At 42.3% G+C, this 127,567-nt stretch overlaps 4 protein-coding genes across 6 annotated transcripts; all 4 read right to left on the bottom strand.

The window, feature by feature from the left end:
• Positions 1-13,796: 13,796 nt before the first annotated feature.
• Positions 13,797-34,763, bottom strand: asap3 (ArfGAP with SH3 domain, ankyrin repeat and PH domain 3). 2 transcript variants are annotated; one of them, XM_072366101.1, is made up of 26 exons: positions 34,396-34,763; positions 31,047-31,119; positions 28,846-28,991; positions 27,529-27,603; positions 26,329-26,378; positions 25,679-25,802; positions 24,641-24,726; positions 24,199-24,274; positions 23,204-23,290; positions 22,849-22,958; positions 22,012-22,081; positions 21,788-21,875; positions 21,477-21,525; positions 20,549-20,706; positions 20,254-20,387; positions 19,996-20,087; positions 19,721-19,901; positions 18,677-18,762; positions 18,452-18,567; positions 18,292-18,359; positions 17,417-17,524; positions 17,034-17,247; positions 16,605-16,890; positions 16,260-16,464; positions 15,978-16,106; positions 13,797-15,615 (listed from the first exon to the last, which is right to left on the bottom strand). In XM_072366101.1, exons 1-26 carry the CDS (start codon positions 34,519-34,521, stop codon positions 15,541-15,543), a joined length of 3,012 nt encoding a protein of 1,003 aa, XP_072222202.1. In that variant the 5' UTR covers positions 34,522-34,763; the 3' UTR covers positions 13,797-15,540. The 2 variants fall into 2 exon arrangements, with proteins under 2 accessions (XP_072222202.1, XP_072222203.1); XM_072366102.1 differs by having other exon boundaries at positions 15,982-16,106.
• A 4,653-nt stretch (positions 34,764-39,416) lies between these two features.
• On the bottom strand, positions 39,417-51,639 carry e2f2 (E2F transcription factor 2). 2 transcript variants are annotated; one of them, XM_072365807.1, is made up of 8 exons: positions 51,435-51,639; positions 50,837-51,125; positions 46,147-46,246; positions 45,364-45,583; positions 43,436-43,597; positions 43,192-43,306; positions 42,898-43,096; positions 39,417-41,238 (listed from the first exon to the last, which is right to left on the bottom strand). In XM_072365807.1, exons 2-8 carry the CDS (start codon positions 51,110-51,112, stop codon positions 40,976-40,978), a joined length of 1,335 nt encoding a protein of 444 aa, XP_072221908.1. In that variant the 5' UTR covers positions 51,113-51,125; positions 51,435-51,639; the 3' UTR covers positions 39,417-40,975. The 2 variants fall into 2 exon arrangements, with proteins under 2 accessions (XP_072221908.1, XP_072221909.1); XM_072365808.1 differs by lacking the exon at positions 51,435-51,639 and having other exon boundaries at positions 50,837-51,300.
• A 5,379-nt stretch (positions 51,640-57,018) lies between these two features.
• On the bottom strand, positions 57,019-58,445 carry id3 (inhibitor of DNA binding 3). Its single transcript, XM_072365119.1, has 3 exons — positions 58,029-58,445; positions 57,632-57,705; positions 57,019-57,216 (listed from the first exon to the last, which is right to left on the bottom strand). The coding sequence occupies exons 1-2, from the start codon at positions 58,326-58,328 to the stop codon at positions 57,652-57,654; spliced, it is 354 nt and encodes a 117-aa protein (XP_072221220.1). The 5' UTR covers positions 58,329-58,445; the 3' UTR covers positions 57,019-57,216; positions 57,632-57,651.
• Positions 58,446-79,031: 20,586 nt separating this feature from the next.
• msrab (methionine sulfoxide reductase Ab) lies at positions 79,032-113,488 on the bottom strand. The gene is made up of 6 exons (XM_072365815.1): positions 113,294-113,488; positions 105,651-105,719; positions 105,346-105,465; positions 102,145-102,249; positions 90,607-90,713; positions 79,032-80,002 (listed from the first exon to the last, which is right to left on the bottom strand). Exons 1-6 carry the CDS (start codon positions 113,460-113,462, stop codon positions 79,829-79,831), a joined length of 744 nt encoding a protein of 247 aa, XP_072221916.1. The 5' UTR covers positions 113,463-113,488; the 3' UTR covers positions 79,032-79,828.
• Positions 113,489-127,567: the final 14,079 nt, after the last annotated feature.

Genomic DNA, 127,567 nt, shown 5'->3' with positions numbered 1-127,567 from the left:
TGTTACTGAGCAGCTTTTAGTTTGTTAAGATGAGGAATCAAAGCTATTAAAGGAATAAACTCTACAGTTCAGCATCTGAACAGAAGAATGGAAGCAGCTCAGAAAGGAGGCTGAAGCTGTGTTTTGGTGGTTCAGGCAGGTACAGAGCAGCTTGTGTAAGCAGAGGAAGGGGGTTCAACTCCTGTGGATGCTGATGGCTTTTATAAAAGGAAGGGCAGGTTGTTCAGCTCAGAGTCGGCTGGGCTTTTTGAAGCCAAAATAAAAAGAGAAACTTTAGGATTCAACCTTTCACTGTGTAGTTGCTCAGCTCAGGCTGTTGGGTCAAAGCTTCAAAACAAAGTGTTAAAGGGATGGGCAGATAGCTCAGAGTGATAAGATTGAAGCCCAAAGCTGCAAAGAGACTTAAACTTCACAACTTAAAGCTGTTTCACTCTTTCCTTTGGCCTCTAAAACCTGAAGACATTTAAACTCTTTAAGCAGTGCTCACAGGACTTGAACATATGAGCTCCGAGTCCCAAAGCAGTTTATTGAGCCTCTGAGTTACGACTCTGCTGGTTTGTGCTGCTTTCTTGGCACTTTTTACCTGAGACTGATGACCACAGACTCTATATTTTAGTGTTCCAACATGTTTCCTGTGAAGCAGCTTTGCTCATCAACTGTCTTTGGTTTGTTCAGCTGCTTGGTGTTGGGTTGGGACTGTTCTGTATCCAGATAAATTCTCTGACTTGTTGGTTTGAGTGGAACCTTGAACTCAGTCCCTCTGCCTTCCCAAGGTGATATCTAACAGCCAAAGCTGTTCTTCCTGACAGAAGCTTGGTCTTTCTTGAAGCTTTTGTCTCTTTTTTTTTTTTTAGTTTTGGCCTTCAAAAATGGAATCTGGTAAAGACTCTGCCTCCTCAGATCAGCAGGAACAGCTGCGAACAGGACTGAAACTAAACTTCCCATTCGATGCAGATCAGTTTGGAAATTTACTGGAAGTAGTTTAATGTTGATGCTGAGAGCTTCGCATCCTGTTCTCAGCTGTTCCTGCTGATCTGCAACAACTCACATCTGACTGAATATTTCTTGAATGCGGCTGCTCACTCTGACCACACTCCACATTACAATCAAACATGGCAGCGTTGGGATGTGGATGTGACACACACAGTTGACCAGGACAGCTGAGCGGCCTCTTCTGGTCGCCAGTGAACGTGGACGCAGGTTAAGACGTAACAGCGGCTGTCCAGAGATGGGGACTCACTTAACCCTTGTGTGATGTTCATATTGTTGTTACTCAGCCAGTGTTTGTGGGTCTGATGGACCTGTTGCATTTTGTGGCTTTTAATGCCTCACAATCAAACACTTTTATGTTAAAATACTGAACAGATGTTTACTTTATCCCAATTACAAGCAGTATAAACAATATATATGGTTAATATTTGCCCTTTACCTTTGTTAGGTCACGTTTATAACTTGTTATTTAAAACATAATAAAGAAAATCAATCAAAATCAAGACATGAGTGGAAACAAATTTACAAGTGAAGCAAGGTTTTTCAAAACTATTGACTTCTATTTCTTTGAACTTGAAATTTAACTCATTCAGGTGCACAACACATGAACACAGAGTAAACATATCAGTCAAGACAACACATCAGCCCCATAGAACACATGGCCTTTAGCCACTAGCCTATACAACACATGAGGGGCAGAGCTTTACTGTATGTGTGTTGCAGATATACTTTTTGCACTTGATGCATGTATATTGTGTTTTCCTGTCCATCTTGGGTCCGCACACTTCGCACAGCTTCTTCTTGTTGTACTGCAACAGCATCACACACTTACTTCAGGCTCTGCAGATTGTGGTTCTGTAGGTTGGGTGGACAGGGCACCAGCATTCTCCTCCTGAATCCTCCTCACCATGGCTGCAGAGGCTGGGGTTCTGGGGACATGTTTTCTTCTCTCGATTTGTGGTCTCACTATGCCTTTCCCAGATCCTCAAGAAAGAGCCGTCTTTTCTGGAGCTTCATTCGTTTCCACTCTGGGTTCAGTGCCTTCCAAATGACGAAGGCATTATACGCTGAGACGTCCAACATGTCAAAGAATATCACCAGTGGCCAGCGTAGAGTCCTCCGTTTGTAGCTGTAGGCCGTCACCAGCTTGTCCATGTTGTCTACCCCTCCTTTTGTGGCATTATAACATTTATGTTTATGTATTTAGCAGACGCTTTTATCCAAAGCAACTTACAAATGAAGATATAAGCCATCATATAATCCATGATGATCTCTGGTTTGTGATGTCCCTGTGCAGTGTACTCATGAGTACCACATTCTTGCCTTTCTTTGGCACATAGGATACCAGGGATGTGTCAGCCGTGTATGCAAACTTGGAAGACTTGACAGGCCTGTTCTTTGAAGTCAGCAGTTGAGGTGGGAGCTCTGACCTCTTTTTCCTTATTGTTCCCACCATGGTCAGCTTCCTCTTCAGGAGCTCATGTCCCAGTTTGTGCGAGGTAAAAAAATTGTCGCATGTGATGTTGTGTCCACTGAGTCCCTGAGACATGTCGAGGACAACTCTCATTCCTTGGTTTTTCTTGGGGGCTCCTCCATCAGGTTTCCCTGTGTAGACTTGTAAGTTCCAAGCATATGAGAAAGTGGCATCACAGGCAGCCCAGATCTTTATACCATACTTTGCAAGTTTAGATGGTATATACTGCCGAAAGGGGCAGCGGCCCCTAAATGGCATCTGTGTGTGTGTGTGTGTGTGTGTGTGCGCGCGCGCGCGCGTGTGTGTGCGCGTGCGCGGGTGGGGGGTGGGGGGTGTGCGTGTGGTACACAGAACATCAGTTTCCACACTTCTATTAGCCCCGGGTCCAGTGGACCCGGACATCTTATATGTAATAGAAATGTGTAGGGGGGGGTGTATGGTGTGTGGTATTTAAATATGTATTCTGATATATGTTCTTCACGGAAAATGAGCCAAAGTCAGTGAGTCTCAGTTTGAAAAGTTAATTAATTGTATCATTTTTCTTTTAATAAAAAATGAAAACGGGTCCCACAGACCCGAACACCACACAAGGGTTAAGTTGCACAAACAAAGACTGAAGACTTGACTTCAGACTTGCCCTCAAAAGACTTGAGGCTTGATTTGGACTCGAGGTTTGGGACTCATCTTTATTTCATTAATTCCGATGTATGAAGGCTGATGGCAGGCTGAGCGCAACGTAGCCTCACGCATGCGTGCAGCCACTGATATCAAACTACTGGAACCATGGCAACCATGTGGCATATGTTGTCACATTTGGTTATAAAGCGTTCACACAGACAGCTAACAAGCGAACGGCCACTTGCAAAGTGTGTGGTTACTTTGAGTCTGCGCGCATTTTCCCCCATTCAGCTTCAAAATCGGGGACATTTTTGGGGACAGCTTTGACCGGGGACAGGTCACCCAAAACGGGGACTGTCCCCGGAAATCGGGGACGTCTGGTCACCTTAAGTAAAAATCACATTATCGTTCCTGCTGTATTTTCATGCACTGTTGTGGTTCAATCAGCTGTTCTGTCTCTCTCCATCCCGTGTGTCTCTATTGCGTTGTTACGCTGAGAGCGCCCCCTGCAGGTTTAGAGCTCGATCGTTTTTCGTTTGAAAATCATTTCTTGGTTTGCAGATCGTTTCTCTATTTGCAGCACGTTTGATGATGATGCATGTGCCTGTTTTTTGCTGCACTTTTTTTTTTTCATTTGCACCACTTTCCTCGTTTTGTACCTCGTTTAGACTTGTGTTTGAGTTTGTGATTTTGCATCGTTTCTGTACTTGAAGCTGTTTTCTCGAGCTGAGACGTATTGAGCAGTTGCCGTCCGTTTGACCCTTGTCGGTCACCGTAGTAGTGTTTCCACAGATGATCACTGGGGGGAGATAAAGTGCACAAGTTGAAAGAATGCAGGCCTGCTTAGTTTGAGGCATTTCTGTCAAAGAAACCCCTGACTAACACCAACACTGCACTCTCTCCTTTAAGTTAATTCATCATTCATCTGACATGGTGCCTTTAATTATGGTGACATATTGATCAATACCATAAAAGTGTCTTTGTAAGAATGAATGCTTACGGTTAGTGACCTCCAATAAAAAAAAAAGTACTCCGCCTGTTTCTGCGATCACAATAAAGTCAAGTTGAAACTAATGACTTCTACAGTATATATGCAGTCACACAGGAGACGGCTTGTGAAGTCTGTACATAAGCGACTTTCCTCTTCAGCGCCTCTCCGTCTGTTTCTCCTTGTCTGAGGCATTTTCTGCAGCATGTTTTCTCACCCACCTCCCTCCTTCACTTAAGAGTGTCATCCCATAGTATCACCACATACCTGCTGTTACCCACCTCTGTATGCACAACAGCACGGCCTTACATAACAGACACCACAGTAACTGCTGCTCACACTGTGGGGGCGCCGGTCATCTGCAATCTACTGAGATGATTAATGCAGAACAGATGTACACCAGGATCAATCCCTGTATTTATACACAAACATGTTCACCTTAATGTGCTCCCACTGGGCTCCACTCTCTGCGCTTTGATGTCATCGTGCCAGTAATTCACATTGCACTGAATGACTTACTGCTATTTTGCGCTCCAGTGCACGCGCACACTCGCACATGCTCACAGACTAACTGAATCAGCCTGCAGCAGCAGAGGGAAACAACTGATATTGATTACAGAACAGTGGAAAACCATCACCATCATTTGTCTGCCATTCCGGAAGGGGACAAAGTGGTGCAGTTTTTATGCTTGTCTTGTCTCCTCAGTTTACTGCTGCTGTCAGCTAAATATGAATGTGCTTTTATAACTGTGGGAGTGTATGACATTGTGGGGCTGAATATTCTTCAAAACATCATCTATTTAAGAAGGTCTTATTGATTCAATTTTTGTTTTTGGTCTCCCTGATGTGAATCATAGTTATGCTGCTTATGGTGTCTCCTGTGGTTCTATTGAGATGCCTGTAAAACCTAATATTGTCACTGGATCTCTCGCTCTAGCACACTCTCCAAGGTTAAGTTGTCATTTTTTATGCCAACTAAAATGATTCCCTTGAATTCATTCGAACCATTACATATGCAACCCCAATTCCAGCTTTACAACACAGGCTCCACCATTCATCCCTGGAGGAAATCATTTTTCGTAACCCTGCAGTTACTGGATGTGTGTGTGGCATGTTGCATGTGACACACTCCATATGACAGTAACTGCATCAGCTATAAAAGACCAACAGTACTGCTGCTATTTAGTCCCGGAAGAGAGCAACGGTACTGTCAAGTGTATTTGGTTACATAGCTTGACGAGCATGAATTGCAGCTTTCACTCCATTGACCTCTTCGGGGCGTCCACCTATTCATTCATGTCAGGTTATGTAATAGCTTTGGTAAAATACTGCTGCACACATCTCTGAAGTTTAACGGCTGAGAAAAAAATTGCTCCAATCGAAGACAGATAAGATCATGTAAAGGCACTCGATCCTTCACACGTGACGCCACAAAGATTAAAGTAATCTGGAACAGAGGCTTCAGTTTGAGAGACTGAGTACAGGCTTTCATGACAGTTTTGGTTTTAAAAGGGATTGAGGAGAGATGTGTGGAATGGGGGGAGTGGATAATTGTATTTTGAAAGGATTTGGGTACGTGACCGCAATTAATTCTGAGCACTCGATGAAATGACAGCTTGTCTCATGTGTGTCTATGCAGTTTTTGTGACAGTGAGAAAAAAGTATATGCGTACTTGACTTGCTAACAAGCTGACTCTTGCTGCTCGAGATATTTGCCTACGATGATGGCAATCTGGTGTTGAGTTCACAGGCACCACAGGGATTAGTTTAGAGTGAGTGTTCTTTAACTGTGGGATGTTGCATTTGAGTGTTCCAAATATGGGCACCATGTTAACAACAGAAAATCCATTGAACAAAATGAGTGCTTGGATCTTAAAACTTTACTTACTCAAGAATTTATGCATATATTGAACAACTGTATAAAACTACAAACAGAAATATGCAGCTCATACAAAAGGATCATATCAAGTCTGTGTCATGTAAAGTATAACGATATACAGAATGTATTCTTCATGCATTCATAAAGTTTCTTCATGAGGATTACTCAGACATGTCATTGTAACTTCATCATCACTCCATTTTTCCATCCAACTTTACCTTTTCCGTGCTGCTCTTTCTATCCTTTATCGTTTTAATCTTCTTTTCAGGTTTTTTTTTTTTTTCTTGCTTTGTGAAGCGTGTAATTTGTTCTTTCCACAGACACGATCCATCCATTAGCTTATTTCTTTATTTATTTTTGGCTTCTTTGTCTTTGCAGTTTTCTGAACCGCTCCATCTTCACTCCAGAGATCAGCAGAGCTAAAAGCAGAATGAGAGCGGTCAGTGCTAATGCAATACCGGTCCTGGGATAAAAGCAAAGAGCTAAGTGAACACTCTAATATGCAAGCGCACAGATACTCACACTCATGCACCACCCACCTCTGACCTGCTAAAAGCTTGATCTGTTTTGCCTCAGACTAAAAGGGTTATATAAAACATCGCTTCTCGTGTGTTACCCTTCAGGCTCTTGTGTTTATGTCTGTGCTTCGGGGGCTATGTGAGTGAACTTATGGCGTGTTTTGCTTTACATACGCCTTTTCAGAATCAACTAATTCTTTACAAGGCAGATATAGACTGACTATCACAGCAAGAAGAAAACAAATCAAGGTTTTATATCTGATCAGTATGCTCGATAAGAAAATTCATTTTGTGCTTTGATACTTTGATGTAGATTATCCAGATGTCATCTGTTACATGAAGTAATACATTTAAACATAAATGGCCATGTAAATACATGCAAATACTACTCCATACAGTAGTATATCTTTTACAATGTATTTATTTATACACACATATCTGTGTGTATATACAGTATACCTGGAACCACATATTCAATATATTTTTTTGCACATTGTGAGCTGCTGACCCTTTTCTGCACACTGTTGTAGAGAACTTTACTGAAGAAGAGAGAGTTGCACATTCGTAGTGTGTGATTGACTCAGTCTGACCAGATAGTGTGGCTACAGTGCATTTAAGCTCTCTAAAGCTCTTTGCAGGAATACTTGTTGAAATGAATTCTGCTGTCCCAAATGGTTTTCATTAGGATTTAGATCAGGACTCATTGCTGGTTAGTTTAAAACAATCCAATCTCTTTTCAACATTTGGTGTTGCCTGTGTGTGTCAGGTTGTCATGCTAAAAGACCAAAGAAATAGGTCTTTGGTGACAGATTTCGCTGTAAAGTGCTTAGTCTCAATAGTCTGAGTTCATCATGCCTCAGGGGGCATCCAGTAGAGGCAGCTAAATCCAATCCATGACACATATATGGCACATTTATGATACATTGTTCTTTTCCTTGTAGGCATTTTATTTTTTTAAAAAACTGTACTGAATTCACAGAGCTTCATTTTGGTTTCCTCTTTCCATGGAACACTGTTGCAGGAAAACCTGAAGTTTTTACAAACAGTAGAAGTAGGGCTGCCTTTTTTTACCTTTCTGTCAGGAGAGTTGATCGTGACCTCTTTCTTTTCCCCACTGAGCCTTGCTTGGTTCAGTGTACAATACAGGATGGAATGAAATTCCACATTGCTCCTGGTCAACTGGAAGCTCATTAGATGTTTGCACGGCATGATGTTTTGTTTGTTTTATTCCTTTTCCCCTGCTTATCACACCAACCTTTGCAATTTACTTATTTCTTCCCTCCACTTAGCAGAAGTGCCTTATGACTGTGAAACGTCTTGATAAAATGTATAAAATCATGCATCATCACCATGTATAGCTTTGCAGTCTATGCAATTGTTACGTTTCTTTGATGATAACATTTCCGTGCTCTCACACAGCTCTCTTGTCTTTACCCTTACAAATAAGCAGAAATGATAAATGGCTTCTTTTTTTTTAATTCCGCTTTTTGTTTGTTTGTGGAATAATTTCAAGTTAATATAAAAAAAAGAGCCAATAATTGAATCCGAGGTGCATGTTATCTATACTTGATGAAAGCTTTTTTTATTCAGCAACTTTAAATTGAGTTGAAGGATACAAAATCGCTTAGGTTACATTTATTTTTGAAGATGATGTTTGTCTAGAAATTAGGAGTGCCAGTGTACAGTTAAAATGAAGACTCCCCTCCGTCAGAGAGAATGTGATAGAGGAATACTGCATCATAAAAGCGTGAAATTGCTGAGCAGCAAGGTGATTAAGGGAGAGATAAAGTGGAACATCACCCCTCCCGCCTGCTATTGCCATTTGATGTCAAGGCTGTGTTGCTAGGGGCAACCATCTGAGAAAGAGAAAAATGGAGAGTCCAGATGGTAAGCAGAATGGCAGCAGAGAGCAGAAGCTAAGTGAAACGGCATCACAAAAACATCAACCTGATACTGCTGCATGTCTTGAGTGAGAAAAGCTGATCAAAGCAGAGCTCCGGAGGATGACGACGAAGCAGAACAGTCAAGCGGAGGACACGACAGTCTGCCAGCATCAGCAGCAAAGAGGAAAGCTGCCCAATCATCATCAGGCGTGCTTGTGAGATCAGCAGCCAATGAAATGCCAGGAGGCGCCCTCCCCAGCACAACCACTCAGACGCAGATACGGCACAATCCTGGCTCAGAGCTCTCATTAATGAATGGAGCTGTTCCCAGGCTCCATCACTGCACATCTCTGCCCAGCTGCTCTCTCATCAGACACGGGAGTACGGACAAAAACATCAGCAGCGAAGAGAAGGGCAGCAGCAGACGAAGAGAGAAACGCTGGCTATGAAGAGACGACAAAGAAACAGAGAGATGCATGATGAGGGCACAGCTGAGGACATGGCAGCAGCTATTAAAAGCACGGACTCGCATCCTGATCTCCACCCACTGGACACATTATCTCCATCATCTTCTTCCTCCGCTCTTCCTCCTTCACTCATGCCACCTTCTACATCTGCCTCATCTCTCCTGGCACTGGCCTCTCCAGCCACGAGGCGTTCAATTTCCATGGGAGACTTTCGAAGGGTAACAGGGGCTCTACTAGCTGGTTCTGAGCCTCCTTCCACCTCTGCCACTGCCCCCTCTTCCAAACTCGTCACCCCCAGCTCCAGCATGGAGTTTGAGGCAGCTCGGCGGCGCCTCCTAGAGGTGGAGGAGCGTCAACGTGTCATCAGAGAGATGGAGCGACGACTGGAAGAGCTTAGGGAGGTATTTGTGCGCTCAGAGCAGCAGGTGGTGGTTCATGGGGAGCTGGTGTCGCGGATATCCAGTGCAGCCCAGCAGGGGGAGCTGTACGTGGCAGAGAACAGCCAACGCCTGAAGAAAGGCCTGAAGTTCAAGAAGCATCGACCCACCATTGTCTTTTCCTCCATGCTTGGACTTCGTACATGCCTCCCCTGGCCAGTGAAGCTCAAATAAGACCGAAGCCTGCATTCCATCCATCATTTTAGCAATGTGCTTTACATAAACTGGGAGGATAGCCCTCCATTCTTCAGTTATCGCTCGTTGACATGGCTGCGCTCCATTTTCAACCTTTCTGCGCTTGAATCCTGAGGCTGGTCCTCCAGGACTTTAGAGTGCCTACAAATATTACAGTTGCTTGGAACTTCTTGTTCAGTGTATTTCGAAAGAAATTCTCGGGCAAGAAAACCAATCAAGCTCGCATTAGTGCAATGTGTACAGGATGTCATTGTGTCCTCATTGTTTCCACAGATACTTTGCTGCTTGCAAATACTGTTAAGCTTGCTGGGAGAGGTTCAGATAGTATCCATGGTGCACGGGATGAGTCAGGTGATGTGAGAGGAGAGGTTCAGGCACTGAGAGCTACACTGTTCTTCAGCTAACTCATGCAGCAGTAAGGATTATGTAATTCAAAGAGGGGAACGAAAAATTGCATTAGAAAACTAATGAAAGATTTAAGCATTTTGCTTCTTTGGCTCGTTTAAAGAGGAGTGAAGGGTGGATAGACGTCTATCTACAGATTTCTGCATTGTTATGTAAAACCAAGGTTGCAACGTGCCTTGGCTTCTGTGACACTGTTTGTTCACAACCAACGCATCTGTTTTGGGCAGTATCTACAAGGAAAAGCAAGGTGGCAGGGAAGAAATTCATGCTGGGACAATTCCACCTGTGGCCTCTTATCATCCAGTCACCTAGCAACCACTCATCCCTCCTATCCTAAATCCGCTTTCACAAACATACAGAATGTGTCCAGCTGAGCTCTGTAACTACAACACTCTGCCAGCTGAGATCCTCCGAGGGATTTAGTCAAACACATTATAGACAGAATTACAGATTGTTTTAAGACTTGGGTTTAGCCATAAATGTGTCAGCAAGAAAATCTAGAGTATGCCATTATTAATTGCTGATTGTGTCTTGGTGCTGTATGTGACAATAACAATAACAGGCAATTAATAGCTGCAACTTGGTTTCTTAGAATGCAAACAGTACTTAACTGTCCAAGAGTCTAACACTTGACCGTTTTATTTGATCTATGTTTATTTCAATTTATTCATTTTGGTTTATTTGTTACCTGTGAACGCACTTTTATTTGTTCTTATTTTGACATTAACCACTAATTATGTTGTAAAATGTCATTCCCAGTAAGATCTTTGTCCCATATGCAGGAGACGACCTGATTATAGAGAGTTGCATATAGAGATCACTCTCTTTTTCTTTCTTTTTTTTTTTTATTTTGGCCTAATTTTTCCATTTCCTCCTTCACACGTCTTCATTCCTCTCACCGACAATGAAAAAGTATCTCTCACATCCTATTCCACCCCTCCCTTGCTTCAAATGCATCAGTGTGCGTAGAATGCATAGCTAATACACCAGGGATATCTATTTCGGGAAGTTGAAGGTTGTAGCATCGAGCCATGGATTCAATCCGAATACATTCATTGGGAGAAAACGCACTCTAGTTTCTATATGTGCTACTCTTTAAAAGGAGGAATAGGGATTTCTTTAAGAGCACAATTCCTGATGTTGCTTTGTTAGCTCTTCTGTCACAAATCGGAAGAAGAAAGGAGCAAGACTGCTTACAAGAGAAGCACATGATTTAATTATGTAGTAGCTTACTGTGGCATACAATTCTCACATTATATAAGATGCTTCAATTGTGATTTTCGCTGCTTGCAATGACATAGATGATATGTTTGGGACCTCTATTTCGTTTAATCGAGTCAAGATTGCCAGAGGGCACTGAGGAGATAGGCTGCTAGTGTCAGAGACCCTGCATCAAAGCGAGAAGAAAAAACATGACACATTTAACACAGACATCAAGAATTACAGAGTTTTAGAAAGTAGGTAGGTGCAAATCAGTTAGAGTTCGGTTTGGGCATTTTCTAAGTTTGACACTAAGGGCTCAAACGATCAGTTTTCTGCAGATGAAGTCTCTTCTGGGCTGATAGCCATGAAGATTTCCTCCTTGAATGTTGATTAACTATAAGCATTCCACACGGCCAAGGTGACCACTGCTTGCCATCTCTGCACACATCAATACCAAACAATACTAGGGTCTCAAAGGCCTTAAACATGTATTCATGCTTCTGTGTATATAGTTACAGACTTGCATTTACAGCTGGCCTAATTTGCCTTATGCAGTTTTTGTGCATTGGCATTTACCGTAATGATGGTAATGGAATCGAACCATTAAAGCCAGGAGAAGATGGTTGAACTCGTGACCATCGCGGACCGCATTCGGAAGCATTTTTTGTTCTGGGCAGGATATAAAACCACTCGGGTTATGCACTGCGCTGGGACTGCACATTTTCCGTTTTATATGGATGGGGAAAAAAAGAAGAAGAAGAAAAAAACAACGCTTCCCAAAGATCTCTGGGCCCACTTGCAGAATGAATGTAATGTTGATTGTTACTCAAGTGTTTCTGTAGTTTTTTTTCCTGAACACTTACTACACTGTATAATCTCATTTTATCTTGTTTGAACTTGTGATTGGTAATTCAGGTTCTTGTATTTCTATCATACCTCTGGGATGGCATTCTAGCTGAGGTTGCTTAGCTAAAAAAGTTTTATTTACGAATCAATGAGAAACTGTAAATTTCCATGATTATACCTCTGACAGCCCTTTACTGACACAGATGCTGGCCAATCACAGGTCCAAAAGCAACCCACCCTGCCGACGTTTATTCATCATTTGAATGTTTTTATTACCCGTTTAATAAATGATGTGATTTATGAATCTAGATTATGAGCACAGAGCATTTTTAGTTTTTTTGTTTGTTTTGAGAGCTCCACTTCGCACTTTTGTATGAATGTTCAGTAAAATTTCACGCTGTGTTAATCAAAATGTTGTACGCTTAAAAGTAACTGCAGGTTTGGCACCGATTAGCTTACATTTAGAGATATTTAATACACGATTGCACATTTTGGCATTGATGTACCTGACGTAGTGGTCCTGCTTTTTAGAAGAAGAAAAAAAAGACTTTCTGCTGCAAAGTGAAATGATGAATGTTATTTCTCTTTTTTCTGCTTAAACTTGACTCCATTGACTTGACTTTGTTTTCTTGGCAGCATTATTTCCTTCAACACAGAGCTACAATGTGTACGACTTATAGATACTAGTTGATATCTTTTTAAGCATTTAATTTTTTTTTTGTAAAATAAGCTGAAGTATTAGAATAAATGGATTACAACAGTGGAATTTGTTTTTTTTGTCATGATTTCAGGTAAGAAATTAAATCCTTTACGGTCTCTCTAACGACAGCATTCACAAAATGCTCAATTGGATATCTTTTGCAGTTGAATGTGAAGTGGAGGGACTTCTGGGGTCACCTTGCAGCAGCAGCAGCAGCAGCAGCAGGGCTTGGTCAGCGGAAAACGGCTCTTTGACGTAACAAGATGCTGCAGGCCAGACAGGAGCAAACTGTGAAAAAGCTCCCAGCTGATTATTTAGTTAAATAGAGGTTAGATAACACTATATTCCTGGAACGAGGCAGAATTACTGGATATATAACCCACCTCCAGCTGCTCACCATTGCAAGCTGGGATTTGTGAGTTGACATTCAGCTGATGCTTGTTCTGTCGCTCACTTTAAAAAAAAGCAGTATTACCATGTAGAAAGGAATCTTAATACCTTGTCTGATAGAATTTTTGAATGTCATCATTTACCTTTTAGTCATTTATATAGATTACAGAAGCATATGCGCACCAACTGGAAATCCTTGTATCAGTAATACTAATAAGCCCGAGACACACTTCGAGCCCATTCGGAAATCACACAAACGCAGGGATTACTGCAGACTTTACTCTGCTTCTCATGGATTACTTTAATATTCCACCATGTGTGCAGAACGTTGACGAATATTTCTGCACTGAATGTGTGTTTGTACCCATTAAGATAAAAATGGACAAAGACCACATTATAATGCAGAATGACTTGGAAGCAACATTTTACAAAGAATGCTTTTTGTGTTTGTTGTGTGCATTAGTATAAGGGCTACTTAAACTGATGGTGGCATGAAGCTTTATTGTGCTAGCTGTTGGTGGGGTGGACGATTATATAAGCGACAGGTTGAAATGTCATCATGGTGGTTCTGGGCTGCAGGGTCGGTGCGAGATAGCATCCAGATGGAGGCAAAACGAGCCTGGAAGGGACAGAGAGCCTGCAGGGGAAACTGCCAAGAGCGATGGCTTTAGGGGAGAATATAAATTAGAGGGAATAGACAGCTTTGAGGATAACAGGAAAAAGAAAGTATCGACCCCCCCCCCCCCCTATCATATGTATTATGGGATATCAGCACATACCTCACAATTAAAATCATTACAGCATTTTTCATTATCGTTTTTACATTTTAATCCATTTGATAAACGTCCAAAGGTTACATTTGACCACTTTTGTGTTTAATACACTAAGTATTACAGATGTGCAGAAATCACAAGTTTGACATATTAGAAGCACATTCTGACGCGAGTGTCAAGGACTGTCTCTCTTTTGGTTTGTATACATTTTGTTTTCATGCCAGTTCTACAAATATCACACTTCATTTACAGCTTAGCGCTTGATTAAAAAATGTTTAATGTGTATGTTACAAATACACTCAGTAAAATGAGTCGATTTATTTACAGTCCACAGAGTTCCTACTCGCGGTTGTAGTCTGACGCAGTCGTCTGCTGCCTCATCCATCTGCCAACCTGCCCGTCTCACCGTTTCTTTGTTTAATCATCAACACGAACCAGAAAATGTTAACAGAAAACAGCAACGGGCAAACAGACTCCTTGCTGGTTTGTTTAAACATATCACACCATTGCAAGGAAGTAAATCTGCTCTTCGCTGTTATACACGTCAGTGTTCTTCTGTTTTGGGAGACGGTAAACACCTGTCTTGTTCCCTTCTGTATCGTCTTAAACAGACATTTCGAGAACATAGAGTAGAGAACATGCGATATCAAATCAAAGGACATGAAATTGTGAACAAAAACTAACACTGTCCTTTATACTGATGTGAAAAAAAGAACTGAAACAGCTATGTACAACAAACAGAGTGTAATAACAGTGAAATGTGTTATATTTGAGTATTTGGTTCCGACATCAACGTGGGGCAGAACACATACTTTCTCCCACAAAGGCCCCTGAATACACTGAGTCCAAGAGTACTTGTGTATATCTGAAATGACTACAGTGAGTAAGCTTGTGTTCACTGTACAAATTACTGTGTTGGGAAGCTGTTACTAAGAAGCCCTCTTTAAGTGCCATTTCCTGGTAGAATAGAGTCTTTTTTTTTTTTTCCCCTCTAACACAATGTTGTTATTCCAGGTTCTCTGGAGACTGATGCCTGGAGCCAGAAGAAACTGGATCCTCCACTCTCTCTGCAGCCGGTGAGCTATGCTCAGACTATGAAGACTGAGCCAAAGTTTCAGCTCTCTCCTTGGGTTGCACAGACGCCTGGCGTTCTGTTGGGAGGCAGACTGGCAGGCACGCCCCAGGGTAGGTGGCAGCAGACACCGGGCAGGTTTGAACTCCATAAGTCTCAGTCTACTGCCATTTAAAAGACCAGATATTTTCCATTCTGACCAACGACCAGCTACATCCCAGTTCAGCAGCTGGTACGAAAACATTTACAGCTCTGCTGAGTCTTTAGAAGATTCTTCTGAGTTTAAAGTGCCTAAAAGGGTTTTTTTCCTCTCCATGTTTAAGTCCTTGATCTATATCGGTAACTTAAATATCTACTACGTAAATATGGGATTAATGGTTAAATGGACTTTAGAGCTGATTATACCGTGCCCACGATGCTTTACCTTTGGACCCTTCGGATTGTGGTCCAAGGTTTACAACAACATATGAAAGCTTTCGGTTTCATTGTTGATTTCCAAGATGAGTAAATGTTTAAAAGAAGTAAACCCCTAAGTAGGTCATTTACATCTTCTCTTAGACTAGTAGAACCTCACGTGGAAATATTCTCTGTTTACTCAAACCTACTAATTTGAGTTACATCCAGGGAAAAAAAAACTGTCCTCCCCTGTTGATAAATTCCACTTGGTGATGAGGTTCCACGATTCAGAGGTGCGGTCCCCTCTCAGTCTGTTAGCTTGTGTACATAGTTAACAGGAAAGGTTCCACTTCGGGATGGTTCCCCCTCTATGTGGCCAACCTGTTAAGACAAGGTGTAATGCGGTGTTTATAATGTGAGCACATAAGGAAAGTCAAAATTCTACAGTGGAACCAAACTAGTAATGAACACTGTTCTCAGCAGATAGCAATGCTAACGAAACAGCTGGCTCATGAGCTGTCATTAACAGTGATTAGTGTCTCAAATCTCTAATTACTGGTAACCACAGAGTAATCTGCAGAGTCCATTAAGTAGGGAGTATAAGTAACTAAACAAGGGGCCGATATTGAAAACAATCAATGATATAATTGACTTTAGGAGTACAAATGGAAATTGCTACTCTGTGGAAAAGGGGCTGTTGTGAAAAGAAAAAAACAAAAACAAAAAATTGCAGTTGCACTCACCCACCAGTGGGGGTCATTAGTGGCCGTGACCACAATGACTTCATCTTTGAAAAAAGCAAGCTGCTCAGAACTGACTGCTCTGCAGTCCACCAAAGCCTTGACACGCTTCTGTGGCCTGCTGCCAGAAACCTGGAGGAGACAAGTCATATAATTCACAGTGTGCCAGTAGCAAATTCATACGGACTGTGAAATCTCTCAATAATCCTTTTTTTTTTTATCCACTAGGCTGAAGACTGAGCACTGCAGGCTGAATACAACACGAGGGTTTCTATGAGTTTGTACCATGGCGTTCCTGCGGGATCGTGGAATACAAGTCACTGTAGGTGAGGATGAAGGGGCTGGAGCAGGAGCTGGGATCAAACTATTCCCCACTAAACTGCAGTACAGCTCCTCCTGGCTGCCCACACAGCTCGGAGACAAAGCGCCACACTTTCCCTGGCTGCCCCCTCCACTGCTGGTGCGACGGTACGACGTAGTCTTTTCTGAACTGGAAAGCGACACAGAAAAACTTTAAACTACCCCGACATAATGTGGAACTATTTGCGAATACATTCACTCGAGTGAAGTCAATGATAACTTTCATTTGTGCAGCATTAAAGCAACATAGATGTTCAGCTTTCTCCTCACCTGACTGGTCCTATGTGATTCTGAGAGGATGCTGGAGTAAAACTACTTTGAGACCCATAACTTGTACTAGAATGGCCATCCCAGGTCTGCCTCTGTGGCCTGTGGAGGGACCCCGGCCCATGTGGGGACCTCGGGGGTCTCATGCTCTGGCCGTGGTTCTCTGTATTGGGTGAAGAAGATTTTGATTGTGTCTGAGGACTGGATGAGTGGGAGAAGGGGTTAGAGCAGCGTCGTGAAGGGAGGTTTCCTTCCGATGTTGAGACTGATATCTGGGGGTCTGAGCGACCTGTGAAGGTCAACACAAAGACCAAGAGCAACAATGTGTAAGCAGTTAAAAAGAAAAACATGAATCAAGCTACTCATAGCTAAAATAAACAACTCATAGTTGTTGTTTGAGCTAGCATTGGAACGCTGAAAACAGTAGCTTACCTTTTTGGATGGATTTAGCCGGCAGTGGTGGTGGCATTAATGATCCAGAGGGGGCACTGTTAGCAGGAGGATTTCCATACAGAAAGTCTAGATTCTCGTAAGTCTGGCAAGGCCTGCTACCTGAACTACCTCCACTCCCACTCCAGCGGGCAAAAGAAGAAGAACTTCCGCTTCCATTCGATAATGGAGAACGGTTTTTGGGTAATGGGCTCCCCTGAAGAAAAGTGAAAACGATCTTAATGTCCATTTCTACAGTTTTCACTTTCATCTGTTCTTCCACAATGATTAAAACCCCACAAACATACTTATTCTAAAGTTCCAACAGGCCTCTGGCTGAAAGTCAGTAAAGAGGCGAGATAGCGGTGTGTGTATGTGTTATATACCCTTTCATCCAGGTCATCCTCACTGTCATAGAACTCCTGAGAATGTGTCTCCCACATAAACTCCACATGGATCTGAGAGTTAAACTTCCCACTCTGGGCCAACTCCAACTAAAACACACACACACAGACAGGTGGGCACAATCTTCAGCATACACATGATCTTTTTTTTCCACTAATACACATGTGCCTGTAATGACTGGAATCAGCCATCCGAATCTGTAGTTTGTAGTTCTAAAACTAAGCCCCACTTGACTCCATCAAATCTTATTTATTTCTCCTTCAATGCCACTTTGATTGCAGTTCCTGTCCTATTTCTGCTTCTTAGCTTGAGCTGGATAGCAGTTTTTGGACTTTAGGTACAGATTATAACCAACTATTGGCAAGTCTAAGATAAACATTCCAAAAATTATATAAAAAATAAACACATTATACAAAAAAAACAGAAAAACAGTTGTGTATTCTTTTTCTTCTCTTCCTTTTTTTAATTTCTACTCAACATCATGTAAAATGAGGGTGTTCTCAATAAAACAGGATATTGCATAAGGCAGGTCTGATTTAGCCGGACAGATGGCCGGTAAGAAAATAAAACCAGTTGCTAAATGATACACATTGGGGCCTGATAAGGATATGATGTCTTGTCCTGGGAGTGAGTCTTTTGCTGGGCTGGACTGCACGGGGAGTTATTTCAAGGTATTATTTCCAACAGAGGAAGATGTGTTGTTTTCTTTCTGGAGTGGCATTCTGGGAGGTATTTCAGTATTGGACAGTTGAACATGCTTCCTGACAGAGTGTGACAGTGTGTTCCTGACAGTGTGTGTTCTCGAGTATCTGAATAAAAGCTTATAAAAGTTATAAAAGGGAACACGAGGTCTCACCAGTTCGATGCAGTGTGCGTGCTGAAGCCTCTTGGCGATATCTAAAGCCGTTTCTCCACCTGAATTCACTACAGAGCAAAGAAAAAAAGATGAATGTTTTTTTTTTTTTTACTCATTATATAGTAAAATACAGAATTACAATTAACAGAGTAAAAGTTACCTGTGTGAAGAGTTGCCTTTGCTTTGAGCAGCAACTTGAGAGATTCAGGTTTGTGATACAGGACACTGTAGTGAAGAGCCGTGTTCCCTTCTGCTGTCCTCTTCTCCAGGCAGTTGCTGCACAGTGAACATATGGCATAGACAGATGGTGTTAAACTTTACAGAAGTTGACTAAGCAATCCTACAGTGCTTAGAAGAAGGTAACGAATCATGCCACTTGTCTGACCTGTTCTGACAAAGGAAGTCCACCAGCGCCAGAGAGCTTCTCTCCTGCAGACGCACAGCAAAATGCAGAGCGGTCTCTTTGATCCCCTTAAAGAGGAAGAAAAGAAGACAAATGAGGGCAAATTATCAACGCTTAAAGAGAAACTCCAAGTGTACACAACAAGTATTTTCTCTGGAGTTTCTGCAAATTAACTGTCAGTACTGTCACTGACTGAAAATGAAGTCTATTGGGGATCTTACTGTTTAACCCTTTTCTATACGTTAAAAATCAAAAACATTCCTGAAGCTTCAAGGATGATCTGTTTATGTGAAATGCAAAAGGAGGGGCAGAGGTGCTAGTGTAATTCAATAAGCCTGTCTCATTTGCTCTCTAGAGACATGAGCTCTGACCTAAAAGCTGAAATAATAAATGAAAGCCAACCAACACAAACAAACAATCACACACACAAAGTGGAGAAAAGCACACTACATACGCCGTTAAAGCTGACCAGGAAGTGCCTGACAAGAGGTTAGAGTATGATTAAAGACAAGAAGATGACGGGTTAGAAAGGGACAAGCAGGAGGGGAGAACAAGATGAGAGGCTGAGGAAAGAAAAAGGGGGAGGGAAAAGGTAGATTAGAGGCAAAAAGAAATGCGAGTGCCTCCGACTAACCGCCCACATGAATGATGAACGCGTACAAAACTTCATATACAGTAACTGTCCACACAAGTCCTGCGTTAAGCACCGTGTGACATTTTTTAACAGTTGGAATAGTTTTTTGGTAATCTCTGCCACAACTTTAAAGCAAAACTTTAAAGTTTCCCAAACTTTTGAAACATCTCACTAAAGCATGTGGAGCTTCAAACAAACTGGGGGGGGGGGGGCGGCCCTGTCAGGATGTTGCTGTCTTTCACGCTAAATGCAAGACATCTGTGGGAGTGTTGGGAGTTTAAATTTGTCACAGGATATAATGGGTTTATTACAAACCCAAATCCAAAACCAGGCCACTTCTCAGCCAGAAATGTAGTTTTTCAAATGCACTTGTGGCTGTAAATCATCTTTACCTGTCCCTCAGGGAGAGTGAGCGGCTTGGCCAGGTCTGCTCCCTCGGCATAGAGCTGCAGCAGCGAAGTAATGTCGCGGCTCCTCACGGCATCGTACAGCCGGCCTGGATTTGCTTCTTCTCTGCGAAGCACGTACCGACGTTCAGCGTACTTTGCCACTATGTACTCCTTCCTGGCATTCCTGGTCGTGCGGGAAACATTCAGATATATAAAACGTTTATTCAAAGTATGCATTTTAAACAATTAGACTGATTCAAAAGCAATCAGGAACTCACATGTCACTTTGTGGCAAGGGTTTGACTGAGTCATTTGGAAGGCCTGCCTCCATGATGTCATTGAATCTGGTGTTGCCGATGCTGACAGCCAACTGGAGTGACACACAAAGCAGCCATAAAGATGTGACATGAAGGTATGTCAATGAAAGGCAGACAGTTGCGTAATGTCTCCAATTAAGACATCCCGACAACAGAAATTCCACACTGACTGTGTCTGTTTTTGTTTGCAATCTGTGTTTCCATGTCTTTATTTAGTACCAGTAGTTCGGAGGTGCTCAGAAGGTCAAGGGTGAGTGACTGAATCCTGGAGTAATGGACACCCAGATCTCTGTGGATCCCAGAGCATTCTATACATGTCAGGATGCCCAGGTTGGTGGACAGCCACGTCGGGTCTGAGATAAACAACAGAAAAAGATCAAAACCGATCTTTTAAAAACCTGATAAATGCTTACATTTATGAATAACACGTAAGGAAACTTGTATCGACTTTTTTAATCTTCTGATGTATTTTCACATATAGTTTCATGATCATCATCAGCAATGATTGGCTGACCTGGAGCCCCACAGTCTGCACACGCCTCATTGCCTGGCATGTGTCGCAGTTCAGCAATAATGGATTGGGAAAGCTCCTGAAGCCCGCTATCCTGTTGATCTCCTCCCAATGCTGTGTTTAGGGCCTCCTCCTTACTATTCTGCAGCACTGACACCCAACTGAAAGTACAGTTACACATACATGAAAAATAGTCTCCATATGTTAGCCATCTGCCACATTTTGCAATAGCTCATTCGATGAGTGACACCATAAAGAAGCAAATGATTCTTTCTCCAAAGGCTCAAATGTTTTGAAGCATGTGCTGCGCATGTGTTTTCTGTTGTTTAATGATAAGTCACCATCACTCTCCCTTTTTCACAGCTTCACTCATTCTAAGACTCATACTGAGTCATACATCTGCCATTTTTGATGCTTCAGTACTTTTCCTTACAAACCATTTTCATCTCTCTTTGCCCCTAAACTCACAGAACACATCACATCAAAGAATAGCCCTGGAGGCCCACTCGCAAGGGAAGGGCAGGGAACAGATGCACCCCCATCTGAAACCACATCACAACACATATAAAGATCCCTTTGCTTGCCGTCTGTGGTGAGAAAGAAAAGTCCCTCCCCGAACAAGATGGGCCAGGAGGTCAGAGATGACAGATTTTTCTTTCTGAATCCTTTCATTTCTCTCCTTTTTCTGTAGATTGTTAGCTCCAGACTACAAATGACAACATTTTCCTATGTGATAAAAACATTAACTGATCCAGTCTCTTTTTTTTTTCTGTGACATTGTGAACACTGAAAGGCTTTTTTCATCCTAAACAGGCTACAGCTTACATATGAAAGTGGAAGGACTTGTCATAGCTTGCTTTACAGTAAAAAATGTAAGTTGACGTGTCATTAAAAATGCTAAAATGCAGCCCACAGAAATGTCAGCGTTTACCTCACACATTCTTGTTCGTCTTCAGCCTGGAAATGATACGTCCGATTATCTATAAAGAAGGGAAAATGGTGATTACATGTTGTTGGCAAATCACAGTTAAAGATGGAGTGTCGAAAGTTTAAAAGACAGCAGGATGGCAGAAATAACAACAATAAAATATATTATATATTAACCATAAATAATGCCTGGTTATTGTGGAGACCAAACAAGTACGCTTCCAGAAAGCTGCACTGAAGATGACCGTTATTACTCATTAATTGTAATTTGTCTTGGGCAAAGTTTAGGGATAAAAAGGTTAAAGGTGAACCTACGAGTGATCAGGTCAAAGGTCCTCCTGTCCTCTGGGTTCGGCCGCACCTGACAGGTCAGGAGGTTCAACTTGGCTGGTGGTCGATTGATCTGAAAACAAATGGGATTTTATCACCATGTATCATGGGATTTGGACAGACTTTGAGTAATACAGATTCACTTCTATGTTATTATTTCCATGGAAAAAGTTGAGACCACAAAGCAAACAATCATCACAAGTCCTCACCGTACTGTGGGAAATGGTCAGGCATCCAAATTTGACGCCACACTTCCTCTTCTGCCAAACCTTTCTTAGGCTGCAAGATCAATGTCAACAAAGAGGTATCTTATTATTGAGAAAAAACAGATATTATAATACTTATGGAACATGATCTCCCTGAGAGATTTATTTACAGACCACTGTGAACTAAAACCATTTTTAAAATGTGCTCTTGGCATGAGTAATAGTAATCCAAGCGCTAAATAAAACAGTGCTCTCCCGTTTTTTTGTACCCTTCACAGTACTTTACTGCTGTATTCATTATCTTGACTGAATCATGTAAAATGTGTTCTGTTTTCTGTCAATTGCCGAAGGAGAGTTCACTCTCGCCCGGCCTCCCATTCACCCTACAGAAGCACATCCCCCCATTCTTATCATACAGTAATCTAGTTTAGTGAGTGTGTTTTTGTGTGAGCGGATGATGCAAAAGTTGGATTCGCTCAGTTAGCCCATCTGCTAGAAAGTTCCAAAGGAGGGGCCCCTGCCTGAATCTTCATCTCACAATAATGAGGAGCAGCTGGGGCAGACAAAGTCTCAGCTTGCCCTACCCTTTTCATGCAGTTCTTCATTATTCTTCAGCAGCTGGTTATGATCACCTCTGTCTCTTATAACTTGTTTATCAGTTTGAAATGTTAAAACACACAAGAAGTAAAAAAAAAAAAACTTTCTTTGACAAACATCTTCTCTGTAAATGGGTTCAAACACACATTATATCACATCTTGTCTCCCTGAGTGGTTATATGTAGAATTCTCCTACAATACTCTCGTTGTACCTGCTTCCTATAAGCTGACGCTTTTACTCACCCATCACTCTTCTTGAGCAGGAAGCCAGATTTTTCTGTTCCGTACTTTTTGTTTCCCTGCGGCTGGTGGATGTTATACCCGTTGCCCGAGTTTTTTCTGTTCAGGTACTCCTGGGATACAAACAGGGATAAATATTTAGGGAACAAAGCTAGGACATTACTTCAAAAGCATCAAAGCACCTCTGCAGATCCTGACAACACAGAGCAACTGTGGCTGGTCAGTTATTAGATCAAGTTGAAAACCAAACCATCTGTCACTGGACGTTTTACAGCACTTTATTTATGCACCAAAGAAGCATGAACTCAACGTGCTTTTGGTATATGTTAAGACTTTGACATATTAGAAATACACATACCTCTTTCCCCTCAACTTGCAGAAGTAATCTGAGGGAGTCCCTCAACTGAGTGAGTTGTTTAACCTCCTCGTCCTGCTCAAGACGCATCTACAACAAGCACCATAAAAAGTTGTAAAATAAAACATCAAATAAGTTGGAAGGGCTTGGGTTAGCATATTATATGTTCTCCAATGATCATTGGGTCATATACAATGCTTTTATTTGTTCTAGGTGTGGACATTGTTTTATTTAAACAATGCAAACCAGAGCTCAACTTTGGATGTTTAATCTTAAGAAGTCTATTTTTTTTTCATGTTAAGAGTGACCATTCTCACATGCAGCATCAGCTGGTTTAACTGAAATATTTTAGCAATTTTACTGGGAATCGTAACACAGACTTGACCTGAATTTCCTTCTTGAGGCTGAGTTCTGGCATGTCTGAGCGGGTTTGTATTCTGCCCATGAAGAACCAGAAAAACCTCTAACACTCCCTGTATCACACTTAACAGTTATTCTCCAGTGCTCTACCCAGAGAAGGGAGGAAGGCAAATGTTGTGCTGAGTGGAAACCAGACTGGAGACTAGTGGTTGGAGAATTAGGTTTGCACTAAGGAAAGTATGAAAATTAAGGAATCTTTCAGCTCCGTCTTTTGGAAACAGGAGGAGGCATTTAGGGGGGAAAACTGTAAGAACCCTTTCTGCCTGTGGGTTCACTTTGGGGATATTACAGCTGGGGAGAAGGCCTGAGGTTTGGGCTGTAGTGACAATAAGAAGAAAGAGCATTTTTCGTATATTTCAGACTAAGCAAGATATGACAATCATAGGAAATGGGAGCAGATAAAGTGGATGTGTGGGCTGAGTGGATTGGGGCTAAGATAACATAAATAGGAATGGCATGAGCATGTGTAGGCATCCTGTGATAGCATCAGTTGGAGATAATCAGGACAATATACAGAGAAAACACTGTTCTGACCTTTTAATCATGACTAGGAAAAACCTTTTGCAGTTGACGTTTACCGTGTGAATTGAAGAAGCAAGTTTCTCAATGAAGGGAGTGAGATTCTCTGCAGCTTTCAGTCCGTCCTGAAAGAAACTGAGACCAGAAAGAGGACAAATGCTGAGTAATGATGGTAGTTTGGTTCAAACATCCCAGTCCTCACCAACAAAAACATCACATGCTGGAGCTGTATAAGCAGCTCTGTTCCCACATGAAGAAAAAAATAAATCCTAACATGAATAAAACGGGTAAATGGTTAACAACACTAATAATAAGAGACTGTGAAAAGAGGCAAAAACCAAAGAGAAACCAAGACAGGAACCAAAGCTGGAGATGAAATCCACATGCTTTATGTGCCAGGAAGAACTTTTCTTATTTATTTTTATATTTTTTTTAACCTCCATTTCACACCGAGCACAAAGTGGCTTTGTGACATAGAAGGTACTGTTGGCTGAGACTGACCTGAGTTGGGCCTGGAAATATTTAATGAGGCTCTGGAGCAGATCAGGACCCTGACGCACCTTCAGCTCCTGGATCTTCAATAGATACTAAAAGCATAAACACAAATGACTCAGAATGGCTTCAGATCTGCAGACTGAGGCACAAAAACATTAAACCTGAATGAAAATGAGATTCAAAATGTTACATGTATCAGACACTTTTAATATTCTATTCTGAGCATGTTTTTAGTGTGTGGCTGCATACTTTCTAGCATATCTTATGTTATTTCAACACTCTGGTCGGTCAATGAACTTTGAACGTTGAGAGCGGAAAAAGGCTTCACACAAACAGAACAAAAACCCCACAAGTTTAAGCTCTGTGTGGAAGGAGTGACTACAATGTCTTTGCACCATTAAACGCAGTCTGAATCCATCTGTCTGTCTGCAGCTGAAGTGTTTTTCTTCTGTGCATATTCATGCATGGTTCTGTGTGTTTTACTGAGCATTTGTATGCATGTGGGGGGGGGGGAAACAGCGGCGGAGACTGATGGTTTGGGATGGCTTGCAACAAGTGGAAATTCCATTTTCTCTGCCTCTCCTTTTGGTCTCAACAGCTGGTCTCAGTCAGGATTGGAACACTTTTTTTCTCAGGGTTTTCTCCAGCTAGATGTGCACCAAAATACTCAACAGAGACACACACCAGCTGTATGCAACATCACCTTTGGTGCATTTCTCCACAGTTGGAAGGAACCTACAAATTTTAAAACAGGTTTTTTGGCTATAAAATGTAAAACTTCCTAATGGCTATAAGCTCTACTAGAATTCTTCCAAGATTTATTAAATCAAATTAAGTTAATATTTTACTTTCCGACACACACACATATATATATATATAAAATTTCTGGATTGCCACAAAAGAAAATGGCCATGGGCATCCTGTCCAGCATAGATGGAATATGGTATCCACAAGGCAGACCACCCATGTGAACTAAATAAAGCCGACTGCAAGTATGCAAGAAGTGTCTGGGATTTGGTATTATGACTGGCACTAATCCCCCACCTCACACATTTGCAGCTGGAAGATCCTTCGCTCTCTCTCCATGTCTTCCCCTCCATCTGGTCCCTCCAACCTGATCAGGCCCAGCTGCTTGGACTTTTCCTTCCTCTCCTTCTCCTGCTTCCCCCTGATGGGTGGACAGCAGAAAGTCAATAAACAAGGACAACAAGAAGGCTATTCTAATCCATTTACATGCATAGTGTGAGTCACAACTATCTGTCCTGGTGGTGAGCTTTCCATCATAGCATTTTTTGTTTTTTTGGCTAACAAAAGTTTCTTCCACATATAGATCTCCAAAGTTCAATGAAAGATAATAAGAGAGCGCAGTAATCTCTTTATAGGATTACAGAACACTTTCAACCATGGTCAGAAGATCAAATGATAGCTGTGGAGTGCAGGTGCCTCAGATATATTTCACAGGAGTGTAATGGAGAATGGCCATGAGGGACGAAGTATCACCCTCTCAACTTTTGCTGCTAGACCAACTTCTGTGACTCAGTAAAAAGTTAGAAAAAGCAATTACACCTGTTTTATCCCGCTTTGTTTTGGGGTATTTTTCTTTGGCAAATAATGAGACTTAAAGATGCAGAACATTGCTACAACCTCATAATAAGCAGCTGTGTGAAGAGCAAACATACAGACGTAAAAATTACAATTTTATGTCGTAATCCTTCCAACTCTTCTCCATGTGTTTCTTGAGCTCCTGCAGAAGAGAAGAGAAGAGAAGAGAAGAGAAGAGAAGAGAAGAGAAGAGAAGAGAAGAGAAGAGAAGAGAAGAGAAGAGAAGAGAAGAGAAGAGAAGAGAAGAGAAGAGAAGAGAAGAGAAGAGAAGAGAAGAGAAGAGAAGAGAAGAGAAGAGAAGAGAAGAGAAGAGAAGAGAAGAGAAGAGAAGATTACTTGTGAAGTATCTGGCTTAACAAGATTTCAGAGGCACTTCACCATCCCTAACAGTTATAATGAAGTAATATTCAGATGTGGCATCAGCTATTTAAAGACAGGGCAGTGACGGGAGCTTACAAAAGCATTAGCCTGTTATTACTTCCATCAAAAGACCAAGTACTGAGTGAGACAGATAAGTTCAGTACTGGAACATAGCTGCGTCTTACTCAATCTTACTAAATCTGCATAAATAACCTCACATTATCCAATGTATTAGAAAGTTAAGCAGTGACTACAACACAGACAGACAGCGTTATCTTCCTAAAAAGGAACCTCCCCCCAATAAAACAGACTCTAGATTGTTGTATTTCAATCATTGTGGATAGTATGATAAGTATGTTGAGTATGTTACTCAATATCAACTGACAATATTAAAAAATAAAAAGAATCACAGTACGTCTCTCTGTTCATGAATTAAATATTCAAACTCAGCTGAGCTCAGGGACAGATTGTGAAATAACTGCCTCCTTGGTGCAGGAGCAAAAAAGGCCCTCAAAAAGAAGCACGATAATCAGAGAGTAAGAAACAAAAACAACCACAGATCACAAAGCCATATCATGTGAAGTGATTTTGCATATGTTTCATAATTGTCTGCATGTCTTTACAGTACATTTATTTACAACTTCTCTGTGTCTTTACACTGTTTTAGTGTTTCTTTCTGGAAGAGACTGCAGGCAAAGATCTGGTGATCCCTTAACTCTCTGGGCCCTCGGGCCAATCAGTCCATGAACAGACATAACGTTAAACAACTGAACAGTTTCTCAAAGGTTATTTTCAAATGTCAAATAGGATGAATTTTCCCTCAAAGGCAGTTATTTTCTAACATCAAACAAGTCATTCACAATTAAAACACAAGTAAAGCCAGCAGCAGTCTCATCAGTAAATAAACAATTTGTGATGAAATCCAGACTCACCAATCTGCTGTCTCGGAGTTCAGGCTTCAGCACATTTTCCAGAGGAAATGCCATGATGTTGTTGAGGTTTTGCACCTAGAGCATGTAGAAAAACAGCGATGAGTGAAAAAAAAAATACAAAACATCCCACATAGCATCACAGATGGTCCCCATCAACTTAAGAATGAGCATTTAAACACACACAAATGGTTCTACAACACTTACGGTATCTCACAGTAGCCGTGCATTTCTGGGAAGTGGAATGAGCATCCCTAAAACACGGTGATGCAGTCATTTTTTTCACACGTGAGTCATAAATCGCAGCACTACCAGTCTTGGACACCACGTGGCCTCATGATGCAATCCCGTTAATGAATTGTTTTTCTACAGTTTCTGAGCCGAGATCAATTCCAGATTGAAATGGCGACGACGTTAACTCATTAGTGGATGTTGGACGAATGAATCACAAAACAACCAACAGGTTGTACTTTACGGTAATACATTATTACCACCGATTTCCCCGATGTAAGTCAATTGCATGATTATTTTGGCACGCAGCCCTGCTGTATACAGGGTTAATCCTTTCCATGTGTCTCCAGCTGACCATTATCCAAATTTACTTCCAGCAGTCTTTTCCATTCACCATTCTGGTGAATTATAACCAAGCTGCTCTCTGCTCCTTCCATAGATAATGTCTAACCACTTCCATGATCTGGCGGCAGAGCTAACCTTCAGATATTGACACAGTGGGCCGGAGACCAGCCGGATTGTTTTGGATGGCATCCAAAAACTGAGGTAACTGATAGATAATACATGGAGTTCTGACACAGAGAAACTCCCAGTGTCAACACATAACGGAATCAGTCAATACATGTTTGCTCATACGCACGTTGAACAGAACAAGGCAGATTTTGTAACAGACTTCTTTAAATCACCCTTCTTGTAGTGTTTTGGGACTACTTTTCCCATCTGTTAGGCCTGGTCTCCGTTGCGAGGCCCTGATTGATGCACGGGAGGGAGTGTGTGAGACGTACGGCAAATGTGTGCGTGTGCTGACTCACACATGGAGGTCTGGGATGAATTATCTTCGGCGTAGCGACTATCAATGGGGGGTTTCCGGACTGCCCCAGCCAAAGGCCAAAACATGCAGCTGCTGAAAATCCCTTTCCTCAACGCATTGTGCATTTACCGATTATGCCACGATTTGAATTTGCATTGTGAATATCATAAATCCCCCAATTTCCTCATGTATGTGGTTGAGTCGTCTAGTAAAGACAGCTCATTTGAGGAACTCTCTCCTTTCTCTTCCCATTTTCATCTCCACTTCTTTGCCCTCACCAGGTTTTTGAAGAGGGCTGTGACCTCTCTGGTGAACACAGCCAAGTTGAGGAAGCCTGTGGAGATTTCATTGTTGTCCTGGGTCAGGTGGCTATTCCCCAGGTTCTCCAACACTTCAATATACAGCTCCTTGTTTTCCACATGGGCTGAAAGGCAACGCAATTAGACAATTAGACTGTAAGTATTAATGCAGACAGTAAAAAAAAAAAAAAAAAAAAAAAAAGACTCTCTTAAATTAGAAGTGGAGAAAATCTGACAAAGACAGACAGACTTGTCCTGCTGCCTTGGGGATATTTCAACCAGACAAACATGTGGGATAAATTAGTACTGGTTTACACCCCTCTTGACACAGGAGACAGACAAGCACATAGAGACCCATGTTTCTCTTTGGCTTATAAGTCCCTTTACCAAAGGTCATGACCTTAGTGGGTTTCAAGTGCATTGAATTCATAAGGAAAGAGGCTGATGGAAAAAAAAAAGGATAAGCATCACTTTGGCCAAGATTGCACTAAACAATGTTTTACTCCACTTGTGGCTGAAATGAAGAAAAGGAAATTGTGATTTTCAGTCAATAATTATGTGCATTTCTTACAATTCATTGCAATAACAATGGAAAATACTGTGTGGAAACGTATGTCAGTTGTAGACTAAACTGACAAAACCAGATATAAGCATAAAAAGCTTCTGCTCCAGTTTCCACTTAAAGACAAGTATAAAAAACATTAACTAGACGATAGACGGATGACAGACTGACACAGTTGTGCTAAGTGGTGCAAAAGCAAAAACAGGTCAATCTGTACAACGGCAAAAGTGGGAATTAATTAAGGACTGCAGATCCACAGTATAGTATAGAAGAAAGAAATCCAGGGGCAGAAGGAAAAGTGAACCTTTGCAGCTGCACATTCATGTAGAAAAAAAAAAGAGTTAGAACCAACAAGATGCACAAGACTCACAAACAACCAACAGCTGAGTCACTGAGGATGATTTTACTGCTGACCTTTAGCTGCCAGATGCCACCAAAGAAACTCTACTCTTTGACTGCTGTGCCAGAACACACACAGGCTCAGAAGCCACAGCATCTTGGCAGAAAACTTGTACTTAGTGTTTATGGGAACAGAAAATGAAAGCAGAGAATATCTCACTACGTGTGTGTGTGTGTGTGTGTGGATGAATGTGGGACACAGTAATCAGAACATTAGACCAGCATGGAGAGGCTTGCCTATACCGCTGTCTATTTATGTCATGAGTCAGACTGTCCCATCTTGGATTAACATCGGGATTGATTAAGGCGTCCAGCAAACATAATGAGTGAGGAATGGGCCTCCCATTGCCACATTACTGGAACTTACCCATATGATTCTACTTACATGCAGTGGTAGAAAAAAGGGGAGGAAAGCAGAATGGTAGTAATGATGGAGCACTTCTCTGCAGATGCTGTAGTGCTGCTGACTGTATCTGGTTGCCTTATTCTGTGCAGCTGGCTCAGTGACTCACATTTTACTAAAAACTATGAGTTGAATCCTCGAAATGGGAAGCAGGCTCACAACCAAAGTTCAGAAAAACAACTTCAGGATATGATATGCGGTTCTCCAGCACATTTTTTAGGCAAACGCTCACATCCGATAGACTAATGGCAAGAAACGGTTACACAGATCTGCTTGATGCACACCCACTCAGAGAGCAATCTGACCTAGAGGATTGCTAGGTCACTGAACACACTCTTGTTGGCGAAACCACACATGCCATTTACCTTAACGCAGACACCACAAAACCATGCTCTCTGTGTTTTACATAAACACAATCACTCATCCCACGCACCGTTGTCCCATAACAAGGGGCCTCTTTAATAAACACCACTGCCTTGTCCAGCTTGATGATGTCATCTGGATGAGGCTCACACAATGAATTATGCTGACGCTCCCTCGTGTTCTGAACAGCATATCCTGCCATAATAAAAACTGACCTTTATCTGAAAACAAGCAACCAAGTATGCACTGTTCTCTTACTGAAGACGTTCTAATGTACTTAAGTACTGCATCAATACACTTCTGTAGTAATCTCTTAATATCTATGAATATACCAATGTAAAAAGTGCATTCACAAACTGCACTTTGGGAAAACAGCTCAAATTTGAGGCATTCTTTCATGGGGTCTACTTTGGAGAGACTGAAGCTTAAAATGAGCATTATATTGACACTTACAGAGTCCAGAAGTGTGTATGGATTTGATCATCTTCTTCATCCTCTGAAGAGTTGTGTTATCCATCTCTAGAGACTGCAATGACACAGAGATACAAAGACAGGCATGTGAAATATATATATTTTAAAAAAAATAGGAATTACATGTTTGACTACGGTACATGTTGGTAAAATAACAAAGAGAATACTGCAACATAAGAAACACAATTGAGAAACTGTGTCTGCTTAATCTTCTCACGGCGTACGACTAAGACAAACAGGTTTTGCCCAGAGAACAATTGTCTGTCTTGCACTGTCATGAAAACCCCAAAATTATGTCAGTGATGACTGTCGTCTGCAGCATTTCAGGTTGCGACAGGGTTTTTAAGCTGAGGAGATACAACAAACAAAAGGATATAATGCAGTTAAGTGGCTTTACTGAATATGAACAAACATACATCCTGGGTTTTCTGCCCTCACATGAGCCACTAGTTGCAGTGAAGTTTACTTGTGGAACTCCACCTACATGACACCAGAAATAACTTTAATAAGCCAGTGATTTGACTTAATGGAGACTATGCCTCGTCACATGTTTCCACACCCCAATCCTTCCCAGTCAGGTCCCCTCCCTGAAACTTCATTAACCAACAGGCAGGATGGATCCTGCGCTCTGGGACACTCAAGTCAGTGAATGGAAAGTGATTTAGTGGACACTGGAGTAGCAGCACCATTGTTTTTCTGCTTGTTATTTTGGCTGTCAGTGACACAGGTTGCATTTGTTGAGCCTCTCAAATAAATCTGGGCACTGGGGAACAGAGACACCCAGACAACCCGCCCATTTGTCATGGCAAGCTGTCAAAGAACAATCCAGTGCATAGAATTGAAGCTCCGCCTATAAGTGTGCTTATGTTGAGGAAGCTACCTTTTTTTTTTCGCCCACTAATTCTGCCTGCATGCTGGGTTGTGTATACCTGCTGCGAGGGAGTGTCTGGCTGAAACTGATGCTGGTAGCATACTTTAGAATTTTTGACTTACCAGAATACGATCGATGTTTACTTTTGATGGCACGCTTACAAAACAGAAAACCTGCAGTATTTCACATCAGCATGTTAAATCTGTTCATAAAGCCCATTCTAGCTACAAAGGAAGCTAAAATCATTCCTAATTACTCTCTATCTTACTGAATCGTTGCCTCTAATCGGGACAAATAAGCAACAAGCAGCTGAGTGTGTGGGGGTTAAATGGTGTCTCTGTCTCAATGTTTGCTGCCCTAAACCACACACACATACCCACACATTACCCTTGCCATAAATCAAGCAATTGCTGGCTGACCAGATTAAACATAATAACCATATCTATCTATAAAGAGTTTGCTGCACTTACATCTGTCTGTCTGTGTGCACATGTGTAGAATTCCATAATGACGCTCCCCGGATAGCTATTTCAACTATGCATTTTCCAGTATGTCGTGTCCATAAAAAAAAGGACATAAGCCAAAGATAAATGCATCAGACAGCTGCCTCAAAGTATTGTCTTTATAAAGCCTGGATTTCACAGTCTGCTTCTCAGTTTAGTTGAATGTCTTCCATTTCTACCGGTCCTTGCACTGTGGGCAAGGCATATATCGATTCCAATGTTCAATATCGATACAATATCAGAATATCCAGACCAAGATATTCAGAGTGTTCCCCTTGACATATTGCCATTAAACAACCACTACATGAGGAGACACTGTGTACCTGAATTGGGCAGAATTATGCAAGGTTCTCAATTTGAGTTGAAAAATCCTTGGTGATTCAAACTGATGCGACACCAACCAAAAACATGAATCCATCTTAGGCTACAGCAGAACACAGCACACAACGTTTCGTCACAAGGCAGACAGACAAGGAACGACAGATTTGTGTGCAACTTGTATTATTTGTTTTAAGGCAGAGTTCATGGCAACCTCCCTTCGTTTCTTCCCTTCGCCTGAGTGGCTTTGGGAGGAGACATTTCAAACAAACACACAAAGCTCAAATAAGCCTTGAGCCAAAGTACCAGTTCAAAGAGAAGAAAAAAAAAAAACATAAATTGGCCTTCACGGACGAGCTTGCAAACGTCGATAATGCGAGTGCACGCTCAGAATCACAAACACACGACTTAATTCTGTCAAAAGGTCACACTTCTTTCTGGCAAGTATGCTGTGACATATGTTTTCTGTTTGTGTCCCATCTTAGTCCCACTCCCACGAGACTGAGGACAACGCCAAGTAAACTCCCTCAAATGCAACATTACCTCGAGTAACCTCCACTGTTCTGCTGAATCAGACAAGTCTACAATGAATCAGAATGAGTGCTCTTAACCGGCCTAAATTTCAGTCTGCACTTCACACAGAAAACAAACGTATGTGCGGGATATAAAGTCATGCACATGCCTGATAGGAATGGTGAAAAACTGTAATTAACTGTCAAACCAAACAGCTCAGAACCATGTTCTAACAGGAGGACTTTCCAAATCAGCACATCACAGGCTTTCATAATGAACTCCCAGCTTTCCTTTGTTTAATTTTTTTTGCTGATAAAACACTTGGCAGCATCTCTATGTGCTAGAAAAACTCAGAGAACCATGTGCTGAGATGGACACAGTGACCCAGACAGAAATTTCAAATGCAATTACGTCATTTTGGCTGCAATACTTGTTCAAGAAAGGTGTCACCAAAAATTGTAACGTGGTGTTTAGAAATGACCATAAACTTTAAAGGCCGTTAGGCTACAAAGATACTTTCAGAGAAGGTCACGCATTTTGTTAGTTATACAACTTTAGTATATAGATCTGTTAGTACAGCAGCAAAACTCTCACCAGAGTTTCAGTATATTTTGTAGAGCCAAACAATCTGACAGGCCACAAAATCCACAAATTACAGGTCTTAAAATGTGTGACCATTTGTGCCACCATGTTTATAAGGCTGCGAAAGAGATGATACAAAAACAATGGCAATTATTATAATTGTTGTTATCCTCAAAAAACAAAACAAAAAAAAGTTGTTGCTGAGACTCCCTTTCAGGTCACTAAATGATATGGGTCACAGAATTTGGTGTTGCACCTGTGTAAGTGCCAAAGATTTCAGTTTACCCTCAACAGCTCTCATCAAAAATGAAGAAAAATAATAATAATAGGAATGTAAAACTTATCATAAACCTTCAAATTACCGTAAAAATAAAAATAAAAGTTTTTAAAAATCCTGCCTAAGCTTAAAACACGGCTACTATGCAGGTGTTTGAAGCCCGTCTCCTGCCAGACCTACAGACTGCTAACCTAACCTATGTGAACAGGTAAACAGACAAAAAGGTGAGAGTTTCGCATAACCGCCTCCCCGCGCCACTTATCTCACCTCTTCCACGGTTGAAACTGTGTTTCGACAGTCACTCATTTTGGACTGAAAACTGGAAGTCCCAGGCGAAGACAAATCCTCGTTTGTCAGCACCACAAAGTCTGAAATGCTTATTCGCTCCGGCATGTTTCCAGCGAAACGGGTCCGACGTTCACAAAGCAGAAAAGTGAACCGAAGTTTCACGCGCGCATATAATTCCCATTTGAGGAAGAGGCAGTATTTTTCTTCTTCCCTTGAGTGCAAAAAAAAAAAGTTCCGGCAGAAGAGAGTGGGTCCTGTAACACAACGTCTTCTAAGACGGAAAGTTAACAAAACCCTAGAGTGAGGTTGAACCGTGGACCGTGGACTCGGCGAATGCGCGCGCGTGGAGGTGCACCAGCGCGCTATTGTGAGTCCGACGAGGGAGGGATCAAACTGCTGTCACGTGGGAATGTTTGTGCTTTTTGGCACACTATATGGAGAGAAAAGTGTGTGCGGGTCCTTGTACGACTCTTTCATTAATACTTCTCATTTCTATGCAAACTCCATAGAGTCTGCGGTGCGGTCACCATGGATATGCAGAATGCCTCATTCATGGCCTAAACTGAAGGAATGGAATTTCAATGCATGAAGTGAAGGGACGAGAGAGAAGAAGGTTGCGCTGAGGCACAGATGTAGCCCAACAGTTCATCTAAAATTGTGTGATACATGAAATAGGAGTTTTCATGTTAGGCTCTAAGCTTTTACACTCAATAGAAGTTTATTGACGGCACAATGAATCCCTCACAAATGAAACACAAAATAAAAACTTTTATGTACAGTTTGGACATGTGAGTCGTCGCACCTTAAACCTCTTGGCTGTAGCCCGAAAGCCTCTTCTTTTTCATTTTCATCTCACAAAGAGACTTTTTCTTTTTCTTTTCTTTTTTTTTTGAGGGAGGATTTCTGAAGTCCCTCCCCAGCACTGACATTTCCTGAAATCATCTGACAAAGTGAAAGACTCAGTGCATCAGAGGGGTGGGAAAGAAAAAAAACTGCAAGAGTTATATACAACCTAAGTCCTGCATGCCTGGCATTGTCAAGCCTGTCATCTCAAAGAAAAGAGGTGTATCATTGAACCTTGCCTCAGGGTGAGCAGTGATATAATACACTATGAAGTGCAGATGGGTGATTTTAGGAAGCTACATTAAATACATTGGCTTCCTTCACCACAAAACCACATATTTGCCTACATTAGCTACACTATGAAAAGGAAAGCAGCTCTGATGGCGGCTTGAGGTTATCTTGATCGTATTCATCGGCGTAAAAAAAAAGACTCACGTTGCAGCGAAAGGCTTTTTTATTTGTTCTCTGTTTCTACACAAAAACTGCAACTCACTGAGTAGCGCAGAATGGATGTTGTGTCCGAGCTGTTTGCACTCACAGTGGAGCTGTGTTTACTCTCACAAAGAGGGACAAACACATTTTGTGTTGCAAATGTCTTTGAGGAAATAAGTGCACCAAAATGCAGAGGCACAGCATTATATATACCGTGGTGGTGTTGCACACGCTCATGTACACAGCCTTTTAAAGTGGATATTCCATGGGATTCCAAACAAACATCTTGTATGTTTCCACAGATTCAGGCAGTGCGCATTTCAACACGTGTCTAAAATGTCCTTAGGAAATGGTGCAGAGCTCTCTTTTTAATCTATTAATCATTATAGGAAAAACATCCCCTTTTATAAGGAAGTAAAGACATGTAAAAAAAAAAGAATAGATCCACACAAATGGATCCACACAAATGTCACTTGGTGACCCAGTTTACTGGACTCTTTTTCACAGTGTGTCTGTTGCATTCTTGTATGTATGAGATCAACACTGGGTTATTTAAAGAGAAACTGACAAATGGATGCAAACAAACAACTTGCATGGATGCATTTTCTTTTCTTTTGTGCAACATATATGTGTCTGCATGCTCATTTTGCATGCACACATTTTTTGCATGCATGTCTGGGCTGATGCAATGCATGAGCTCGCCGTCTCCCAACAATACCCTCCTTCAGTTTCGTAGCGGCCCCCTAGTAAAGAAGCAGAGCCTTTGTGCGTCCGCCAACCTTTGAGCCTGGCTCCCATTGTGAAATTAAGCAAACCGGTCTGCTGAGGCGGCGAACGAACATATAGAGAAGAACACAAACCCAAGGACTGGGAGGGGGAAGAGAAGAAATGGAGAATTGAAAGTGGAGATTTGCTTTTTTTTTCAGTGACGGAGGGAGCGGGGTGGGGGAAAATGCATTATGCACTGAGGACGACAAAGGTGGACTAAGAGGAAATGAGAGTGAAAGACAAGCTACGTTGCCTGTGAACACAAACTATAGTGAGTCATTTGATGTTTTCCCTTCTTGTCTCCACCCTTTTCCATTCTTAACACTACATGTCACACCTACGCTGTCATTTCTCACATCTACAAACTCTCCTGCCACTGTTTATGATGTCCTTACTTTACCCTTTTCATTGACGACTATTAAGTCTCTCTTTGCGATGCAAAGTCTTCTCAAAGCCTGCGAGCGGTTAGGTTTTTGGCTGCAAGGAGGTGAAGGACACCAAATACAGCTTCCCTCTTTCTCTGTGACGCACACAGCAGAGGTCACAGCACAATCTTCCAGTAAAGATTACAGCTTCCAGGATTTCCTTGCTGCTCTCCAGCAGCCAGCAACCCAGAGTAATAGCACAGACTCCTCCAAACCCCCCCCCCCCAAAAAAAATCTCACTCTCCTGCATCGCTCTGCTTGTTGACTCAGCTCCACTTCTCCTGCTATCAATTTACTACCCATGTCAAAGCAGGAGGCCCAGGCTTACCGTAAAATACTCCCTCTTTTGGTCAACACAGATGACCGAAAATAGGAGGACTGCAAAGAGAGTTAAATTTATCGTTCAGTTCCGTAATTCAGTTTTCCACTGAAAGAAGCATATGGTGCGTATTGAGGCAGAGCCTGTATATTAAAGGCAATCTGCTTCAAGAAACCTGTTTAAATGCAAGTTAAAGCATCTCTGATACTGAAAAGCCAGACGTAAAGTACATCATCCCTGACTTTTTGATTGGGCAGTATCACTTTAGTCCTCTGCCACGTCTGTGACGTGGTTTCTCAGCTGGCAAAGTACTGTACCTGCTCATCAACCTCGCCCTCAAACACACACCAAGAACCTCCAGCATACAGTTCGTATCGCAAGAAAGATTACAAAGTTGGAAACGGGTTTTCAGACTTGTTTTGTGATTCATACAAATCTTTCATAGGAAATATTTCACAATGTTACCGTGATGTTTGATTTCAGCTCTACAGTTAATTGAATTCAGTTTCTCTGTAACTTCATTTCCCATCAATTAGTGTCTGTTAAACTGATAGTCCATCTAAATAGAAGATAGGAGAAAGTTGTTTACGCAAACATCCCTGGGGCGTGAATTAGAAAATGGATGGATGGATGTCCACGCAAACACAACTTGTTCACTCACTTTATAATCACACTTTGTTGTAGTTAGCTCAAGGCCCATGGTCCACAGTCACTAAATCGCTCGAATAGCTCAGTAATGTAATCCTGCTTGGTGACATGTAATGTTTGGGCAACACCATCACCTCATTTACGTGATGGTGGAAGACGTTTCTTTTTGGCATTTCATGCACTCAGCTAACAATATTTACTTCTGTTCCTTGACGCAGTCGTTTGCGACAAGGTGTTCTGTTACAGATGTGAGTCGGCCTGCTCTTTGAATATCATGTAAACCACACGGTCGACGGCACGTGTGTGTATGTGATGACTAACATTTCATTTTACGGCGTCTTGTTAAACATAAAAGGTGCTGCGTACAGCATCTGTTAACAGACACTTAACAGATTTCAGCTGAAAATCACGGACACCAGAGAACTGATGCAGTTGAGTGTGTGTATGCAGAGGCAGAGTTTATTTTTCCTGCATGCACAACCTTGAAAATGCTCAGGGTCGTAAAGCTTTTTTATTATTATTTAGAATGATCTGAGGAAGAAATGCACAGTTGTTGAGCTCAGAACGTTCGTTAGAAGGACTCTCAGATGGCACTGCGTTCTACATAGTGAAAGTAGTTTATAGTTGCATGTGAAATTAACAAGAACTGGAATATGTACACATATACAGTGCTGTCCAAAGGTCTTGAGCTATCCCTTATTTCTTTTTATTTTACTTCCAGTGAGCCAAACATTCCTATGATCTTAGCTCTCAAGGCTTTCTAAAACATTTTTTTGAGCTCTGGCTGCTCTTTCACTAATTTCCCATCCAGCCCAATGTGAGCAATATGGCGAAATAAGAATTTTGCACTTTGTAGGCACTTTGTCACTAGCTGCCTGTCATAAAGTCACAACAAGGTTGATTCTCAAAGAGAGACTAACCAAAAAAATTGGCATTATCTTAGCATGGTCTGCAGTGTGCCCTTCAAAGACTGCAGGAAACCAGACAATAGATGCGGACTTTCAACAGCAGATTAATGTTACCTGACAGTGAGTCCAAACCACAGCACTGGAACATCTCGACTGAGGACAGAACAAAAGACAGCCAATATCTAAAGAAGAGCTTTGAAATAAAGGTGCTTATACTAAATATTGCTTTTCATTCTCAACAGAATTGTATAATCTCCGTTTTTGCTTTTCCATGTGTTTGCAAATTTAAAAAAAAGTTCTTATTTCACATTTCCCAGGCAATGTATAAAGGAATGAGGGGCAGCTGAATAGTTTTGCAGTCTTGTAGACTATTAAGTAAGTGATATATATAGTGTATTCTTGCCGCCAGGCATTAAACTTTCATCATTACCCTCTGAACTATGACTTACTGCCCACTTTCTGTGAGCTGGTTGTCAAAGCAACTAGTGATGTGTAATCTATGTCGAGCTATTCAGTAGTTTTTTTTTTGTTTATTTATAAATCACTCACTTTTATGGTCACTCTGTCTGTCTGTCAGCTTGTCGTTTCTCCTCAGGGAATCTCATTTTTGTCAGCAGCGACCATACGAAGTACTCCGAGTGTAAACAATGGCTTCAGTATTTATTCAACAACTTCAAACAGATCACACAATATTACAAAATATTAAGTGCTGCAAGGAATGCGCGAACAGTCAAAAAAAAAATCTGAAAAAATAGGTATAAATACAAAACAATTTATGTACAAATACCAAAAAATAATGCTCATTTAAAAAAAACCCTACATGTACAAATTCTAAATCCATATTCCCTACTCTACATGTTAAAAACACACACACACACCATGACACCCATTTGCAAAGCTGTCAAATACACACACACACACACACATTTTCAAGTTTCGTTAGGACAGGACAATTAGCTTATCTCTGCGGTGTAGAGGAAAAGCCAAAAAAAAACAACTTTATCATGAAAATCAAATCGTCAAATTTCTACACTTTAAAAAAAAAAAAGGTCAAACAGATTTTGGATTTTTTTTTTCTTTTTTTGTTAAATAACAGCTGCTCTGACTTTGGCCTTCTTCGACGTTTAAAGGTGATGCCCTACAACATGTAAGAAAGCAACCATGGGCCTAAAACCTGAAACAGTACAGACAGAAAGTCCTCATTCCTTGTATTTCTCCTAAACAACAAATTCCAAAAACAAGTGGAAAAAATAATTGCTTCTCTAATTAAACTCACCTGCAGCGCAGATGACGGCAATTTAACTCACTCTGCGTTATTTCCTAAGAAATACAATAGCAGTCTTACACGACTAAATCAAAAGTCCCCAGTTACAATCAACTGGGGAGCATCTGGATTTTAAAAGCTGCCAAACCAACAAGAGAGAGCGACTCCCCTCGCTCAGTCAAAGATAAAGAAGTCTTTACCCATCGCTGGCACATTTTTGGCATACACTGCAGTACAAGGCCTGACACCGTGTCAAAAGCAGATGAGAGAAAACCTGATCAGACAGAAGCAACTTGAGCACCTTCAGAATCAGTTATACAGTAAGTTCAATATCCGTGCACAGATTTCACACCGAGGCTGTGAAAAAAATACTGGAATTAAATGATTTCAGTCACAGCTTCATTTGGTCAGAACACATGAATCGTACAGACCCACCCTGGGTATGGTTCTTAATGGCTTTGGCTCGTTCTCATCCAGCGATTGATTCCTTTTAGACTGCAAGATAAAGCTGACGTATTACAAGGCTGCCCCCTACAGGCCAAAGAGAGTCATTTTAGACTTTGGAAATAGAGGAAGAAGAAAAAATTCCTGAGTCGTTCACTCTAAACACATTCTCATGCAATCATTTTCTCTTGATGACATGTTATGCATACTAACTCCTATTTACTATTCAATTTTTTTGCAGTAGATCCAAACTTTACTGCTTTTTAAACAGTGTTTCCTAGCTCTTGAGATGACACATCTCAGACTCCATTCCTAAAACCAAATCCTCTTTACAATATGTACAATTGATTGATACATTTCCGACATTAACAAAGTAGGTGAATCCTTCTAGCATGGCAAAACAAGTCATGGCTTCATAGTGTGATATCCCCCGCCCCCAAAAAGGCATCGAGTTCAATAATTCCGCTTTTCTCCTTTAAATCTTCTTCCCCCCTTCGTCTTCCGTATCTCAGCTCTTCAATAAATCCCCCAGATCATAAGTGTCAAAGAAATCTGACACCCCCTCGCCGTCCTCCAAGCTCCAGAGGTAATCGTCGTGATCCAAAGGTGGAGAGAAACTGACAAAGGGGGTGTTGGGATCTGAGGTGAAGGAGGTGCCGGGAAGCTGGTCGTCAGTGATCTGCAGCAGGCTGGGGTGCAGACCCAGCAGACCCTCCACATCCAGCAGGGAGGAACTGGAGGCCGCAGCCGGGGCTGCTGTAGATATGTTGGCTGGGTTTAAGGAAATAAGAAAAGAGGATTGAGGTCAGAATCTTGACTTGCCAGCCGTGAGGCTAACTTTAAATGATGTAAACTTCCACATACTCTATATGATACCCTGCTAACGGCATCCCTGAGGGGCGAGTCTTTCAATATTATTAGAGTCTCCATTTGTTTCCCCTTGAATACTTCCATAGACAACATAATCAATTCATATGTTTGATATAATTTTGTGAATGCACCCTTGGTTTGTGGACTGTTGTGAAGCCTTGAGTCACATTTAGTTCTTTTTCTAGTCCCTTTACTGAGCAAACCCTGTTTTACTTTTACCCTGTTTCACTTGGATTGTGACATTGTGACTAAAAAAAATAAAAAAAACCCTGCAAAATAAAGATCAAGTTCTGTTGAAAACACTCATAAACTCAAGACAGTGTTTTCTGAGGTAATGAATGAAGTGAGAAGTCGTCTCTTTTCCCTCCTAAATTGGTAGTCAGACTTAAAAACAGGCAGCTTAAAAACAGAGTGACGAGAAGAAAGAGGAAGCATCGTGGCAGACGAAGCCCTTCCACGGGAAGTATCAGCAGACAGAGAAAGTTGCTGTAATAAACGAATCCAACTAACAGTTAGAAAAGGCTGACCTGAAGGACAGCACAGAAGAGGAGGTCCCTGAACAGTGGAACAATAATAGGCAGGGGGTCAACCACAGCAGACAGGCCCCTGAGACCATCCAGCACAGAGCAGCAGAGTCTAAGATGTAGCTGGGATAGAGAGAAATAACCCAGCAGCTCCGATTATTACAGGAACATCTGTGTCCAGAACTGGATAAGATGTCCCACAGTATTGTTCCTCAGAACAGCAAAGCTTTAAATCCTGTGAGACTCCCGAGTTCCAGACTGACAAGGAAGTGCTGTCCAACCAACAGGGACATAGTGCTGGTAGATAAGGAACTGAAGATGACAGCTGGGGACAGATGTGGCATTACCGCTGGCATTAACAGGAAGAAGGAGCATGAAACAACTCAGTAGGAATACCGGAACAGATGTGGAAGGCAGAATCCAACACGGTCTCAGAGCTGATGGGCTGCTATTCTCTGACTGGACGAGTGGCTCCAGCAGAATCTGGGTACAACATCTGAAGAATGCAATCTAACAACAGCTAAGATGCGGTGCAGAACACTCAAATTCCCAGCAGAGCACCTGAATGTGAGGAGAACATAGATACCCCCCCAGGTGGCCTGATAGGAGAAGGATTTTCAAACATATGACATTCAGCTGACTGATTACCTCCTAAAGCTGAATTATTTTATGCTCCAAAGTGTGTTTTTACAGCACAACACTTGATTTCTCATTGCTACAGACCATAAAACCACAGAGCCGTGTGGACATTTCTGCTTTCGTGCTGGTGTTAAGCACATAACCTTTGCACAGAGGCTGGGCTGATGATTCACCTATGCCCCACAGTTTTCATTTGAGGCTGGGCTCAAGTGGTAAAGATCTATCAATCTACTGTAACTATTTCTCATTATTAACTACTGTATAATGTTTGTTTCTGCTCAGAAATATATTCCACAACAACGGGATGGTTTGTAACTGCATTCCAAGATTAGTGTGCAGGAGCAGTTAAACTGAGCATATCGGTGTGAATAAAAGACAGTCTGAATGCCCGGCTTACATTCAACAGGCTCCTCTTTGATGCAGTAACTTTGTTGTGCCACTGGGGTTGCACCCGGTGGGTTGAGGTTTTGAGGGCACTCCTTTTTAGGACTGACGACGCCCTTCACAGGGCTGGCATCTTCAAGCCCCTCCTCGGGACAGAGGTAGACTTCTATGGGGCCATTTCGACTTTTCAAATAGATTTGTAATGAGCCCTGCTGTAAGGAGACATGAAAACGGAGACCACATCAGTTACTTGCCAAAATACTGAGATCGATAGCTCAGGCTGAACAGAAAAGGTTCCAACACTCACCCCCGCAGTGTCTGGCACCTCCAGCTTGGTCTCAGAAGGGGCTTTTACGGCGATGACTGTCTGGTCTCGGAGGCTGCCGATGGAGCGAATGTCCTGGTACGTCACGTAGCCCAGCGTAATGTGTGCGGTCAAGGTTTTACAACAGCAGACATAGCGTGTGTGTGTGTGTGTGTGTGTGCCACTGAACACAAAGGGGCTGTCACAGAACGATGGAGCTGGCCACAAAGCCGTGCGTAAAGGATATCTCTGGCTGTCTTTGTACTCGGTGACTTGTTTGAGCTGAGTGGTGCTGGATTGAATCATCTCATCCAGAGACCTCTCTGCCCTCTCCAGGTCTCCCAGCTCTTTCCTCAAGGCACAGGCCTTCTCTCCTCCCACGACGCCACCTTCAAATACGTCTCCCACTCTAGAAAAACACACACACACAATAATAAATGAGGCATTCAAAGCTGTTTTTAGCACTCAGGACAGTTAGTATTGCACAGCAGGGTGTTCACTGCTGTCTGCACACAGCAGAAAGTCTACTCTTTACCACTAGGGGGCAGGAGAGTACATGTAAATTGGAATAAATTCACTGAGCTTGCAGCTGTGTCTACAGTTTCTAAGAACATCTAAAAGAGCAGCTCTTAAATAGCACTTTGATTAAAATCAATCATCGGAGAAGTGGTCAACTCTGAAAAAAATCAACAAATAAAAGACTCCAAATATGCAAACGCATTGAAATAAACTTTAATACGATGTTTAGGATCAGGATTGTTTAGTTTGGATGTACTGGATGGTTCTGTGTCACATACAACAGAAATCAAACACAGAGCCTGTGCAAAATCCCTTGCATGGCACATTGTCTCTTTGCATTAATTATAAAACTTCAGTACTTCTGAAACTGTTTAAAGTTTCAACAATAAAAATGACACCGCAGAGCGGGAGGTGTATGTAAACCTTTCACTGCCCTGGTTCAAACATCTATGCTAACAGAGTTTTAAGTTATGAAGAGATGATTGGTTACTGGTTATTCTTCAAACATTCCCTTTAACAGCCCTGACAGGATGGTGGAGCTCAGCTGAAGCAACCAAATGTGTGACACGAAATGAAAAAATCCCAAAGGGAAATTACACAAATCCTAACCGCTTCTGACCAAATAAAGTTTTTTTCAACTGAGGATTGCGAATTATGTTTCTTTAAGCAACGCCTTCTGCCGATCTGTGTGAAAGAGCAAGCAAAGGCCCTTATTCTGGGAAGCCGTTCACGACGGTTGGCATTATGAAACGCACTTTGCAACGATTGAGCCGTGACATAAACTCTGGTTCCCAATAACCTCTGTGTCCGTTCTAAGGCATTTTCCTGTCTGTTGCAGGGAAATTGTGCAAGTAGTGCACAGTTCTTGGTGTGATTCCAGCTGATCTGATCAGTGTTGCGATGAGTCATCTTTACTCCTGACACTCTTCTTTTCACTGATTCCTTTAATAATTTTCCATCCATGCGAAAAGCTCCTTTTTTTCCCCGGTTCTTCTGGTCAGCCATTTTTACGTGTCTCCATGATGCAGAAAGTTATCTGTTCATTACCTTTTCTTGATTCCGAGAAAGTTATTCACGTGTAGTTTTTTATTCTCAGATTTTTACTGATGTGATCACTCGTGTATTCAAAGTTTGGACTTTGGGGCTTGTAGTCCTTCTGATGTTTACATTTCTAACCTTTTCACACAGACATAATGTTGCAACACTTTTCCAACATATTTTCCTTCAAATAGCATGTCGGCTTTGAAGAATCAGACGCTTGGCAACAGCGTCACGAAACAATGTGATTACTGGATTACATTTACAACATATTACACAGGAGTCCATATGTCAGTATGACTTTGCACACTACTGAATAAGATAATTCTACTGAACTGTAGTGTAGTATACACCCTTTTTATCAAAAAACCCGCTAACACCTAGCTTTTAAGTGCCATGAAATATCTGCATACAGAACTGTGTCAGATGACTGTTTATTAGTATCTATGGGCTGTAATTAGCATTGCACCTGGGCGTGAGGTCTAACTTTGATCTAACTTTTTTAGTGTTCTGCGTTTGACGCCCGATGAGGGTCTCACGAGCTGAAATTGAGAGCAAGAACTCCCAGAATAGTTCTAATTCCTAACATTTCATCCTCTGTCCTGTCTCTGGACTTACAGCCACTGGATGTTGTTCTTGGACTTCTTTCGGATGAGCTGGACTCCCTCTAGCACGTTGGTGATGTCATAGATGCGTCTCTTCTGGACCTCGAGCACTTCGGTGGCCCAGTTCAGATCAAGAACTCCATCGGGGGACTCGGCAATTAGGCCCACAAACTTCTTGGTCAGCAGGCCCAGCGAGGTGTCGTATCGCGTCCGCTCACCCGGAGACTTTGGAGCTGAGCGCAGAGGAAGCCCAGAAAAAGCGCACGAGTAAGATTGAAAACCATACAGACAGGTAGACAATTCACTTATATCCTGCTGAGGCCAAGTACAAATTCAAGCACTTACCGAATTAGTCAGCCAGGCTCTTAACACGAGTGTAACATGAAAACAAACTACTATATAACTGTGTCATCAGTGTTTGTTTGGGCCTGACTGTGACTAACACTGTGTGTTAAACATCAAACAGAAATTCTTATTGATCTTCCAAACACTGATATTGTTGTGCTCTCAAGGCCAAATATCTAAAATATTCCTCAGGGCGTTTGAAACAAAACAGCCCGCCATGGGCAGGCATTGCAATCAGGACCAAAACATGTACTTTTTAATATGTTAAGGTCTATTAATGACTGAATTTTCCACAAAGGTAGAAGATACCGGGCCAGGCATTGTCCATATCTAAAGATATTGTACATATCTGTCGTTTCCTTTTTGCCTTTCTGATAAAGTTGTCTTAATACAACCCGACTGGTGAAACATTAAACCTCCTCCCCACATATGACCCATAATGCCTACTCACTCCGTGGGCTTGGTATCCTTGCTGCAACGCTGCCTTTGCCTTTAGGTGTGCGGAAATCTGGCAGGTAAAGAGGGTCTTCCAGATCCAGCTTCCGTTTAGCCTGGGGAATAAAGGTTTGTGCACATCAGAAAAAAAGGGAATGCTAACAGTGAGAACAAACAGGGTATGTCTTATGGTCGTAGTATTTGCTGTGAAGTTTTTTTTTTCATCCCAAACTATTCAGCCCATCCATTTCTCTTGTTCCAAATGCATTGTGCAGGGCAAGTCAAGACCCTGAGACGCATGCAAGCAAAAGGGACTAAACAGAGGTTTGTTACAAAGCCCTGTGTCGTAAAAGTGCCAGCAATCCTCAAGTGCAGGAACAAAGCGCCCCCCTCACACTTTCCCAAGCACTTCAAGAGGGGCTAATTGTGTGTGGGCAAATCGGGATGGAAGGGAGGGGGGGTGGGGTGCTGATTGGTTCTCAACCCACTGCCTGCCAAGCACCAGGAAGTCCCTGGAATCACTCAATGACCTTTCCTCCCCCTCTTAAGCCCCCCATCTCTACTTCATTCGCTCCCCAGCTTAACACAGGCCCTCCACATAGACACACCATTACCTGTCAATAACTGTCATTTGCCATAAACTTCAAAGCACATCCCTCACTCAACCTTTGGACCTCATCATAAACTAAACATCATCAAATGGCCATTCAGTTTTTACTATGACCCATATATATATATAAAGTGAAAGTCACAAGACCGGAACTGCCCACACAGCTAAATGTTGTGCAAGCTGGCGACACCACTGAGCTCCTTCCAGACAACTCCTGAAACCAACAAATCTGTCAATCAGTCCCGAATCTCCTCCTTTTTTGTGCAGCCTCACAAAAGCGCATGATTTCAGCTCAATTCCTCACCTATCTGTACATTCTGGCACCCTCCCCTTCTTCTCCGTGCCTCCTCGCAAATACTTGGCAACAAAGCCCTCTTTTCACGGCAATATACACGAGGCTGGTGAGCTGATTGAGCGAACAGGTTTAGGCAACTGTCTTTCCTTCGGGAAAGAGAAAAGCGGTGAACTGACTGCACCATGTGTTGATGTGCTTGTGTGAACGCAGGGACTGAAGAACGCTGCCGTTGTCCGAATCTGCTCCCTGACACGTCCACCTGTTGGCCGGCGACATCTGGAGCAGCACTCCAAGTGGGTAGATTTTAATCCCTGCAGCACACGGCCTGAGCCAGCCACACAGAAACATCAACCGGACACCGAGGGAGACGCATAACTGGACGGGGGAACGGCTACTTCAGAACAGAATGCTAACCCGTCAGGATCTGATAAGATCTTGCGGGATTGAAAGTGTAGTCCTGGGAGTAGCTGTCACGCACCAGGTGTCGCAGAGAGGAATTAGATGGCAGTGGCTGGGCTGCCTGCGAGCAGTGACAGCTGTGGTTTAGACTCACGAAAGATCTATCGTGTGTCTGTTGACTATCCAGCGCCTGGTGTTAAGGCAGAGCCTGTGGAAGTAGAGCTCTTCCACGACCTAAATGCCTGCACCATTTTCGCATTTTCAACAGTGATGTTGAGTCAGAGCCACAGGCGCAGTGACACGCTGTGAAAACGGAACCGACAGTTTCACCCTGCAGCTGTATCGGTTGGGGTGGGGGGGGCTCGGGTGCCCCTGTTTTGCATGAGGGATTTCTGTGTTGAGTCAACCATATTACACATTAGATTTTCTTCTAAATGCAAAATCAGTTCCAAGATGCAACAAGTCCCTTTTAAGTCCAGATATGAGAGAAAATGGAAAAGGTGTGAGTCAGACCCCCCCCCCCCCTACACTCATTGGCCCCTTTATCTTCAAGACTAGCATATCGCTTCACTCAAACCTCACCCTGTCAGCCCGCCCAGTTACACCCCAGCACTGCACATGGCTTCCTCTGTTTGCCGAACATTCATCTGCTAATTCCCGCCATCTCTGCTACTATGGGGAAATGTCCACAGTTCACACGCGGAGTCTCAGTCCTGTGAAGAGGCTTGTTCAGTCGGGCCTCGCCTCAAACCAACAAACTTTACCGGTCAGGCAGCACAGGGATCAGATTCCATCCAATCCAAGGGCAAGTTACAGTACGCCTGCAAATATCTGAGCTCTGTACAGAGCCTCAACAATTCCCCACCCTTGCATAGTGAAAGATACAAAGAAAATGACTGCATTGCTTATTGTCAACATGCCCTTCAAGAGGTAAAAGGGAAGGTTGGATCTGTCCATTTGCTGATGGGGGAAGGGGGCCAGGCTGCTTTGAAATGCAAAACTCACCCTACGAAGGACATAATGCTTATGCTGTGGTAAAACAAGGTCAATGATAGGAAGAGTGCATACATACAGCTGGCAACATGACAAATGTCACACCCGAGCATCAGTCTGAATGGGGGGGTTAACCACAGGGACTCTGGGGAAGTCATTCAAGTCATCACAAGAAATTAGAGGTTACCTCACAGTATGCATTCTCACCAAAAGGAAGGGCAGAAACTATTGAGAAAGCTGAAATTAGTGCACATGCCGTTAAAGTTTTGACAAACATTCGTTATAAGCAGGGGATAATTGAGACATTGTTTCTGGGCAAAGTTATGGATATTCATTTTGTGGCCAAACTGCCATTTACAGTAGCTGCAGTACACGTGTGAGTTTTGTATCAAACAGGAAAACTCATTCATCCATTGGCTTTGACGTGAATGTGGCCGTCACACACAGAAAGGGCTTCCCTGGACTTTGAATACAGTAACACATTTATATCACTATCAAGCACCAAAGGAAACAGTGTCAGTTTGTCCCAACATTATCAACAGCCCACACACACTCATCAGTGATGCGCTGCCTTTCAGCTACAATCTGCACGATTCATAAAGGAACTGTGAGGTCTCTGCAGCTGAAGTGAATTCCAGCTAGTCAAATCTAGACGTTCAAAGCCCGCGACCCGCGTGGATTGTGTACGTTATGATTGTTTTAAAGGCGCGTTTAGTCTGTCTGTGTCAAAAAGGGATTCGAGCTCCAGCATCCGGTTCTGTGGCCCCAAAAAGCTCGAAAAGCGGTGGTTGTTTAGTTGTTTTAAGTTAAAGGAAGTGAGCCGTATGTAAAAAAAAAAAAAGAAGAAAAAAAGCAACATTTCCTGTAAACATAAGGCGTATTACTGAACAAAAAAGCAGCTGTGACAGCAAACCCATGAAGAAGGTCTCACTATCTCCAAGACGAGTGACATTCAAACATTCTGCAAACGTGTCCTGATTAAGCCACAGAAAGCTAATTGACTTTTTAAAATGTCTTAAAACACAATAGATTTGATGCCTATGACAATCCAGCCTGTTGCTTTGGCTTCTCCTTCCAACACAAACAGGTTACACAGCATGAGCTCTGTCTCCATGAGAAAATGTGTTTGTTCGTTTCAAGGTGGTTCTTTTCTATAATTAAGTTTCTTTTTTTACTGAAACAGGCTGGGGAAGTTCTCACAGTCACAGATTTTTTTTAAACCTCCTCCACAGAACGCGCACCATGACTTGTTTCCAGGCAGATTGAGCTCTTATCTCGATGTGGACACATGCACACGACACAATATGCGAGAATGAACGGACTCCACAGACACCAGTGGGAAAACACAGACGGGTTCGGCCCGCTGCGCCTCCACATCACTGCATACACGTGACCTGGTCTAAATGCTGGATTAGAGGGCGAAAAAACCTGTTTCGTGTGTGAATTGAAAGGGAAAATTCTGCCTTGTGACATACAAACCCAAGTATAGATACCGACTTCAAGGGTACGCTCACCTTAGCGTATGATAAGCCAGGTGGTAGCCTATTTCTCACTGTCCAAGTAATCCTCTTGAAGGGCCTATTAGTGGACGCAGGCTCTGAGGGCAGGGGGTTAACATGAGATTTGGAGACCCTGCACACCATCTCTCCCCTTTAGCCCCACTCCGTAACATTAAATCTAAAACACTCCCAGCCGTGTGATCATATTCACAAAAAGAAAAGACTTCAGGAACAGGAAACTCTCTGTTTCTACATACATATATATAGTCGTTTTTTTCCTCTTTAACATAGGACTGATGTTTGAGTGTTTCTACAACACAACAGCAGCTGTTGACTGAGGACCTCAGACCTGCGCCAACTTCCTACAGTTGTATAAACAGGTTATACAGGTCCTGTAATGGTGAATGGGAAGTGCAGATGGAGCTTTAAGGGACCACAGCGAATGTGTTACCATGAGGTGACTTCAATCGGCCTGGCCTTGCGCCCTGCATTGTCTGCTTGTGTAAAAGCAATCCTCTCTGCACCCGGGGGGGCACTCATCCCACTTTTTTCCACAAGAGAGGGGCCCCAAACACTACTAACTAGCCCCCCTCATGTCTCCCTCTCCCTCATCCGAACCATCAATACACACATGGCGTCTGGTCCTCTCTGGCTCCAGCTGGACTGCGGGAGAAGATGTCACACATCTTTAGACCAAAAAGAGAACACACAGAATTCAGGCTGCAGTCACAGTGGCCCCTCTGTGGCTTATCACGTCAAAGCATATTTGAATGCGCCCCAGCTAAAACACGCATGCCAATGGAAATCGAGAATTATTCCTCCCACCAGCACACAGCTCACTGGACACAACGCAGCTCTTATAAAACAGTGTGTAAAACATTGTGTCTGTAGAGTGTGTTTGATTCTTTACCGGCAGTCGGCCGGAGGATGATCTGATGGGTTTAGCCTCGGGTCCGTGGGGGGTTGAGTACAGGCTGTTGGCTCTTTGTTCAGCCGCAGTGGTATTGCAGATCTGAGTGAAATAGCCGGCCGGTACCGTGCTTATGGGCGGACTGGACAGTGCGGTGCTAAAGAAGTCCATCTTCACTCCTCCGGTGGGTAAAACCTTCATCTTCTGCTGGGAGCAAGAGAGACCCACCGCTGGCCGAGCCGATGCCGGAGAGACGCCTTTAGGCATCCGCATCATTTTCCTGAGTAAACTAAATTTAACCGGATTGGTCAAGCGAGGGTTAATGTGTGCCGTGAGCTCAGCACAGTGATAAACGGTTCTGATATTAGCAGGCTCCTGCTGCTGCAGGCTTACTGTGAATATGCTGACTGTGTCTGCACAATAACAAAAAGAGCAACAGGCACAGTTAAAATGAACCGATTCAATTCAAAACGCACGAGTTATACACGCGACGTGCGCGTGTTTTATCCGTTAATAAGTTCAACAGACTTGTCGGTGTTGTTATCCCGTAACAAAAATGTGATGAAAGGATTAAAATCGAAAGAAAAAGCTGCCTTACCGGTTGCAAAGAAATGCTCCCTGAATAAGTGAACAATTTCAAACATCCAGTATTTTAAAGTCCAACACTACAAGGCTTCCAGGTCTCTGTGGGATCGGGTTACAGCTGGAGATTTGCAACTATTGTGACCGCCTCTGATGCTGAAACCGACCCAGTCTGCGACCGCTGTCCGTTCACCTCAGGGCTCCTCTCTCCATACAAGGGGGACAAGAGCTGGGGAAGAAGAGTCTTTTTAGCGCCAAACGTCCTCCCGCGAAATTTAGATCTCCCGCGGTTGGAACTCAAATCTCATTGGCTGACGGCACGTTCGGCTTGTCATATTTGTATAAAACAGTTGTATAGGGCAGGGACGGGTCCCCTTAAAGGGACAGTAGCCAGACATTTGAGACATAATGCTTTTTTATTTTTTCTAACCAGGCTGCACTTTACATAACGAGCAGGGAACACTGTATGTTCACTATAAACATGATAAAGCTGTAATATCGTCATCCCGTCCTTTTCATTTTATCACAGGTCACGACAAACAATGATACAGAAAACAAACTACATTTCCGTATCTGTCAATTAGTTCTCAGCTCATAACGATGGAAGGATCTGCTCTTGACGTTTTTAAAACTTGTTAAACCGTGTTAACAAAATATCTACAATTCAAAACGCAATATCTTATCATAGTTGAATATTTAACATAAAATTGTGCCATAATAAGGATCAAGGTCTTACTGAGGGAGGAAATGAAACCGTTTCAGTGGGAAATTGCTCTTCTAGTCAACAGTCAGCAGTTCTAGTCAACATTTATGTGTAAAGAAAGAAAGAAAGAAAGAAAGAAAGAAAGAAAGAAAGAAAGAAAGAAAGAAAGAAAGACATTTAGGGAAACGTTGGAGAAAAATGTAAATAAAGGTTATGTGTATAAGTACAATGTTTCATCCTTGAGGATCTCCTCTTTATAGATTAGATTTATTCTTTACGTTCATATTTCAGTGTTGCGGAAGTTTCCTGTGGCCTGCTGCAAGGTGTTGCTGTGGATAGTCTGTAAATGATAATTGGATTCACTCAGTACCACTCTTGCTATTGGCTCTCAAGAGATATTGAAAGAAAACACCCCCTCCCCCAAGCGCAGCGACCAACCCAAGCCATATGACTATGACCCCCTTTGGCCAAGACAATGTCAATGCCCAACCCAAGCAAGCCCAATTGTCATGCCTCGATCTGAACTACATTTGAAGAGGGCTCAGTCTTATCTTAAATTGTTCTGTGGTCACGATGAATCAAATGTACTTGTTGTTCACTCTGAATTGTAGCTCTGACTTTAAGCGTTTGAAGGTCTGGGGTTGAAGGGAAAGGCTGACAGTTTCCTACAATATACATTGGATAAAAAGTTAATAATAATTTGTTAGAAAAGTTAGTAAAGAAATTCACTTAGTTTCAGACGTATAATTGCAACATCGAAGAAACATTGAAGACAAGAAAGACAACCAGAACTTTGACTAGATTTTACATAACCTCTGCCCTGTTTCTTCCTCTTTTAACATTAGTTATATTGCACAAGCAAAAATAATGACATCTCAGATTCATTTTTATTTAGGCTGCATGAACCGGGACTGATCTGAGGTTGTCATACACAGTTTCCCTTTAAAACTGATCTTGAGGCCTTTGTATAAAAAGAGACAGCTTGGTCTGGGTGAGGATGCTGGTATGTGGGAAAAAATACACTGAAGCTGTACTAATAAACCTGATCTGTCTCATACTGTGAATATGACACTGTATGCCATATATGTACATAAATTATGTTAAAAGATTATTAAATTTTTTTTTATTGAAAGAAGACTCAGAGTACAAAATATAGTTCTCATCCACAATTCTGTACCAATTTCTTTTGAGGGCCTTCAAACTGGGAAATATGAGCACAAGGGAACACTGAAGAGGGCAGAGTCAATCCCTTTTTGTACTCTGGTGTTTTGTGTTTTTGAGTTTTCGAAACTGGTACAAACCAGTCAAGTCTCTCTTTGAAGGAGAGAGTTCAAGATCTCCGGTGATTGCCTTGTTGCCTTTGAAATTCCTTTTTAAATCGTTATTTCAGGCGCTCGTAAGCTACTCCACTGTCTTCGCTCCAGAGAAAAAGAAACTAAGAAGTGTGACTCTTTTTATGTGGTGAAAATCATCACGCATTGTTGAACCAGGGTCACGTGGGCACTGTAAACTAAGCAAAGGCAAAACTTTCTGACGGTTCGCTGCATTTGTTCTGTTGTCCAAACTGAACTAACTGAAAGGTTGCAGTTGTTATTGATTCTGTGTTTGTATTCAACTTTACAGAAGTAGTTTGTTTGGATTTATTTCTTTTAGTTACTGAAACTTCTGTGCTTTGAAGCAAGGGAATTCTGTCCAGAAACTGGGTGTTCCAAACAGATAGAAGCCCTCACCCTCATATACAAAGTACACATATGATTTAAATGTGGAAGCATGTGCACATAAACTCACTCTGGTGCCCCACAAAGAGAAAAACAGTGTTAAACGTTAATGACGATAGACTTTGTTTGTTTGATTTCTTCATTTCTAAAACACTATTAAGAATAATTGGATTTTCTCTTCCCTTACAGGAATTTATTTCAACTCATAAAGAGGAGCTCATCTTGTGTTTAGTGTGGAAGTTAGTAGAGCACACATAGCTTCATCCTCATCCAACGACCCCATCTTGTGGTGTGAACTGGCATCTGGTCATCTTTTCTTTGGCCATAAACATTGGTTTTGGTTTGTTGTTGCATGAAGCAGATAAAATATTATGTCAAACGCTGTTTAGGTCTCACCATTCTCTTCCAGTTGCTCCAAGGATAGCGTCCCCCTTTTCCTTTCATGATACTCTTTCAGTGGAAAGTATGTGACCACCAGACACTCGATAACACGTTTCTCTGCGATGCAGTGAATTCAGGATGTCTGGAAATAGCTGCAGGCACCTGCAAGGCATACAGAAATGCTGCTTCCCAGGTGAGTTTAAAACAAGAAGTGGCTGAAACCTCGACGCTCCTGGATTTAAGGCCTAGAATTTTCAAAATCTTCAGAAATATATGCAAAATGATCCGACTTTGTTAAAATTTCAAGGAAATGTCCAAAGTCTACTGAGGACATAAATCAGACAGAAAATGTACCGTGGACACACTTCTTGGCTGATATTTGTCTACAGAACCCTGGACAGTAATGGCAGCCTTAAAGGCTTCTTTCATCTGTTAGCTGGTTTGAGTTACTGACACTGTTCTGTCGCGATGTGTTCAAGCTCCTACAGTAGCTTTCTGAAACTGTGTAGTACGTTGTGGTAATGTTTTGATTTCACAACTTCTTTGAAACGTTCAATACCTCCAGTACGAGACGCATGAAAGCAGCTGTGCAGCATGATAGAACCTCCACCATGTTTTAGTGTAGGTAGAGTCTTATTTTCTCTATGCGCTTTATTTCATCATCTGTAAATAAACTGATGCTCTGCATTCTGTTTTTTATAGAGCTCTGTTCACATTTCCTTTATTAATAGAACATTATTCCACAAGACTGTGACTTATCTTTGAAATTTTTAACTAAAGCTTGTCTTGTTTTTTTTTGTTGGCGTCCCATGTGCCCTCATATGGAAGCCTACTTGGTTACTGAACTGTTTTGAATTTTTCGTTTGTGTCCCATTCCACAGAATTTGTTTGTTTGCATCCATTTCTGCAGATACTGAAACCAATGTGTTTGAAAGTGAGGTGAAAAATGACAATTCTGATTTAGGAAAAATAAATGTGTTCCCGCTCCTGCTTGGACTCAGCTGCAAAATCACCTGATTCTTAAGGAGCCAATACCACTAAACTAATTCAGTCAAATGATTTACATTCTGGAGGCAAATATATCTGGTTATTTATATTTCTATTTTATTGTTCATTTATAGGATATTTGTGCGTATATATTACTTTGTGTATAGTTTGTAGGCATTGTTGCATTATTTCTGCTAAACTGACCAACAACTTTTCTTGACCAGGATGCTATTACAAGAGAGATTTATTTATTCAATTTTTTTTACAATTCTTTTCCCTGGTTAGATAAAGGTTGAATAGATTTAAATGAACTTGAAATAAAGCGAACCAGCTCTCACGTCCTTGAAATGATCTAAAAGTTAAACCACCCTTTAACAGTCTTAACAACAATGCAAATGACTTCCAAACATAATGGAAATTAGGAAGTTCACGAATTTATAATTTTGTTTTACCATCTTCAGATGTTTTTCTGCCAGAAGTGTGCTGAGTGTATGTCTGAGGTCTCCCGCTGCCTTGAAAATGGATCTGGCCTGTAACTCGTTTTAGCCACTAGATGGAGCTGCAATTTCACTGTTGGCAGCAGCGTGAGGGTTATATCTGGGTCATCATGTTCAAGTCTTCAAGTCTTCAACAAAGTGGAGAACACAATTTTGGGAGTTTTTTTGTTTTATTTATCTATTTACTTTCTGCTATTATTTGGTAAAAGTTCAAATCAAAAGAGGAGCTGTAACATCAGAAAACTTCAGTGTGACTAGTGATCCAGATGCACCAGTGATACTGTATAACATACAAGTGCAGATTTCCAGATTAATCCAAAAGGTAAATTGGGTTGTTCAGCTCCTGAGACGACAGTGATATTTCCCAGTGCACATGTGTTATTGGACCTTTCCTAGGCTTAGATGACATAGTTCACGTGCTGTTGTGTCACAATTGTTAATAACGACTAAATTGACTTATGAACAGCCATGTCAGGTTAATCAACTTCTTCACCATGTAGGAAGTTTTGATTTACTTAAACTGGCTGTTACTCTTTCACTGGAAAACTAGAGACAGTCACAGGAAACTCCCTTTGTTTGATTTCCAACCACTCAACCTCAAGATTCATCTGAATACATCCTGTTGTATCAGCACTTTGTTGTCATCCAGAGCCAAAATGTCATGTCAGCGTCACCCGAATCTTCTGCCGCCAGTTCAAACTCATTCATTGTTTCCCCCTAAATACTCCACACCAGCCAAGCTGCTTCACATCATTATTTTTTATTTCATTACGTAACATACATACAAAGCAAACTTACTTTATTATAAAGAGTTTATGAAACTCATAACACGTTGTCTGTAGAAATAACACAATCCCTACAAACATGTATAATTAACTCTAGTATAGAGTTTGGAATAAAACAAAGAAAACTCCCATGAAAAAAAAATACAGACATCCAAAAATGACTTGCACCTTACATACCCACAGCAGATACGTACACATGCCTAAATATGAACAGAATCCAGATCACGTGGAACCGTTGTTTTGGGGGTGATAGTTATGTGAGGTGATACAAGGCTTGTTGGAGATTGGTTCAGGATGGGAGAGGAGATCAACTCACAAAAAAGTCTGTTTGGAATGAGTTACAAAAATAAACGGAAATAAAAGGGCAGTGTACCAATATTTCTACTTCTATCTATATGGAATCCCAGCTTTGTGAGGAAGACATACAGAGTTGGTTGCTTTCAGTTTCAAATCCTGGCTTCTGCTTTGGTGTGTTGATTTGTCTGTCCAGGAGCCAAAGAATGAGTCTCTGTTTTTTTTCTTCTTCTTCTTCTTCTTCTTTTTTTTTTTTGCTCATGCACTGCTGTTGATCCCCACTCATCTAGGAAACAGTCCTTGTTTTTCTTTTTTTTTTTCCTTTAAACCCTCCTCCTCTGTCTTCTCCTTCTCTCCGGAATACCTATCCCACCCTCTCTGCCCCTCTTGTCCTCTTGCCCGGAGTGAAGTGGAGACATGTGTTTCCCTGCACCTGCATGGAGAGAAAGGAAGAAAAGTGAAGTCAGATCTCTCCCTCCCTCCCTCCCTACAGAGGGGAGCAGACAGACTGGCGCCTAGCATGGAACTTTCATTAACCCCAGGCAGATAGCAATGGATCCGCCTCACAATCACTGGCCTGTCTAATTGGAAGCATGGTGAATGTGGCGCAAAGGAAGAGCCCCCCCCCTCTAAACACATCAATGCTTACACGAGGTTTTACTCTAATTCATTTCACTTGAAGAGCTAAAATCACATCGATTTAGCAAACTATAAACGACTAACTGCATGATCTGTGTTTCTTTGAGTGCATTACCAAGACAGATGACCTTAATATATTTTAAGACATTTGTCTTAAGACTGTATGAGATAAGGAAGATCTTAGAATAGACTGAAGGATAAATACGTACCACAATGTGTCATCCTCATCCTAATGGCACAACCGCCCTTCTTCTTTGGAGAAATTGCGAGTAATGTCCGCCGTCTGAATGAGGAGCAAGAAAGACAAATAGTTTTAGCAGCCGGCAGTAGCATGATTCGAACTCATTTAAGAACATCCTAGATTTATATCTGAGATCATTATCTGCTTCTGCACCGCAAACGTTCTGGGTAGAATGTCAGTATGTAAGCAGAGATGCATGCTGCGAGGGGAAGCGCACTAAACTTTACCGAATGCACAGAAAATGGACTTCAGTTCGGATCAGATTACACTCACGATCACATGAGAACAACAATTAGTAAAGGTCAGTGTCTGAGGATGTTGAAGGACAAGCACGAGTCCAGCCAGCAGCCCACATCTCCCCTCACCTTTATTGACAAAACCATCTCTGGCGCGGCCGTGTCTTCTGCCTCCAGCGCGATCTGCAGGTCGAAGATGTAGTCGATAACATGCTGCAGGATCTCCACCTGGCTGACCGACTTGTTCTGCGGGATGCTCGGAACCAGCTCCTTCAGCTTGGAGTAGCAGTCGTTCATGTCGCACAGCGCGCTCACCGGCTCGTCCACACATGAGTGTTTATTCCGGCTGATGGCGAGACTCTGCTCCGAAATGCAGCACACGGCCTTGTAGCAGCTCCTCGCAGAGCGGACGGGACTGATGGCTTTCATGGTGAAAACGATGGCAAAAGTCGCTGACTGTTTGGATGTAAGCTGTACCTCGGTTCTCCTCTCTCTCGGGTCTGCCAGTTACTGTCCTGAACAAGCTACAGTGTTGTGACAGAAGAGTACAGTTTTGGTTTTTATACACTGCGCGCCTGAAGACGCCCCTTTTCTCGCATCGTCTTTTGATTGGTCAGTGTAAAAAAACATGCACCGTCTCATTGGCTGAGGTCACCTTGTGGAAAGGCTGGGAAGAATGAGGAAATTAGGATGGGATGCCCGAAGGAGATTGTCAGTCAATAAGTTAGCTATTTTTCAGGTAGTGGTAATTATATAAACCAGATAAAGTTTCCAAAGTACGATACGTTGGAAGCGTAGAAGGACCCCAGCCCCCCCTCAGTAACATAAGCTTACTTTTAGTATAAATAGTTTTTAACTGAGAGGAACAGCAAGGTGAACATCTGCTCATTTATTGATTTGACTTGTTTCTTTTCCACTTTGACTCATCAGTGTAACAACTATCCTTTTTAAGGCTTTGCTGCTTGTTTGACTGCTCTTCGGTCTATCTAAGTACTCCACAATAATGAATCTCTTTGTTGCAAAACATTTATTAAATTTCACGGGTTTCCACATTTTAGAACACCCTGAGCTATAAAAATGCTAGAACAAAAAGAACATGTAAAAAACTTGTGCAATATGGGTAAAAGGTCAACTGAAAACCAGGTTATTTCTATAATAACCAATTCAATAGCAGTCATCTGGGAGCTTATAGGCTGGCTATGAATGCAAGGAGAGTCTACAGGCCTATTCAGCCTCTTTATCCTTTTTGTTGGGAGTAATTAAATATGTCTCATTCTCCCATAATATTAAGAAAATGTGCGCTTAAACCGTCAAATCACTTACTGCCAAAATCTAACCACCTCTGTATGAAAGTGTCATAAAAGTTACTTTTGAACAATTCCAAACGCTGCTCCCTTTTAGTTTACATCAAAGCACGTCCCGTTCTGCTCCTATTTGGGTCTTATTTTCCCCTTTTCTCACAATCCTGTTTTGTGGAGGAATGCAGGCCTGAGCCAGCTGTGTGTCCTATCCCGGCCCAGCTGTGTTGATCTAACGCGCCAGTCCCAGACATGCTGGCGCCAGCCTCCCGACGTCATCCATTCACCCCGACGCGCACTCCCCTCTTTGGCAGACGGCCCTCCCTCCCCCGTGAACCATATGAGGGGAGAGAAACACAGGCGCTCAGAGATCCAATTGGCTGACCGGTTCTGTCACTCATGAATTTAGGACTCTATCCACCCCCTTTTCTCCACGCTTCTCTCCTTGAGCATGTAGTTGCACTAAGTGAAATGAACTGTTAAAACTTTGCAAATACTCCACATCTTTTTGTAAATGATGAATACACTCCAGTCTCTTGATGAAAAGTGACGGTTTAACACAATAAACATACCACTGTTATCAAAGCCAGACAAATAAATGGGGGGCTAAATTATACTGTCCAGTAAAGGAAAAGTTTTATACAGTAGCACACATCGTGCCAGAATAGTAGACCTGGTGTTGCAACCAATGAAAGTCTCACCCACTCAGAGGGAGTGAACTATTCCCGTTGTTGAGTAATGTTATTGTAATTATGACAAAACTAGCAACTGGTTGAGTAGTGTATTGCCTCACAGGCAGCAACACTGGATTAAGTATGACACAAAGTTAAAGCAACACCATACTCTTATCTTCAGTTTGGCCACAAGTGTGCGTAAATGCGCACGGCTGGAGCTACCCCAGTTATACAGAGGTTTAACAGATGTTCGAGCCACAACTGCCTTCCCAATGTCACCCCTCCCACCTCCTCATAACCACTGACCCTGCGTGACAAGTCACTCAACGACCTCACTTTAGAGCAAACCATAATATTGAACCGTGAGACAGGACTTCGATCCAGCGCTGCTTTAAAGATATATTATGTGAGTGGCGCCGGGTATCCAAACAAGACTTTGACCTTAAATAGCTTTCTTAAATATGTCAAGAGAAGGACAAATATTGCTTCAGATTTCCCAGATCTTTTGGGAAAAGAGTTGCATTTGCTGACTTTACAGATCAAACTTTGACTGGGACAGGGGGTCAGCAAAGATTTGATATTGCAGGCCTCCACGTTGAGATGTAGAAATCACACATTTTCGTTTCATGATCCATGGAACGCGCTGCTCGCAAATTCTCAGTACTTTTCAGGAATTATGAAGCATTTCTAGGGAAAAAAGGCCAACCTCTAGCCAAACCAGCGCCTGCAGATTCCAGACTTCTCAGTGAGTAAATCTGTGCGGAACACACACTCGCACCAGTGTGTCTGGGCAGGGATCAGGTGCTTGTCGGAAAGGGCCCGGACACAATCGGGTCTCTCTTTCAATGGATGGGAGAATTCCGAGGCCGGCGTCAGTGAGTCTGCCTCTCTCCCCGCCCTCCCTCTCCCTCTCCCTGCTCCTCCGTGCAGCTGGACGCAGACAATCAAGCCATCAACAATCGTCACGCATAATTAGCAGCACCCCCTCCTCTTCCCCCCTCTTTTCCCCAATTAAATTTGATTCCACGATATTTTATTTATGGCCACCCCCGATGAGGAAAATATAATTTTATGACAGTAATCCTGAACACCAGCCCAGCTCATTAATAAATAGGTGCTTCCCTTGCCGCTGAAGGGGTTTTCAGTCCTCCACTCATTTTTATGTCTCAAACACCTTTTCTCAGGACAAACAAATTGTGTCCTTTTATTTCTAGTAACAACGGGGCAGAGTGTGGAGTAATGAGGGCCATCTTGTGAGAGGAGACAGAGGGAGGGAGCAGGAGGAGAGCCAAACTGTCATGTGGAGAGCCAGTGTTGTACATAGAGGAGTATCTTTTTCATCCACAAGTGCAGGTCCATCATGAGGGGATAATTGAGTAGCAAGAAAAGCAGTGAAACTTAATTCTTTGTAATGCTTGATGTGTGTGTGTTTGTGCGCGCGCAGGATTCCTCCTCCTCCTCCGCTCAGTGTTTTCACCCTGTCCTTCATCAAAGGGGCTTCAGTCTTCTCCGTCAGCTTTGACAGCCTACAGAGCTGCAGAGCCCAAGCTTTTGTTCCTCGTGACCCAGGCAGTGACATGACATTTTACGCACCCTGTTTTTCTTTTTGTATTGGCCGATTGTTCTTAATCAAACAATCTCTCCTTGAAGCTTGTGAATAAATATCTGTCAAGATTTGGAGATGAGAGTGCACCTAATGTGTCAGGATATTAACTGACATGCATGTGAATATTTGATTTATTCAACCGCTATGTGCTATCCGTGACAAAGAGGCACTCTTTCTAAAGGAGAATCAATATTTTTTAATCTCTGCTGTTTAGGTTTCGAACAATTTCATGTTTATGACACTGAGACTTGCTATACTAAAATATAAAGTATGTGTACAAAGAAACTAAAAGTGCCACTGCAACATAGTTTGGACACATAGGGGCAAGGCTGTTTCTGCCAAATCAAGCTGGTGACAAAATCTTTATGTAATAAAGACATATTTCCCCCCTCAGGCTAATAATGTCTGGATACACTAATATTTTTATTCTAGTTTTCTGAGTATGGACAGAATGCATAAAAAGGGCCTTAAGATCTTTGATTTGCCACTGTATAAGAACCACTTATAACTGTCTGTTACAGTTAATGCCAAATGTCATGATTTCCAATAACTAACATGCCCCATTAAACAAGAAACAGAAACAGCAGCATCCTTTTACATATTAGAAATGTGCAGCTTTCATTTGAATTATAACACCTGGCAGGGGTTGGTCACGAGTTAATGATTTCTTCCTCAGCCAGCTCATTGTGGGAACTGTGCTGTTGATATTATCATGTTGTCAGGTGGCCCTGTCCGTGTCCTTGAATGTGAAGATTTTACCGCTCTCCCCAAGCAGGACTAAAGCTGTGAAACTGTATAGCAGGTGGGACTCAACCCACAGAAGGCCATAAAGTCCATGGCCGCCACATAGGGGCAAAACAAGCTGAGTATACTGTTCAGTGAGCATAGGCCAAGAGAGACGCTGCCAGGTGCAGGTCACACTATTGTTTTGTCGTTTTCATCACCTGACTGGAACAGTTGGTTTATGCTGTAGCCATCCAGTGAGGATAAACATCTGGCTGTGCGTAAGCAAGGCCACTCTTGGGGATTGTTGCTGTGGCCGGTTGGTGTAGGCGAGTGTGATCTGATTAGTCACAACACCTTCCATCATTCCTCCCAGGCGGCTTGGAGCAGGCTTTGAATTAAAATCTAGTGAGGTCATTTCGGATCAACAAACTGAGTCATGTAGAAATCTGTCCTCCAGAGCAAGTCAACTTTTCTGAAAACTACAAAATGAGTAAGACAGCACGGAAACAAAGTGGCTCGCTGTCTCCACACTGCAAGAGAAGAATCCGCAGTCTGTTGTGGAGCTACATTCTTGACTCTAACCAAAATCAAGATGCATGCACTAGTTTGTAGATTACTACCAGATGAAGACCGTGCAATTATTTCTACAAATGCTCTTGTGTAATTGCTGCTCCTCCTGCTGTTTTAGTTGCATGTGTGGTGAAAACACTTTAAACTCACTTGAACTAGAATTATGACCTTGCATTTAAGGAGAAGGCCTGTCTGGGTGCATGCCTCATGAGATCCCACACAGTGCGGCCTGTAAATAAAGAGTCTTTCAAAGAGGGATTCAAATCCGGTTCAGCATACTCCAAACCTTGGCCTCTAAACTCAGAATTTCTAAGACATCCTAGACAGCGAAGAAGCTTGCAAGTTGCTGTGGAAGGAGGCAAGTACAGTAAAACGTAAATAATCCAGTCCCAACAGCTTTGATAAGTTAGATGAAGATTTTTTTTTTTTCAATTTGAACTGGCCAACATATGCTGGCTGAGGTGATCAAGGCCAAATTTATTTTCTAAACGTATCTCACGAGTTCACGTCTGCATCTGTGAGGAGGAGACAGAGACTGTGGGAGTAAGATACAATCAGGAAATTAGTTTGGGGGATCTTGATCTTGAGTAGTCCAATGAAGAGAACAGAAGCAGAGAAAATTTCAGTGGTAAATGACTAAGCGACAGACTTGAGGAGAAGAGACAGACAGTGGAAAGAAATTCAGATTGTTGAAGAAAGAGTTAGACTGAGGGAAACAAAGATGTAGACGGGACTAACTGCTGCTGAGGTTCAGCTGGTCAGGCTTCATAAGGGCCAATGTGGTCCCTGGTGAGTATCTTTGCACCTGTGTGTGTGTCATGTGTTTCTAGGTCAAGTAAGTCTAGAAATCTAGTGACTTTCTCCGTCTGTCACTGATGTTGTATTCTTCTTTCCTCTGTCCCCCACCCCCAACACACATGGTTGCCACCCCTCCTCGTTTCTTGTGTCTGCTCCTCGTGCTACTAATGAATTGAAACGATGCGGACTGAGACATGATACACAGCTGATCCCCCCCCCCACTCCTCCACACACAGTCATACAACACTTACCCTCTCCTAATCTGGGTCAGTGGCATCCCTCTTGGTCACCCCTGGCGGAGCCCTCCAGACGGAGGGGGCAGAGTGGGAGCAAAGAGGTCTGGGCTCTCAGTGACCTGATTATAAACTCTTCGAGACACTACTAAGCTCTATAACCAGTCAAACACAAAACACAACCTGGCTACTGGACTGTTGACCATTTTAGCAATCATGTAGTTGCATATACAGTAGATATATAGATATACAGTATGTATACCTGCATTTATCCAGTTAGAATGACTTATACTCTCTTGAGGGTGATTTTAGTTTTCTGTACGTTCACACCCCTCCTAATTATTACCATGCCAATTTCCTTCAGACTCGCTTTAAGCGTGTGAACATCATAATGGGATGGACACTGCCATTTGGTCAGCTCTCCATTTGAGTGTGAAACCATCAAAAACATGGCCGCCAAGTTGACGGTGGTTTCAGGTTGTGGGAGATTTTTTAACTTCTCGCTGTTCTAGTTTGCTAAAACTGTTATACCCCGACGCAGACTTTAAGACACCATCCTCCCGCTCTGCGACCCTTTGCACCCTAGTCACTGCTGGTCCAAATGCTTACAAACCTAAAAAATCCCTGAAAGTCGATACAAACTACTACTCTTGAGAATAAAAACGTAAGTAACACAAGCATGAGTCACTCCCAAAGAGAGTAACACTACCAGGAAATTCATATATTTGTTTAGCTATGTCTGGACTGTGTGTATTGTATTATGGACATTTCCTGCTAACATTCCCTGGTTACTCTGTAATTACTGAGAATATCCTAGCCCCAGTCAGTTAGGAGTCTGGCCAAAGTGGATGCTCAAAGCCACTCCAGATTTCTAAAAATGTTGCTTCCTCTAATTCCCCAGAATGGCCAAAAGAGGAAAACTGCCTTTGGAGGGAAGCTCTCACAAACTTGAAGCACTTAGGCTTAAAAAAGAACAAGTATGTCACTGATACGGCAACACAATGAAAATGATACTAACACACACAGTTTAAAAAAATGGCAAGGGGAATTTTATTTACACATGACATTTCATTACACATAGAGAAGCTTGAGAAAATAATAATTCTATGCTGTGCTCTGAGCCAAAGAAGGGACTTCTGTAAAGGAGTAACATGTTTAAAATACTGTGTGCATGTAAGAACTCTGCTTGGATAATCCTGTATATAGAGCATAACAAGAGTCTAACCTGCAGGAGACAACTGGACAAACACATTTCTTAGGATATTTTTGTGGAAAGTTTCTACATTTTTAATCGGTGGTAGAAAGCTGTTCTGGCATTTTTCAAAAATTGAGCTTGGTATGCAAAATAACACCAATGTTCCTGACTTACTCCCTGGATTTCAGAGACAGCAATGAAAAAATTGAACAGATTTCCTGTCTGTGGCTTTTTTGGACCAACTACGAGTTGGACAAAGTAGAAAACGATTCATTAAAGGCTTGGCTCCTCCTATGGAATCGCCATAGTTTATGAAATGAATAAAATTCCATTTGTGCTGCTCAAGGCAACAACAAACTCTCTTTTCAGGAAGAGTTTCAACTCTGGTTAATTGAGACTCTTTTTGAAAAATTCCCTCAGGGACTGCGATAAACACAAACAAGCAAAAAAAACCCCCACAACAATGGCTGTGGATCTGGCCGATTTTTTATTCTTAATCTATTTGAATTAACATCTGAGCAGGACAAAGCAAATTTCCCTTTACTTGATCTGAACTGGGTTGAGTAGTGAAGAGTCTGGACTGTCCTGACTGTTGCATAAAGGGCATCAGTAAATCATTCATTCCAAATGATGTGTTGCCATACCAGGATTATCTCAATACACTGTATCAAACATTCACCTTTAAGTGTACATTCTTCATATGTGTAATTCTAACGATGTTTTTTGTGTTTGATTATCACATTATAGGATCAAATTAACTTCAAAACATCCTGCCTTTTTTTTTTCCATCTCTGACCTTGTTGTGCGGTGTTCAACATCTTGTAGGCCCTCACTTTATAGATGTATTACTCAAACGGGCTGTCCTGGCTCCTGTTTCATATGGGTGCCTGTTGCAACACACCAACACCTTAGCAGCTACCTGCATTTTTTGAAGTTGCTGTGCTATTTTCAGTTTTAACAACCACATAACACCTACAATGTTCCTAGTTAGCTTTGGGAACACCTACGCCATTGCAAATTCAAAGACACAGGAAACTTTATCGTATGCCTCAACCATAGCACTATATTTACTGTCTCCTCATATGCACTGTGTCATTCTTCCAAAATGAAGGCAGAAACATTATGAATAATCTCCAAAATAGGAAAGTAACTCAGTGTTGTGTTTCGTAAAACCAATGCAGTTTGGTTGAAGCAACATTTTAAATGCAAAAAGGGGCAGATGCTCAGTGAAGGCATTTAGAACTATTGGGTCAGGCACATGACCTCAACACAGTGCTTTCAGATAAGGACGAGCACTTCAAACACCACGGATAAGCTTCCCTGTGAAGGACATAGAGTAGCTCCTTGGGTCTAAACAAGAGATAGGCCTGACAAAGCTCAGTTTAAAAGAGGTGTGTGTACACCCATTATACTCCATTGTAATTCTAAAAGGCAAAGGATGCTATCTTCTCTTCGATGTGGCTTTATGCTAAAAAGCAGAGGATAAAAGTGTGGAAGTTTAGAACAGATGGGACATCTCCGTTATCTAATCTGTGTTAAAAACAGTCAACAGTGGCATTTTGTTACTGAATAGGCTTCAGCCTAATGTGACAGACTAGCTATGGCAAAGTTAGAGGTCAGGTTGTGCGTGTGCGCGCGCATGTGTGTGTGTGTGTGCCTTCACATCACAACAGCCTTATAATGACTGTTTAACAACTGGAGTAGTGCTCACCTGTGTCAACGTGTTGAGTGACTGAGTTAATTATTGGCCTCCAGACGTCTGCAAGGCCTCAGAGAGACAGAAGGATTACAGAAGACAAACTGAGGATTAAATAAACAGAGAAGCTACCTTTTTTTGGGCCCCTACACAAATCAGTCCCAAGATTACAGCAGCATTCAGCCGTTTGAATAATCGCTGATAAGCAAAAGCATCAGTGCTGTCATCCACACTCGTTAAAGGAAATACATATAAACTGCTTTTCTGTTCACGCCAGATGTGTGCCCTTCTTGTTAGGGAGGCAGATGATTCCACCCTCCCTGACCAACAACAACACTTCAGTGTTAGGCTAACCTCCCGGTGACTCAACCGCAGCATCTGGCAAACGTTAGGCTTCACCTGAACCCACCGTTTATGCTGTAATCTGAGCAGCGCTCTTACAGATGCTGCTTCAGTTGGAAAAGCTTGCAGTGTGTGTGAGTGTGTGTGCTTTCTGGGCTCAGCCCCGTTCGTAGACTTTTAAAAGACAATTGCTCGGTTCAGTTAAGGGTGGGAACCAAAGAAGCCGGAGCAGGCACAGCAGGAAAGCCCTTTTCACTGAGTGCACAATAACCACCCAGCCCCAGAGAACACAGTGCCTGGTTTGCTTAGTGAACACACAGCAGTGACAGTGTGTCGCGCACGTGGTCGTGACGGGTCTATGTGTCCTTTTGTTAGCAGTCACTGATAGATGAAAAAAAAAAAAAAAAAAGAAAAAGAAAAAACCAGACAAGACTGATAAGACAATAATCCCGCACTCCCTGCACAGCTGGCATATTTTCTGAGAAGCTATTTCCTGTAAAAATTCTGACACAGGAATAATGATGGCTTTGATTGGGCCCCAGTTAACGGGAGGCACTTCCTGTCCCTTTGTATTAGTTTCATTGTGAAGCGATGGGGTGGGGAGGGGGAGGAACGGGCGAGGCAGGGTTTGAGGGAAACAGCTGCTGGAGATGACACAGTCAAGAACATCCCTGTGACCTCCCACCCCTGCACACACACACACACCCACCCACCCCCACACACACACACTACCCCCTCTCTCATTGGTACATCTATAAACTTGGGTTTGACATGATTTTCTGACTGCTGACCCAGTTAAATCTCTTCTTAATTACCACTGTAGGTTGAGTCAGTTAAGGCTCATTACAAAGTCAAGACATGACCATGGAACATTTAGTCTCAATTCTCAGTGGAATTGATTGTCAGAGAAGAGATTTAAGGCCATTACAGTTCAAAAGCATGACAGAATTGTCACAGAGCTGTCATCTCTAGTTCCTAGTTTAGTTCCTAAAGAACACCTGTATTAGCAGATGAGTGTGTCTACATTTAGATAACCGATGGGTTCTACCTCTGCTGCTGAATGCATTTTCAATACATTTTTCTTTCATTATTTCAGACAGAACAGTGAATTTTTTTTATACTGTTGATATGAGTACTTCCTGTGACTGAGCTAACATCAAGCAGATGTTCTCTCGTCATTTAAGTAGTGCATAAGATCACAGTATGATCTAGATTTTGATTAAAGAGAAGCTTTCAATAGCAGTTTTTTTTTGTTGTTTTGTTTTTTACATAAAATCAAACCAAATATCAATAGTTGGAAAGAAAGGGATAATTATTTTCAAGTCAAAAAAGCTGCTACTACGTTATTCAAAGCTTAAGGCTTGCGATCGAGTTTGCATTGTTTGCACATTTCTAAGGGAAGTCTCACTTGTTATCTGAAAAGGAAAGACTGTGGTTCTCAAGTTAATCGGTGCAAAAGCAGCTGTACGTCGCATTTACTCTTGTTTTGGGAGCATCGGTTGGGCTGTATAAGCTTTGAGAATATCAATTATTTAGAAAAAGCCCCATCCTCCACACATGTGAAAAACATACACATTCTAACACACGTTTGTGCTTTTATGTATCGACACCGGCTTCTATCTGAGAGAGGTTTTCCATTAGTGTTTTTGCAGAGATCACAGGTTGTTCTGTTTCCTGCCACACCGAGTGTTTTGCCACAGAAGCTAACCAGCCTTCATGTGCTCTTTGCTCTGCAGTGAAGATGATCACTGGAAAAATCATCAGCACCACAACGCACGCACGCATACACACACCTGCCACAGACACAGATGCATGAACACAAACAACAGTTACTCTTCAACTCTATTTAGCATTTAAGCTATATTTGGAAAGTACCAATATATAATGTTGAGTGGCTTTTGAAAAAAATAAAATAAACCAAAATCTGATCATAGACAATGAAAGTCCTTGTTTTTCTCTGTCCTTCTTATTTCTTGTTTACATTCTGTTGCTATTGTAGCTGCTTCCTCTCTCTGCTCTTATCCCCTTCTCCAACAGTGCCAGTCTCTAAGGAGAGCTGATGCGAGCTCCAGATGTTGAAGCAGACTAGCTGGAGACAGAGAGGGCAGAGGGTGCTCCCATGCTTCAACCTTTCCTTACGCTTATATATATTACTTGCTATGTTTATTGTTGGTTTTTGGCTCCAGTGGCCTCAAACTGTTTAGCTCCAGCTCTCCTTGCATCTTAATCAGAACATCTTAATGTCACAATAATCGCAAATGTTGACACATTTCATCTTGAATCCTGCTATATCGATGATGTAACATATTTTCAACAATCTGAAAAAACTAATAGTTTTGTTACATTTATAAGGAAAAGTTGAGCTCTCAAACTTTTATAAATTTCTCAGAATGTAATTACTCTGTAAGGGCTAAAGGGCTTTGATCCTAAACATGTATCAAAATCACAACTCCATTGCCACGTGCCTCAGACCCCTGAACTAAACATCTCTGAACACGTGTGGAAAAGCATACTGACATTTCTAAAGAGCAGCACTCGTCGGATGGCCCAATAATCTCCCAGAACTAGAAGCATTTCGCTGGAAGAAGGGATGAAAATCTCCCAATCAAGAACTGAGAGACTCATCCCAGAAACAGGAACTATCAGCAAGATGAAAAACTTGCTAAAGGAGCTGTTCCTGGGCATGCTGGGTGCCCCGACCTTTGCTTAACATAGAAATATCATACATAGTGAAGATTTATCGTCTTATATCCATTCAGCTATTCAGAGAAACAGAAACTCTGAACAGAGGAGCTCAGACCTTTGTAAGCCACTGTACGTAAAGATAAAAAAGGTAATAAAGGAAAGAAGAGTGAAGGCTTGAACTCACGGAAGGTCAGTGGGCTGACTGTATATCTCTTTAACTGTTGTTGAGACTATCCTCCATCACACACACACGCACACAAATATTTCTGTCACATGACCCCATTTCCTTACTTTAAAAACGCCATTGAAGTTGTTTTCTTCACGTGAGGCCTTATTGGTTGGGTCAGAGGTCATTTAGCCCTAAAGATACCATCTCTGTATGTGAACATCCATCCATCAGAGTGGATACAGTGTCACCTTTCTCACCTCTCGTCCCGTACTACATGTCTCCTCATCCTATTCCTTAACTTGCTGTTTTCCACTTGGGTACTGTACTGTTTTCTTTAAGAAAAAAACAAAAAAAAACCAACACTGATCACTTGTAAACACTCACAGTTTAGGAGAATTGTGTCGCGGCAAGGATCGCACCGTGAAATTAGGCTGCAAGCCAAGGCTCACTCGGGGTCACCAACATGCACCACTGACCATGCATCCGAGTTAGCATATCTTAATGTGCTGATAAGATCTCTTCTGTGTGTGTTGCAGGTAATTTGAGGTAAAATAACAAAGTAAGCAAGAAGGTAGCTTTACAACAACAAGCGTGATTGCTTTAGATTACAGGACAAAGACGTTAACAGCCATTCAAAGGGAAATTTCACAGTTTGCTGCAATAAAAATCACTGAAACATGTTGATTTGATTTAGGTAAACAATTAACCACCGTTGCCGGGCTGCTGTTGGTATAAGCAACAAGGTTTGAGATTGGATGCAGCTTATCATTAAACAAACCCTGCATGCATTTCCACAGCGTATCAAAACTAACCAAGCAAGTGATTTTTCTCTTCATTCCTGAGAAGGTAACAAAACCCAAATGAAGAATTTCACACAGACCTCAACATGGCTCTGTCTTTCCAGCCTAATGTCTTTCCAGCCTAATGTCTTGGAAGTTGTACGCATGCAGGAGACAGCAACTTTTTTCTGTAATTCAATTTGTTTTACTTCTCAGAATAGACTGCCCATTATCTTTTGAGCCACATGAAGAAACACCAGAAGCGAAACTAACACATACATACAAATGTCCAACTATTCAAAGGTCACATTAGGTAGTGATTGGATGTTTGGAAATAGCTGCTAAACCCACTTTGCTGTAATTAGAGCACTAACTAGAACACCAATTTGTAATGCATTATTCCAGTCACCTCTATGTAATTAGGACATTTTATTTCAACACCTGTAACCCTTCAACCCCCAAATATCATCAAGAGGTTGTTATTTTTTTTTAATCATGGGAATTTAGAAAAAAAAGAAAGAAAAAAAACCTCACTACGTAATCTGGGGTTAAATGAGTTTGAATTTTTTTTTTTAACAGCAGCCACAGTGGCCACCGTGACAATACCCACATAATATAAATAGCACAACATTAAGCTATTAGGACTTTTGTACAAATGGAGCAGTCACACAGTCAGCAAATGACTTTGGGATGTTAATCCTGCAGCTACTGAACACTGAATAAGCCGTTAGATTGTAGTGACATTTTTTAGTTTTTAATTAATTTAACAAGTCAGGGTAAAACTGTATTAATACCTTTTAAAAGTTAAACAAAATTAAGAAATCTGAAGTTTGCAGGATTGGAGATCATTTCATTCTCAACTATCACTTACTTTTAATTACCTTAAATTTAGCAGTTTTATTCCAGCCCACCGTGGGATATTCCTGTATATTACACCTTATGTGTTCTGAATGTGTTGTTGAATTTCTTTTCCACGTGTCCAAAGTTTTATGGCGAAAGCTGACGTTTAACAATCTCACCTCCAAAGAATAATGTGAAAGATAAGGCTGTCTGTTGCACTCTGCTGCTGCTTTGATCTTCACCCATGTTGTCCTAATTGGCCTCTCATCAAACTCTGACCAACATGCTGATGGAGGGGCTGTGTGTGTGTGTGTGTGTGTGTGTGTGTGTGTGTTCTCTCCCTCTTTTGTTTATCTGGAGCAAAAGGTCAGCAGTTGCAAAAGTGCTGGAGATGACTTGAATAAAGTGTGTGCCTGTGTGTGCGTGCATGTCTGCGTACGATGCGCTTGATGCTCTTCTGCTCCAGTTTCCTTACGTGCAGCTTTCTGTGGTTTGACCTTTGACTTCGCCATTTGGCCTTTCCAGTGCTGACCGCTCCTTGGTCACCCAGCTGTGAAACGGACTCTGTGAGAGTGTGAGCACATCTGTGCTCCTGTTACATCCTGAAGAAGCTCTCCACACTTTGAATGAAAAAGCTTGACTAACACAGTTGTTTGTTTCCTCATAGTGTGGGTTCTTCAGTGGTTTCCTCCTGTATCATCAGGCTTTTTGTTCCCGCTCTAAATCTGCAAAGTAAAATCTATTACTACCACTACTCTTCCATTCTTTTCCCTCCAGATTCCTTGCCCCCTCTACAGAGGACCAGAGGAACTACATTCATATCTACTATGCAGAACTGTAAGTGATACATTTGAGACCAGGGAGAGTGAGGAGAGCAACAAATTCTGTCATTTCAAGCATGCTATGATCATATAAGTTTTACACGACCACTATTTTAAAAGTTAACCGGAAAGTGACGAGCTGTGCAGGACAGACAGACGTGTTATTCTTTTCTGTTCTTATGAGAGATAAATAATGATATTTCAGAGAATCATATTTATAAGAGTATAACATATGCACAGGAATAACTTATCGGACTAAGAGGAGTGTTTAAGACGATTGTCAAACCTTTACAGGAGAGAAGAAACAGAGCACGCTGATTTCCAACACAGTCGTGTGGCTGATGCAGAAACTTTCTCACACAAATGTTCTTTCAACAGACTGGCTCTCATAAAAAGAACATAGCATTTTAGAGTCCGCTCATGAAAGTTTGAAAACTAATCTCTACAGCGTGGGGCCCTATTTACCAACTGTTACAGATTTAAAATCTCTATTTCTCCCCACATCTTTCTTTCCTTTTGAACTTGTTGGGTCCCCAGTACAGCACACAGGGCCCCCTTTTTGTCTCTCCTCATCCCTCTCTTTTTTTCTCTCCTTCCTCTATCTCTCTCTTTCTCTGTCTCCCCCCTGCTAGGATCCCCACAGCTGCGCGGACCAGGTGCGTTCCACCCCAACACACACACACACACACACACACACACTCTTACACCCGCCAACGGACGCAGCAGGAAATGCCTAATACCAGTTTTAGAATGATGCCACTATGCCAGCTTGACAGGGAGGCTGCAGGATCTGTCACAAGAGAAGGCGACAGAGACCGAGAGAGAAAGTGAGACAGATGGAGAGTAGTATCTTGCAGAAAACACGGCAGTTGAAAGAATGCCACAACAGATTGAAATAGTTTTACGTCCAAACCGCTGGCAGAACTTTGACTCCTGACTCCTAAACAGAGTCCACTCATTGAGGTCCATTCCCAGAGCACTCATCTCTACTGGCAACGCCAGAATCTATCCAGCAACCCATCTGTCCTGGGATCCATATGAAAAAAAGGGAGCTCTGTGTCTGTATGAGGCAGTGCACGCATGTGTGACTTTATGTGTGGGTGGGTGCACATGTGTTTTTATAAAAAAAAAGTACCAGTTATTTTGGTCTGTGGCTCACCACAGCTCACACTATCCTCTGCCTTGTACTCATCTCACAGCCCCCGAGAGAAGAAGGGGGAAAGCGTGCGACAGAAAGAAGCCAATAAGCAAGACAAAGGGCAGATCAGAAAATGCAGAAGAGATGAAGAAGAGGGCGGGGAGGAGGAAGATAGGTTTGTCATCAAACGTTTTGGCAGTGTATGAAAAATACCCAATATGTCAGAATGCATCTTTCAACACCTGTATTTGTATGTTGTAGTGACGCACACTTCTCACAAATTAAATATTTTCATGTCAACTACAATTTTGGGAAAGATAGCCATTAGATAACATCATAGACACCACCTCTTGTGCTGAGGAAGAGTAAAATGCCCTAAAATGTCAATTTTACTCTTGGCACATTCTCACAATGGAACAAATGTTTTCCTGAAAATTGCAATAATTATCTATGGAAACGTCACGTCTAATGGCAAATAAATGTTGACATGAAACTAACTTACAACAGCACCAAGCAGCAACGACACGAAAACAATCAAAATATTTTCCTCTACCCTTTAGAAATTAAAAGAAAACATGTTTTGCATAATTTCTTCAGAACTTAGAGCTTACTTTAGTTCCAGGAATTAACTAAATGTGTGATTTTAAATTTTAAAAAATCGAAGCGGAAACCTTCCGATTTCCTTCAATGATAGCATTCAGTTCAAGTGGTATGACTGTAAAGTAGCAGTCAATCACACAGTTTTGGTGCTGAACACATGCTGTTCCCCATCATTATGTAGTGTGAAGCAGACGCACTTTGTCATGCTCAGTTCCCCGTACCAGCAGCATATGAATGGAAATACAAAAGATGTGCCCCCAGTCATCACACTATCAGTTACTGGGTAACACTTAATCAGATGACCTGCAGGCTACGGTTCGTATGTTTGGATACACAGTTAGCAGCTGCGCTGACAATGTTGTCTTTATGACAATTTAATGTGTGTTTAGTTGAGTTCAGTTTCTTGACTTTATGTTGATCTAAAACAAAGCCTGCTCTTTCAGGGGAGGCGGCAGCTGGTCTTATGACTTTTAAATCATTCAGTTTAGCTTTAATTTCATATTGGTCGATATTATTGAATTACATGGATAGAATGACATGTCACTAAGAATCTACAATGTAGTCTATTATGTCTGTGCTTAAGATTTCGTAACATTGTTGATGTGTTGTTTATTAGAGCACCTTTTGGTTTGCACTAAAGAATATTCAGTGCAGTCATATCAAGGCTCAGAAACCAATCAAATCTTCAACAGGGTGCATAGTACTAAACTGAAAAGTGCTGAAAGAAATCTGAGAGTCTGTCTTGATGCACATTTGTCAGAGGTCAACGTCAACAATAGCGCAACAAACCCGTCAGTTATAAGTTGGTTAGAGCAGCTTTGTGGTTGGTGAAAGAAGCTTTCTGCATTTCATTGTTCTGGAAACTTAGAAAGACCGCCACACGCATATTCATCACATACACAATCACACACCCTGCTGACACCTCACTGTGGGCACATTCTCACCTCAAACTTTTCCATTCACTGACTGACAGGCCAGTGTTTCAAACAGCGGATGTTTTTTGAGGTCAGCATTTGTTTGAAAAGAAACCGAAGGCCTCAGCCGGGTAGGAGAAAGCGGCGTCTTCTGTAGGATACCTGAGGTTCTTCTTTCAAGCTGCTTGTAACAAGCCGATTTTTCAGTGGTGTCATATGATTAACTGGTTTATGGTTCAAGATTTTTTTTCTGGCATAATAGGTGACACTCTTCACAGTCTTTCCCTATGTGGAAGTAAAACACCAAATCTACACACAAAAAGTAAATGATCTCTCTCACAGACACACACGCACACACTCCAACAGGAAGAGTGTGGGTGTTTGGGAGCAGCTGCATGGAGAGGCATCAGACCCAGCTTCCTCCTGGTGCAGCAAGCACCATCTCTCCTCCCTTTTCTTTTGCTCTCTCTCTCTCTCTCTCTTCTCTACTCATTTCCTAAACATTTAATTATTCTCTTCCATTAAAAATGTCTTTCTCTCTCCGAAACAGTCAGAAATAGACTATATCACAATACAATCTCATGCATTTAGCTCTCTGATCTCTCTTATCAGAGAGCTAAATGCACCGTCAGTTTGCAGTGTTGGCAGAAATTAGCTGGCTGTGGCACAGATACAGAGAAAGCAGTTTGTGCATGTTGCAATGCAAACACTGTGTGTGTGTGTGTGTGTGTGGTGTCCTGTTTTTGTCCTCTTTCCTCATAATGGTGAGACATCGGCACATCACTACTTGAAAGCCCGAATGTTGCACAACGTTCTCCTGCACTGAGCTCTAATCGAGGGCTTTTTGGCAACGTTAGAACACTTTACACCACTTGCACAGCTGTGTGAGGTGAGGCTGAGATGACTCAATAAGCAGATGGACAGAGTTGATAAAAATAAGAAATGAACATGGGAGATAGGTGTTTTGGAAATTTTACAGTTAGATCAGCACCTCCGCTGTTAAATGTCAACATGTGAGATGATCTTTGAAGTGTCTTGATTATAAAAATGACATGATAAACAGGATACAGAGCATGATGGCAAACGCTCTGTTTGACTCAGGGTTAGTGAAGTCTCCCTGCACAGGTGCGAGCGCCTTAGTTTCTTGGTGTTTCACTTTCCTTTCCAGTTTTCTATTCTTACTGACAAATGCAATCAGCCACTATCACTCTAGCTAGTACTCATGTCTCGTACTTTCCTTTAACCCTTCTACTTTTTCTGTCAGCAGCAGCTCATGGTAACAGTGCTGATGACACTCAGCAGTTATTTCTGTCTTTCCTGTGTTTCATGCGGTGGTAGCTGGAGCTAGCTAGCATGGCTGACAACACACAGGCTCCCAGGTGCAGAATGTCACAGAGTGGGCCGTCAGCCAGAAAGCCTGTGGGCCAGTTAGCAGTCAACTGGGTCCTGCAGCACGTGCTGCCCTCCACCCCCACTCGTAACCCAACTCTATTCCCTGAGGAAAAGAGGAACAAGCTTGTGACACTTCCTCTTTGGGAACCAACTAACACTGTGTATAAGTGAACATGTGAGAACTTTTATTGTTTTTTCTTTATTTCTGATGACTGTACTGTGCACCAAACTTACCTGTAAGAGAAATATGAATGGCTAAGAGAGAGTAGGTATGTGCTGATGTACAGTATTTGGTAATGTGCATTCACCTCCCCCTCAGAGTTAAGGGTCAGGCTGCATCGACAGAGCAGAACTCTGCACGCAGGGGCACCAGGGTTTGCCCTCTTCCCCCAGCTCACCCCCAGGCCGCAGATGCACCGACCCAGACAAGGCTGCGCTTCTGTGGGCAGCACAGAGACACTGCTGTGCTCTGGTTCCTGGAGCCCTGACGCTCTGATTGAGACCCTGCGCCCCTGCAGGAACCAGAGGGAGGGGAAGGGAGAGCATAGGAGGGGATGCAAACACATCTGGCATCTGCAAAACCCTGAACACAACCTCTCATATCATCATGAGATAGATGTAAGCCATATAAAATGGATGGCAAATGCACAACACCACAAATGCAGTAGATGCAAACACATACCACAAACGTGTGCCTACTAGCTTAACAATCTCAAAAAGTAATTATTTTAAGGAGAAAGACAAGAAAGCACAGCCCTTCTCTGGCTGGCAGGATTAGAAAAGTCTGTGCTCTTTTAAACAATGCCATGTTGGTGGTAGCATCTAAAGAGGAAAGCTGAAAAAAAAAAAACACAGCTAGTTTCAATGACGTAGGCATAGAGGGTAATACATATAAACATGTTAAGATGTACTGAAGCCGTCAAGGGAAAGATAAATGAAAAGGCTGTAAAAGGAAGACACCATAGAAAGCATATCAGAGCAAGCAATTTGCGTGGGTGCACGTCTCTGCAAGGTGTCTTTTTGGCGTGTGTGTGCTTCTTTTGCGTGGGCGCTGCCTTTTGCATTAGAAGGCAGTACAGGACGGAATTCGATATAGTGGTTCAGACGTGTGTTTGTGTGAGTGCATGTATGGGTACAGAGTACCTCCGATAAACAACCAACACCTTCCATCACTTTGTTTCGACCCACTGCTCCATGGGGCCACACGCTTTAACGAACCTATTATTTTCTAAAGACGCTTAAGGGAAGATTTCACTTCATGAGCTTTAAAGGAAGGCAAATATATAAATAGACAAATGTTTGCAGGAGAATAATGGAACATGCATATCCATGTCGGAGTTGGTGTGCATGTGAGCTGCCTCCTCTCTTCAGGGCAACTAAGTATAGGCCAGTGAGCGATAGCAGCAAGCTGGAGCGGTATGCTCTTTGTGGCCAGCTGTGGGGCCATTAAAGGCCCATCTGCAGACAATAGGCTCTGTCTGAAGGGCACACACAGCCTGGTTCCTGTCCTGCCTTGCCTCACTGCGTTTGTGTATGGATGCGTATATGAGAGTACCATGCATTTCCACGCTCCATTTTAATCTATTACAAAGGAATACACAGAAACCGTACACTTACTCGTGCAGCTACTTCTAAACGTCTCTCATTTCTACAGGTCTTTATTAAACCTTGAAACTTCCTACTTATTATCTGCTATTACCTTTGCATGAGATAGCGATTACTCTGTAGTGTAGCAGAAATAAGCAGTGGTTCACATCCTCATCCTTCCTCTCTTCAAACCAAAAGAAATGAAGATCACAGTATTAAAAGCTTATCTCCTCTCGCCGACTTGATAAAAAAAAAGAGACAGAATGCAAAATATAAGCAGGCACTGGAAAACAGCTTGCTAGCCCAACCACATACCACTCAGAGCAGTTCGATCAAGCAAGCCACAGCTTCACATGCCTCGACACACACACACACACACACAAGGCTGCTGCATGCAGACACATGCAAAAATATCTGCCCCAATACTAAAATAGGCCCGGGGAGGTTGCACCTGCACCTGTGCCCTGGTCCACACCTACACACAGGTGTCAGGATGTGACACATACACACAGACAGAGCAAGAAAGATAGAAGAGAGGGAGGGGGAAAAACAAGAGCGGGGTGAATCACACTACTGCGGTCGACCAAAAAGCTTTTTCTAGATATCATCTCTGTATTTTGGAGTCTAACCATAAGTGTGATTTTTCATTTTTAAATAGACTTTCACGCCGATGCGTTTAATTTGAAAACGTACTGCACTAAACGCTTCCGTGATCGCCCAATGCTTTTCAGTATGACAGATATAACGTGATGTTTAACAGGACTTCTTTTTTCCCCCTCCAATTATGGGTTTGCAGGGAGAGGGGTGCGGGTTTGACGAAAGCGTGCATCATATAGCACACATGAGTGCCTCGCGTTGCTCATTCTCCTATCCAGAACAAGATTAAGTATATCTGAGTCATATCCATTTGTCCCTCAGCGGTGTGGTATGTCCCTTCTTCAATGGGGTAGAAATGATGACAAATCATCTATGAAGTAGATTATATTCAATACTAATATAGCTACATGATCAGACATCTGCATAAACACAAATGTAAAACGCAGTAGAAAAAGACTTTATTGTTCCCCAAAGTGTGACATAAAGAACTTTTGGTCACTCAGAACATTTGGTCTTCACAGAGGCGACAATCAAAATCAATTATTTACAGTAAAAACAAAAGAATAAGAAAGCATTAAAATCAAGCTGGTTTTGTTGTGTTTGTTTGCCGCCATGCCACTGATCACATAAAAATCTTTCTTTTAGAGAGATGAAAGCAAGTCTCCGTGAGTTCTATCGCAGTGCTCCAGCTTTAAACTGGATTTGGGGGGAAAAAAAGATACCAGAACGGAGAAACATTTATATTAGTCAATTCTTCCAATTTACAGACTGACAGACAAAGACCGAGTGACAGACAGACAAAGTTTTGCATGATTCCTTTGCCACAGCATGTCACATTAAAAGAGCAGGTATTGTGTTTTTTTTCTCTGAGAAATGTCGCCACCCTGTGGAAGTTGACTGTAGATGCAGTCAAATGCACCATCTGCACTGCAACTTTAAAGTTAGACATTTTTTATTCTTTTATTTCTTATTGTCTTTTTTCCCCTTAAATTACTGTTTAAATACATTTCAAGTCTCACCAAAAACACTTTCAATTTATCATAAAGACACCTCTCAGTACACTGTATATATTATACATACTATGGCTCTAGTTACAAGTTACTCCCAACAGATTATTTCAGGCTAATAGTCTGATATATATTTGACAATTACCTACTAATAAGGAATTAGTGGGTCAAAGTCATTCTAAAAAAATAGTTTTCCAAAAATCATTCAATAAAATAAACAGTGACACCATTGCCTTGATGTGCCGTTTTCTCACCACATCCGTCACAGTTCATCCTTGCTAGCTCCGGTGGGACAAGAGACCCCAGTGCCTTTGAGGCCACAGTAGCCCTTTGGTACCTTCTTCAGATACTGCTGATGATGGTCCTCAGCGTAGTAAAACTGCTGCCCCTCCAGAATGTCGGTTGTGATAGGACCATAGCCTTTCTTATCCAGCTCCTTGGGACAAAATACAAACACGAATCGCTGGTGTTAAAATGAAAAATAAGCAGTAAAACAAGAAAGTTGCTCTTTCGTCACATGATGAGCACTGATCTACAAGTATTTTTATGTGCAAATGTTGAGAAATTGTCGCTGCCCAACTGCTTCAAATGGAACAGGACAGTGGCTGAGGGTGATGCAAAACTACCCCGTGATCAACACCAGTAAGTTACCATCACTTAAACAGACCTACTTGTCAGGAGGAAACTCCCTAACATGCAGGTTCCTCATGTGGTTGGATCCTGCAGGCGGCTTTCATCGTCACAGACAAGACATACATTCTGAACTACTTTCCCCAACTGTTTGAACTTCCTCAAAACTAACACACCTTTTAAATCCTAGTTTTATTCTGCAATGTATTAGTTGTGAACTTCCAATATCTCTCAATAATACAGTGAAGAGTTTTCGCTTCTCAACTAGAAGGCGAGGTGATTGAGTGACACAAGAGAGGAACATCTTCTTTTTATAGTGCAGCGCGCCTTTGTGGCTCTCTGTGGGACAAAGCATCAAAGAGTATCCGCTCTCTTTGAGAACTCCTTAAGACACTTTCACACTTTCCCTTTTCTAAACACCATGAGAGAAGCCTTCAAACGCGCCAAAGCAACACACTCTTGCACAGACGCACGTACACACACTAAACACCTCTGACAGATGTATCAAAGGTGTACCTGCTGTGCTGAGTGGTTTTCTCTATCTAATAATACGAGCGCTCAGTCCTCTATAGATCAGTCCTCCTGGAGCTGACAAAACAACAAGTCTAAGGCGCACTGAGACTGTCTATGGGCAACAAGTAGCTTGCATGTAGCTCTCTATGCCTCAAAATGGTTTGCTGCACTCAGGAGCTTTGCTTTGCTTTGCTTTGCGGGGGCGTCAGCTGGGTTCAGCAAGCACCGTGAAAAAGGAGCTGAGTGCATTCAATCTACGCTCAAGCTGTTCTTATCAGCATACGTCCTGTCGTTCTGCATAATTGTCAGTGGGATTTAGGATTTTTATTTAGCCCATCATGAAGTGACAAAACTTGAAAATTGCTTGCTTTGCTTCTTTATTGTAAGTGTTGCCAGCATGGATTGCCCCCCATTTTCAGTCAAGCATTTATTTAAAGGCTGTCAAAATACATGTGCAGCATTACATTCTTTTTTTTTTTTTTTTTGCATTGTGTAACTTTTATGTTTGTTATGATCCAAACCGTCAAAGATTGAATAACAAACACAGCTTTCATTTTAATGCCGAGCTAATGAGCAGACAGGTTCCAAGCTGTGAAAACAAGAAAGGGTTGCTGCTTGTCCCGAGGAACCCACAGGGATTTATCACCCACCTTTACAACATTGCTAAGCATGTTTTAGCACATCGTTTTGGTTTTATTGGACCTACCCTCGACTGTTTTTGTTTACTCTCTCCATTCTCATTAACCTAACTGCCAGCAGCAGCAGCAGCAGGCAGCTACAGCAAGCCACATGGCACGCAAAGCCAGAAACTGGCTTGTGAACACGTTTTTCCTTCAATATGTTGCCCATGTGTACATAGTGATTATTCAACGGAAACGGTTCCATTTCTGCTGCTTAACTAGCAGTTGTTTGCTGACAGCGGTGTAAGAGGAATTCAGATCCTTTTTTTCTGCAAAAGTGCAAATACAACCGTAGAAAAATACTGTTACAAGTAAAAGTCCTGCACAAAGACACCTACTTCTAACCCATTAACACATGAGAATGGTAGTAGAATTAGTAGTAATCTAAAAAGAATAGTTTCGTTTATGTCCTCAGATTCATGTATGAATGAATCTAATCTTTTTTAAACTAACCATTAACTAATACTTTTCATTTTCCTGCACTTGTTTTTATACTGTACAGTTCGTGCCATCCGAGTCTAAAGGCAGCCGTAGAGCCAGTCGCACTTATATGTATGATCACGTGTACCTTTTCTCATTGCTACAGATATGGATGTTCTTTTTCTTCTAACCTATAAGCTTAAGTTTTTATCTTACCTTCCCTAACTCAGCCTGGAGAGGTTGCATTTAATATTCATCAGATCACAGGGAGGTTGTAAAGTTCCTCTTTGCTATCAAGTAACTATCAACAGCATCTTGTGGAGTAATAATAATATGTAGTAATAATAATAATAATCTGTGTTGTTCTCCACTGAAATACAGAAAAATTAAAGGAGAAAAATCTTAAATATTGAAGTGAAGTACATCAGAATAGAATTTTGGAACATTTTCTGTAAATTTACTTAATAAAACATATATATTATATTATTGATTGACATATAACAATAGGCAATAAGTGGTCAGATGCTCTGTACAGTAATGTCTGGATACCCCCTCCCCCCCACACACACATTATATGATACATTATGCAACATCTTCATCTTAACCCTGACTGTCATGTAAAAAAATTTAATATTTCCCCTTGAAAAGCGGAGGAATGGTGGAACATGCAAAGTAGAGGCTCAACACTGCATTTAAGTGAAGCACTTATTGTCACTGTTTGTAGATAAATCTGGCAGTGAGAAGTCATTTCTCACAGAAATGAATAACACATTTTCAGAAAATAATTAGCATATTTGGCAACCAGATGATGGCTCAGATTTTGCATTATAAATACAGTTGATCACATTTGCATGTCTAAACAAAGCTAGCAGAACACATACTAGAAAGAAGATACAGATGACTGCTGACTGCATCTTTTATAGAGCTGGAAAAGTGAAAGTTCTACAGGTTCAAATAGGTGGTTGTGCAATGAAGAATTCAGTCTACAACTTAACAGGTTATCTGTTTAGCAGAGTTTGTCTACATCCCTGCCAAATTTCACTTATTTGTTACATCTAATTTGACTAGGACAGGATCCCAGTACGGAGAAAAAGGTTAGGCGCCCTGTCGAAGAAAATTTGCAGCACTGAACCTTTAAGACTCGCTGACTGTCGCAGAACAGAAAAAAAGAACTGATTGAAAATCTCAGTGATGTAAACATCTTGTTAGCAGTGATATTAACTGCTTGGATAGCAAATAAAGACTTTGCCACTGGTTACAGAAAAGGGGTGAGAAGAAAAATCCCACCATAAAATGTCTTACACCTATAGTGCAAACAAATGTTAATTATGAATAAATATAGCCAAAGAATGAGCAATTTTTGGCGTTCTTTTTAATGTTTTACTTAATCTCAGACACCCTAATCGGGTGACAGTGTTGTGCTCTGAGTGTCGGTGAAATGCAGCAGGGTAGTGTGTAAATGTGTCCACATGGAGGCAGTGTGGTTCTAGCTGTGTGCGAATGAGCTGAAGCTGATGCAGTGGAGTCTGTAAATCAAAGCTCCGCGCCCCGCAGAGAGGCTGAGGCAGCAGCTGACCTCTAACTCCTCAGCGGCTGCCACTTCAATGTGAGGGCTCGAATCTCCCTGTAGGATGCAGCCCGTGTACACCGACCTAAGGACAGCCGTTGATATAGAAGCCTCACGGACAAAGACATATTTCCCTCGTTGCTGAAAAACATATAGTCTGACACAGAAGAGCAAATTTTCCCTGCTTGCATCCACCAGGACTCAGCCGACAGAAGCATACAGCTTTATACATCATGGCCTAATTAATCAGCCCTCACTACCAAAGCACAGTAGTAGGGAGCCCTCCGGGGCACCGGATGTTTTGAGGGAGCGGAGCACAATTGTGCAAGGAAAAATCCAAAGAAAGGTCTGCCATTCTGAGCAAATGCACACCTCCACCCTGACACCCCCGCTCCACTCCCTCGCTCTCCATCCAGCCCTCTACAGCAGTCACAACACGGCGGCCATTTTAGATCTATAAATCAGAATGCATGGCGTCATGCCACTGTGTATAACCTTATGTGGCTTTGCTTTCTCTCTCTATTTCACACTGCAGCAGAGCAGTGGAGAGAAGAACATGGAGGGTAAAAATGCCAAAGATGGGGGGGGGGGAGAAAAGGTAAACTAAAACATCCTCAAGTTCAGAATTTTGATGCTTGTGAGGATGGAATTAAAATGATGGCCACACAGAAACAGCAATCAGTGCGATTGTGCATCTATTTACATGTAGAGCAGTAAGTGCTATAAAGTGACATGATAAGAATAGGTCAAGTGTACGTTACTCAGATGGTGGGCATAAAAATCATTTCACAAAGCTGCATAGGTAGATTTGTGTCCCAATTATGAACACAAGGCTGATCTGATCTGCAGTTCAGGGTTGAGAGGCGTTTTTTTCTGTCAGGGTAGGGGTCAGACATTGGACTAATTATGGCTACATTTAATGTTAAATCAAAAAGCCCTCCTAAGTGAGGAAAACATGTCTGAGTGTGTGTGTCCAGGGCTGAGCTCACTCAGCCCAGTCAGCCCGTCCTTTCTTCACGCCTGTCGGAAAGACTCCCATGTCAAAGACATGGCTGAATGGGTGCGTCTCTCTCCTCCACCTCCTCCTCCTCTCCTCTGACCGTCTCCATCTCCTCTGTTGCCGATTCTCTTGCTTTCTCTCTCCCATGCGAGCACAGACCACTTCTCCGCACAGCCGAAGTCCTCTCCGCTTGCCAGCCAAGCGAGAGAGCCCCTCGCCACATCGGCAGAGAGGCGACCCCGGGACACAAATAGGACGTGACATCCCAAGAGAGGGGTAGAGGTGGAGGAGGAAGAAAATGTACTCTCTCCTTTTCTCTCTTCCTTACCCCACAGTCTTGTCTCTCTGTGTCGCCTTCCCTCAGAGGGCCTCCGGCTGCAGAGTGCTGGCAAAGAGACGTGCACTGACATAGAGTTTGTGACATCCGATGACTCATGGTGAAGACATTTGAAGAGGGATATGACCTCAATTTGCTGATTTATGTAATCATCCATGAGTCCACTACTGTTAGTGGTATGTTGCTATTCACCATTCCCCTGCCTCTTTACTTTTAGTGTTTTTTTTCTTTCTATTGGCGTTATCATATTTAAGGCTGACATTGTAAATACAATAGCTCAAGGGTGGGAGGGTGGAAGTATCGAGACCTTTACCAAGCAAGAATGCAGTGCCACGGTGTAAATTCACTGCTTTACTCATATTACGAAACAAAAATTCCAATTTCTTTTTGAGAAAAGAAAAGAAGAAGAAAAAAAGAAAAAAGCATTCACTAAATTTACCTGTAAAGATGCTAAATAGATTTTGCTAAACAAATGCTCAGTATGTAATTTGAGCCAAAAGCAGAAGCTCCATAACTTCCACTTTTCAGGCTGTTCTTAAAAAAATGCTGATGTTAACCCAATTCATTTTAGACGTCTGAACTCTTGTGTCTGTGTCGCCTAACACTAACATTTCGGAGAATTTGCCCTGAATCACGGAGGATTCCTTTTACCTGTGTGGGCGCACGCTTGCTAAAAAGAGACTGCAGATTAAAATGATCATTCTAGCCAATCGTTTTTTCCTCACAATCTGAACCAATTCAACTTTGATTATGAAGACACAGAATTGCTCCTGGGCACCGTGCAGCTATTCCAGAGCTGATGACACCACTGCAGTATTACAGATTATCATTATTGATGACTTACTGGATGAGCAGCCTTTAATGTGGTGTCAGCTGTAATTAAGATTTTAAATACATCATATAGGGGTTGTGGAGTTTATTCCATAATATTGCAGTAAGCTGATTATATGTTTGAGTGTCATTACATGAATTGTTAATGTGCCTTCTGTTAAAGCATCATGAGTGAATGTGGCCGCGCAGAAAAATAAAATAAACTGTATGAAATCGTGTCTGAGTCGGGCTCCAATTATCAAATCTAACTAAGGGTTTAAAGACAAAAGATGAGATTTGTGCATTCTTCTCCGCTCTGAATCGAGTGCAAACACATACCTGAACGCCAAGTTCACAAAAAGCCCTTCAAACATCTTAAAAATGTAAATACAGTTTTGAGTGCCGCAGACATCAAAGCTGCTCCTACTTGAAGCGCTGGTAAGAGACACACTGTGGCTCTGCCTGCAAACACATGAAACAGCCTGACATGATGCTCGTCGACTGGTCCGCAGCACCGTGCGTGCCCTCAATGACCTCAGACTAGGAGCCACGGAGGGACGGCAATACAGACAGAAAGACGGACGTAGAAATGATGAAAGGTGAAGAAGAAGAATCAAATAGAAGCTGATGGAATGAAAACAGGCTGTAGTGTGGTGCTGGAAAAAAAAAGATATATGACAAAGAGATCAGATGATGAAAATCATGTGAGGTTGAGTGAAAAGCCTTCATGTACTTCACTGTATCTGTTTGTGTGTGTTCAAAAGGATGAATATTCCCTCTGTGGCTCTTTCTATCTCACAGAGGATGAAGAGGTTTTTTTTTTTTTCTCCATGCCCTGCTCTGTTCATCTGTCTTTCTCTCCCTCAGCGCGGGTCAGGCATCCATTTTAGCTGGGCTCTAATCTTCGGCGAGCCCTCCTACATTTTGTGAGCGAGGAAGCCAACGCTCCTACATTTTGAGAGCGGAGAGGATGCACGCACTTCAGTCTCGGAGCGAGGCAGAGTGCGCTCAAGCGGTTTCGTTTTTTTCCTTCGGTTTTTTAAATTTTGGGGTTGTTTTTTTTTCTAGGGCAGACAACAAGTAGCTCAACATCTGAAAACCAAAAAACATCAGAACCCCCCCCCCAAAAAAATCTGTCCTGCATTCTTGTGAAAAGATTTAACACCAAAATGGCGATGAAGTCAACAACATGGGATGGGTATTTACCTCCGGCACCTAAAAAAAAGTTATTAGCAGACTACTAACAATTTTCCATTATTCTATCAATGCTCATAGTGTTTCACAGCGAAAGATTTAACAACTTTGTGACGATTTTAAAGTAAAGCAGATCACACAATAAGAGAGCAGGGGAACAGTTGGAAATCAGACTTTTGAAGACTTTCCAAAATAGGAAACGTGAGCTTCTATGACTGGAAGCCCGTTTACAGAACTTGCTGATTCTGTGCCCTGTTTTAACAACCCTCCGGCTTCTCCTCACCGCTTCTAACCCCGGATGCCCCCCCCCCCCTCCATCATCATCTGAACCTCTGTGCACCCCGCCTCTTCATCCCCATTTCAAGCTCATTAAGTTAGGATGCTTTATCAGAGGGCACACTCACCCTCCAAGGCCCAACACACATGCATGTGTGCATACACACAATATTCAAGCTGGCTTGATAAAACCTATTGTTCATACGCACACACACACACACACACACACACATATCTAGAACCCCCGTTCATCCATTTTTCTCTCCAAACCTCTAACCCATCTCTAAGCCACCCCTTCCCCCACTCTCTTCCTAATCAACTCATCCCATCCCTTCTCTCTCACCCTCCACTCACCCCCACTCCCCTCACCCAGCTCTAGGGAGACACTTTTCAGCAGGGAGGGAAGGATAGAGAGAAGGAGAGAAGGGGAAGAGGAGAGATGGGGGAGACAGAGAAAGAGATGCACTCCTCCTCTCTGCTCTGCTGCCACAGCGGCTTGGCTACAGAAGCCTTTGATGTTCTGCAAATTTCAAATTTCATTACAGAGAACCCCCTTCTCTTCTGCTCTCCCTCCCCCCCTCCCGCTTCACTCACGCGCTTAAACAAGCTTTTCTGCCTCACTCTCCCACCTCCCCCAAACCTCCCCCTCAATGCTGAAGTTAAGAAACTGAAAGCCCTGCAGAAGAGACTCTTCATATGGGTTAATTATTCATTGGGCTGTGCCTGTACATGGTGGATGTATGTCTGTGTGTGTGTGTGTGTGTGTGTGTGTGTGTGTGTGTGAGTCATGAGCTGGCAGTGGGGTGGAATCTGGATTTTGTGATGCCTGTCTTATCTCTGGTCGTCTTAGATCGCCTCCACCCACTCTGTTGTCACTCTACTGAACACACGTTCACTTCTGCTGATGCTCTCCCAGAGAGCGTTGGCCTTTTAGGATTAAAAAAAAAAAAAGAAAAAGAAACAACCTCACTCGCAAAGCCAGACCCACACCGCGAGCAAGCCTTCCTCGGTACTGATGCAGTTGTCTCGCCAGTTGTTGGGACTCAGCATCATTGCGGCGAGGCAACCATTTCAGAGTGTGAAGCTGCCATTTTGGTTCAGAGTGTGTCAGCTGCTTTGAGAGGATGCACGTCCCAGTGGCCCTCAGATGAAACTGGGGTGCCGCAAAAGTGGTTGACAGATCGGCGGTGTCAGCAGCGTTGGCGAGGAGAGAGGGGAAAATGAGTGAGGAGGAAGATTCTGATTTCTTGATATTTGTAAGTGTGTTTTGTGAGAGTCTGCTGTGAACTGGATCAGCTGTTCTGTGACACGGAGGCGACAATAACAATAAAGCTCAACGCAACAGCCTTTTTTTTTTTTTTGTTCCTGTAATATGAACCCTGTGAACCCTCAAGCTCATGTCACTGTGATCTATATCACACTAAGGACATGCTATATATTGATCATTTCAGAATCGTCCACACCAATCAGAAATAGCATCTTTAAAATTTCATTCTTGCATTTTCCCAAAGGACTTCAAAACCTCCTCACGTCATCTTGAAAGGCTTTGATTATGCTTTAATAATACAGGCACAATTGCTTTTTCATCACACGAATCCAATAAGCAAATCAACAAAAAATGTTATCGCATAAGGTGATGTGATTTTGTCGATACAATTTTCAGGATCAAATGCCGTGTCATCACGAATAACACAGTTCTGCAGCTGTGCTTCCATCCACCTGCCAGCGTGTCGAATTTTTGAAAGGTCGGAGAAAATGTTTGGAGTAAACAAACATATGGGCATATTAGTGCAGGCAGAAGGTGGAGAAGAAACTGAAGTCATCTTGAGGGCTCGCTCTTCTGCAGTAACTTAATGGCACCTGAGTGCATAATTGGTGCCTCAGAACATTTACCTAAAGTAAAATAACTTCCATGGGTGACAGCGTTTTGATGAAAAGTCAAACTCCACAGCATCACCGTGAGCAAATTTAGGCTTGCAGCTAGAAGAAATGCTCCTATAATGTGTCCTATAATTTGGAGGAGGGGATTTGTCAAATTAAAGGTAAAAAAAAAAGTGTTGGTAAAATATATTTCTATCATTTACCTGAAATGATCGTGGAATTGTGGGGAATATTTTCTAAGCTTTAATACAGAAGCAAACAACTATTGTTTATGTGAATAAATAGCAGTGGGGTGATGATCTCAGAGCATGCAGCCTGTCTCTCTCTGTAAGCCTTGTGTTTCTTTGTGGTGGTATCGACGCCGACTCTCCTCAGAACGATGAAGTGAAAAAGAAGAAAATGTATGTACTTGTGACTGTGCTGAGCGAGCAAAGTTCAAACTTTTCACTGGATAAATCACAAATTCTTCAGTTAAAAAGTCTCCCAGGCTGAGAGGGATCGAGTTGGAGTCCAAATTGGCCTGTTTTATTCGAAATGGATAGATTCATGAGCGGTTTGATAGGTTGCACTTTTAAGTGTGGTTTGTTTTGGTCTGAGTTGCTGATGCGAAAGCAAATATGTTTCCCAAAGTCACATATTACCCCTTTAGATTTTCTCACACACAGCTCCTCCGGGGATAATCTCGAAAAGCTAAGGGGCTGCTGCTGAATGAGTAAAAAGTGTTACAGTTTACTGTTAAATGCTTTTTTATTCTAAATAAAACGGTGCATGGCTTAGAAACCTTAGTGGTGTGTTCTTGTGTGTGCGCATGTGTGTGGGGGGGGTCATGGTCAGTTGACAGACAAAGGGTGGGGTCAGAACCAGTCAGTGACAGCCCTTGCTCCCCGTTTTGATTTCTCCCCCACCCCTCTGGTCCCAGCTGCCACTCCTCCCTCACCTCTGACCCCAGCCCAAGGCCAAGGTTGGGAGGTTGTTGCCACGGCAACGTGACAGCCCCGCGGTCCGTGACTGCTGACCCCGGGAGCCCAAAGTTTCCATGACAAAGACAATTTGTTCCCCTCTGCCCCTCGCAAGCCAGTCCTTGAATAGCATTTAGAGGAGAGAAGACATGAAGAAGCCAAAGAGATGAAGGGATCAGTGGAAGAGCGGATGGATGGATGGACAGATGGACCAAAAGAACAAAAGGGTGAAGCGTGTGCCGCTGAAAGGGAGAGCTTTAAAAAGAATCAGTTAAGATGACCTATTGCGCCTCTTCTTCTCGTTTAGCTTACGAAGGAGGGATGTAGATAAGTATCATCTAAATAAAGCTGGCTTTGCTTAACTAAACAGCATAAGTAGGTGACCTTTGGGCAATGGCTTTTAATTGTCATTGAAATAACTGGGACAACCCCACTCCAAGGCTTAGTCTCACTTAACGGCTGAAAAGCGTTTATTACAACCGTGTTTATTTTTAAAAAAATGGCATTGTGTCACTGATAAGATAGAAATTAATGAAATATAAACATAAACTCCATGATCCCATTATTTTAACTGGAATAATGTGAAATTGCAAAGATGCGTATCGAGTTATGTCTCAACTATGAACACAAAATTACACAAATCATCCTTTTTTTTTTTCAAAAGGTACTCTACCAGGACTACTTTAAACATGGTTTGCTTCCATGCAAATCCATGCTTGAGTAAGTGCTATGATAACACCTTTTTATGTGCGCACGCGTGTGGGATGTTATACCTGCTGGAACGCTGCTTTACTCTTCAGTGCAAGCTCCTGTTGGGTAGGGCTGGACGTGTAAACGGCCGAACGATATTGAGTGCCGTGGTCATTCTGCTGCTTCATACCTGCATAAGACACACATAAGCATAAGTGCCACAGTCAAACCAAGTGCAGTCTAATTTACATATAAGGGAAACACTGGGTATCCACAAACATGTCATGATCCTGCATTGAATTCATGAAGTCAAACGAGCCCAGAGACTGCAGCAGATTTGGACTTCCATAAGGGAGGCCAGTGGTGTGTAGGTCTATGGGCACATGTCGGTGGCTGAATTGTCTTCGTTGTTTGTCATCTGTGTGGCACTGTCAAAATTTTCATCAGCTTTACATCAGTGTGTTTGGAGAAAGTCCAGGCCTAGTGCACCTTGATTAGAAGGCCAAACAGCTGCTGTCACGTCCCTGCTTTTCAGATGTTGCAATAACGAGCAGCTCTGGCATCAACGAATGCATCAACAGCAGGCCGCTCTGTTGTTATCTCTCAATGTCTCACCCTAAGCATTGGTGTCATTTTTTTACTTAATGTGTCTGTCTAAATCCTCGTCGTACTCCATCTTTGGCCTCTTTTGTTATGCGCTCCAGCCAGTGGTGTCCTTGCACTTTTCTGTGGTTGTCACATATCATTTTCAGCCGGCTTCAGCTAGTCTTTTAAAGATGTTATATATGAATATATATAATATATAAATAAACAAAGCATTAATTGAGAAGCTCAGTCTGAGTCTATCAGGGAATTCAGAACCTTTTTAGATACAGCTGTTTCTTGTTGACATGTCCCTATTTCTCTGTCGAGTTTCCTGATAATTAATTCTCTGGCTACTTTAGGGCAGAAAAACAAGCTGTAAACACAACACTGGCTGCTAATCACCTTATAGAAGCTGATATGCGAACATGTTGGCAAAAGGTTGCTTGTTTATACAACAAGCGCAGAGCTGTATTGGCATTCATTTGTAGTTGTGCTTGCGCCCGTCCAACAAATTTGAGTTTGAACACTCCTTTTATCTGTATTGCAATCCACCAACTCCTGCGGGAGATATCTGGCTTCTCAGTATCTAAACTAAAACACTCACCAGATAGTTGCTCACAGTGTCCTTCTTATGTTTGGTGCTTGGCAGGTTGTGTAAAGTAACCCGCCCCAAAGAGCTTTCTTTCTCCGCTTCCACATGCTGTAGCTACAAATAAAGCCGATGAAAGTGGTGACAATGAATCCAACCCTCTAAAATTACTTGTTAGTTTTTCATCACGTGAGTGTTTTCACATTACACACAGTGACTGAATTAATTGTTTAAGGCTTCACTGGAAGCCTTGGTGGCTTGGACTGTGAATCATATGAGTTACAAAAAAATTACAGTGCATACGCTATTCCAGAACTATACACACAATCAACTGAGAAAACTAGTGTTTGAGGAAAATCTGTGTGCACAGAAATCCCTAGATGCCCATAACTAAATTATATGTAGTCGTAAAGAAAAGATCAAGTTTTATGACACTGGAGCAGAGCACTGTATTTAGAGATGTGCAGTTGGTCTGCAGACTTTCACTGTCTTCAGGAACATGGGAACATGGGGACATGCCATTATCTGCCATCTTTTATTGGCCTGAATCCACAATCTTTCCCCCCTTTTTGTTAAAACAGTGTAATCCCATTCTGAAAACTGAACATCTTCCACCTATCTTTAAGATGCTACCACTAGAATGCCGATTTAAAAAAAAATCTGCATAGCTTTACCCATAATTAACAGGTCTGTTTTGCATATCAGCTTAACAGCATTTTGCATTTTGGCAGACAACATACTGTAAGTTACCCCTGCTGTAACATGTCAACAGCTGACCTTCTATTTACGTCATGTAAGAATAACAATTTCCTCTGACAGTGCAGGCAAGACATCTCCCTGACACAATGATCTGCATATCTTGTTCTCCTCAGATTGAACGTTACCTTACATCATGGAGTGTCACAACCTATCTGCGACACAGCCTGTTCAAGCATAACGGCCATAAGCATTCATCTGGTCCTCGTTCAAATCAGAACAGACAAGCAGTCAGTGCCTGCTCTCCGACACACATTGAATAAACTCCCAATAACTAATGTTGCTGCCTCAGAGAATTTGCTTCACTGAATATTCTCCTCCACAATATTAAATGCTTGTGTGATTCAAGCACGATAATAACAAAACTGCGTTATGGGGAAAATACTGCTGAACTAAAGGCATGCATATTGTAGGTATTTATGGACAGTTTTTTTTTTAAATGCAAAGAAAAAACTACATTTGAAATCTGCCTCAACAACCCCAGAAAAGACGTCTATGGTGGTTAACTCATGAAGATCTGCCTAAAACCTTAAACAGACTTCCAAAATCAACTTTAATGAGTAAAGTTGCAAATAACAAATAGGGGGAGTGTTTTTCTGAAGCCAGGTTATGGTTGAGGAACTGGTCATTGTTTGTGCGAATGGTAACTTCAACACAACCCAATGACATTTAAATATTGAATTAAATAATTCTCTGAATGAGCCACAGAAATGCCCGTAGAGATGGATAGGGTCACTCCTCATACTTGTCTGTTCTACAAATGTGACCAAGGGGCAGATGATTAAGGAAAAACTGATGGAGGAAGTGAAGCTTTTGTTATGAATAACAGACAATATCTGAAAAATCAGGTCTGGAATTTCTCTGCAGCTTTTTCCATCCATTCTTCCATTTGGATGGAGCATATCCCAGCTGGCATTGGGGGAGAGGCAGGGTATAGCCTGGACAGGTCGCCAGTCCATCACAGAGCCACACAGAGACAAACAAGACAAACAAACATCCATGCTCACACTCACTCCTAGGGTCAATTTTAGAGTCACCAATTAACCTAACATGCATGTTTTTGGACAGTGGGAGGAAGACGGTACCCAGAGAGAACCCACGCATACACAGGGAGAACATGCAAACTCCACACAGAAAGGCTCCAGCCGGGATTCAACCAGGAACCCTCTAGCTGTGAGGCGACGGTGCTAACCACTAAACCACCGTTCAGCCCGCTGCAGCTTTTTCCCCCATCAAATATTAACACCACTCAAAAAGGAAATATTCTAAAGTCAGGCCCAACTGAATGACGCAGACATTTGCCTCGGCACATGCGATATTCCCAGAACATATTATACCTAAAATTTCAGGGCTCCAGTACACGAATGAGGAATGTAACTTATGTAGGGAAAATTAACATATGATGCTATTTTCATAGCCTTTATTTCACAAAAAATCCTTGTTTTGAACTTTTTGTTGCCTGTGAAGGAGGACATTGCCAAAAAAAAAAAAGTAAAGTTAGTCTAGCTCTGCACAAAAGTAGCAAAATCTGAATGTTTAACAGATCTGTATGGAAAAATCCCCTTAAAATAAGAAATGCAGTGTGTTTTCTGATAGGCTGTATCCTTAACCTTTTCACAGAATATATACATCTAAACCACAACAGAGAAACCACATATTCTGCAATCTCAAAAAAATCATTTGTTCAAACAATGCATATCGTCCTTATGTTTCTGTATTCATCTCTACCCTCATCCTTTTTCTCCATCTCTGCAGTGCTGGATGTTGGCCATCTTGCTCCCAGCACTGTTGTTCAGTGACGAGGCTAATGTGGCCCCTCCATCAAAGGCCACCAAGTCACTCCGCAATTGGCTGTCCACCAAAGCCTTTACTCTCATTGGCTGGCTGGCAGGGTTGTTATAGCCTTTCTGTTCAAGCGACCCTCCACGCTGACCTGTGGTTCTGACCCCCCAAACCGCTCACTCATTCACACATCTACTCTTGCATATGCATGTTCAAGCTCACATGTAAAAAAAAAGAAAAAAAAAGAGGAGGCCCAATGATGTTTTGTGAAGTTCTTAGTTTGACTACTGTGATTATATTAAAACTGAAGTATTTTAAACGATACAAAAAAATCTAAGAAAATGAAGGACAAATGCATGAGTGGTTAAATTAAGATACATTTTTTATTCTGAGATTCATCTACTATGAGAGAAGGAGTTACTATCAACCCAGCCTTTGCTTATACTAACTCCAAATCCACCCCCATAAGCACCCAGTCCCAAAAACTACAATAGCAACAAATACCACCCAAAAAACTCTGGTTTCTGGTCCTGGCCTCTGCTGTCTCTTTCTCGTTCTCTCCATTTTTAACAGCCCCCTTCGTTATTTTCTCCATCCATCAAAGGCAGCAGTAATTATTAATGAGAGCCTCCCTGTTCTCTCTGCATTATGCATGAGTGTCTTGCTTCTGAAAGCAAAGGGGAATGGGGGTGGACAGAAGAGGAGGGGCGAAGGGTCACACATGTGCACACACATGCACATAACGCCTTTAGGGGTCACTGACCTATACCCACGAAGCTGAAAATATTAATTAATTACCTGCCCCTCCCCAAAATGGGAAATTTGTTAATGTAGCCCCTTTAACACAAATGGAAGCTCAAGTGAAAGAAAGAGGGAGGGTGATGGTGAGGTTTCTCAAGTCTCCATGGGAGTAGCTACTCTCTCCAAGAGACGTTCATGCACAACCCCGAGGACATAAATGTACACGCATACACTTTTTGTTGTGTTCAAACCCGCTGAGAATTCTTGCAACTCTGTAAAATCTCTTCCAGTGTTTCTCTGGAACAGAAAAATAAAATTGTCTCCACTCAGCTTGTCCCTGTAGGCTGTTGGGGATAAAAGCCCATCATTTTTCCCTCCTTGCTTCTGGAATTTGTGTTAATTCACATTTCTTCTCTGGCTCATGCCTAATGGCTTGCTGACTTATTTTCTTCCATATTCCATTTGTTACTCTCTACGCCATATGTGCAAATACTACATCTTTATGTGCTTGTTGGACTGCAAGAGATGGATCAGCTTCAAGGGAAAGAAAAAGAAAACCTTCAGTAAGAAATCAGTGTGATGCTGATGTCTATCGAGAACTTGTAAGGTAGAAAGAGAGTAGAAAGAGATTTGTTGTCTGGGTGCTTTCTGTGTTTTTGAGCATTAGCGGTGTTGAGCATTTGTTGGCAAAACCATTCGAATTGATTGCAGTGAATGTGTTAATTATTTAGTACGTGTAAAGATACATGTTGCATGTCAACGTATTTCATCCTCAAATTACAGTTAAACTACACAAAGCTATTTTTCATCAACAAATCCAATCACATCAGTCTTATTTCGCCATCTTGTCAAGATTGGCTAGGTCTAGGCACTAATTTCATACTGATCCTAAGCAGCAGAAATTCAGTGATGATGTGCAAATACTAATGGCCCATTTTTGGGTCAACTAAATATGCCGGAGTACTCATACATGTCACCATTTATAGCACAGGGTGTTTTATCTTTTTGCGAGGCCGTCCGCTGAAAAAACACTGGGTAGAGATCAAGAGGATTCTCACTCTGTGAAACACAGTATGGCTGTAGAGTTTGTATAAAGGGAATATGTGTGAACAGAACTTCTACTGTAGCTCCAAGGTCAAAAGCATCAGAGGAAAAACCAAGGTTCTCGACAAGCGAATAAAGCTCGATTCTTAACAACAAACGTTGCCAGAGATGGTGAGTCTCTTCCCGCTCTCCGAGGAAGCGATGCCGACAGAGCCTGGTTATTTTTTGTTGGCTTGATTATGTTCGGTCATTTCACGGATGCAGAATCGTGCGTGTCCACATCCTGACACGTCCATTCCACCCACTCCTGTGAAAGCTGTTGGCCTGACCCCAGCTTATTCTCTCAAGAATCTTCTTACACGAAAAAACTCTTCACTCGTTAACAACTGCAAAAGCTGAGATCAGTCTCAACTCTTCACTGCTTCGAGTACTTCCCCTCGTCTTTTTGAACTCATTCCCTCTTGCCTCATCTCAGGAGTACAGAATGTAAAACAAGATAAGATTGCAAATGAGGCAAGAGGACAAAGGAAAACTAATTATTTGATTATGGAGAAGAAAATATAGCAAACTTTTAACAGTAAAGCTATTGTCAGTGTCTGTAATTAAGAAGTGTTTCTGCATAATTGGTGACTTCTTGCATGCTTCTGAGCATGGAGGAAAAATATCTGAAGTGAATTCAGCATTATTGCACTTGGCAGTGTGTACCAATTAGAGGGAGAAAGAGTAGGCACTAATGAACTATCTAATGCAGTTTCTTTTTCCTCTTCTTTTCCCTTTTTTCCCCCTCCCCCTCCCACCCTCGCTCCATCGTTGTGCACTTAAATGCAATATTTACATAGTTGAGTCTAGAGAGAGCTTTAACTCTGCCCTGCATCACGCCACCATCAACAGACGATTATTTGGTGTCGATGGAGGTGTCGTTTTTACTATTGTATGTAGAAAGCGTGCAAAAACAAAAGACATAATTCCTGATAACTGCAGTGTTCCCTGTGTGTGTGAGATAGTACGCAGGCTTGTGCCGTGCCCCGCGGTCCCATTACGACCATGTGCGTGCCAGCAGATCTCTCTCATCCGCTCCTCTCTCAGCTGCTATTTTTGCCCTATTCTTATGTAAGCTGCTCCTGACGCGCTGGAGACAGAGGCAGAGTACCGAGTTGGGGTGGTGAGAGCATCCCCAGTGGACACACGCATACACTTGCCTGCACACACACACACACACACACGTGCTGTGCACACACGCATGCATAAACACAGGAAAACAATGTGATCTTTTCCTGGCTGTGAGATGGTGACACAACACATACAGCAATCTTAAATCAGTGTTGCTCAGCAAAAGTACTGTGACTCTGTGTGCATTACCACAATCGCGGCGATGATTCGTTCTCCAGTAATGAGAGCAAATCTCACAATCTCATATTGATTTTTTCATGTGTGAACAAACAACGGCGGAGAGTTGGGAGTTAATGTGAGAGAACAGCTTTAGTTTCAGTTTTATTTTCACTATACTGGAGCTGTTCTCCCTAACACGATCACTTCATGGTTCTGGGCGCGCTGTCAGAGCCGTGGGACTCTGGCCCTTTCGTTGTTTATCTTTAGATGCATCTAAATCTAGCAAGTACAGTTTGCACTACTGTTGTACACAAATCTGTCCGGATGAGATCATACGTTGGATTCCTGAAATTGTATCACAATCAACGTAAAGCAGCATTCAGCTCAGAAGTCTTAGTAAAGGATTAAAACGTATTTTCCTTATTCAGATGTTCGCTCCGCAAAATCCCAGAACACTAACATTCTTACAACTTTCTCAATTTAAAGTAAGTAGCTTCAATTCCTTTAGTTTGTATATTTGTATACAGGTTTTCGAATTGCTGCACGTAATTTTCAGGCAAAAATAAACTTTTATATTCATCTGACAAAACAACTAACAGTTGTTGCGCTATGTGTGCTTTTCGGCATCTAATACTTTATCCGGCTTCATTCAGCTAAACTGCCAAGTGCCAACGTCACCTGCAACATTAGTTCAGGCTTGGATGAATTTATTTTTTTTCTTCATTTTTTATTTCGGAGGCTGTAGTGTTTTTTCGAGACTCCCATTCCTTCAATCCAGTTCTTGTCCTTAAGCCCATCTGTGTCCAAGCGAGATGAAACGGGGTCAGTGGAGACACTGGAAGTTACACACGTTCGGTCTTACCAATTCAAGAGTGAAAAGAAAAGTACATTTAAAATGTATCATTTCAATGCAAACAGAAGGACACGCAGAGCTCAACCCCCATACTGCGCGCACACGTGCCACAATCTCCATAAATTAAGGCCGTCAGCATATGTGAGGGTGTAATAACTGACACCTGGTAATGAGCACAGCATCATCAGCCAACCACACGAGAGAATAGGGGTCGACTTAGAAGTGTGGAGGTGGCTGAGGCCACAGGTCAGAGGTCAAGGTCTCCTCTGGGGGGGTTGCTTTAAATGGCAGGGGCACCCCTAACATTGAGGGATGGATTGACACAGGGGAATACGGGGTACCCCAACAGGGAATTGGCGTGTGTCGCAGCCAGCTGGGTTTAAGACATTATATAAAGGAATATTCATGCTCATTTCAGCTGTCAGAACGTAACTGCCACCAGATGGAAGACAGCTTGATTGATGTTCATTTTGTTGTCTGACCCAAGAAACGCTAAATCTGTGACACTGTGATAAGAAATCTCACTGATCTACATGATAAGCTGCGAAAATAGCTCATCACGTAGAGTGCAACAACACAGCAAACTGCCAACATTGCATTCTGTAGGTTTTATGAAAAAATAAATCAAGCTGGGAGCTCAGATGAAGAAAAATTAAAGCCAACATTTTCAAACTTGTTAAATAGATTGGAATATACCACTCTGTACTCTGTGACTCCACCGGCACTTGCCTACAAGGATGAGCGTGCATGTACGTGCAGACGTTATCAAATGAGGACAGCTGCGTCGGCCATTTTAGCTGTGCATTTGTGCTTTTGTGTCTATCGGCATATGCCTGTGATGCCTGTTCACTGACGCAGCATCAGCAGCCCACACCATAAATACTGCATGGCCTCAAAAAATAGAGAAGATGAAGGGAATGAGGGAAGAGGAAGTAAAGGAGAGGGAAAGAGATGAGGAGGAAACAATAAGAAGGGGGGAAAGCCTCGGTTGTTAAGATGAAGGGCGGCTAAAGGGGGGTTGGAGGATGAGATGGGAGAGCGTTGAAGATGGGGGTGGGGGTTGGGGTGAGGAGAAGGGAGGAGAGAGTGACTAAGAGATAAAAGAGAAGTGAGTGTGTTTGTGTGATGAGCGGATGGCCTCAGGGAGCGGTCGACTCTGTGTGCTGCTCTGCGGATGTACTGACGGGCTTTGGGCCGTTTGCTCACTCAGTTGCCCCTCTGCTCCCTTCACTTCGAAGAGGACAAGGGTGGGGGGGGGTGCAGGTGAAACGGGTGAGGATGGGGAATAATGCGCAAATGTGCAGGGAGCAAAGAATTGCGGGGCAGAAGAGAGGAGGAGAAGGCAAGGAATCATCGAGAGAGGGGCGAGAAGAAGTGTTGACTTTATCTTTGAATACATCAAAGCATTATAGACAGGCAGAGTAGCAGAGTATGAGTGAAAGAGAAAAATAGATAGATGACTTGACAAGTTGACAGAATGAAAAAAGGCCATGTAAGATGTTCCATCCTTCATTATCAGTTAAGGGGACAAGGAAACCAAGGAGGAAATCAGGCCCTAAAGGTGTCTGTAACAAGACGATGATCTGCATGTGCAGCTTCATGCACCCTCTGCTTGTATAGTATGGGCATGAGTTACGCCAGTCCACATATCCAGGTGGCTGTATGGAAGTCAAAGATATTATCGTGACGAGCAGTGTGTGAAAATACAGCAAGATGTGTTTGTGTGTAAAAAGTGATCATTCCAAATCAAATCATCTTTTCAGACATGAAAAGTGGCTTCTGACAAGCAGAAGCCACTTTGTTGACGGTTTGTCTGAACTCGAGCATTCCGCAGGAACTCTTGTGAAGGTGTGCTCCTGAAGAGACGTCTCAACACAGACATAAGAAACTTATGATATGGAAGCGTGTTGAATTGGGGGGGGGGGGTTTATGCAACATCCCAGGGAAGCCAGCAGATTGAGAATAGTGTTGCTGAATATGGAAAGAGGGCATACAGCAAAGGCTGCTGGGAGTTTCTGATTGGCTGCTAATGTTGCTATCCAGGCCGGGATTGGCTGAGCTGACGCAGCCCGACATCACGTTGTCGGGACTAAACCCTTTTGAACTGAGGCAAAGCAGGGAGGCACAGATATCAAAACACATACACGCACGCTCACATATATGTGCGTGTACACAATTGCAGATGCACACTCATATATATATATATATATGAATTACAAGGAAGTATTACATGCAACTGAATATACACCTATAAACACAGAGTATTAAATAAACCTGTGCGCTGTGTTGATACGTATCAGGAGAAAACAGAGTTAAAAGGGAAAAGAGTGAACTTCCTTAATTTCTCCATTCTCTTTTAAGCCCAGCTCTAAGGTGGACAGAATAAATTGGAGCTTAAGCATGCGTGAAGGCACAGCCAGCGGGCCCCTTTCCACCACTCCACGCTACATTTGTCAAATCAGAAGAATTTCTGCTACACGTAAACCTGGAATGTGAGAGGAGAGAAGCGGCAAGAATTCGTATTTAAGTCACACACAAGGAACAACACTCCTGCGGGGAAAAAGAAAAGAAAAGAGGAAACTGTATATTTGAGTTTGCGGTTATTTTCAAAATATGTTGCCTGGTCTTAACTGTGAACAAAAAAAAAAACTAAACAAAGCAGAGTGCATAGACAATAAGCTGCACACAATTAATAAAACATGAGATGAGACAAGGCGTTGAGTCAGGGGAAATGTATGACTACTCTTTTGGCCTCACTGCCTCTGCCCTGTGGCATGTCGGCTCAACTCTGCCTGTGCCTTTGCCAGAAGTGAGACGCATCTCTGCCCAAAGCTGCGGTGAACAGGGGACAAATCTAATCTGATGGTGGATGTACTTCTCAGATCAACTTCAAAAGTCTCTTCTTTCCTTCATGAACAAACCACAGATTGAAGAGTTGACCACTCCGCTTATGTATGCGTTTCCATGAGTAGTGGTTGTATATTGGAAAACATGGTGGATATTTCGGTGGATTTATGTCACACGGATGCAATCATGACAGATGCAAAAAGGGATAACGGGACTGGTGCAGCCAGCATCGCAGAGTGTGGTGTGCGTGCTTGTTTCTGCGTGCTGAAGGTTGGGCCTATGAATCTTTGATCCATCTCTTCCCAACTTGTCATCTCCCTCCCTTCATTCAATATGAGCGAGCAGAGTGCCACTTTGCCCATCCTTCCCCTCTCACACATACATGCACACACACCCTCCATGTGTCCTCCTGATGCATTAATGTTCTTACATTACCTCCTCCAGTGAGCACGGAAAACAAGAGAGCAACAGACTTGAAGAGGTGGAGAGATGGGTTCCAGGGGGGCTCTTATCGACGCTGTGTGTGCGCGTGTGGCGATTATGCGGCACGCTTTATGGAGTTGTGTAGATATATGCATCACAAGCCAAACATTTAAAGTACTAAGGTGAAATATTATGCCACTGCAGCTCAGTTTAAAAAAAAGAAAAAAAAAAAGTCAGTAGCTTCCAGTGATTGACAACTACAAAAAACCTAAATATGATAAAATGAAAAATTCCCAGACATCATTCGACATAGAAAAATCTAATTTAGCACAATCACTACCTAAGTAAAAAAGCCCATATGAGAACTGAATGATAAAAGGCTTTTTTATATTGGATAAAGTAGATGCCGTGCACATGCTCAGCTACACTTTCACAATTGGGGCTTGTACATGCCACCCACTGGTGTGTTCCTCTATGGATGGCTGGATCTCAGACACATTAACACTGTCTAGCGTTGACTTAAACCCACGAGACCTCCCCCCACGAAAAAACACACACACACACACAGGCACATGCCTGGGCATCATCCTTCTGCTCTAATAAACTTTGTGCCCCTTGGGATGGGTCTTATTTGAGGGCGACTTTGAGGTTTGTGTGTGAGTGTGCTGCTACCTTGTGTAGGATCGTGGTTCTCCCAAAAGCGTTTAAGCAGCTCCTCAAGGCTGATGTCTTTAGGCGAGAAGACAACTCTCACCACCTCGGTGTGGCCTGTCAGACCTGGAGGGAAATCACACATTTGTATTCATCAACATTAAGTGGCATAGATCTCGCAGCCTCATTCCATTCTGTCCCTCTACATTGCAAACACTCAACATAACACCCAGTTAATGCGGAAATCAAAGCAACTCCAAGTGAAAAATTGCAAAGCACGGCAGAGGAAAGGCATGCCAGCCCAGTGTGTGCACGTGTCATCGAGTGCAAATGCCACAGGTAGAAGAGTCGGGTTGAATCCACTATGTGCTGATATTGCTCATGGCACCATGGGGGAGAAAAAGTGTCAGAGAAAGAGGCAGATAGAGAAAGAAAGAAGGCGCGGTAAAGGCTGGAGCTTATGATGGAAGCTGACAAAAGCTCACAGACACTGATTCCTGTCTGTAGGTGACAGGACCCCAGACCTTCATCCAACTGCCTGCAGGCAGTCTCAAACAGGAGACTCTTCACAAATGCGAATTCAAAAGGTTACGTATCAGGATGTGATTTGAAAAAAAAAAATAAATAAATAAATATGTTCCACAACAATTATCTGTTCCTCACCAGGTCTTAAAACTAAGTAAATACAACCTCGGGTGAACAACAATGGTACAAATCGCACAGATGGATGCATCTCAAAAGGAAATAGGAAAAAGAAGTGCCTGATTCACACATCTTGTGTGAGACCCAATTCCTCACTTCATTGGACACCCAATGAAATTAAGCCTCTTAGCCGACTTGTGAACATTCAAATTAATTTAAATTATAAGCAACGTACATGTCCCCTTTTTATTAAAACAAATACATTGAAATTGAAAAGTTACTTTGCTTGCAAAATAGATAATTTCTTGCTTAATAAACACAGAGCACTTAAACAATTGTTTAAACAGCTATAACCCAAGAATGGCATGCTTTGCAAAGAGTTTCAGCAGTTTATAAGAATCTGACAACAAATAGTTGACATTTGGTAGAACTGTTCACTTTTTCTTTTTTGAGGGAAATGGCAGCATGCAAGCACATGCTATTCTTTACCCTGTGAGACTGTACCCATAGTCCTTAGTTGTAGGCTCTCAGTCAAGGACCAGCGAAATCAACAAGAATGATAAAAAAAAAATTATATTGGAGCCATAGCCCCTGTCAAGACCTGCTGGAAAAAAAAGATGACCCCTACGCCATGACTCACCAAGCTTGTCCCATATGAAGGGGGTGAAAGGCTGAGAAGTAACAAGGATCAGCACCACTAAAGCTGTTAGAGATTCAATTTTTGGCTGAAGGACCATTCAGCATGGTGAATAACCTTTTGGGTGCCCCTGGCTACACGAATCAACATGCCATCCTGTTGCCCTTTTTTGGTTGAACTTTTCCCTGCCGCTCAGAACAGGAATGAGGGATGCAGCACTGGACACCAATTAAAATGCTTGAAATTACCTTTAGTAACACTTTCCTAACAAGCAACAGTGACAAGAGTAATTACTGCCGTCTGTAGAGCTTTCACTTTTGTGTTAAGAGGCTTTGATGTTCATCCATCGGTTCTGAAGCTATGCCACTGCTGAAGCATAAGGACCACAGGTGGAACTGGCATGTGGTATTTCTCATTTCTAATGCCAGCACTGACCAAAGTTTAAAAAACATCAGGCATAACATGGGACTTTTTCCATTTCAGTAACATACATACAGCCATATTCACTAATATACAGCTGTTATACAGGTTTTTGAAAGTCACTGACAGAATGAGCTTTGAGTTTTTGGGTTTGGGTTTCACTTCACTTCACGCAGAGATGAAGCACAAAGCGTTTTAGCCTCGGCTCTTCATTGTATGCTGCAAACATCTGGCACCTGGACGGTGTTTGTGCTGTTAATCAGATGAGATCAAATACGCTGATTGATAATAACATAATAAATTCTTCACTCTTCTTCACGCTGTCTGCATGCATCTGTCCACTGAAGAGTAATCTGACTGCACCCAAACCTCTCTGGTTTATGTCTGTCAGACCATCCACCTATCTGCCAGTCCTTTTTTTCCTCCCCGTCTCTTCTGACAGTTCCATCATCCTCCTCTTGCTGTCTGTCTATCTGTCTGTCCTGCCCTGGCTGTGTTGACAGCTCCTCGGTCTCATGCTGTCGCAGTGTTCTGCTCCGTCATGGCCACTGGAGCAACACATGCACCCTCTCACCCGACAGACAGGTAACCATTCTTTCTCTCAATTTTTTTCTCAAATTTTATTTCCCCAGAAAAGTTTTTTTGACCCATCCCCTCCCTTGCCACCACACTTGGTCTCTGTTTTTCTGTCATCCGTTTCCACCCTCCACAGCCGAGCGTCTTGTTGCTGGGGAGCCGATGGAAACGGGGACTGGGAAGCTACTGACAGAAATCACGTGGAGGGTTCTGCTCAGAAAACCTGCCAGCCGATCCCAGAGCATCCTTTCCCTCCTCTACATGAGCCTCAAGCTGTGACCGCACCTTGACTCTATGCCTGCAATGATGCGCCCCGAGAATTAGAGAAACCCCAAACTAACAGCTCATGACTCCTGCAACACAAGACAGTGGCGCACAGTCAGACATCTTCATTTGAATTATACATCAACTCCCCACATGAAGCAGATCTGATAGCTGTGATGAGGAAAATGGAAAGAGACAAGTAGCCAAACATTTTCAACATCTCAGAGAGCAAACAGAACACAGAACATGCCCTTGTGTTTCAAGCATCATGTTTGTAAAATCATATTCTCTTGGAAAGAAGTGCTTTTATGGCGCTTCATACACAGTAACCTCTGTTGGTAAAAACGCCGCAGTACAGCACAGTGCAGAGCCCAATCCTTACAAGTAGGTCATGGGGGGGTGGGGATCGGGGGGTTGCGGATTGGGGGGGTGCAGCCCATCTGGAGCAGTGCATTCTGAGTAGTTGACTGCAGATGAAGGGAAGAGGCAAGTGGATGAGAGAGCTGCACATTCAACATCTTTCTCTGTACGTCTCTCTTTATCCATCGCGATTTTTTGCCTCTTGAACATCATCAAAAGTCACGCAAACCAACTTTACCTGCTCATGGAAAGGTTGCATGATCTAATAATGTGAATCAAAGTGTGGAAGGTATAAATACCCAAAAATGTGCAAAGAGACGTACCTGAGCAGACCTCATGGTAGGTAGGGTTTGGTGTAAAACCACCTGCGTAGCCCACCTGTGTGGAGAAGACTCCGGGAAGCCGCCAGAAAAGTTTTTCAGCACCCCAGAAACAGCCCATTCCTGAACACACACACACACACACACACACACACACACACACACACACACACAAACACGTGCACAATCAGCGCTTTTGTGTTGTAATACCATGTACTGTTATAATGTGTTACAAAAACCCAAACTTATAACAGAAGATTTTATATGTGGTTATTCCCCAATTAAAAGCTGTATTTGTGCCATCTCACCAAACATGATGGTCTCCATGCCTTCTGGAAAAGGCTCCACTGTGGGATTCCCATTGACTGCATGCTTGTCTGAGAAGGAAAACAGCAAGGAAATATGCTGTCAGATCACAACACTGCGACACAACAGTATAAATTATAGCGTGTGAGTAAAGAGGCCCATTAGCGGCTTCAAGTCAGCCTCAAAGGTTCTAACTTCGTTACAGGCTGACCAAGGCCAGCGGATCAGAGCCAGAGGCCTCTGTGCAGGAAGACATTTAAAGGATTACACCGCTTTGACCACCATTCCTTCTCTCCCTGCTCCTCCTCTCCTCAATACACACAATTAAATACACTGAAGCAGTTATTCCTGGATCTCTCTCTTGCTCCAGCAGATGATAAATGTGTCTGGTGTGCAGCTTGCCACTGCAGGGTGTCAACAAACCGACTCCTGAAGACACCTCAGGGGCATGTGATTCTCTAACCGGGGGGTAGCTTTGCAAGTAGACGCAATGCCATCCTCACCTTTGTCCTGTTAAAAATACCCAATAAGTCAAACAAACTACTGAGAGGTGACACTCCACTGATAACAGCGCTGCATGGAATTAGAGTGCTAAACGGAAGTATATGTGTGTGCGTGTGTGTGTGTGAAGCCCACAGATGTGTTAGGAGGATTAGGGTTTAAGAAGACTGAGGTGACTTAGCGTGCAAATCTCCACTAAGCAAGGCTGGTTTGTACTGCAACCACTAATATTAGTCTACAGATAAACAGGCCACAGGGTACACCAAGAGCTTAAGCATACACCAAATATGGAAGCTCGGTGTAAGTTCAATGTGTGACTGGCAGCGAAGAGATGTAATGTGTGACACTGACCTGAATACAAACAATCCCTAATCTGACACAGACATAATAGTTCATTTCCTAGATAGGCCTGGGATGATCCTTAACTGTGACAAACGGCCAAATACCAACAGCTACCTGCAGTTTATGTCAGACTTAAAGAGATTACCATGAAGCCAGAGCGTAGACAGGCACTGAAAAGAAACTGTTTAGCTCTAAAGTTAAAGTTTTTTGAAGAATAAAGGAGGCAGGACGACTAGAGCTGAAAATATCCGTTTGTGTGTAAAGGCTTGTTTTTTCTTTTTTTAATATCTAACAAAAAGGTTTAGTTTTTGTGGGGAGTAACAGATTGCAGAAGCATAAAGGACTAAAATGTCACGGAGGCCTTGCTGCCCTCAGGCAGTCGCTTCCTGCCCCCCCGCTGTGTGACAGTTCTGTCTTTTAGCAGCAGGTTTTTTGGCACTGCCAGGTCATGTTCACGGGCACAGTCAGCTGCAATCAAAGGATATCTGTGTCAGTGACTGCGCTGGCGAAAGATTTTCTCAGTCCAGTGGGGTGACTTAAGGTGGTAGGAGGACATAGGAAATCTCCATCCTTCTTCTGTGAACTATTGTCTCGGTCCTCCGCTCGCTCGCACCCTTTTATCCTGTTTCTGGCCGCTGTGATAAAAAGGTGCCGATGTTGCCAAATAACTGCGAGAGGGAAATAAGAGAGTGAGAGGAGACAAGTGTGCGATAAGGGAGGAGGAGGAAGAGAAGTGGGAGGAGGAAAGATCAGCCAGCCAAAATAATGAAAGGAGTAAATAGCCAGTGAAAAGCAACAGATGAGGGTACCAGGGAGGGAGTGAAGGACTCTTTTGGCTTTCAGACTGCCATGCCTTTGGGCGCTTTATAAAAAAAAAACTAAGCACTTCAACCAAACGAGAACACTTAGAAAGCAAATGCACAAATAAGTAAACAAACCAAAAAAGAAGAGGTAAAACTTTTGGCCAAGAACCTGTCAAAACAGCAGTGTCCAAAGAAGCCAACTCCGAGCCAAACCTCACCACCCTCTCGGCTCAGCCGCTCTCCATCTTCACTTTACACTCTCCCTCTCTCACACCACCTTCTCATCATCCCTCACTTTCCTCTGTGCACAAACATGCGCACGGCTGTGTGTGTGCGTGTGTGTGTGTGTGTGTGCTCACGAGAACACAATCTACCACACATTCATTCGCAGAACAACCTCTGTAGTGGGTATTTCTCTTGCAGAGCATCTGGCAGAGGTCCAGAAGGTGCCAGGCTAGCTCTTTTCACTGTGCCTAGTCCAGTATACCCCCACACCCCCCCCCCCCACACCCATTCTGCCTGAATTACCCCACCTTACACACACAGGCACTGAGAAAGAACTGTCTGAATACCCTCACTATGCTGCCTCACTATGCCAGCAAAAGAAAGAATAGAGGTCGACAGAAAACAAGCAGGGAGGGTGACTGTCTGAGCTTACAAAAGAAGGAAACAGGCTGAATATGGGGGAAGGATTCATGAGAGGATTTTTTTTTTTCCAACTTGGATGAGATATGGGCGTAAATTCTTTTGTGCGCCTTTGTTTTCAAGGATATTTGGAAAGCGAAGTTCACTCTATGCAATACATCGGGACTAAAGCGAAACCCCTTTGGTCACCTTTTGTTGCTTTTAGCATAGCAGCTGTAGGCGGCTGGACCAGAACCAAAACATCAGAACGGACTCCCTGGCATTCTGCTTGAATTAAGGTTACCACCAGTCAGGGGCACAACGATCTATCCGTTGTTTAGCGGATAATAACACCCAGTTTGATTTTGTTTCGATGGGTTTTTAGTCTTGATTACCCTCCGGTTCTGCCTGTGGTCCTGTGTTTCTCACCCGTTAAACTGAAGTCCAAGTGCTGCTGCCTCCTCGCACAGAGACATGGGAGAGGTACTATCCCTGGATGCCAAAACTGGTGATAGAAGGTCGATTTCCAGGCTGCTCGGTTTTTTTCCTTCCAAAAATCCTCTCTTCCCCTTTCTCTTCCCCTTCCCTCCCTCTTGCTGTTTCTCTCTCTAGCTTCACACAGATTGGCAGCGAGTCAGGCACGAGTCGTCGGAGGAGGCTGATGCTTTATACTGTTGCCAACTACCCTCTGCTGCATGGGAGGATGGGTAGGGGGGGAGATCAAGTGGGGTAAAAGAGAGGAGGGGTAGAAATAGGCAAGATTTGGGGGGATGTGATCCATTTTTAAGAGCAGTAAGAGGTAAGTAACAACAGCTGCCAGTGTTCCCTTTAAACAGCCCAACTTGGTATTGTGGCATATGCTAATATCTAAAGGTGTCACAGTCCAGGATCTGAAAACTGCCCGGACTCTGAAGAGATAAACTTTCAAACAAGTCATACATTCCAGGTATCCTAGCAATGGAAACAGTTGCTGTGGAGAGCACTGCCTCCAGTGTCACCGCCTCTATCGTCTCCTTCCAGCAAGATGGAAGCACATCCTGTTAGGGCCTGTTCAAAAATCCTTCAAGCTGGTTTGATACAGAAAAGAAGGTGCATCATCCAACTGGCCCGAAAAAAAATGAATAATAAATGCATCTTCTTTCAAACTATACGGTGAAATTTACAGGGGAAAAAAAGGCCTTTGGACACTCCCATTGGAGATAAACTCAAGCAAATCCATCCAATAAAGCTAAAGTGAAAGAGCGTACCGGACAAAAAACAGAGTAAACTTTTCAGGGCTTACAGCTGAAACACCTTTTTTGGGCTCGGTTATGATCCCAAACGAGGGACGAAGAAATCTTTAAACGGCCCCCAAAATTAAAATCTTCTTAAATTCACCCAATCCTGAGGAGAAAAAGCTTCAATGCCTTCTTTCTCATCTCCTTTGAGATACACTACTCGCTCCTTTACGAAAGGAGTTCGATGCTCCCCAATAATTCCTTGCAGCAGCAACATTAAATGTGATGCACCATAGAGTTAACGTCAGATCAGATCAGAGTATTCACCATAACACAGATGTATGTCTTTCAGAATGATGTGATGTGATTCTTAACAGTATATGTGCAGAACAGCATTTCTAGGCTCATAATCATAACTGGAACTTGTGAAGTGGATAGGCAACTCAAACTACTTTGTTTTAGTAATGTGACTTATAGCCTATATATTTCTTCGTAAATTCCAACATTGACAATGAAGTAATATAGTTAATGAGATTGTCCATGTTTATACTGTCTAAAGGAAATGGAAATGTATGTATACACTAGTTTTTCCAATCGATATGTATATTTGGCGTTCAATGCCAATTATTTAGAGAGAGCAAGATGGCCTACAGCCAATAATTAATGCTGATAACATATTCTTTTCACATTACTTTTTATTTAGCAATTTATTAGCAATGCTAGTAAATGAGAAAGTTGCTGAACTAAATAATATTCTAAATACTTATTTCTGTATTGTCTGTTTAAAAAGTATCTATCCTGCTGCACGTACTCAGTACAACTGAGAATTACCAACTAAATAAAAGTCCAGTGGCCATCCAGAACATCGTTTCAAAGCATGACTGCCTGCAGTATACATGAACATAATGAATGTATTAAAACGCAGTTTCAGTAGTAAATGTGTAAAGGCGTGGTTTACTTCGCTCATCGCCTTCAGCTTTTAGCCCTTTCTGACTTCTGTGTCCCTCCTCTGCTTGACCTCTGGAAGGCTTCCAGATGAGAGGGAAAGATTGCACGGACACCTTTGGCCAACAAGCAAACTTTCGGGTTGCATTCCTGCGCTGTGATGCCAGCTGTAACACGTGAGGTACAGCACTACCCATGAGCAAATCCTTTTTATTTATCTCACGTTTGTATACCTAATTTACATGCTTTCTCACTCCCTTGCACACTCTTTCCATCCCCTCTAAACCTAAAAGCAAGGGCATGTGGAGACAGCAAAGAAACAACAGAGAAATAATACCAGGAATGTATATCTTCGCCATGAACCTGCTTTTAAGAGTCACAGCAAAGCACGTAACAGAGATTGATTTTGGTCAGCTGACTTCCCCCATCCTGTTCAGAAGAAATATTGGCAGTCTATCCTGCACTGACTCAAAATAATAGCTACCGTGCCCCTACCATGTAGCAATCTGCCACTGGATCATTCTCGCCAAGGTCACAGAGTACATCACACAGACTGGGGCGAGGGAGGGAACGCAGGACCGCAGGATGTCTGAACAAGGAAAGAGGAGCTTCTTTAAAAGGCCAGAAGGGCTACGGGCAACTTTCAAAATTAGTGATCTTCATCGTACGCAAGGAGACAAACGTTTGCACTCACACAAATGCAAGGCCGGGACTACACGGGCCATATGTGGAGGCAGTCCTTGCAATCCTTAAATTACTCATGCTTACAGGCCCACACCGACAAACCCCGTCCCCATCTAAACTGCCCCCACCTCCCCCCCACGGTGAAAGGGGAGGAACAGATTTCTGCCATGCCGTGTCTCCGAGCTGCTTCGACAGACGGAGAAGGAACTTACGACGGGGCGGAGCCTTCATGCGCATAATGCCCAGATGGACGCTGCGGCACCGCTTCCTCCTATGCACTCACACAAAGCTCCCACAATGCACTTCGTGGGCGCTACAGTCTGAGCAGGTGATGAGTTGGAGCACCAGGTTCATATTGCACCATGTTTCTCATGTGTGGCACACCAGCCCTCCTGCCCCACAACTGAAATATGAACAGATTAATTAAGAGTTATGAGAGGGACACATTTGTCTCTACGCTACATAATAAGATTAGACGCAACTGAACACAGCAACGTAAAGGCAAAAAAAAAAAAAAAGTGACGATGTATTAACAGAAGCATTGGTTTTTTTGTATATATGCTATTAAAAGAGCTGAGAATTTGATCAATCTTGACTTACGTTACCCTAATTTAATCAACAACTATTTGATACATACACCAGATATCCCAGCAGGCTTTTGCTGCCACGGCACATTTTGTGGACAACTCAAAGACTTCATTATAAGTCAAAGATTAAATCACTAAAATGCACCCAGTGGGTTAAAAGATATCAGAGCAAATGTGCTCTTGGCACATTTGGTCCCGGAAGTTAAGTATGCTTGATGAAGCAACCGTGGACAAGCCTCAAACAAATCAACATCGATATAAAAGCTGTGCGGAGCCGTTTTGTCATATTCTGTGAAAGTAACACAAATAATGCATTGACAAGCAGCCCAGCGATGTACAGCTGGATGTCCCTCCAGAATCATCCGCTACCTACTGCCCGGTCTGACCCTTCAATATGAAGAGTCGTACAGCAGGGTACACTTCAGTCAGTATGAAATCATGTCTTTACTGTATCATCAATCAGGCCCCGACATGTCTGGCGTCATCTGACAACCTGTGTTGGGGCAAGATGACGTCAAGGACCTAAGTGGGGAAAAAAAAAACCAAAGAGCAAGAGAGAGAAACAACTTAAATAGGAAATATATACATTCGAGACAGGTTTTGTAATTTATTAGCATCCTCCTGAGTCCCTGGGTCGCAAAAAATAAACCCCTGATACTGGTGTGAGGACTTTTCCCCCCCTCATAAGCTAATTCTTGCTCAAAGACCATGCTTATTTAAGCTTCATACCTATCTGGTCCTACTCATCCCAAAAACCCGAAGAGATTAAAATGCCCACGAAAATCAAAGCTTGGGTCTTTGGAGGCTGCAATGGGGGTGCCTTCTGAGGTGCAAAACACAACAAAACAGACACACAACCTTTCACACTGCATCCGTTTTGATGGGGTTTTTCTATTTTAAAGGTGGCGTTTTGGAGAGTGTTACTAAAACCGTGTGCTTTTATTGAAGTTTTATTTTCTTTTGTACAGTATGTTTAGTTAACCATACAAAAGGGTAAGCTGTTAAACTAATGACTTGTCATTTTGCTTTTGCAGAACAAGACAACGGTTCAAGCCTGTGGAGGCAATTTCCACCATGCGGTCTGCTTCAAGCTTAATTCAAAGCAGGTGCTGTTACCAACGAGCAGACATCTTGCTGACTGAACATGCAGACTGTAATAAAGGTCTCCATTTTGGTATCTCCGGGTGACATCATTTAGACATGTATATTTATTTTGAAACGCTGCAAGAAAATAGAAAAAAATGAGGGAAAAAAAAATCATAGCTTACTTCTCTTTGAATTGGCTGGAAAATAATAGGGCTCAATATGATACAAATTTGTAAGGACGAAGGAAAGGACAAACATGCTGAAACAGAATCTGACCACATTAAGTAGTGAAACAACAGATGTTCAAAAACACATTCCACACACGCACAAAAAGCGCTTTAAAGTCAGATTAAGTTATCTTAAATCGTTTTCCAGAGTCTGAATCATATATGCATATATCCTAGTAGATTAAAAAAAACACCACAAGCAAGACTGATCATTGAAAAAATAAACATAAAAGCCTCAACTCAATTATGTTGCCACGGGCTGCTCAATCTCCTGTTCTTATATTTATTTTACATGAATATGAGTTAGTAGGAATTTCTGAAAATACATGAGAGTCGCTTTGAATCGTGCGGCCGCAAGGAATTGTGGGCCAGCACAGCCCCCTTTCCTTTTACAAAGGGTGGCGCAGTGTTTTCTATGCGTAATTAGCAGTAAGGGGTTTCCCTTACTGCTTACTGAAGCGAAATTCCTTAACATTTATATCATTCCAGCTGCACGAGTGATGGCTGCCGCTTAGATACTTCCGGGTCACTGTATTCAGCTCGGAACTTTCCCAACTAAGAAATACTATTTAAGCGGACCCGTCCCCTATTGCCTCTTCATTTTACGAACTCGCCACTGTGTGATTTACCTGCCACGACCATTTTCTCCTGCCTTCCTCTCAGAGCTCTCTCCCTGCTCGGCAGCTGAGCCTTATCTGTCATTATATCAGCGGCAGCGAGCGACACATAAGCTAGAAGCAGCCAAACGTTGTGTATTTGTATCTGGGGAAGCAACTGAGCCTTCCGGGATGCCTCCATTGCGGCGCGCTCTTACGTTGAACAACTGGGACGGAATGAAGTGGGAGGGGTGGAGAGACGGCAAATATATATATATATATATTTGCCATCGATATGAATATTCATCGCGCGTGGGCAACGTCGTGCACTGCATATTAACTAGTCAAGGGGTTAATATGACTTTGGCACAAAAGCCTGCAGAGCACCGTGTGCGGGAACGAAATTAAATTTAAATAAATATCCACTGCATTCGGCATGCAAATGAGCACTTGCCAATTATCAGCTTTCATTTTGTGGGAGGCGCTTCTGGTGTACCAGGTTAGAATATGGATATTTAGATGGTAAGATAGCTCTTTTTACATTAAGGAATGCGTGTGAGAAAGAATGAATGGGTAACAGCTGGAAGAGCCAACGGTCAATACCCCATAAAACAGCTTTAGTCTAGTGTTGTTCTCTAAGAAAGCAAAAAAAAAGTTGTCACATCCCCATTTCACAAAGGCCTAACTCAATTTACTATAAATCCAATCCCCCAAAAGGCTCATTTAGACCCTTCTTAAAGTATTGTGTCCACCACATTTTTTATATTTACCCCTCCCTTGGGTTTCTTTTGGCTGTTATTTAAAACTAACAACTGTATTTTTCTTCAGAAAATTCTATTGGGGGAAGTGTCATAATGAAGGACCTCCTCCATGATACTTAAAAGCGTTGTCTGAACTTTTCTGGCAAGACGTGCAACAGTGAATGTTAATGTTTGAATCTAAAGCTGAACGTGATTTCAAAATGGAACATGAACAAGAAATGGAAAGAATCACAATATCAGGGTAGAAACTGGTCAGTTGATCTCTAGTTTGGCTTAAAAGTTGGTTAAAATAATTTCTAATGAAGAAGGGGAAGCGATAGAAGAAAAAGAGAAAAGAAAAAAGATAGAAGAAAAAGAGAAAAGAAAACCTTGTTGGAAGAAGCAGAATCAGTCAAAAAACATGATAAATAATATGGATGTGTTAATTGGGCTGGATTTTAGCCCCAGCTCTCCCTCTCACATTCTTGCACAATGTAAACTGTCTTTGAAATGAAAAGATTAACTTTGAGTGCTTGAAACAGTTACGAATCTAAGTTATCACATAAACTGTTGTTAACTCGCTGAGAGCAAAATCTGCTAATTAACAAGCCAGTTTTGTGCCAAATTTGGATCCCCTGCCGAATTCAACCCTTTTTTTCCCACCTTGTTTTCAAAGTAAGCCACTTATAAAACTTCCAAAAACATTTGGCTACATATTGATTGTTGCAAGTTACTGTGGGTTTATTAGTCACAGTTGATACACAATAAGGATAAAATAACTTTTAATAAGGTGTTTTTTTTTATTGTAAGGATCCAGTGAGCTTCAGTGCTCATTGGATCTTTACAGTATGATTTGTTACCAAACCATTGACCCTCAAAATACCCTAAATTCAAAATGCTGTGAAGTCAACATGGCATTCATTATGGTGATGAAATGTTATCTATTGAATTGTACTCTGAGGAATGACTCAGATGAGTCAATGAAGGAAAAATTAGTTTTTTTCCGGTTTGGTGACAGGAAAAACTAATTTTCCTGGACAATGCCAGTAAGAGATCTAGTTTATTTTATTGACTATTAACTTTTGTCTTCACTCACTGTTTTGGATAGGCACCCAAAGCACTTGGTTAGCTTTAGGCATTAAAAACCACTTAGTTGGATTGAAGAAAACATCATGGGTTGGCTGAAAAACAGACCCTCTAACAACACATTATTGGGTTGTGTTTTTTAACATGTCGGATATGTTGCTTTTTTTAAGATCTTTTTTTTTTTAAAGCTTTCCAGGGTGATAAATCTTATCTGACATGCAAACAACACAAAACATCACCGAGGTAGATTCCAGATCCAAAAAAAGAAAACTATCTTTTCTGCTTGCTGTTTGATTTGCTACCATAACTCCCACTAAGTGAGTCATTCTAAAAAAAAAAAAGAAAAGTCACCTTGAGTCAAAGGCCAGCCGAGCCGGCTGTGCACTGATCCAAATGCAGAGTTGACTTTGTTCCGACTTTAACTTCTGGCACACCAAGCGATATGAAAGTAATGACAATGATTATTTAGGTGTTGGAACATAAAACATTCCTGAGTGTGCTCTGAACCTGACAACAAGAGCAAAAAATAATTCAGGGCAGTGTTCCCATATCCTGCCAGAATAACATCACACCCTGTTGCAATCCTCCTTTCCTCACTCTCTTCCTCTTTCTCCCTCTCTTATCTGCCGGGGAAATGAAGCTCAATCACCTGCGGAGGTGGACACAGGGGACTTTGCATTGCAAATGCCAGGTAATTACCCGAAAGCCAGAAGAGTGGAAGCACACAGATGAAAATAGAGCAGGCAGAGAGTGAGAACGTGAGCGAGAAGGAGCGATAGAGAGAGATGAATCGAATGCTAGGTTCACATGCCTGTTGATGCAGGAGGACTGGGGTGTGGGAGGAGGGATGTAGGAAGAGGAACGAAGGGGAAGTAAAGGTGAAGAAAACCATAGGAACGGATAAGAACTACATACATACATACATACAGCATGCACTGTGGGTTCATTTCCTTCTTGTACTTGTATGTCTATCTGTAAATGTTTATTCCTCTAACAAACGTAACGTTTTCCAGAGTCTCTGCTGTATGTGGTGGAAAGATATACTTTTGATTTAGAGGAACATCTGTAGTGAGTGAGTGGACATAGGCATCTGTGTCTATATATATATACACACATTCTTATATGTGTGTGTGTGTGTGCTCCTCTACTGGCACTTGTGTATATGTGTATGCATGTAGTGAGTGACTTCACGTGTTTGTGTGTGTTTAGTTTGTGTGTTATAGCTGAGGATTTAGCATGCCAGCTTGCAGCTGTTTGATTGTCAGTGAGTGAGAGTGAAGAGATGTGCAGATGTGAGTATCAAAGAGATTATGAAATGACCTGGAATTAAACACTGCAGCAGATTTTGAACGGGTCTCTCTCCACGTTTCGCCCTCCGTTTGACTAGGACGTGGTTGGGAAGCGGCGTCACATAGCTAGTGTTGACAGAATAAAGCAGTTTCACTTGATATGCATGTTTTTTTTAAATTCTACACGGGACTCAAGCACCCGTTTGTTTGTGTGCATGTTTGTGAGGAGATCACCAAGCAATGGTGTGACTCACAAGCAGTTTTGCACCTCGACTCAATAGATGCCTTTGATTAACATCTGTACAGAAGTGGAAGCAGCCAACCAGAAAACTGTTTTGGCGATTTTAGTATAATCGAGATTTTGTTAAAGTCTCACTTTGGCTAATTAGAATAATAAATCATGCCGCCTCGTTGTTTTCAAAGGACCCTCCATCGTCTCGCCAAAGCAGGTGGGATTGTGGGATGGTGTGAAAAAACAAAGGGTTTGATTGCTCTGCTGAAGCTACAGGCAGTTGAAAGCAACGTGGCACTCTCTGGGGATTTATATTCAAAAGTAAGCCGTATCAACTCACGGACGAGAGTGGGAAAAGTGAAATTGACAAATTTTGATTCATATGCTGGCCCATGCTTGACTTCACTTGACATAAATCACTTGGCTCATTGGAAAATGGAGGGAAGAGATGGGGGTTTGTTTGAATGACTTCAAAGGCTGAGGGAAGACTGTGTGGTGGTGCCTCTCTAAGATGGTTGTTGTACATTTCAGTTAGTTTGCAGCAATTTACAGTAAATGCACACTCTGCATAGGTCATACTACAATGTATTATGCATCATACCATGGATCATCTTCTCCCTCCCCTTCTCTGTCATATAGATTGTGACCTAAATGAGACAAAAAATATATTTCAGCAAGATGAAATTGACAGCTGTTTTTTTACAGTTCAATTTGCAGATTACTGTGTTTAATAATCTGCGTTTTGACAATAGGATGTCAGAAAATAATAACAAATGTATATTACAGTTTCCAAGAGCTTGCAGTCATGCCCACTGATGTCCTTTTTATATCAGAGATCAAGTGATTATCAACATATTTGATCCTTAACTTATCACTGATGGGTCGATGGATTAATAAAATGATAATCTCAGTTCTGAGAGTAGTATGTATCTTATTTTCTTGATCAATGTAAGAGCAACAAACAGGAGGAAGTATATCTCTGTCTCACTTTTTCCTGTTCAGAGGCGATGACACACTGCTTGCATTTTGTGTGTGTGTGTGTGTGTTCTTGTTATTTGACAGTCACTGAGTCTGTGTACTGTACATTTGATGTGCCTGTGCTTCTCAAGAGATAGTCAGCTAATTAGCAGTCGACATTAGAGTCATGTAGCATATCGTTTTGCTGTGAGTTTTGCATTTGTTATGTCAGTGGTTCAAATAATTAAGTTTAGTTTGTTCAGTGATTTGTAAAACATTTGTGGTTCAGTTTAAATCGTTACTAAACAGTAGAAGGGTTGTTAAGGCAAGAAAACAGATTTGATCCTGTTTGAAATGGTTTTTATCAAGAAAAATAATACAGGCAAACAAATGACCCTCAAAGCTGACATTTCAGGGACAAAAGACGGATCAGTGGTAGAAAGAAAGAACGTAAGTAAGTACACCCCGACATTTAACTGAAAATCTTAATCCTGAGGTTCAAATGAGGTGCCATTAATTAGACCCTCTTTAGTGAGTGATATCTTGGGTCTGATCATTTCTTTGGTCCTGAAGAGTACCATGTTCTCAAAGGCCAGAAAGGTTATGGATGCTTCTGAGTCTCACAAAGGATTTATAGAAGATCTCAGAATAACCTGAGATAAATTATAAAATCAACGGAAAATCAATTGCCATGGATTTCAAAACACTGCAGAACTTGCTTGCCAGTCAAAGGGTAGTTTGGCCACGATAAGAGAAGACATGTTTGCCGCAAACCAGCGCATGATTATTTAAGTGCTAGGTATTGAGTTGTTTCGCTGCCTCGGGTACAGGACAGCTTGTACCATGAATTCTGCATCATATCAAAGAATTTCAAAATATCCTTTGAGGCCATCTGTTTGAGTGTTGAAGTTTTACCTGAAAGAGGACCTATTAACAGGACCATTATCCTAACGAGAGGATAGAAAATCCACCAGGCATTGGCTGGAAAAGGGGGAAAAAAATGTCATGGAGAGGCAAGGTCAAAGTCTTGATTTGAATCACCCTGAAATGCTTTGTTGGGATTTAAATTACATCTAATAAAACACTGTGCACTGCAGGGATTTTGCATGAAAGAGTTGTTAAAAGAAGCTGACGTCAAAGACAGGGAGACAGTGGAAAAACACAAACTTCAGAGACCAGGGGTATATATAAATTTATATATCTTTTTCAAAGGACTGCACATGTATTGTACCACCATGCACACATTCACTTAATTATTGGAAAATCTAATTTTCCAAGGGGCTGTGTTAAATCATACCCCCTTTAACTGCATGTTCTGTTTGAAAGACAATTGAATGTTTGCCTATCCATGTATCATGAAAAGCAAACAATTTCCAAGTGCTGCAACAATTTTTCAGCTCGAGTGTAGATTGCTTTTTCAATTAATTTTACGGCAGAAGAGATGTCCTCATTTGTTCAGCATTTATTTCAATTGAATCATTTCTTAAGAAAAGGAATATTCAAATGATCTATCAAAGTATCTTATACATTTTCTGATAAGAATTCTTTGAGAGAAAAGAGAAGGTATTGACCTCTACAAATAATCATTTACTGAGGGTGAATTTTTTATTTTGTTCTTCTTGTTTTCTTTTCATATACTTGTCCTGTTTTCACATTAGCGTTTATGATTTAATCGCATTTAATCGCACTTATCTCATCACTGGACGTTGTAAAGAGTTGCAGTCTCAGGGACAGAGAATAGGTACACAAAACCAGCGAAAGCGAGGGGTTATTTGAGTAAGCTGAGCGCTGCTGTATAAAGCCAGTCTACTTCCTCTCCCTCTCGCTCCAGCCATGCTAAGAGTGGCTGGGCTAAGCTACTCTTGCCCTACATACAGCCTAAACAGCAGATTACTGACTGTCCCTCTAATCCCATGCACCAGGGCATGTGCCACTGTCACCATGCACCAACCACCCAATCACCCTGCAGCCACTGTCACACCATGCTGCTGTTCTCTTAGATGTGTAACCCCCCTCCTCCTCACTTCAATCCGCTCTTTCTGTTTTTGGTCGGGCATTTTGGATTTTCGGTTTGAATTCTAAATTCTATCTGGTTGCTTCAAGCAAAGATCCTAAAAACCTCATTGCACTTGCTTCTCTCTCGCACTCTCTTCCCCAGCAACACCCTGTCCCTCCCTCCCTCCCTCCCTCCCACCCTCCCACCCTCACAGTTTTAACCTCCTCATGACCACCTGCCATGGGATAGCTTCCTTCAGTCCCTCAGCCTCACCTAAACTACCAGACCTGAGATTAGGGTTAATCTGGACCTTGTGTCATCCTGTATCTATCCACCACCCCCACAGCCCCATTCTTTCCTCCCTCCCTCCCTCCTCTTCACCAAAGAGGCTTTGGTTTAAAATCCTTTATTGTGAACCCCCGCTCCCTTTGCAGTGTCTTTCTGCCTGCTGCCAACTGCAACTTTTCCTCCCGCACCACATCCTCAGCCAATCGTTGAATAGACACTGGTAACCTGTCCCTTAAGCTATGCTGAGTATAAGATGCAAGCGAAGGATTTTTTCCCCATTGTCTCTCCCCTCAGAATGAATTTGGAATTAGGCAAGAATTGTGAAATTTCGCACACACACTATGCAAAAATGAAATGCTTGATTGTATGAATGTGTATGTGAGCATAATACATGACTATACATAGAACATGTGCATATTGGATAAAGACTTGCTCTCTCTGTCTGTGTGCGCATGTTTATGCCTGATTGTTTGAGAATGCTCACATTTCATAAGTACAAGGGACTTAGATGAGAGACTAGAGAATTCATCCCCTACTCAGCTGTCCCAATCACCCAACCCCCAGTACATTTACCATGCTCCTCACACAGTGACGGCATGGAGGCCTGAGTTGGATATAGTGATTCTACAATAGTGGAGAGAGCAAAGATGCGTGGAGAAAGAAGACAAAAAGGGGGAAAGATACAAAGCGCTAATGCCCCTTTTCATTTTTTTTTCCTTCTGTGGAAATAAATGGCAAATTCTCCCTGAAGCAAAGTTTCCTGTCTTTAGTTGAAAGGCCAGGAAAAAGCATTTGGGTGACAGATACTGCTAGAAAAGGAGAATGAGAGGTAGGGAAACAGCGACAAATGTAGGCCAGTGAGGAAGAATAAAGAAACTTAATGTAAGTGGAAAGAAAGAGACCCTTGAGCACAAGAACCTGCGTGAATTGGAAGCTTCAATGATAAAACAGCATGGAGGACACACTGAGATGATAAGAAGATGCTGAGCTTATAATGTTAATGTCAAATTCCTTGTTTAATCATAATTAGTCAGTTTGTCGAGCATTGTTTAATTTGTTCTGATTACACACCGTGTGTTCTGTCATTTAAAAGAGTCAATACACGTCACTTAATTCACAGGGATCATTCATACGATTCAAAGAAAACTGTAGTTTCCTCAACTCTCAGACACTGAGAGACAAATTACATGTAAAAAAAAAAAGAGAGTGAAACACACAATTTGAACTTCATGGCATTATTGTTTATCTAGCATTCCTTCATACATGGAGGTAGGATGGGATACTGAAGGTCTTCTAAAAGGATCGGGAATATGAAATCCAAGTTACACACGAGAGAGAGCGCTTACAAGAGAGAACCCGTGCTGAGAGAAGGAAAAGTCAGAGAATGAGAGGAGAAACGAAGACTGTTCGAACAGATTGTGCAGGAGTGCAAAAATGTCCACAGAGAGCAAGAAGGAAAGAGCAGGCGATGCAGTTAATGGATGTAAATTAATTGCTGTCATGTGGATTTTGATCCCAATAAATCAGGGTCAGCATGGTCTCCGGTGCCATCTCCCCGTTCTGGGAGAAGGCAGGAATGAAGATCCTTGATCTGATACACTGAGACACACTGGCACGCTCATACACATCCACGTGAAGTTACGAAAATACACTATTTAAATGTGAAATATAAGAATTACCAGAAAACTATTTGTAACTTTTTTTTTTTAGACTTAATGGATGATTAGAAACGAAAATTCTTAAATAACAAAATAAAATAATGATATGAGCAGGAAAATTATTAGGATACTGAAACATTCCAGACCCAAGAAAGTGAAGAAGTTGCCAACATGACATTTTGGGTGCTGACTCCTTTCCAATAAGATCCTCTTCTTCATCACAAGCAGCTTTTTAAAACAGTGCTTCAAGTCAAAACAGAATACAGGATGCCAACTAGTGCAGACCTAACTGGTTTATAAATGCAATGTGGTTCAATGAATTAGCAATGGTTATTACTGAAAATAACCACTGTGCTTTCTGCTTAGCTAGGCTGCAAAATTGATTTCCCTTATTTCCTCAGTCTATGACCATCACAAAGACATCCTGTTATTATGAGGGCTGCGAGAATTATTGTACGTGTTAATCAGAAAATAGGTGAACCATGTACTTTAATTACAAATCATACAAGGGCAATTTTAAAAACAAAAGCTCCATAATGTGTTGCACACATTAAAAGAAGCTGCCACAGTAAATTGTAATTCTGGGATGAAAAAAAAAAAAAAAACTGTCCGTGCTGATGTTTACGTTTCTATATTTTTTTAATACGATGTCCATACTGGATACTGTACCCTGTGTTTTCTTTGATACTGTGTGACCCAAAACAAATTCACTCATATTCAAACAATAATATCTGAACACGAGCAAAATGGTGCAAAATGGGAAGTAGGTCACATCGCAATTTATTTGACAAAAAGAGATGGGGGTGGGGAACTGGGGCATGGAGTATGCAGAGGCAGAAGCAGAAGGGAACGTTTTTGGGACCACAGATCAGATAGTGTGAGGTTGTGTGTGTGTGTATGTATGTGAGAGCGATTGATCTTGTATACTGTGTGGTCAACCCGGGACTACAGTTAAAAACAGTTAAGACTCATTCAAATGACTCATTTAAAGCAAGACTTCGAGCTGAAATTAACGTAAACTTACCACTTTTTTTTTTTTTTTTGGCAATTCAATAGACATTATGAAGCACACGACAAATAAAAGACACTCACTCGTATTTGTAAGCCTGTGAAACTGAAACAGTCACTGGACCATTTCAGTACTACTGACACAGAGAATGTCAGCAACATTGATCAGCTATCAATGAATGGCCCCACTACCTCTGACACAACTCCAACCGTTAATATTCAAGAACTAAATAAAAAAAAATCCACATAACCTCCTGTAAGCACAGGTATTCCCCTTCACAGACACCCACGTACTCATAAGCTCTCCGGCTTCTTCTGATCCTGTTTAAATCCTGTCATCACGGAACATCACGTCTGTATGATTTCTAAGTGCATGTAGGCCATATACCTTTGTGTTCCCCGCTGGCCTATGGTGCTAAATGCTACAGCTTATCAGGCAATACACTCGAGGACAGTGAGGCTACCTTTCCTTGTAGTTCACAGAGAAGGCCAGAATTCTGTGTAATTGCTGAAAACTGGGGTGATCGCATTTTTGGTCGATTAAAAAAGGCTTTTCGGTAAAAATGCAACATGGTGTTGTGAACTGCACATTTAAAAAATATTTAAAATACAAGGCTGCTGCTGTTATAAACAGGAAGAGGTGATTGTATAGTAAAAAGGAAAATTGGATTTACACTGTTTCTGTAAAATGGAGCAGATATTCTAATTTGATACATGTATATAGAACAATTCTGATGCAGCATTTCATTTTGGAACCTCTGCAACCAAAGCAGACATAGAAAAAGAAAGAAAACCTTATTGCTTGAGATTGGAAAATAACAAAAATATTACAAATATTTTACAGAATTGAAAAATCTGGTAAACATGCGCATTTATACAAATGTACGTCCAACAAAAAGACCGAGGAATATTAGCTTTATGCGGCGCTATTTGCATTTTTAAAGACCGTGTACTGTACATACTCTCGACAATCTGCACAGACAGCGCCGAGGACCTACAAAGCCACATTAACACATGAGAGAGGCTCTGGAGCACCAGTCTTTTCTAATGACTCGATAATCCGACCCAAATGCTGCCTGCTTGCTAATCTCTCCATCAGATTACCAAACTAGGGACGAGCACTGCCTATTTGTCCCTGCCCGTCTCTCTGTCTTCCTGTCTGTCTGTCTCACCCGGCTTGTCTCTTTGTATAATCGCCTGCCTCCTTCTGCTTGTGTTTCTCTGTACGATAAAAACTCTTTGCTTGCCTCTCTCTGATCTTCGAAGCTGTCTGCGAGGAGGGTTGCTTGCCTCTTCGCCTGCTCTTATTCTCACATGTATGAGCTTTTGAAATTAAGGGCGAGGTGGTAGGACATCAAAATACAAAAGCAAATCTTTCTACTGTCACGCCAACATGCACAGGGCTAAGCAAGCCTTATGTTAACATATATACAGTATATGTGAAATGTAATCAATGGCTATGAATAATAAAGATTTAGCCTCACTGAAAAATATCTAACACAAATGACAGTTTATTCCCCCAAAAATTCAACAAATCAATGAGAAGAAAACTATTTTAATGCTTTCTTTTAAATCATAAAATCCATCGATTCATCCTTCAAAAATGGAAGACCATGCTGTCTATCGTTTCACCCCAGAGCTTTGCTGCTCCGTTACTGTGCATTTCATGCAATCACATCCTAATCGATCTCATATTTGTCACACGTCAACCATGTCTGAATCTAGATGTTAACTATACAAAACTGCCAACAAGGCCACACAAAAAGTGTCTTTGATTTTGCAGAAATCCCTCCGAATCTCTCTCTTTATGCATGTCTATGTCTGTGCTGTGTTTGCACGCGTATTTTTGGAGCAACGTGTGCCTCTGTCCTATGTACTGCAGCTCAAACCGCTGCTCACAACCTGCAAAAAAAAAAACTTTTGACATGATTTGATTTTTGCACAAGAGCATTTAATGCCGCAAATGCAAACTGAACAAGTCTTCGAATTATCCCTTTATCATCCCCACATGTACGTGCCAAACTGTGCAAATTCAGTGACAGACCAGAGCCGGGCTGCATTTTCCATGAAATGTGTCAAATTGTATTTTCACTCCACTGAGGTATGTTATTCTGTGTGATATTAGAAGTCGATATTTTCAAAACTGAGATGAAACAGTATGAAATAGCTGTGTGTCAAATTGCCACTGTAGATACGCGCAGTCGTTTAGCCATTAGGGTTTTGGTAATGCTCGACAAATATCTCACTGACTGCAGTGGCCAAACCGCATGATTTTAACTTCCAGGATTATTTGAAAATATCATGATCACAGATAAGTGAACATAGGAATCAACGGTGAACCTGCACAGAACAAAGACAGCAGTGCTGCTAATGTTAGAATCACCTCAGCAGTGATGTTTACAGGGAGCGTTTTTAAATGTTCCTGGTGAAACACCTACAGCACTATTCTTAGAGGTATTTGATATGTAGATAAAAACATTATTTCACATGAAAAACACTAAATGTAGTTTCTTTAACTGCTACATATACAACTGGAGGTAATATGTGCCTGTGCTATCGCAGAGATCTAAAGAGATTTAGAAAAAAAAGACTGACAGCCATTATAAGAAGGAAAAAAAAAAGCAGAATACAATGGGATGAGTCAAAAGATGAGCACATAGAAAATATACTCATATAGGATGGATTTCTTCTTGGGTAGATATGACAATTGTAGATGTCGACACATTTCAAAATAATGAGAGAGGTTAGCAGAGGGGATATCGGGATGAGCTAAGTGGTGAAGTGAGGCATGAGACGGGAAAGAGCTGGAGGAAGCAAGAGATGGAAAAGGTTTGGCAATAAAAAAAAAAAAAGGGGGAAAAAAAGAGTGGTCCCTGCCATATTCAGCTCTGTTAGTGGGCCTGTGTCTGCACGCGTGTGTGTGTTCGACAGGGAGAAGGAGAAAAGGAGGGGGTGATACTGAGGCTGTCCATTTACTGGGATCAGCTGATGGCCGCGGATGATGGAGCGGAAAAGGGTCAAGGGTCAGAGCCTTGCATTGTCAGCCTAGCCCTGCTCTCCCATGGGGTTCCCTCCCTCTGTTGGCCCCCTCTGCCATCCATGCCCCGCTGCCTCCTGCACATTTACATACATTTATCAACACTGTGCGTCGTCGTCGTCGTCATCGCCAGGAAGGAAGATGCACTGCATGCATTACTGGCTGGCGAACCCTGCAGTCTATCCCACTGCAGCTCATGCATCCACTGAAAACTCTATTGAAACATTTGTAAGCATTTTGCCGTGTGTTCAGTCATCGGTTCGTGATGTGTATGAACATCTGCATGTTTATCTGGACAAAATACACGTTTCCATGCACATCTGTGTGTGCAAGTGTGTGTGCGTGTGCAGGACAAGACATGAGCTCCCATCCCCCCCTCCTCCTCCCCCAGTATTAGGCCTACCCTCTCACCCCTCATCCCCCCTCCCATTCCCATCACCCCCACACACACCTCCCCCACTTTGCCTGTGTAATCCCTGCCAGCTGGCCCTGTTGGCTAATCCCTCTGCACTGATCAGCTGGGCCACGCATCCAGTACGGGACAGGACAGGGACAGGGGCAGATAGGGGCGGGACACTCTATATGTGTGTGTGTGTGTATGTGTGTGTGTGTGTGTGTGGTGTATCTGCATGTGTGTTTGCGTGCAAGTGTATGTGAGGTGGGGGGTGGTGTCGACCAGAAAGCATAAATTGAAGCCCGTGCCTTCGCCTCGGCGCAGTGTGTCTGTGTGTGAGCCAGTTGCCTGTTCCTCCTCGTCCGTCCATCCCTTATCTCCCTCCTTCTCCTCCTTCTCCTTTGGATCCTTATACATATATACCTACCTGGCTTATATATGTATGTTCTACATCTTGGGCTTTTTCGTCTTCCTTTTTGGTTTTGTCTTGAGCAGGTCCAAATGGAATTTTTCTAACGGTGGTGACTCGGTAGAATTTAGCTGAGTCTTTTTTTTTTTTTTTTTCTGCTAACCTCTCCTCCTTCCCCCCCGACTGCATGCGTGATACCCGCCTGCCTCCCGTTCCTTCAGCCCCCCTTGTCCGCCATCCCACCACCCCCTGTGTGCCTGCTCCCCTGCTCTTCCCAACCCTGAAGGACCTTCACAGGATGGAGCTGCGCAGTCACAGCCACAACTACAGAAACAACAATAACAAAACCAGGACCGAGGACCTGAAGGCGGAAATACTCTGCAGCTTCCCTGCTATTTTTTGCCTCGTCTTTAGAGAGGAAGGATATATTTGATCGTGAAAAAAAAAAGAAAAAAAATCTATTTGCGCTACAGTAGTGTTCTGTAGGTAAAAAAAAAATAGAAAAGAAGTGAGCGCAGTGGTCAAGAGAGAGAGTTTAGATGCAACACTAGCATTTTTTTTGGAGTCTTGTGTAATGGCTAAAAAGCTTCAATTCTCTAAAATCTTTGCTTTGCATAAAACTTTAGTATTTTCTTTTCTAAATGATCTATTTGTGTATGCTGTTATGAATCGCAAGATGGAGATGGTTGTTATTTAGATTTTTCGAGCCTATACATGGCTAGAGTTACATGCGCAGAGTGCACAGAGAAGAGAGAGAGAGAGAGAGAGAACAGTAAAGGGATGGAGAGTAGGAGGGAGGGTAAGAGGGAGATAACGACACAGCTTTACCAACTGTAATGAAGAACTGCTTGGTCTGGTTAAACGTACCAAGCTCTTAAACATAAAAGCCGAACCAGTGCTACGATGAGGATGAGGCATTGCGGTGCATCGTAGTGTGTCCTCATAAATATCCAGTCGTCATCCTTTGTTTTGCTCTGAGGGGAAGATGGTCTGCAGGAATGGTAGCAATCAGGTAGCTGGGCTGCTGCTCTCTTTATGGTGCAACAAAGGTAGCTTTGCTCGCTTGCTCTATCTCACTCCCTGTTTCTCTGTAATGTTTTTTTTTTTAATGTTGTCTTTAAATGATGTGCTGTACTGTGTTTAAACAGAGGTTATTTGAATGGTGTGAAATCTTGCTTTGATGATCTTTTTTTCACATTTTGCTGCTGGAAAC

This window comes from Leuresthes tenuis, unplaced genomic scaffold (genome assembly GCF_036924035.1).
Source record: "Leuresthes tenuis unplaced genomic scaffold, fLeuTen1.0.hap1 SCAF_15, whole genome shotgun sequence".
Classification (NCBI taxonomy): Eukaryota; Metazoa; Chordata; class Actinopteri; order Atheriniformes; family Atherinopsidae; genus Leuresthes; species Leuresthes tenuis.
This window is presented reverse-complemented; position numbering and strand designations above follow the sequence as displayed.

Bases quoted from the DNA above. Each gene is read 5' to 3' on its own strand.
- id3 (XM_072365119.1), bottom strand. From the start codon at position 58,328: ATGAAAGCCATCAGTCCCGTCCGCTCTGCGAGGAGCTGCTACAAGGCC. The intron at 57,706-58,028 runs GTGAGGGGAGAT...CTCCTCATTCAG, and splicing joins AGATGGTTTTGTCAATAAAG to ACGGCGGACATTACTCGCAA.
- msrab (XM_072365815.1), bottom strand. From the start codon at position 113,462: ATGGAGGCATCCCGGAAGGCTCAGTTGCTTCCCCAGATACAAATACAC. The intron at 105,720-113,293 runs GTAAATCACACA...TTTCCTTCTCAG, and splicing joins GGAGAAAATGGTCGTGGCAG to ACAAGCATGCAGTCAATGGG. The intron at 90,714-102,144 runs GTAGCAGCACAC...TGTCTTATGCAG, and splicing joins GAACCACGATCCTACACAAG to GTATGAAGCAGCAGAATGAC.
- e2f2 (XM_072365807.1), bottom strand. From the start codon at position 51,112: ATGATGCGGATGCCTAAAGGCGTCTCTCCGGCATCGGCTCGGCCAGCG. The intron at 43,598-45,363 runs GTAAGTCCAGAG...GTGTTTTTCTAG, and splicing joins AAGAACAACATCCAGTGGCT to AGTGGGAGACGTATTTGAAG. The intron at 41,239-42,897 runs GTAAGCCGGGCA...CCTTAAACCCAG, and splicing joins CAAAGAGGAGCCTGTTGAAT to CCAACATATCTACAGCAGCC.
- asap3 (XM_072366101.1), bottom strand. From the start codon at position 34,521: ATGCCGGAGCGAATAAGCATTTCAGACTTTGTGGTGCTGACAAACGAG. The intron at 20,388-20,548 runs GTCAGCCAATCA...TGTTTATCTCAG, and splicing joins TGCAGACTGTGGGGCTCCAG to ACCCGACGTGGCTGTCCACC. The intron at 16,107-16,259 runs GTACAAACTCAT...TGTCTCCTCCAG, and splicing joins GATCCCGCAGGAACGCCATG to GTTTCTGGCAGCAGGCCACA.